The sequence below is a fragment of the Gobius niger genome (genome assembly GCF_951799975.1).
Source record: "Gobius niger genome assembly, chromosome: 9".
Lineage (NCBI taxonomy): Eukaryota > Metazoa > Chordata > Actinopteri > Gobiiformes > Gobiidae > Gobius > Gobius niger.
This window is the reverse complement of record NC_136860.1, coordinates 13,687,594-13,831,772: the sequence shown is the minus strand read 5'-3', so window position 1 is coordinate 13,831,772 and position 144,179 is coordinate 13,687,594. Positions and strand designations below refer to the sequence as shown.

The window sequence follows — 144,179 nt, the reverse complement described above, 5'->3', positions numbered from 1 at the left end:
ACAGTAGCCAAGTTAGCGCACACTAGTAGCGGCTTTTATTCTGAAAATCCTGGCTGGTGCCTAATTTCCTGTTCAGTGTGTGTGATTCCCTGGGCTGGACCAGAAAGTCCCGCAGCCCTCTGTAGCGTCCGCCAAAAGATTGTCTTCTTGCGGATTCCTTCCATTGCCCCGTATGGCTTCGGTAACCGGAGCTACACTACGCGGGGCTAATCTGAAACATCAACATTGATTTGAATGACTTTTGATTATTTTGCGTAGGCTGCATTGCAACAGGGATTAAATATGAGCAGGGGGTTAGTCAGCAAAAAATATTACTTGTTATTTACTTCAGGAAGTTTGAGACATGATTTTGGATTGGCCACCAGAAAGTCCGAACCTTCAACCCATTAAAAACGTCTCAAGATTTCCTGGAGAACGCTTGGTCATTTTCGTTTTACACTTGTTGGTCAGGGATATCTATAACTTCCTTTATGGTGTATGAATTGAATGAGTTCATACATAACAGCACGCCAAATGTCGCCATGACCGTTAAACACTTTCTGTTCTTGTTTTGTGATCTGTAGCCCAAGACACCCCTCTATCCCCCTCCTCAAAAAAAAGCAGTCCAGGTCCGGTTTTGCTCTGACGCTGCTGCTTGCCCTTTTGAGTGTCCAGCGCTCGGTGAAAGGCTGGTGGGCCGGGGTGACTCTGCCCTCTCCTCTTTGTTCCCACAGCTTGGTATTCCTCTCAGAGCATGCCCCGGGCTGTAGAGGATGTGCTTTTCAAGATCCCAGGCCCTTGCTAATGGCCCCCACTTGCCTCCTCACACGCACACTCGCTCGCCCCCGAATAAAACTTTTCCCCAATTAGTTCAGAAAGCTTTCCCCCGAATCCGCCGTGCCGTACGTGCAAACTGACTTCACATGATAATAATGTATCAAAATGACACGGCATTGAGCGTTTGCACAGGTTCTGGCAAAGAGGTTTTGACCTTTATGAATGATAAGTTAGGTGTTTTACAAGTTCTCAATAGAGTGACGTTATTTTGCACGGTTACCTTTTGTGTGTAGCGACTGTTCATGCTCTTTAGCACCTTTTCATCCAAACGTATTGGCCCGTGCGTGCCCCCTCGCACGCACACTCGCTCCCAAAGAAAGTGTCCCCAATTAGTTTGTCAAGTTTTCCTCCATCCAAACCCGCGCGAACCACTAATTCCTCATGATATATATGTTACTTTGTATAGGGACCGTCCAATGCTCTTTAGCTAGTCTGCACCTTTTCAGCGGGCGGAATTGTCCCGTGCATGTCAAGTGTTGGTCCATTAGAAGTTCTGGACAAGAGGTGCCCCCATCACCTTTCAATTCGCGGACAATGTCTCTCTCTATCCCGAAGACCGCGCAAGGAGGCTTTTGAATGTGTGGCAAGAGGGCCATGTGCTAAACTCACATTTCAGCAAACGGGCGGGTTACGTAACGGGCATCGCAGGCCACTGTGTCGGACCGAAGACAAGTTAATTCGCCGGCGAGTGGGGGCCGCGGACAGAGATGAGGTCAGCCGAGGTCAGGGAGGACACAAGCGGGAAGGCTGCGAGGGCATACAGTGTATTTTTTCCAAACCTTGACAAGGATTTGGTGGGCTTTGCCATTACAAAAACAGCAGACAAGATTAAGTAGCCTCAGCAAATACACTGACTCACTAAAAGTCGCCAAAAACAGAAAAGTTCACACGCTCCAGTATTTCGTTGGATCGCCTTTGGCTTTGATTACAACTTTGTTTGTGGCATTGTTTCAACAAGCTTCAGTGTCAAAAATATCCAGTGTTGAATTCATTTCTCATCAAGATCTTGCATTGGCGACAGGAGAGTGTGACCACTACGCAAAGCCTTTTCCGGCACATCGCAAAGATTCTCAATGGGGTTTAGACCTGAACACGTGTGAAAATGATGACTCTTTCGCAATGTGTGCCTGATGAATCTTGATATTGTCATCCTGGAATATGCCCTCTTCATCAGGGAAGAAGAAACCAATTGATGGAATAACTTGGTCATTCAGGATCTGATCTCACTCCTTGGACACATAGTGTTGCTGAACTTAGACCCGACCAACTACAGCGACCCCAGATCAGAACAGTTAGTTACATCTAGGTGGTATCTTTTTTATTGATCAGGAAGTGTTTTTCCAAGTTCCTTACAATCGATGTCCCTCTTGATCTGCTAACTATTATATGGGGGCACTGCAATATTGATTCACCAACCACATTTAAGTATATTAAGTGTGTATATAAGTTAGTGGCCTGTTACAGCTTGTAGGAGCCACAGACACTAACCAGCCAGAGAGAAATGTCCTGTTTGGTGGGAAAACATTGGCTTGAAATCAAGGAAATACTACTGTGTTTTCCAACTGATAGGACTTTAAAATTATTGTGTCTGGATGTATCCATTTCTATGGTTGATTCACCCACTTGAATGTGTAAATGTCAGGCTAACTTTGGTGCATTAATAACAAAAATCCTTTTCATTATCAGCACTTTGAATGCCCTTGTATCTGTAGCGGCCTGTACAGACTTAAAAGTTTACACTCTTGTGCCAATGGTCATCCGACATTTTTTTATGTTTTGACTTTGGACACGTAACATGGAATACAAAGGGCAAGTGGTGATCGCTAATGCTTTATTATGTATTTATTTATATTTTTAGTGGTGGGACTCGTTTCAAATTTGTGATTGAGTTAATTATGGCCTTGTAATTTATTGGAATTAATCACATTTAAGCATAATTTATTTAGGGGTTGTATTTATATTGTTTAGAGGTGTATTTCAGATGCTTCTTTGTATTTTCCTACATGTGAACTTATTTTCGTGGAGATGTGAGGCCTGTGTGATCATTTCAAACACTTCAAAGACAATAGCAGTTTGATTTATTTTGGAGACTGATCTTTTTAAATAAGTTTATGTCGATAAACACGTTTGACAGCAAAATTGTTTTTGGCTTTACGGTGTTCGTTGCTAAGCAATGTCTTGCAGGAAAAAGGAAACTGAAAAAAGTGCCTGTGGCGTTAAAGGGACTATACGGAGTTTAAAAATGTTAAAATTATGGATTTTCCTCCCCCTACGTGTTCCAGCAATGTTTTATGTGTAGAATGAGCCCCTTCGGGTCTGAAGTGCCGTCATGCACGAGCTTAATATAGAACCTACAGTTACGCGTAAGACCTGAGGAGGCAGTAGTGAGTATAAAATGACCAAATTGCAACTAGTCTCTTTAAAGTAAAGTGTGATCAATTTCGATTCATATTTTTAATCTCACTAATCCTTAATTCATTAATCAGAATTAATTGTCCCGGACCTTTAATATTTTTTACACTGGCAATGGAGAGATTGGCCTTTAACTATGTCACATTCCCTAAACTCACTTTTGCTTTTGTCTAAACCTGGCTTCTTCTTCTAATGACCAGCTCAGATTACGGCGGACACTTTTAACAGCCTCCAGTCTCCTCATCTCTGGATTTGCCTGTATGATCTCCCCACAGGTCTTAGAGAAAGCTTCCACACCTCCATCACAGCTCCTCGAGGCCAAGACCCTGCCACCCGGTCCAGAAAAAAAAAAAAACACTGCCTCACAGCCGACAAAAGGCCTCCTGTGTAACGAATTGTAGACGTTCAGCCTAAAAGTGAAGCAAATATTATCCTGGAGGTGAACTTTGATTAAGAGGTCGATCTGGACAAGAATGTGTGCAGGATTGTGTGACCAAACAAGCCAAAGGTAGAAGTTGTTGCTTTTCTCGATTGGGATCTCCGGGCAAATAAATTGGGCGGGTGTAATGCATTTTATCACGGACTAAACGCCGGGCCATAAAAACCTATTTTATAATGAACTGGAGGAAAACTGTAAGCCATAAAGCTACCATAAACGGTGCTACAGAACAAGTAGAACTGGATTTAAAGTTGAATGCACATGAATTCAATCAGTGGTTCTCAACTGCAACTCTCAGAGAAATTCATCAGCAGTTTTTTTGTGGTAAAGGTTCGTGACCGACTGACAAAAGTTCTGTGACCTACTTTGGGACCACCAGTTGAAAACTACTGGAAATAAATGATATCAGTTTTGACATTTAGCTTTAGCTTGGCAATACGGGCTGAGAAAACCTTTTGGGGGGAACAATGAATAAAACATGTATTGACCAAATGAATTATACATACATATTGAGAGAAGTTTTTACCACAGGGTTAGATGTACTCATTACAAGACATCATTGGATGAAATATTTTGTAGTTTGCATTAGACATTTTATTACATAAACAACTGCAACCTGAGGAATTTACTGTTATGTTAGGAAAGTAATGCCATGTTGGAAATGTTTTGCACTGTACAGTATCATACCCGACTGATACCGGATTTTCATGTCTGTTAATACAGGCATATTTTTAGGTATCCTGTGTTGCAAGAGATTATATTGCTCCACATTGCATTTGATGACTATGATTGAAGTTTTGCCACACAGGATCATATGCTTCAAAACAGCTCAGTGACTGTTCCTTTCGGTCTATGAACTTATTGTCTTGCCGTAACACTGGAATTACCATTAAGCCAACGTGGAATTTCAAAGTACTCATCGTAGCAATATATTTGGTAATGTGAAACAATGAAAGAAGAAAGTGTCGTCATACTAGGCCAGAGGTGCTCAGCCCATCTTTTGTGATCTACCAGTCTTTTGCAAAGGTATGGATCAGTCACAGGCCCACTTTATTTAATTTTATTTTTTTTCAAAATAAGGTGGTTTATTTTATTATTTTCCATTCCACAATTGAACTACAAAATTCTTGGATTAGATAAGCGATAACTGGTCTCGCAGTGGAGAAGTGAACTTGTTACTGCTGGTCTTCAAACACGCAGCAAAAGTACAGACCAAGAGAAAAACAAGGCAAACGTGCACTCAAGTCATCACAAAGACATAAAGCGATCTTACATACAAGGAGAAGTAGGTTGAAGAAGGAAGGAAAAAAGCACAACTTAGCAGAGTTAGGAAACAGACAAATTATATTGTTCATACCATATTTACATTTATAGTGGAAGTGATAGTAATGAAGTGCACGGCAGGTTATTGCACAAGTATCGATTGGTCCAGACTAAGCTGCTGCAACTCCATTTCAACCTGACCAGTATGTTTTGGAAGTAGACACAGAGAGGCCCAGCCCAACCCGGGATTCGAAACTTGGACGTTCTTGCTCAAACCCCTCAGTCTCCGTGCCGGCTTTTGACAGACTCCGTGAGACCACAAGTGAGTGCACCACAATGTACACAGTCCCAATTATTACAAAAATTGTAAAATGGAAAAATGGGGCTGAGGCACTAGATCAAAGTGAAGAAAATGTTATTACGCCAACCCGTTTCAGCTCAAACGAGTCTTCATCATGTGCCCTGATGAAGACTTATTTGAGTTGGAACGCATTGGCGTAATTACATTTTCTTCATTTTGATCTGAGTGCCCATTTTCCATATTTTTGACCCACTCTGGAAACTCGATGAGCACCAGTTGTAACAAATTGGGTTACACGTTGCCATTTCGACATTGAGGTCTAATTGTCAGAGTGGGGGCATTTCCATTTTTTATCAAATCATCATTTTAAAAAAACAAATGTTTTCCCCTTTGTCATAGTGGTGACACTTTACCTTTTGTGCAATGTCCTGCCATTCTGACACACAAGATAATTATCAAAAATATGTGGGCCTACTAGAATGACCTATATTTCCGCTCGCATCCACTCACACCAGACAGAAGACCCTAAACCCTAACCCCGAACCCTACGCTCAAAACTATTGTCGGAATGGGGGTATCAAAAAGTGTCGGATTGGGAGGACGGCGCAATAGAGGGTTGTCGGAATGACGGGGTTTCGTTTTGGAGGGTTGTCAGAATAAGGGGTAGACGTCAACAAACTGAGAGCCTGGTGAGCGCGAAAAAACAGTTTTGAAAAGTCTATGCAGTCTCCACACATGTGGCGTTAACCTTCTTACCTTCTTCTTGGTCTCTGAAAGTAGCTTGCGAGCCTGAAATGGTTGAGCACCCCTGTATCAGACACCATGCAACTTTGAGTTGAATTAAAAAAAACGCCAGTTGCTTCCTCGAGACTTTCCTTGAGAGCAAACCATCGGCAACTGCCAAGCTCAGTCCTCCTTCTACAATCCGTAATCATGTAATCTGTGACTTAACTTGGAATCCCATCAGAAGAATCCAAAGCCCACTGTACACTTTTCAATGATAAGGCCCAGCTTGGCATCCGGCACATTCTCCTCCAGCTCCTCGAAGCCACGGCTGTCAGGACATGTTACCGTGGCGCGGATATTTTAGCGAACTGGGCACTGTGGGCTTTCTGAGCCTTATCTACAAAGCTCCTCCTAAATGGTCCCTTTCGACTTCTATAAACACATTAAGACAAGCTGGAAAGAATGGAACACTGAGGCTATGGTCATTGTTAGCGATGTTGACGTTCACGACCAAATCGGATCTTTTGGATTCTCTTAAACACGAACAGTTCGAACGGATCTTATTAGTGAAGAGTCAGATTTTTCCCGATGTTATCCAATTTCACACAGATGTAACAAAGGCAAAGCAGGCGATACAAGTGCACTATGAATCGGAAATGCCGTTGTGTCCTCTTTTCTTTCATCGTGTTGCAAATTTGTATCTAAATATTCATATTTCAAAGGGCCAAATCCAGCCCCGATGTAAGTTGAATCCTTTTGAATATGCATCAAAACATTGCTCTCAGTGATTGGTTCTCTGAATGAACGAATTATCATACTGGGTTCACAAAAATGCTGTAAACCAAGTCAGTGTTTTGAACAGCCCAGTGAAGTACAGGAGCAGTTGGTGAATCTGTGATGTATCCCTTTGCGAACAAGTTATTGTGAGCCCCATCGCGGCATTCCCAGCAACAGCACTCGCAGCACGGGTTCGCCTAAGCCCCTTAAGGATAATGCACCATACAGTCTGGCCCACATGCTCGCATGCCTTGACTGACAGAGTCACTTCGAGCGGCGGATTAGCAGAGTGTGCCGCGGGCCTCTCGATGGAAGATTGGGAGTTAATGTGCCCACGCCGAACAGGTCGTGGCAAGTCCTGGTGCAACCTTTACATCGAGGTCCCCTCCCATCAACACTGCATACATCAAATCTGTTCTGTGTGACATCCAAGTACAGGTTACACAGGAAAAAAAGGAGTGAGCGCAGGTGGAACAATTGTAAAATGTTGGAATTTAAACAACAAAAGACTGTTCCATGGGTAAACGGTCACGCTTGGACCCATGAAAAGAACTGCTCATTCTGATGACATAGATCTGACATGGAGAGGCTGAGGTGGCAGATTGTTCTGCTGCTGTGCTGGAGATGGGTAGACTGCAGCGAGGGTGAGTTCGTTCCTGTTAGATTGGTAAGTGATAAGTCGAGGCAAAGGTGGGCTTAAAACCACTTAAGACTATTTTAATTATACTCTTGTGGTAGTGTCTAAATTGGAAAGTCAATTTGAAAGAAGCTGTGTGGTCCATTGCAGTACAAAAAAAGCGAATACAACTGAAAGATGTTACAGTATATTGGTTCATTAAAGCTATTCTGTAGATCTGTAGCGCAGTAGTGATGAACTGCAATCTTTGTCCATCTGAAAGAGAGGAAACTATCTAGATTTCCGCTACAACAATCTCCTATTGACAGAAGGAAGAACTGGTGAAGCGTCGGGACCAGCCTTCAATATATCCTGAGTTGTTCTGACCCAATATAATACAAAGATGTTGATTTACGTATAAGCCTAAGGGCTGTTTCGAAAAACACACCCAGTTGTGGCACCAGTGAAGAACCTCAGTCTCGCTTACTCAGCTTTAAAAATCACTTGCACTGTGAACTCATTGTGTCATTGTGTCTCTGGACAAAACATAAAATCTAAACTGTACAGTGTTGAAGGGAACTATTTATAGTATGTGTGGTGCCGGCTATCCCCGAATGTGCAGAGCAAATATACAAACTGGAACAAAAGTTTATAGCTTCTTGATTAACATCTGTTGCTTCCTTACCTTAAAGGAACAGGCCACAGTTTTTCCATACTGAGATATGTTCTGAGCTTAGACAAGTGGATACGCACCTGTCCGGTCTTTGAGCGTGCACGTGGAAGAGCGTAGTAGCTTCCAACTTCATCCCCATTTGGAGCTATAGGATGCTGGGAGAGGCCAAATGCTTCGTTTTGTGAGACTGAGATCATGCACAAATACCAGACAGGTACGTATCAACTCGTCTAAGCTCAGGTAAGAACTTTCAGTATGGAAATACGGTGGCCTGTTCCTTTAACAATGAGGTAAGGTAAACTTAGTTGTTTCCGCAGGGGAAGTTGTCCACAACATTTGATGCTTTGATGCTATCGGCATTTGCTGCAGATAGTACCAGACCTGTGCCAAAAATCCATGTCCCTTCATAGTGTCTCTCCTCATATCTTCCTCCTCTTTTCTCTCTTTCTCTATCTAGCTTTCATGCACTTTTTTGAGTATTAGTCAATTGTATATTACTTAAGTTGATGGGGCAAACCTGAGCTCCCAGATGAAACCACGCATACATGGGGAAACTCCTCACAGCGAGGCCCACACAGTCCGGGAATCAATCGCGGGCACATTCTTGCTGTGAGACAAGACTGCTGCTAACCACTCTGCCCCGGTTCAACCATTGACTTTCTAACACCCTATTCCAGCTTATTCGATTGCTTTAGCAGTCATGTATGTAAACTTCATGTGTGTTTAGCTCCGAATCAGGTGGGAGGCTAATCCTTCTTGCGGCAGCTACAGGAATGTCCCGATAATCTTCAGGTGGCTGGTACATGCTCGGGCTGCAGTCTCATGGGCAGATTGCTGACCTCTGCGCGCTAATACAAGAAGGACTAAGAAAACACAAAGCCAGAGGAAACCTAATGCCAGCGCTAATTCAGAAAAATTGCAGGCTCTTTTCGCCTCCCGCTGCGAAGGCACAAACAAGAACTGCTGCTTGAATGCTTTCCAAATGGCTGTAAACACTAAACGGTGGCTTTAAAAAACACACCTCTTTGTTCAGAGCCGTGTCGGGCTCAATGGATGCCGGGGTAGTAGTGCTTTGGGAGAATAGCACGCGAAACAAATCAAACTTGTAAGCGCTAATGAGAAGGCATTAATTGTGGATTTACGATTCCACCGCCACATGGCCTTTTTCCTGGTATAGGTGCCATTTTGAGGACTTCACCATTCATAAACAGACTATTTGGTTTTGAAGTCTCAATGAAATCATGGATTTTTGTGAAGTGTAAATCAGATTGTTGTTAGATTGTGATGCTCATTATTTATGGACCGTTGCCAAAGCAATATATAACTTAATTCTGCTGTCTTTTTATGGTTAATAGGGCTCAAATATGCGTCATCAGAGAAAAAAAAGGTCATGGGACTGTAACCCAAGAATACAATGTTGGCAATCATCACCCAACATTGAAATTGAAATTAAATGAAAAGTTGTGGCAAACAAAAATAATCTAAGAATCTAGGGCAGGAATTGCTGTGGCTCAGAGATTAATGCGATCAACCAATAGAGTGTAGAATAGCAATGGACTAAGTGAGGGAGGCTTCCCTCATAGTGTTCAGAGCAGGCTTACTGAAGCTTGTTTATGCTAGCAATTTGGCTAGGTCTTTTGGAGCCAGATCTTATATTTAGAATAGGGCGAAAATAAATGTAAAAATAGTGAAAGGGAAAGAAGAATATGAAGTTTCAATGGAAAGTCCCTTCTGTGGCCCGTCCCCATTTCCATTTAGGCTTTAGCAGCTAATAGTGATATTTGACAGTCTGTGGTTTGTGGGATCCTTCAGCATAAGAAACATAAACTCAAGAGAAGGTGTCCGTTTGAAGAAGTCTTTATTTAATCAATAGCACAAAATACAAGTCACATCTTAACAAGTATTTGATGGGAAGTCTGTCTATGGAAGTCTGTCTTAGTATTATATACTGTTAGTCCTGCCTCTAAACCAGACGCCCAAACTGACCTTAACTCAGATGGTATGTGCAAGTTTCAGTAAAACAAGTTTGTTTGTTGTTCGTTGTTTATACTTTGGTCAACATAGATCTGCCAGTAATTTTCAAGACAAGACATTAATGTAACAATGACACAAGCAAAATCATTACACAAAGTTCACGTTGTTCTTCTCCGAACGGGTTGTTTCTAAGTTTTAAACAAGCAGATACCATTATATTTCTTACAGGTTCAACCAGAAATCTGAAAGTTGGGGTCAATCTTAGCTTGGGAGCATGGGAATCAGTATTTTGCCCCTCCTTTAATGCATTTTCTTGTGGATTTCAGCATTTTGAGTCCTAATCATTTATGCGTTTTACATGTTTTTACAACCGCAGCGGTTAGCGCTTGTGCTTCACAGCTAGAAGGTCATTTATCATGACTGGTGCTAAATAGCGAGTGCAACCTAAAAAATAGAAAGACATTTTTAAGCAATTGATAATTTTTCCCCTTTCTAGGAGAACTTTATCAGGCCTTTGATTCCCGATTTGTGTAATAATAATCCTCAAAATCATCTTGAGGCCCGAGGTTCTGTGATGGAGGGCTGCTTTTTCGCCCCCAGGCCTGACATTGCCCACCCCTTCCGTTAAGCTGCGTTAAGCGCCTAGAAAATAAGTGAACCCGACTTTCCGGCACCTAAACGTCATTCCCAGTAAACAAAAACCTCTTCAAACCCCTTACATAGACTTCTTGTCCACTACAATGTTTACCAGTGTTGAAAAATCATTGTTCTGTTTGTCCTCTTCGCGTTCCCAAAGACACTCTGTTTGCTCCCACAGATTCAAGGTGAGGCACTTCATTTGTCTTGTCCTCCCACCGCCTCAAGCCAACGGTCGGCCACTGTAGCCCCCGTCAACAGCAGCGGGAGCAGATAGGAGGATTCCAGGCCTGGTCAAGGACATGGAGATAGCGCTTATGTAACGCCTGGCTGCCTTGAGTGACTGGCCTCATTAACCCGCACACCTCTCTATGTTTGTCCACACTGGTCATTTAAGGTGAGTTAATGTTACTGCACACACCAGAGAGAGGGCAGATTGATAAGACGACAGCTGACCAACCATTTAGGCGTGTTTATATAGGTCATTGTTCACAATATGGGTCATTTTGTACAGCAATGGCAAAACAGGAAAACCAAATTTGGTGGGGTTTGTTGTGCTTATTCTGCCCTGTTAAAGTAGACAGTCCTGACCAAACCTACCTCGAGGTCTGGTGATGGGTCCCTATGAGCTGTAATGTTGTCTCCCACTGCCCGTGACATGGTTCCCCCAGCAGCATGGGTGGAAGGACGGGTCAAATGCAATATAGGGACAATATTGTACGTAACTTTAGGGCACGTTACCCCATAACTAATGTCGCTACGATCCTGCCACTGGAACAAATGTGTGTCCATTTAATAAACTGTTCTGGTTGAAATGACCTACTTAATGACCTGACTTTGCTTTAGAATTGTATCGTAGACAAAAAGTTGTATTATTTTTTTTTAGCTCGTAGCTTCATAGCTTTGTCTTTTTTTGATGTCATATGTCATTTCATCCCCAACCAACCCCACACAAAGGTAATGGGGTCCGATACCGATATGAAGGGCGTTGGCCGATAGCGGATATATATATATACAGTATTTTAAATGTATGTAAAAAATATTTTAGCTCTCAAATCCTATAATCAAAGGCTATACTGTAGTGAAACATTTGTTTTTATAGTAAAGGTTTCAATCAGTTTATCATTCATTGGAGATTTTGATTGGCCGATGTCGATATGCCCCACTGATATTTTTATCTAGAAATGCGTTATCTATTAATCTGTCTATGATTCTTCTAACTGTATCAGTGTTGAACTGTGACAGCAGGGGGCGCTCTATGAGGGGCCTTTCATGTTTAGTAGGAAGGAGCTTGTTTGAAAGACAAAAATGAGCAGATTCCAAAACAAAAAACGGTAAGTCTCAGTCTCTTATGGTTCTGGAATTAAAAATCGGTCTAAATGTAAAATATATACGTATAAACTTGTGACCGATTTTCACCGCAATGTTTCTCCGCTCCCCTGAGACTGAGGAAATTGTGGGAGGGCTAATTTTAAACTGACTTTCACTTTCAGTTCCGGAGACATTGCCTTTTTATCGTCCGTTGTTGTAAAACACCCAAATATCGGCCCTATTCAGGATGTGCTCTCCGTGGTTTACAAAAGGCACTAAAACTAAGCTGAACCCGCGTTGCCTGAAGCCGCACATGAGGACACAAGCACAACTTTCATCACATGCCAACATGCCATTTCCAATGAAGAAGTTCAAAGGCTTCAGAGTTCTGTTGTTGAGCCTAAACTAACAGAGGCTAACACCAATTACAACTTGTATGGGGAGATAGTGTGGGATTTTGGAAGGGAGAAAGATCTGGCAACTCCGCGTGTGGAGTTAATTCTGCTTTCTGTCAGGAGCAAATAAAAAAATAATAATTGCAATTGTCGGTAAAACCATATGTTCAAACAATAAATCTGATATTCTCTATTTGGGAAAGGGGTTGTATCTGCCATGGTCTCTAATAAAAAATAAAAAAAAACTACATGAATCATTAAAACATTAGCAAATTGTTATGGCATGGCAGATGGGATTGGTTAAAACTTGCAAATGTAAATCTATTAGAACTCAACTAAGGAGCCATAGAGGAGCATTTGTCTTAATTTAGACATTTTCCACACATTTTAAGAAGACATAGGGCTTCCACAAATACATAATTTCTACCCCCTTTCTTTTATGCGCCACATAAGTCTCACCAAAGCCCCTTTAAGAAAACACAGAGGAATGTCCTGCGTCCACAGCGCGAGACAGCCGCGATGAGCTTTGATGAATTTACATCCGGCTAACACCAAGAGACCACACCTGCGTCTAGGTCTGTCTAGGTCGTTTCATATTTTCACCTTATAAGGGCCCTCACGGCATCACGTCCTTGTACTCGGCAGACTTTTGGGTCCAGTCAGCTTCACGAACATTGCAAAATCACTGTCTGGGCTGGATAGAGTAGTTGCCTGCCCCTCCTTCTCTCCCCCGGGGCTAGTCTTTTTAGTCAAGTATTCCCCCATTTTCGGTGATGAGATGTTCGTGACTGGATGGAATCTTACAAACTGCTCTCAAGTACAAATGGTTTAAATGTTTTCTGTTTGTGAAAAGATTTGGATTTGTGGAGATGTACCACTGACTGTAGTCAAACAGCAATACCATTAACCTTACCCCAAAGAATGACTTTCTTAGTAATGATGTGGAAACAGGCCTTGTTATGCATATTTACGCTAGTTATGATATTTCCATCCTGGTGCTATGTTATTACTGCACTGGGGAAATGTACAACCGGCTTTCGCAATAAATATTCAACATAGCATTTGTTTCCTTAAAGCCACACAGCGTATAATTTTACCCAATACATAAAATTGAAATACAAGCGTCTATTTTATGACAGATATTTTCATCATTGAAAAATACCTCATAAATGTACAAACAAACATTGATGAGGCTCACATAAGATATGACTGTAAACTTTACCAGGAGTGGGTACGTCTCCAGCTCATCTCCATGGAGATGTGACTAAAGGCAGTAGAATTTGAGATTTAAACAGGTAAGTAAGTTTATCATCCAAATCCATTTGTTTATTACCCACTGCAGTAACAGCATTTTCTATGTTGAGCTGGTCATTAGGAGCATGTTTTGTTTTGCCGGCAACAGTATAGTCCAAAATGTTGCGCAGTGTAACTTTAAAGGGGCTGTATCCGAATTTTCCCATTTTCATAGCATGACAAAGGGAGCTAATAAGTGTAAACAATATGAGGTCGAAACAAACTTTCCAAACTTGGCAGTGATGTTAACAACGACATGTTTTAGCATCGCTGCTGCTTCCAGGTTTCTAGTGGGTGAAAATGTTTATTGAAAGTCTATATTTTCCCTATAATTATCTGGGAATACTATAGTGCAAGGGGTATAGCTGGATTTCAAACACTACAAGTAAAACAAAAAGGGTACGGCCAAATATTTGTCTTCCAACAAACAGCCATAAATCCCATTACTACATCACGGAAATTGCAAAATCACTGTCTGGTTTAAGTTAATTGTTCCGTGCCTCTCCCGTCTCCCTCCTGGGCTAGCCTTTTTTTAGTCAAATATTCCCACTTTATTCCTCATTCTACGCATGGGTGCACGTATATGACAAATGTCTGAGGCTGCGGTGAAGCCAGCTGCTCGCGGAGCTAAGGTGGAGCGTGCTTACTCACCCATTCACAAACGTGAGGAGTTACACACGCGGTGGGTGCGCGAGCTAATGTTGTCTGCCCTTGGGATTAGCTGTTTTGAGTCATCCGCGGCGGCAGAGTCATAACACAGCTCGTTCAGTGACGTCGCAGCCTGGAGAAAAGCTATTATCTTGTGAAAGTGGAAAAAAAATTAAAAAATCAGTCAGGCATTTCTGGGCAATACTTGGAGAGGTGGGAGAATTGAGGCAGGAGGTGATAATACGACAGTGAGCCAGACTTGTGCTCACAGAGGAAAAATGTTGCGTCATGGTTTGGTGTCTGGAGTCGTCAGTGAAGTGTCATGGCTTTCTGTGAGATCATACGGTGTGCGAGTCTCATACTCATGGCCAGCTAGGTTCATTTGTTTATTTTTGGAAATTGAGTCGTAGCCTAGAATCTGAAGTAGCTAAAAATCATTTGAGAGCCACTGCTTATTTTGTATTTACTTTTTTATTTGTCCTTTATTTATCCAGGATAAAACTCATTGAGATAAATCTCTTTTTCAAGAGTGTCCTGGCCAAGACGCAGGTGAACAGGTTTACATATAAGTTACAATTCTACACACATAATCACAAAATAAACATTGCATAATGTAAAGTTTAAATCAAGATAATACACTCAGATAAAACAGCTACATGTAAAAGACTTTGTTTCTAGATTTTTCAATAGTGATTTAATTTAAATTATAAGTAAGGAAGTGCTTTATTTGTCTTGGCACAATTGTACAATGAAAAATCGCTCAAGTGTTAGTCCTGAGCCGCTGCGACTGAACGCGCTGCCATTGTGGGCCAACCTGAGCAGCATGTTTTGGAGAGAACTGGAGTACTGCCTTCAGTGCTCCTTTAAAACGGTGAAGCACCTGCCTCAGAACTGGACCTCTTCCTCCTGCGCAGCTCCCTCCGCTCCACAACATGTCTTTCAACATCTTCTGGGAAGAGCTTAGCAGACAAATCCGTCTTATTCTCCAGTGACATTACTCAGAGCAATAGTAGTGATTGAAGACTGGTGTGGCTGAGCTGTGAATCTTGCCCGGATACCTCCTTGTTTGACCCTTCCTTGTTTCCTGTAGCTCCTCTCGTGACGCCTCACAGGTGTGGGGGGCTCTAAGTGCCTCTTCAGGAAAATAAATGTGTAGGTCTCAACTGTCTTTAGCTCATAAGCTAGCCGTTTGTTTACTTTTAAAAACCTGTTTCCTTCATGGCTAGTACGGACTCTCTGCAGTAAAAAAAAATCCACTGAACCTCACAAAAACACTGCAAAGATGTACAAAAGTACCCAGTGAAACAATGTGGAACACAGAAACTACAAATGCAGTTTGCAAAAAGAGGCAAAAAATGCCTCTGTACCAAGAGAGGTCATTTGTAGGGAAAATACAGAAGTTTACATTATATATAACGGATTTATTTGTATCCGAGGAAAGTTGTGAGTACCAACGCCACCCCGGTCAAAAGGATCAATACCTTCAGTTCACCCTGCCGTAGCTCAACTGTATGTTGGTTTGACCCCTTGGTGCCCTCTCACGCAGGTCTTATAGGTCTCGAAACGTGATTTAGCTCCGTAATGAGCTCTAACTGACTCATGACCCCTTTGGTCTCGGGTCAGCTGTACTTTGGTGCACAATCCAAATGACCACAGATTGAGATGTTCCTTGAAGGATTAATGTGAAGACGTCTTATTGCGCGCTAGCCACCCCTCGGCAGCCCCCAGTACAAATATATTGAAACAGAAACAAAACCTGGCACAGCGCATTCCCAATTGGCCACGCTTCGATCGACCGCACAAAAGGGTGTTACCTTACCTGCCACTGCTCAATATGTGGATTTGCCGCTAAATCCTGGCGGCTTTGCTGGCGCTCGGCTCGACTTAAACACAACCCTTCCCCTGTTATTGCAGGGGATTCGCCGTGAAGCCGGCTCAGATAGGGCTACAGTTACCGCTGATCCCACAAGTGTTGAGAAAGCATTTACGGCATCTGGTCCTGTCCCCTCGGAGATCACTATTACTCACGGCTTATAATCCCTGGCAGTTCTGTACGGAACCGCCAAGACAAACAGCGCCGCTCGAAAACCTAAAAATCTAAAAGGCGACTGAAGGAGTCAACGGAGGACACAAAGACAAAAGTTTGTCCATACATGTACAAAAAGATCCCTGGAAACCATGCAACATGATTAATGCTATTCGTACAAAGAAAGAAAGAAAATGGACTGGTTGTGTCGTTATATTGCACTAAATAGGGCATGAGTACCCAAAGCGGGGGTCGGAACGTGATTTATTTTTGATCATATTTTAGGCTGTGTATAGACTATATAGTGCACTGATGTTGGAGGTGGCAGTCCCATCTCGTTTCTAGCTCTATCTATCTAGGAATACTGTAGATAGTACTGATTGAGACTTACTTGATCCTCAGCCATTGATAAAAACAAATTGATCTAAAGAAATGTACCATTGCTTCCACGGTGCTAAAAAGGGATAGAGATAAAGGGGTTAGTAGAAGACAGATCACGGAGGTCATGACTTGACAAGTTAAGGCTCTTGGCTATGTGTTTATTTAGTTTCTGCAAATTCTCAGTCAACAGTTGGCAGAAAAATGTACCTCTGTGCTGAATAAATCTCGCTGAGGTGACAAGAGATGGCCGTTATTAGAATGAGAGATTAGATACAAGCAGGAGATAGCGTCCAAAAGTAATAGACATGGTCCATCTTCATCATTTAAATGGTATGGAAATGGCAAGGTATTCCACAGATTCTGACCAAAGGAAATGATGCATTGGAGGTTGCAGAAGTTAACATGAGGCTTATTGACATGGATATTTTGTATCCTGCGCAATAGATAAACCAGAAGTGTCTCTCGAGACTTTGAAAGACGAGTGAGGACAGAGGAGATGCCTGTAAGGAGACATTTATTTTATTTTGTGGAAGCAAACCTTAAGGTGTGGATTGAACAGGTAGTTTGATATCCAAGTAAAATAAAGCCTGGAAAATGTTGTACGTCATTTTTACATGTGGCAAAAAAAGAAAGAAAAAAAGATCCAGCTTTTTTGCTTCCGATACTGATACCGGGGGTTTGAGTATCTGCCAATATTAACCGATACCAAGAACCTCTTAAAAGTGGCTTACTCTCAGTTTAAAAGTGAGCAGTCCTCTTAACTCCATTTCATCATCAATAAAGTCTGATCTTTTCTTGTCATGATGTTACAGATCAATTATCAATTATATCTATCAATAAACCAACATTTAACATTTAACAAGGATCATTGGATTTTCAAGACTATCCATGGGACAGGCTATTTCACATTAATATAAACTTTTTAACAACTCACATAAAGTGATCTGATCATTACAACTAGTGCATTACAATTATACCAGTTATTCTTTTACAGCATTTCACAAACAAAAATACATGCACAGTGGCCAATTTTATTTTATTTAGCTACTTTAGGTATTTCTATCATCGTTTCTGACCCTGCCAGTTGCCGTTAGCATTAGCATGCTACCACATGCTGTTGCTAACTGCGACATTTTGCGCGGCGATCAAAAATCTCGGTGATCATCATTCTCCAGGCCCTGAGCTTCAAAATGAGGTACAGCATGCCAATATTCATTTTGATTTAGTCGGAGAAAGTTGTGTTTTTAAAGCGGGCGGTGAGAGCCCATACTGGTACCGGCTCAGTATCGGATATTTATAGTCGATATTGTATTTTTTCAATACCGGCTCTGATATCTGATACCAGTTTTGGATTAAATTAATTAGATTAAACTTAATTACAAAACAGAAGAGAGAAGAAAAAAGAAATCACCTCTTAAAGGAACGGTGTGCATACGGTACCTGTGTCTCACACCTTTACTTAGGTTTGGAACCTTAAAGGAACAGGCCACCGTTTTTCCATACCGATTATGTTCTTACCTTAGCTTAGACAAGTTGATACACACCTGTCTGGTCTTTGTGTGTGCCCGTGGAAGAACGTGGGCGCTTCTAGCTTCACCCCATTTGGAGCCAAAGGAATATACTGGGGGAGGCCAAATGCTAACAATATCTTTGGTCTTTTTGCGTGACTGAGGGCACACCGTTTTTTCCATACTGAGATATGTTCTTACCTGAGTTTAGACGAGTTAATACATACCTGTCTGGTCTTTGTGCCTGTGGAAGAACGTGGGCGCTTCTAACTTCACCACGTTTGGAGCCATAGGAATATACTGGGGTAGGCCAAATGCTAACAACATCTTTGTTTGTTTTGCGTGACTGAGGGCACACACAAAGACCAGACAGGTACACATCAACTCGTCTAAGCTCAACATATCTCAGTATAAAAAAAACGGTGGCCTGTCCCTTTAAAGTTCTGGTAACGGTTTAGGACATTTACTGCACACGTCTCGCCGAGCCGTCAGCAGTTGGGCCAGGTCCAGCTTACTGAAAGGCGGCTTCATCCACCAGGCTGTCCTTTCCTACCCCTGTCCTCCCTCCGCTTCCACCTGCCGTCACAAACTCCGGTCCTCCCCAAGAAGAAGAAATAAAATGAATGGAATTGAATCACGACTTCCAGCAACTTTCAAGGAACTTTCCAAAAAATGAAGTTCCTAGAAAGAAGCAGTACTGGGAACAGATCCATCTCAGGGGGTTACATTTTCCTACTGAGAGAAAAGAAACAAAAAAGCCCTCCTTATCTGTGCTGTATTTGTGAAAGTTGGTGGCAGTTAAGCATAAAACTCGATTCTACCTGTTTAGAGCATTATTACCGGCAGCAAAGTGAAATCGGGCCTGCAAAGAAAATGTTCTGTATAAAATATAGCCTACCGTAGAAATATTGTTTCTTCTACACATTTTAATCAATGAAGAGGCAGATAAGCATCCATCTGTAACATAAAGTAAATAAGCCCTATTTTTCTTCTAAGCACATTGCGGCGGTGGATGGATAGTGCCTTATTAAAATGCCCTTAACAACAATAAACACAGCCCATCTTGGATAATTATTTACCATAGACTGAAAGCCGTCGACTTTTTAATAAAATCTGCGTTTTCATAACCCACCCAAGCTGACCTCGGGAGAACATGAGCCCTTGTGTAGTAATATTCCGTGTTGCTACCGGTGGCCTAAGCTTTGGGCACACACACACACACACACACACACACACATGCACACCTCGCCCCGCTTTCCGTCTAGAGATCCGACCGTGTAACGTGCGGTTAGGTGTGGAGATCCAGGCCGCCTTTCCCACAACGATCACTGGAATGTTTCAGATATTTGTGCAGACGCCCGGGTAGACGGTAAACAGCCGCGGCACAGCTGCATCTCTTGTGGTGTGAACCGCGATGGTGAGGAGGAAGCTGTACGGCACGTTACGAAGATTCAGGATGCGACTGTTTTACATTGTACGATTCTTAGGAGCTCGTATCGATGGGGGGAATGAAATAGGTAGTCTTCATGTAGGTGCCTGGGGCGACCAAGTCAAACATATTAAGCAGCACCCATGACATTTTTTTGTGTCAGTTTGGTTCCCTTGTTCTTAGTCTTTCAGCCCTCAAAATGCCTCTACTACTATGCATTCTTAAAGGAACAGGCCACCATTTTTCCATTCTGAGATATAATCTTACCTGAGCTTAGACGAGTTGATACGTACCTGTCTGGTCTTTGTGCGTGCCCATGGAAGAGCTTGGTCGCTTCTAACTGCACCCGTTTGGAGCTATAGGAATATGCTGGGAGAAGCCAAATGTCTAAGCTCATGCAACATGTAACGAACATATGTCAGAATGTAAAAACAGTGGCCTGTTCCTTTAAAGGTGTATTATGCAATTTCAGGTTTTGTCAGGTTTCTGGTAGTTTTTCTTGGTGAAACCATGCGTAACCATGGACACAGATCCATAAACAGTGAAAACCTACCTAACCCCCCTCCAAAAGAAAAATGGGTTCTGGAGATGCCGCAGGGATGCAATATTTTATTCCCCTAGGATAGTAGGTAAATCAACCAATCACAAATAATGAGAATCAAATATATGAACCAATCAGCTTAACCCTGACCCTGCCCTAGCCAGTACCCTTAAAGGGATATTTCAGGATTTTTGACATAGGGCCTCATATCCTAGTTATCCAGAGTGTTGCTGGTACCTGGAGATATTTCTTTTGTAATTCATGCAGTTCTTATATTTGAAGAGTTAGGTGGCGCTAGGCTAATGCAAGGCTAGCACATGTCTATGGTATCAGCTAGCCAGCATTAAAAACAGTCTAACACACTCCACAGTGCACCTGAGGCAAATCACTTATAACGCCAGACTAACCATATAAATGTCTGTGTCGATAGAGTAATAGAGTAATTTTAACCATTTTGCATTTAAAAAAACTTATATTTGAGCAGCATCTGCTTCGTGTTTGTATAAGCTACGCAGCGACTAGAAAATATCCCTCAAGATGCGATCATTCATGTGATGCAAGGTCAGTTATATTCCAAAAATTATTCTATCGACACAGACATTTATATCGTTAGTCTGGCGTTATAAGTGATTTACCTCAGGTGCACTGTGGAGCGGGTCAGACTGTTTTTAATGCAGGCTAGCTGACATCGTAGAAAAGCGCTAGCCTTGCACTAGCCTAGCGCCACGAAACTCTTCAAACATAAGAACTGCATGAATTACAAAAAAAAATATCTCCAGGTACCTGCAACACTCTGGATAACTAGGAAATGAGGCCCTATGTCAAAAATCCTGAAATATCCCTTTAAGGATTTTGGGGGGGTGGGTGCCTCTTAATACATCTCTGATTAGATGATGAATGTACACTGTGTACAAACTATCATAAGAAAAGAAGTGGAAAGTAGAAGCGCCATACTAACCCCAAATACAGCAGCTGGATCACTGAAATACACATGAACAGTCACTTTTATCCCCATAAAAAAGTTCTGAAATTCACCTTTGAAGATGAAATTATGCAATTTTTTATGTAAGTTTTCTATTAATGAGCATTTGACATTTCAGTGACCCAGCGGCTGCTTGGGTGGTGCCTTTACTTACCATCCATTGTTTTTAGTGTTTCTAGTAGATTTTCCCTGCTGATTAAACCACATGCCTGGTTAGTGAGTATTCCAAACAGAAATACTAAATTAATTTATCCTGCAGCATCATAGCAGCTACTGGGATGGAAAGTATAGGCAGTCAAATATGCACTAATGTCAACCTTTTTTTTTTTTTTTTACATCATTTTTTACAAGTTGCATAGTGCACCTTTAAAGAGCAGGTATTGCTTTTCTGTAGGCATTTGGCCTTAATCTCAAACTTAACTTTATCACTATCTAACACTTTGTTGTTTAGAAAATGCAATATTGATCTAACAGCTGAAACAACATATCCAATCAGTAGTTTCCCTTCCCTTTCACTGTGCAGCTGTTTCAGAACATTTTAACCCAGCAGCAAAAGAAGCTCTTAATTTTACCCCCAGACTGCTGCTCGTTTAAAGTCGGTATCTGTTTCTGTTACTGTCTTTGATTTCCAGAGCACTGGCCTCAGAGTGGACCCTTTTGTACATGTTTTTAGTGATAGGACAAACAGATAGGGGTGTCACGCTCTCTACATAATGTCCGTTGGAAATTCCAGTACTCCAATGCAACAAATATTCCCGGCTTACGTTTATCCGCGCTAATATGTTGCCATCTTCCTTACCTTTTGAAGTTTAACACATTTGAAGTGGTCTGTAGCCGAAGTGATTTCAGCAATGGCGGTTCAGACATTCCTGGCGCACCAAAAACAAAAATACCACATGAATCATCATAGAAATTGATCCATTGAAACTATTACTGTAGCCACAACAAGAAGTGGTTAGGTGTGATTTTGCCAAGTGGCTTGTCTGGCATGTTGCACATCACACATCAAAAGAGGATTGCTTTATTCGTCAAACACCAAACCGAGGTCCACTGTCTGAAGGATGTTTTGGAGAAGACATCGCAGTGATTATTTCAGACATCTACAAAGCAGGTGTTGTGGATATGGTGGATGAGTACCTGGGTTAGGCATGGCAGTCAAGATGTGTTTACAGTTTTTAATAACTATACACAATTAAGCAGTTTGGTTAGCGTAAGTGTTTTTTGCTTCATTTTTTTTTACTTCTTAAAGGAATAGGCCACCGTTTTTACATACTGAGATATGTTCTTACCTTAGCTTTGACGAGTTCTTTAGGACCTGTCTGGTCTTCCCCCGTGGCTTCAATCACGTAAACACAGCGCAGACGGCGTTAGCATTTAGCCTCTCCCTCTCTCCTCTATAGCTCCAAAACTGGTCAAGATAGAAGCTACCAAGCTCTTCCACGTTTTCCCTATTTAAATATGGTTACGTGAAGTGTTACACTGCAAAGTATAATTACACAAAATTAAACCATGTGGATTTTCTAAGTGGATAAAAGGGGGAACTATATTGTAAGGCGTAATTTGGCATCCGCACAGAAAAGTGAAGATTACTGCGCGGATTTTGAACTACTCCTGGTATTATTACGCCTTACAATATAGTTCCCCCTTTTATCCGCTTAGAAAATCCACATTGTTTAATTTTGTGTAATTATACTTTGTAGTGGAACACTTCACGTAACCATATTTAAATAGGGAAAACGTGGAAGAGCTTGGTAGCTTCTATCTTGACCTGTTTTGGAGCTATAGTGGAGAGAGGGAGAGGCTAAATGCTAACGCCGTCTGCGCTGTGTTTACGTGACTGAAGGCACGGGGGAAGATCAGACAGGTCCTAAAGAACTCGTCAAAGCTAAGGTAAGAACATATCTCAGTATGTAAAAACGGTGGCCTATTCCTTTAACCCCCCGCCTTGATCCAGCGCGTTTTTCTCCAGTTCAACTTTCCCCCGAATCTAAAAGCTTCTTGAAAACATGCAGTAAAGCAGTTACAAAAATGCAAAAAAAGATCCAACTAAAACAAAACATTCAACAAAACACAATAAAACGGGGTAAAAACAAAACAAAATATGCAACAACAAAAAAACAGGCAATAAAAATTCAACAAAACAGGGAACAAAAACGTGACAAAAAAACGCAAAAAACAACGAAAAGTGATGATAACGCCAGGAAAAAAAACTCCTAGTTCATTTTTGAATGTCTTGGCTTTCAAATGAGGCGCTACTTTGGCCTAAAGGCTGCAAGCTCCAGTCGAGAAGCTTTTAGATTTGGGTAAAGCCAAACTGGAGAAAATGCACTCAGTTAAAGGAATAGGCCACCGTTTTTATATACTAAGACATGTTCTTACCTAACCTTAGTCGTGTTAATATATCCCCGTCTGGTCTTTGTCCGTGATACGAGGAGCAAAACGTCCGCGCAGTAACTCCTAAAGGTTATTGACGGAAGTGAGCGGGGGAAGTCTTTAGGAGTTATTGCGCGGACGTTTTGCTCCTCGTATCATTACGCCTCACAATATAGTACCACTTTTTATCTGCTTATAAAATCGACATGTTACATTTCTGTGTAAATATACTTTGCATGAAAACACTTCACGTAACTTTATTTAAATAGGGAACACGTGGAAGAGCTTGGTAGCTTCTATCGTGAGCTTTTTTGGAGCTATATGACATGTGGGAGAGGCTGCGTATGTGCTCCGTTTGCGTGACAGAGCGCACGGACAAAGACCAGACGGGGATATATTAACACGTCTAAGGCAAGGTAAGAACATATCTTAGTATATAAAAACGGTGGCCTATTCCTTTAAGGGTGAGAGGTTAACACGATACACAACACGATCGTCTAGGGCAGTGTCAGGCAACGTCAGGCCCGGGGGCAAAAGCCGGCCCTCCAGCATGGAACCTTTGGCCCCAAACGGGATTTCGAGGAAACGTTATTACACAAATTAGGAGTCAAATATGTGTCGAAGTGCTCTAAAAAGGCCGAAATTACTTCCAAATTTCCTACAGCAGTGGTTCTCAACTGATGAGGCAGCGGGACCCACCATCGCACTAGGATGACGAGTAGAATTCCACATTATTTGCTTGACTCTCAGTTCAGAACAGTGACGGCTATAATACAAATGATGAGGCGCTGCATGTTCTTGTGTTTTATAGCCAATCCGGGAGCTATCCTTCAAAAGAGCTTCTGTTGCTGAGGATATGAGCTACTTCAACTGAACATTTGCCCATTTGGAACCATTTCTGCATTCATACAAACCTTCTGTAAAAGTTTTCAGTTCTTGCAGTGTAGCTAAATAAACAGATATGCCACAGCCTGTGCGCCTATGGCTGATACCTCACAGTGGCAGTGTCTATAGATAGCACCATGCAACTCTCGATAGCAATACGTAATGGTGTGGGCAGCGTTCCAGCGTGGGTTGTTGTTGACACGATTGCGCGGCCTGTCACTCTCAATGCTCTCGAGGTTTCTCCCTGATAAGCTAGGACGCGGCGGACGTACGTGTGCCCGTTAAAATAGAAGTGCAATAAGGTTTGGCCACTTCAAGGCCTAAATGCGGCACCTGACAGGCTTCCCGAGGCCCAATCTAATCAGGCGTGCCGCTCCGGGACCAAACCGAGCCGCCCCGTTACCTTACCTCAGCTGATATGCATGTTGTCAAAGAGAAGGAAGTGATTGAGATAGCGGCGAAGCGTGATGTAAGACCGGAGGAATCTGTCTCGTCCGACTCCGGCCATTACCTCAGTTCCGCGGCTTTGGTGGCTGGAGTAGGATCAAATTGAAAAAAACAAAACAAATTAAGTTCTGGCAACATGGTTTGCAGTATTTTATGGACAGTTTCCTGGGAGGAAAACAGGTCTGCATGCCATGAAGAACTTTACTGTTTGTGGCAGCAATGCTACCAACTAAGCCACAACAAAGTCTTGTTCTTAAAGCACGATACATGTCATATTATTTGGTTTGTTCCAGTCCTGTTCAAGACATGAATCCATGTGTGAATGAACCTGAAGTTGCCAGGAGGAAAATCTTCCAAACTGAACCACAGCTAGGCCTATCACGATAACAAATTTGAAGTTCGATATATTGAGGCAGGAAAGTATCACGATAAGCGATACAACTGACTCTAACGATACTGGATACTGTCAACTCTTAGGCATCAAAGCGACAGTAAAGCTTTGTTCTAAAAGTGCATCCTCATAGCCTAAAATACCGCACAAACATGAAATATAATGGAACATTGTAATATTGGGACAAGGCCTCGTGGAAGGCCCAGGACACGCTGGTGGGACTATGTTTCCCAGCTGGCCTGGTGTCGCCTCAGGGGGTCTCCCAGAACAGCTGGAGGAGTGTGCGTGGATTGGGAAGTCTGGGCATCTCTGCTGATACTGCTGCCTCCCCGACCCGGCCCCGGATAAAGCGGAAGAAAATGGATGGATGGATGGAATTTGCTTCAGTTAAAAATCAAACTTTTACAAAGAAAAAATTGGGGGAAATGCTAATAATATATAATAATTATCGTGAAAGCCCTAACCACAGCAGCTGACTCTACAGTGGGGCTGGGATAATACACTTTGGTCACGATCCGATATGCATATGATGATACTCATGGGCTGATCCGACACGTATTGCGATACAGTAAGTAATTATGATAAGTATGTTTACCTTAGAATGGGTAAAAAGAAAACATGTGTCCAAAGATTATAAATCAAATGCCATTTAACATTTATTGTGTTAAAATTGAAAAGTGCATTAACACAAAATGTAACAAAGTGCTGTGTAACTGTTATTGTAAAACAAAGGAGTGCATGATAAATATGCCTCCAAACACAAGTATTGAAAGTATTGCAATACTTGATAAAGTATCGATACTTGGTATTGCATTGTCCCAGCCCTACTCTAGCTATAAATGCTGTCCTTATAGTGCTGTTCAGTGAGAACCAACAATACATTAAAACAAAACAAACATTTAAACAGTAAAATAGGACTGAACCCTTGGTGGGTGAAAGTGTCAGACAAACAGTGATGAAGAGGCAAGGCATCCTGGTTAATTTACAGGTAAAGTGTCCCCAACAATAATGATACCAAACCTACACACTTGACTCCATTTACGGAACTATTTAAGAAAGTGGTTCCTCAAAAAGGGGTTCTTTAGATGAACCGTATACTGTGTAAAGACTTGAGTCCATAGTGTTCCATAATGCAAAGAAATATAGTACCCTGGAAGGCTCTAAAATTGTCTATGCCGTTTGTTTTTAGAGTGTATGAAGTCATTGCATTTAACACGATTTATTTAAAGTGATGGTCTGTAAGTTTTAATGTTTTACTCATTTAATAGATTGAATATAATCGAGTGCTTGTACCTGAGATTTGATGCAACGTGAGTAATACTAGCAAAATATATTTTTCTTTGCTGATCTCAGTGACTAATCAGAACCCCCGGTGCCATCACTTTGATCAATGAGACGAGCTTTTCCTGTGAACCGGCCTGTCAGGTCCAATCAGGAAGGAGCTGGATCGTTCACTTTTGAAATTTCTCTTTCTGTCTTCATGTCTTAAATCGCACAGACTTTTACTTCAAGAACTGCTTATGCAAAAATTGACCTTTAATTGTTTCATCGTCATACTGTGATACTTAGGTGGGCAGGTTTACGTGCACATGTATCCCAGGACTTACACGGAGGGAAAAATGTGTAGGTGGCGTCTATTTTTGGCGCAGGTTGATTGGGATAGTCTGCTGTGAAAGGAGAAAACATGGTGAGTCACAACTTCACAGTAATTAAAGGCCGTGCCTGCTCTTGTTGGAGCATACACAGTGTCAATTTGTTAAGCGGTCGCACACAGTTTTCCTCGCAGCTAAAGAAAAAAAAAAAAGTAACAGATTTGTTTGGGGGAGGGAGTGTGGGAGGCAGGGACCAATGTAAGAGTAAGCTTCGCTCCATTTCACCTTATCCACCGAAAACTATAATCTCCTCAGACACTTACCTGTGTGCGGTTTCCCGGCACGGGCTCGAGGAATGTTCAGAATGCGGCTGGAAAAAAAATAAAAGAGTCAACAATAAAAGTATTTAGGAGACATTAAATTTCGCACCGTGACGGCGCGTACAACAGATGTCTTTGTTGTGTGTGTGCTCTTGGAGGTACAGTGCAGGGTACGGGCCGGGATCTTGTTCCATCAGCGAAATCTGAGCTGGATAAAAAAAAAGAAAGAAAGAAAAAAAGTCGAGTTGTGGAAGAAAGACTTTGGAGGGGTGGGTAACTGCAGATGCTATCTCTTTCTGAATCATCTGAGCTCAAAAGACAATCACAGGCTGTGTGTGGCATACTCCTGATCTACCGCCAAGGCGCCGCAAAATTAATTTGAGAGCAGATACGCAAGCCTAAGTGTCCACGCCTCAATAGAGCCATTACTCACGTTCTTCCCCGAGTGGTTTGGCTTCTGCAGGAGCTTGAGAACAGTAAAAACACAGCGTTTGACTCTTCTTCAAAAAAGTGCCCTTTATGGCCCAGATAAAGCTCTGTTTGGAAACCTCCCACCAGGTTCAATTGAATATTATTTACTGCAAGAGTAAACAGTGATGGCACACCATAGTCGTATATCTAACAGGAAGGAATCACTAGCCCCTTCCATTGAACTTCAGTAAGTAACTTGTTCACCGTAATAAATCCTTTCCGTAGTCCCTCTGGGGGTAATACAAGTGTTGATGGGATGATTGGGGGTCTTTCATCTCCCCCTGGTTTCTCTGGCCATAAAACCACACTTGCAGCTTTCCGGCATCGGGTCGGAGGCCCCAATACACATTAATGGAATCACAAAGAAGAAGCTAACAGGCTAACAGGCCAAGCTAACTTCGGGCTAGCACCACTTAAACAGCATTTTCAGCCAAATTTGAGTGAAAAAATATCTCCATTGTTGGATGTACAATATCCCTCTCTCCCATTGTCTTTTCTGTCAGCGTAGTATTTACTCTCACGGACAATTAATGATAGAAAAACCATAACATGCTACGACACCTGCAGTGGCGCTGATGGCCTCTAGGGGCATGAGTTACTTAGTACTGCTTAAATTCATTATTTAACATTAACATCTAAGAGGATGAACTCGATAGGCCACTGGATGTGCATCCGACCCCACAGAAAGCAGAAAACTGAATTTGAGTTAGCATTTAGCTCAGAGGACGCTTTTACATGCTAATCTGTATTCAAAGTAAAATCTCAGAAGATTTGTACATTCATTAATGATGTCTCGCTAGGCTTTGACCTCGCCTAAATGTGGTCAACAGGTTGACAACGGCAGAAAACATCTGGATCGGTCATATTTTGCGATGCTTGACGGCTAATGCTAACAGACTCTGAAAGGTGACCCGGACTAGCCTACATGCTAACTGTCCACATTATGTTATATCCATGTTTTACTGCATCACGGCTAATGCTATGCTAGCACCCAGAGCTGCTCAAATACTTGCTGTAAAAGCTAACAACTCCAATAATAATAGATTTTGGGAATGTGACGTCATATCGCTAAGCATTATGGGATTAGCAGCCATTGTAAACTAATGGAGATTTTAAAAGTTAAAATACTGGAGTTATTGTTCACATTAAAACACTTGGAGACCACAGTGTGTTAGATGTATTTACCAGCAGTAACTCTGCAGCTAACGGAGTCGTTCCACTGGTTTTTTCTCCACTTTTTATACTGTTTTTAGCTAGTGTTAGTCTATGGAAATGTATGCTAACAGCTGCAAAGATGGCGGATCTCCATGGTAACTGAGGACAGCCTTCACACTGTCATCGAGTGAAATAATAACTTTGGCTGACTCAAGCAGCCAGTGGCCTAAAGTGCATGTGTTTTGGCTACCATTAGTAGCTAGCCATGTTTTTATTCACTCACATGGTAGCAGACTGATACTCGGTTAGCAGGCCAGGTTGGCACAGTTGATCTTTTACGGGTATGGTAAGAATTTCCCGATTTGACCGGCATTTGTGTTGCATTATTTCATCAAACGGGCAGTTAGGTCGACTTGTTTGAGACTTTGCATTTGTGTGAGCAACGTCTTTTCCCCGTGCACGTGCGGACACGATAGCAATCCCTGCCAATATCAATAACTGCAACTATATTCTCCCTCTATCTCTGCACTTGCGTGGCCTGCAGTGCTGCGAACTGATCAGATACGACTCCAAAACTAACTCTGTCACTGCCGATCGCCCACAGATAGCAGGCATTTGTTGTTTTGCTTGCGCGTTGCTTCCTCACCTCTCCCTCTCTCTCTCTCTCTCTCGGTTTTTATCTCCTTTGGCAGCTGGCGCCAGGCATGCGTTTGGAAGAGGAGCAGCATTGTTTTCCTTCGCGCTGTCAGGGAGGCTGTTTAAACCTGAAGTCCTGCTGCCTTACGTATGTGGGAGGCGCGCACGCATGTTTGTTACCGCGGACGACCACGGAGGCGCAACTGTTTTATGCAAGCACGTCACGTAACATTAGGGCGTAATATGATAGATTGCGCACTGGAGAACGGTTATTTCACTTTGAGGGCCTGATTGATGTCATTTTTAACCTGCTGGGTGGTCTCTAGATGAAGTGAGCGTAATGTATTGGAGGTCTGATTATAACAGGCCTTTGCAGTAATTGTCAAGAAAGACGGCTGGTACCAACAAGTCTGCAGAGAAAGTGGATAAATGACTATTATTTAACGCTATTATATAACTATTTGTTGCAGTCGAAGTAAAGCAATACATCATCAAATGTTCTACCTGCCTTAACATACTTGATTTATAGTCGGCCTATAATTTGCCTTATAATTGAATATTAGAATGCATTGAATCATGTGCTGCAGTTGATGAATTTATTTCCTTACTGCAGCGTTGGGTAGAGAAGGCAAAATATTTTCATATAGTTTTTAAAGAGGGGGTATTGTGTTTTGCAGGTATAATCTCATACATACATCTTTATCACCATTTTACACTCTCTGTTGGTTGGAAACATCAAGTCGTCTCACTTCCTGAAGTTCACATTCCTCCCATGCCCCTCCTCTTGCTCCCCTTTGCTGTTTCAATAAAAAAGCGGAAAAAACACAACAGTGTATAAACTATGCATCATACCACCCTTTAAAGGAACAGGCCATACCAAGATATGTTCTTACCTGAGCTTAGACGAGTTGATATGTACCTGCCCTCAGTCACACAAAACGACCAAAGATGTTGTTAGCATTTAGCCTCCCCCAATGTATTCCTATAGCTCCAAACGGGGGTGAAGTTGGAAGCTGCCACGCTCTTCCACAGGCACATACAAAGACCAGACAGGTACGTATCAGCTCGTCTAAGCTCAGGTAAGAACATATTTCAGTATGGAAGAACTATGTAACCTCAGTCACGCAAAAAGACTAAAGATGTTGTTAGCATTTGTCCTCTCCCAATGTATTCCTATAGCTCCAAACGGGGTGAAGTAAGAACCACGGGCACGCATAAAGACCAGACAGGTACGTATCAACTTGTCTAAGCTCAGGTAAGAACATATCTCAGTATGGAACAGTGTTGATTTCGTCGACTAAAATATTTTGTCTTAATTTTAGTCAAAGTGATATTTTTGACGACTAAAATTTGACTAAAACAAAATTAAAAGTCGTTGATGAGACTGAAACTATGACTAAAATGTCCAGATATTTTAGTCGACTAAAATAAGACTAAATAAAAATGAAAAAGAGAGACTAAAATCATCCAAACTTCTATTGACCGTCTGAAAGAACCTCAGATCATTTACAATCACTGCCAAAGGATCAGCTCTGAGCTTTGTTCATGTGGAGCAGCTCCATGAAGCAGAGGAACAAGATTAAATATGATCATAATGAATATTATAAATGCAAAGTCGACTAAATTAGTCTTAAATTTAGTCGACTAAATTTACTTGCAATTTTAGTCGACTAAAACTAAACTAATTTTTTTTTTTTACTAAATCTCGACTAAAATTAAACTACATTTTAGTCAAAAGACTAAGACTAAAACTAAATTAAAATATGTAATCAAAATTAACACTGGTATGGAAAAACGGTGGCCTGTTCCTTTTTGCTTTGGTTGTGACGTCACGTAAACAACAATAACAATGAAATTCCATATTAAATAATTATGAAATTTCATAAAATTCCAAATACGACACAGCAGTTAGCACTCGTGCTTCACAGCTAGAAGGTCCCGGGTTCGATTCCCACCAGGGACGGGGCCTTTCTGTGTGGAGTTTGTTCTCCTCGTGTCTGGGCAGGTTTCCTCTGGGTAACCCACTTTCCCCCACCACTAAAAACATGTACAATAGGTGAATCCTCCAGCCAGGGGATTAATAAAATATACCTTAACCTGAGATTATTATTTTTTCCTTTTGTCAGGAAACATTCTTTTTGCCCCTTAAAAGCATGTTGTTAAAATAGTAAATTGCGAAAAAAGTAAGCCTAAGGTGTGACGTTTGCATTGCATTGCTGATGTTGTGTATGGTCAACCCAAATAGTCAATATGTGAAGAAAAGGGGTTCACTTTTTTCGTCACATATTGACCCCGAAGGACGGCTGCGACGGAAAAAATGCCTATGTCACATTTTGACTTAAAAGGTTCAAAATTTGGTATAGTGCCTTTAACTCAATAATCCTGAAATCCCCCCCCTCCCTTCCTAATTGGTAACATGGTTGTATATTATCTCATGCTCCTCTGTTCTTCAGACAAGATGCACACTTTTTTTTTAGCTACTACCCCAGTGAATTTGATGCAACTATTGCCAAAAACGGTCTTAGCCGGAGCAGACTTACAGATGACTGTGACTCAAAATGCTTCCAGTGTCGTGTGTGTCAGCCGCAAACCAGCTTCCATATAACAGACACAAAAGGCGGGTGAAGAAGTATTCGGATTCAGTATTCCTGGTGCCCAGATGTGTGCTGCTGCTTCCCCACATTTTTCCGCCCCGCCACTTAACCGCACTGTGATGGTGTTTATGTGCCCCACACTCCGCGGGCCGGAGTATCTCGAGACGCCGTAAACACTCACGCAGCGCCAGATTACAAGACAAGAGCATCACTTGTTTTTCCATTATTGAAACATCTGTCAACAGCTCCTTTGTCCTATTTACTCCGGACCAAAAGGACTTTCCCATGAGGTCATCCCAAGACACACAGCGCTCGTCACTGTTAGCTTTAGCACACACTCATCCCTTTGGCACTGCTCCAGCAGAGGGTACAGAAAGTTGTAAAAGCTTCTTTTAATTATTTCTGTTTTGTTATGTAGCAATTTCATACTTTATAATCAGCTTCATTGCACTTGGGTTTAAGTTTCTTTATTTTGTTTTGGAATAGAGAATAGAGAATTCTGTTTCATTTCAATAACATCTGGAACAAGAACATTACAAATATAACTAAATACTAAATAAAGGGCTAAACACCATCTGAAAGGAGAGGATTTTGTTCACTTGTAACAACAAAACATGTGCAAAGGATTTGTGCAAAATAATCAACAAGGTAATCATCAGTCACCACTCACTGACAGGTAGCATCGCTACAGGCGATCCTCCTTGGCTTTGTCAAGGGCCCTGTTGTGATTAAAGTCTTTCACAGGTGGACCATTGATTCTGATTTTCATGCAGGCTGCCAGACTGCTGCCATAACAATCTTACCTTGATGCAACAGTTTGTCGGCTATCCAAATTTGATCTATCTGCACAACTCAATCTCTGTCTACTGTATCTATCTGCCAAACTGGTGCAGGCCCTCCACAAGGCAATGAATGCAATTGTCTCACTCAAATAGCGAAGTGCAGGCTTAATACACGACCAATAATTTTTCACCACGGAGCAGCTGTACGGCGCATTCAGTTTGACCAACACGTGCAGAGAAACTATAGCAGCACATTCTGCACAGCTCACCCGCACACAGAGGCTCTAACTCTGGGACAGTCCCTGGAGGAGCCGCTCCAGGTTATGCTCCAGTGTCACTGGACTCCGGTGGTTTAAACAATAAACTCATTTCATTTTATATTAAGTTCTTAGGGCACTTATAGAAAAGCAAACTTACCTTGCACCTTAAATATTTTTTTTTTTATATTGGAATTATTTGTGGGTTAATTTTATTTTACTTTTTAATTTTATTTTTTCTTCCTTTTTTTTTATTTTTTATTTTTTTATTATTATTTATTTATTTTCTCATTTCTTCTTTCTTTCTTTTAGTTTGGTTTTTATACATATAAAAAAAATGAAAAATTTGTATACAAATATGTTTGTTATTGTTATCCAAGTGCTTTGACTTTTTTGTTGTTGTATGCATACCAATAAATATATGAAACAGAGGAAAGCAAACTTACCTGTTGGACACAGCTCTCTTGGAAACATCGACGAGCTGCGAAGAGAGGTCACTTTTCCAAAGCGATCGGCCGAGATCAGCCATGCTTTGAAATTAGCTGCGTAGTAGTCCTAATATAAGGTCTAATATTCATTATTTAGGCTGCATCAAGACTGTGTTACGTCATTCACTGACTTTAGAAACCTGCTTTACGTTTACAGTTCATATTGTTAACGGAATCTCAGAATATTATATATATATAGATATATATTCATTTAGAAGTTAGTTACGGCAGCAGCCTTGTGTTCTTTAGGAGGCCGCCTAAACAGGAAAGCACTGCGGGAAACCCTGTATAGAAACAAACAGAGGGGTAAATACTGTATAGAAAGTTTCCTACCAACAACAGCTGGGCAAACCGCAACCCGGGAAAAAAAAACGGAACGCGCTGAAAATCATCCTAAACGGCCCAGAAAACAAAGGCCGTCGAATGGATGCCAAATGGGGGACAGTTTTGCTCCACGCTGCGCTAGTTTATTCCGCGTGGAGCTTTCCGTTTCCCACACCAAACAACTATTTTCGCATCCAGAATTAGCCTGCCTTTATAGTGGTCGGCACGGCCACATCCGTCAACTCATCCGTGCAGGGACTATTCTTCCCAACAAAGCGCCGACTTGTCTTTTGATTCCTGAGTCTTCTTCACGTTGACTCCTTCCCCTCGTGCTTCCCCTTGCATAGTTTTTTCTCTTTTTTTTTTTTTGAAAAGGCCCTACAAACGTCTAAGGACAATAGGGCACCTGTCGGAATAATGCGCCCTCAGTGAGCAATGGAAGAGTCATACCTGGATCTTTTTAAAGTGGTCAGAGAGATCTCTAGCCACACCTTACGTCCCCCCCCCCCTTGCCGGAATTTCCCCTCTTCGACAGACAAAAAGGCGTCATACATACATAGAAGCGTCATTCATCATTCAGTCAGTCCAGATATACATTTAATTCATTCATTCAGAAGCATAAAAAGGTATAGTTTTCAAGTATATTATTGATCTAGCTTCATTATCCATTGTGTTACTCCGGAACATGGGCGTCCCTCGGAGAATAGCTGCGTATTCTGGTTTCAAGTTACCCTTTTATCCAAGCAAAAAAGTGAGAACTCAGCAAATACTGTATCCTTTCATGTCTTGTCTACGTGGGGGTTCGAACGATGATGGACGAGGCGAAGCTCGCTAGGAGGAAGGTGGGAGGGGGCAAAGGTAACGTCGCCAGAACTCTTGTGAAAATGAATCAGTGTCAAGTCTTTGTCTACCTTGTTCTCAAGCTAATTCATTTGAATGCCCTGTCTCTTCCCTCTTTCCTTTTGCTCCTTCAAACACCAAAGCCACCGCAGCATCATCAACCAGCTCACTTTCGACGACATCTCTTCCTTTCATCACCACCGGTAAATTACGCCTTATTGGTGCTAAATGGTAAATGGTCTCAACTTAAATAGCGCTTTTCTACCTTCATTAGGTCCAAATAGCTTTACAGCAAGAAACCAGACACCCATTCATACACCAGTGTAGGCAGAAACTAAAGGCAAGGTGAAGTGAAGTGTCTTGGCCAAGGACACAACAACAGTGGACTCCTTCAGGAGCTGGGTTTCGAACACCAGGCCTTCCGATCATGACCTGGCCCGCTCGGTAAATTGGACATGCTGGAGGTACAATGTGCCTGAGCTGGCGAGGGAATGTCTCGGGATCCTGTCTCTGTTTCTGCAACGCGGCCCCGGGAAGAAAGTGGAAGAAAATGGATGGATGGATGAAACAGGGACAAGACCTAGTGGGCTGTGCCCGTAGGCAGCCTGCCAGGTTTCCTGCTGGTAGTCCGGTTTCCCCTACCTTCAACAACTCAGGTTGGCCCACAAGGACAGTGCGTTCAGTCGCAGCGGCTCAGGACTAACCCAACACCTGAACACAATTTTGAACAAATAAAGCACTTATTTACAGGAAATGTTTCTAAGTACTGGCAACCGGAATTCATAAGGCTTTTAAATGTGACGAGACTTGCCGGCAACTATATTAATTTGACTTTTTACTTTGAAGCCTTTGTAGAAATGTAGTAGGCTTGAAAGTAGAAGTAATGAGTTCTAAAACAAAAAAGAGAAAAAAGTACATATCCTCCAAATCTGTTACTGATCGCCTCTGTTGTTAAAGCTACAGCTGCCCTAGGACAGACTGATGCAAGTGCTGCCAATCTGTGCCATCGGCCCCTGTTGACCATGTCTGAGTCTGTGCCGGCAGGAGCAGGGATTTGAAACTCTGACATTTGGATTCATGGACAAACTCTACGGCACAACAAATTCTGAGCCGAAGGACACAACAGATTCAACAATAGTTGATGTTGGTAGACATTGTTTAAAAAAAAAGCAAGTATAATCATAGACTCAGAGCAGAGAAAACAAAAAAGAAAGAAAAAGAGGAAAAAGTTACTGAACAGTACAAAAAATAGTAAGCAAAATGTAGAAGGGTAATGTCATCATTTCGTTATATGCACTTTGTTGTTGCCTTCTGTGTTTGAAGTGGTATTTGCAAGAATATTTAGGGACCTCTTGACCTACTGAGTAAATAATCAACTTGCCCTTTCCACACTAAAATCCTAAAATAACCCTGAGTCACTGTCATGACTTCTTGGGTAACTGTTTTTATGCGTGTCATTCTTGCAACAAAGAGCTTTTTGAGTTTTTATCTTCCTCAGAGCTGGATCATTCACAATGGCTGGCTATCTCATTCTACGTCATTGGAATATGTAAGGGAACTTTTCTCGTCCGGAAACAAAAGCCAGACTGTTTATATGCTGCTCCTACATTTAACTCAGAAGAGCACAACGGCGTTAGTCACCCGGATTCTTTTCCCTTTTAAAGGTTGTTAAAATTCCCCCCATCAGTCGGAAATACCAACAGAGAGCTAAATTTAACTAAAGAGCTAAAGTTAGGCCGAGTTACATTGGTTGGTCATTTAGTGTAAGTGTAAATTTGATTTATCTATGGCTCTGTGCTGTGGTATCAGCTAGTCTGTAACAAAGCAAATTTACTGTTTATATTAATTTAAGTCTAAGTACTGTGCTTCAGTAGAGTTTCTGAGTAGCTGTATTTCAGTGTTTTGTTTGAGTACTTCTAACTTTTACTTCACTACATTTGAAAGACAAATATAATACTTTCTACTCTTAAAAACTCCAGAACAGTAGGTGGTGCTGCGCAGATGTTCTGTCAAAGCCAGTGGCTCACCACAAGGAAGAATGTTTGTCCCCATTGTGTTGCATACGGGTAGGGAATTTGGGCACAGTTTGTATATTGAAGCTGTAAAGTGATTGTTTACAACCCTTACATAAAGAAAAAGTACTTCTGCTTTGAATCCTCTATTTTGATAACCCACCTCAAAAATAACATATGTGTCTAGCTGATTGTTATTATTTCTGTTACGCTTTTAGCATTACTGTCATTTAGTTATTCTTGTGTAATAACGATGTGTTGTATCCAAAATTGATGTTGCGGAGCGTGTGATGATGACAATTTGTTTGTTGCGTAACCTACAGATGATTATAGTTATTTACTACATATTTTTTACTACTTCTACTCAATGAAAAATAGTAAATACATAATCTGCTTTTAGGCACCACAACATTGACATTTCAGGTTTTAGGAGTGTGTAGACTGTAAGGCCACCGCCGGCAGTAAGGGGAACAAACAAGAATAAACAGAAGATAATGTACGAGCCACCATTTTATGTTAATGGCTAACAAATCAACGGCACCGGGATGAACTCTGTTTGAGTGCAGAACAGGTTATGGTTTATGGGCTATACAAATGAAGATGATAGATGCGGTATTTATTTTGCAACAAAATCCAGAGCATAGCTTCAGAACAAAGAAATTACTAAATTAATCAGCAAGTAAAATGTTGCTCCAGGTATGTTTTTGATGAGGGAAAACGCTTTGACATCTATTGTGAAATTGTAATCAGAAAAAAAAGAAAATCTACAAAAATAGCTCACACAAATATTTTTGTTGCTCCGTCTGCAAGTCCATTTTGACAATGGACAGGATGAAAAAGGGCTTAAGCCATTATTGAAAAATGTTTGGCTCTTCTCTGGTATATTTTAAGCGGTGAGGCTTAGCGGTGCACTCCAGTTGCCCCGGGCATCTGTAAATTTTGAACTCCGTGTCCTCGTGTCACAATCCCCTCACCCAAGGCTATGTTTGGTCTCCTCTTGATTTTGGATCTACATCGTTTTGTTCGTCAGACAGCAGCGCGTAGCCTTGAATAATCTTACATAATACCATAAGCATTACTTTAGCTCTACTTTTGGTCATGGGCCATGTGACTCCATTGTTATGTGTTATGTCACTTCCAGTATAGTCTTGATTTGTGACTGACTGCTGTGGCGTTTAAGAACCACTAAAGAACGAAGGGTCAGGTACAGGCAATAACACATGAAATATGGCTGTCAAAAGCGCCATAGGGCCTGCACTTGTAGGCTATGCTTTTAGGACATGAGAAGTGTTCATTTTGACGACAACAGTTTGATTTAGGTTTTAGAATTTTACTTAAACGTATAGGTTTCCAACGTCGTCAACTGGACGGGGTTGTTTGAGTTGTGTGCACCTCTTCAACAAAGTCTTCTTCGGCTCTAAAATAAATTAGTAAATTAGTTTGGCTCCATAGCTACAGTATATGGTAAAACCAGATATTTGTGAGTAATTATAAAGACCACTGTGCACTACTTGCATCTTTATCACAAACCCAGACGACGCGCTAATGTGCTATTAGCAAGCTCAACCTTAGTAGCTTTTTATATGACAGCAAGATTCCACTTTGCCCCCTGTAAGATTTGAAACATGCTCATAAACTCATCCCCGTGAAGACTTGGGATGTCAGGAATGTGTCGGGAAAGTTAGCTCCCTTTGTCACACTTTGAAAATAGGGACACAATTAGGTCAGCAAGCTAGGTATCAGAGGGACTAGCTTGCTGGCTGCTTTACTTGTGTCCGTACTCTTGAAAAAATGTCAGGCTTCGGGCTAGAAAAAGTTCCTGAAGTCCCGCAAGTTGAATGGCATTCATCAGGGGCAGCGGAGACAGCGGTAAAGACTCCCCATTTGGTTTGGAAAGGTGCGGCTGATGGATGGGCCTCAGGTCTAGCAGTGATAGAACATACCGTGATCCCGGCTAACCTTTTTGCGCCATAACTCAGTGCTAATGTCACCGTTGTCCTGTATCGATGCATCTCCTGGAGGGGCACTAAGAGAAATGTTCGAAAGTTAGATTTAACAGGACTTTCTAGGACCAAATGTTCTTGGACTTCAAGGGTTTGAAAATTCACATGAGTAAACCTGTGTTCTTGCGTATGTTAGAGTACTTGTGCGCAGTACCAACTCATCCACTTTTACTGACACTGAATTAATGCTAAAGCTAATAATGATTCCAGAATTTCCAGTCACTGCCTTTGTTTTGTCTTGGGTGTACCAAATGAATTGATGGTAAAAATCTGGAAACCCATTCACAATGGTGTTTCAAATCGTAGAATGGTATAATGTCACACTCTTTGTTGAAAGGTAGAAGGCAGTTGTCGATTTATGGTATTTCAACAGAACAAATCCAAAAAAGTAGGATTTTTTTTTAAAGTAATAGAGGAATTTGATCTGCCATGTAGGTCTCCGTAGGGTTCACCCCATGTCCGGTCATTAGGGAGTGTGATGAGACAAAATTATTGAATGTTAAAATGACAGGACGAGATTTTGGCAAAATGTATTTCACTATTTGACAGGGATAAAGCAATCAGACATAGTTACAAAGTAAAGTTTGCAGCTGATGTGAAGCTGGTTCTCAATTTGTGTCCCATGGTTGGGCCTTTCCACACAATTTTTATTCACGCAATACACCCTTTCATTCATTCATTCATTTATCTGCAATCACACATCATAATATGTATAAAAAAATATATATAACTTATTCATTGGGTACACTGGATTAGTTTGAATGAGTTTCAAGGCACGATTTAAGCCTGGAGGTGATATAGTCAGATATGGTCCTAGGCTCAGTCAATAATGAATTCCACAGCTTTGCACTTTTGTCAGAAAAGGCAGACTGACCAAACGAAGTCCTGCAGTGAGGAGTTCTGATTTATGGAGCCTCTGGTGATTCTGTTGCTGTTTTGTCTCTGGATGAACTGACCGGGTCAGAGGCTAGACATTTGAATATTAGTTTGAGAAGACATATATTACTAATGTTTTCAAGAAAGCCTTACTTCTGGACCCCTGAGCTGAAGAGATTTTTTTTGAAAATCTTTGCGGTGTTTGAAAACTCCTGGACAGCTAAAGGTTTGACTCAAGATTTCTCACAATGAACTGTGAAAAGTAGAGGGCATGAGTCAATATAAACCCCAGGTTGTAGCCAGATATTTTGCCAAACCCTGTGTCTAAGAAAAGACCCTTGCTTGTCATTGCGTCGCTGGAGGTGAGCGATGGTGATCCTCAGGCTGCTGTTAGCTGCCGCAGACGACACAATCGGAGGCTTTGTGACTCCGGAGTGTGGCTGCAGAGTCAGGGGGTCAGCGCCATGGAAGGAGGGGTGAGGAGGTGACTTGCTTTGGGCCCTCAATGAGGAGACACACTTGGGGAGAGGGTGGGGGGAAGGACAGGTCTTGTGACAAGGCTCTGGTTGTTTTGGCAAAGCGTGGACGAACAGTCCTGACTTTATAACATTGTGGACCGGGGAGTAAATAGGCGCACACACAGAGCGGTGTGCCACGTTGACCCCCTCACCCCACGGGCCGATGCCTCATTTGGGGAAGGAGAAAGTGGAGTGGAGAACAAGGAGCTGGTGCAAAAGAGTGGTGTCAATCAGGTTCAACACAAGTAAATCTTATTTGTACGGCGTCCATTCACAGATCACGACTCTCAAGGTGCCCCACTAAAACAACAATAAAATCCAAACATGGTGCAGTCACTAGTCTTCAGTGCAGGGGTTCCTAAACTTTGTACTCACGCAACACACTATCAATATTATTCTTTTCTATATCTGGAAATTATCTCGGGACCCCCAGCTCAGTGCTTGCAACCGCCACTTTGAGAACCACTGGTCTGGTGGATATGGCCTCCTTTCACACAAAACGGTGCATATTATCCAATAAAGCCAACAGGCCCAAAACTGTACCAAACACGAAACCCAAGAAAAGCCGTTTGTGAGAAGGGATGAGCGATATCAATATCAATACAAGTTAGAACTAGGACTGTGGTTGTGTCGGTTTTCTGCGGTCCAAGACTTCTCCGTCGTTGTTCAAATTATCGCCGACTATCTCTGGCATGCGCACATGTCAAACCCTGCAAGATTTTAGCTTTGATCTGCATCGATGTCAGCCAGGAGCTTATTCCATTCGGTGTTCTCCTTCGAGTTGACGCAATGCTTCTCAGCTCACCTAACTTCACTCCCTTTTCACACGTTCAACAAAACCTCATGAGATGGAAGCGCAAATGCAACGATTGGATTAATGACGTGTCTTTGCTCATGGGCGCTCACAAATATGCTTTCAAGTCGCAAAGCCCTTTTACTCGCCCCGGTAATCCCCCTGTGAGAGAGAGAGAGAGGGAGCGCAGAGAGCACAGTCCGAGTTGCTCCAGAGGTCAAAGTGTCAGCCCGGGTTGTCGGCAGAAGTAAACAGGAGTGGAATAAGCCTCCTGTCTTAGGGGGCCCCCACGCCATAAATCCTTAGAATAAGTCTGAGTGTCTCTCTACCAAATCGCTCCGAGCTGAAATAATCGCATGTTGTGTGACCCAACCCACCGACCCCCCCCCCCCACACAAGTCAGCTGTTGGCAAATGGCTAACTCAAGGGTGAAGAAAAAGAAAACTTGAGGGGTGAATCCGTTTTGCTTACGGGGATGGGCAGTATTGGAACTCGTGGAGCATAGACGGTGGACAATGGCTAGTTTGTGGCAATCGAGAGGCGTCAATTGGGAGAGTGTTAGTCAGAGCACGGATGGCTTATATTTGGACACTGCGGGATATTCCAGGCTCTACAATGCGGTGGCAATGCTAAGCCTTTGCAAGAGGACTAATATTTGAACCTAATGTTTGTCTCCCTGTGGTCAAAGATTGCGATGTCCCAAATGAGTTCCGAGTCAGGTCTAAGGCTGATACACAGGGAATAGCTTCTGGGCTCAAGAAGACATTTTGAGGGTTTTTTTACTCTTGGAAGCTGCGTACCAATCTGCAATTACAATCAGGCTTCATTTCTGCTGTGATGTTGCGTTTGTCCTCACATCAGTCAGATTCATGGGAAAGTTTGAGGCTTACAGCACCTTGTATCCACTTGTTACCTGCAGAAGTATGCCAGGGGGGCTTTTTCACACTCTAGGCTTGAGTCAATCATGGCAACTGATGACTGATTTACGGCTAGCATCGAATTCAGCTGGAAATCATTTCAACAATATCTCAGACGAAAACCTTTACCGGCCAAAATCCAATGTATCCGGCATACCTTTGGTTGACTTTACAGATTTCATGGCACGCACAAGTAATCCAAAGCTTTATTCAAAAATGTATGCCACTTACAGCATACAGCATATTATGGTTTATTCAGCTGACTGACATACTTTGGGCACGTTGGGCTGCATGGTGGCGTAGCAGTCAGTGTGGGGTTTGCACGTTTTCTCGGTGCCAATGTACCATTGAGAAGAGGTGCCATTAGTCCGAAATCTCTCTAACGCAATTGTGTTGTGGACTAGAGAGCCATATACAACCACTGGCCCGAACCTTAAGGTCAGTGGACTCTTGCCTAAACCTAATTTTATTTTTCAATCCCTACTCAATGGGACATTTTCGGACTAATGGGGCGTCGGACTAAAGGGCCAAAACTGTTTTCTCTGCGTCTGCTCCAGTTTTTCACCATTTCCTACCACAAAACATGAGCAATAGGGCCCTCTTTGTGGCCAGCATGAACGAGAGAGACAAGGGAAGGATATTAGGTTTTTGAACCGGCGCAATGTGTGTTTACATGCATGTCTCGTGTGTTCATTAAAGGTACTCTACGGAGTTTAAAATGTTAAAATTATGTATTTTCCTCCACCTACATGTTCCAGCAGTGTCCTAAGATGTAGAATGAGCCCAGACCAATTCCACCACTGCCTCTAAAATCCTGCACTGTCACTCAAAAAGGTGTTACTTCGGGTCTGAAGTTCCGTCATGCACGAGCTTAGCAGTAGTGAGTATAAAATGGCCAACTTGCATCTAGCCCATTTAAACATTCACTGTCCCGTTCAAACAAACAGATATATGTTAGCCTTAAAGCTAGGGTACCTGACTTTTCCTGTTCAACCTTGTTTCTAGCTCTCACAATCCCTCCTGCACATCCAAATTGTTCAAGCAAATTAATTATATGCAAGTCAAAGTATGTCTTAGACTGGTCGGAAAGTGAAGCCGAGGGTACCAATCCCCAAAATATATTGCACATACTCTATATTACTCTCAGTTACCCCAGCTTTAATATCTCAGAGTTGTGGAAAATATACAGGCCATAGTTTTGTAGTAGCCAAAGATGTAATGAAAAAAAGCACAACTTAGTAATTTTGTGCACATTAACTTGCTTCAAAGGAGAAAAAAGGAGTCAAATATTGGTTTAGTTCTTGATGTAAACAGTGCCTGTATCAGCTTTTATAATATACTGAAGAAGAACAAAACATTTAATTTCACTACTAGATAAATAATAACAGGTACAGGGCCTTTAAAACCATGTTCCAGTTCTTCCCAGCCTTAATATCTGCCTCGCATGTGTGATCCGTTCCTCCGGGCCACGCAGCCAGTCAGAGAGAGGGAGCAGGCAGGAGGAATGCCTGGCCCGGGGCGGTGAATAGTCATAAATTCATTAGTGAATGTGGCGGACCGGGCTGATCGGGGAAGAATGAGCGCTATTGCGGCGATAAACCAGCCGACCCCGTCAACTTGGCAGGCTGTCATGACCTCAACCTGTGGCAGCATTAGGCGAGAGAGAGGGCAGGGGGGGGCATATTTGTTTAAGCTGATAACTAGGGGTCTCCAAGGTTGTCCGTGCATGTATACAAGGGCTTTGTTGAGAGCAGGGGCGTGTGTGTTGTGTTTCAGGACAATGTTGCTTTTCTTTCTTTCTTTTTTCTTTTGGCCACCCGCTCAAACGAAAACAGTCTGTTGTATATTACTTAAAATACTGTCTTTTTAAAATAACTGCATTTGAAAAAAAGTACTTTTGAAATGAGTAAAATTATCTTGAAATAAGTAAGTTTGTATGAGGGGACGTTAAAAGAAAAATCTGCCAGTGGAACAAAATTCTCATTGCTCTTAAAATTACATAATACATTTCCATTTACCTCCAAAATCAAGCGGTTTGTACTTGAAAAAATACTTCCACAGGCAGATGATTTCGTTAGATTTAGTTGATTGTTTAAAAGAAGGTGAATTGAATAAGGTGATTGTTTGATTTAGTTTTTATTTTAAGGTACTTTGTTCCAATTATTCAACTTTAAATTGGAAAATGTAAATAAAAAACTGAAGGTTCCGCCAAAAAAAAAACGTGTTCCTCAAAGTAACAGTTTGATATCTGTTATCTTAGTGTAAAACAAGGCAAAAGGTGCTGTATCACACTGCCACCTCATGATGTCATACGATGGTAGCACAGCTTCAGCCGACTTGTTTACTGTACCTCACTTCAAGGGCAAGACTCATGTTCGACTCCAAATCTTGTTGTATACAAGAAGAAATAAAACAAAACAAAAACAGCCAACCCTTGATAACTATTGTTTCATCTTTATTTAAACTGCTTTGCACCAACAAAGTATTCATCCAGGGATTTTGCACAGGATTCTGCCTTTTATCCCCGGCTGCTTTCCGTCTGTGCTGCAACCCACCTCCACCCCGTCACAGCCTCTGCCCGGCATGGATTCTGATCCGGAGCGAAGACATCCCTAACGCTCATCTAATCTGCTCCTAACATCAATGCATAACACCTACGTATGTCATCTGCCAAGGTCTGAGCACCAGAGCTGATGCCGTATTCATGCATGCCAGTGAAGCGTTCTGATGACTGTTTTTGCTTCTGTCTGAGTCTCTCCAGGTTGATTTGTGGGTCCGCTCTTTCTCAGAACTAACTTGCAAACTTGCTAACGTCACCACTAGCTAATTTTCATGGTCATGTCGCGGCTTTGTTTTGACTGCATCCAAAACATACTATGGGGCCATAATTTCATCCAAAAGCATTCTTCCTTTAGCAAAAAAAAACTATTGATTGTGTCTCGATTTTGTGTCTATTTTTTAAATGTGACATAGTGACACACAAGTGTGGCTTTTAAGAACGCGGGCAGGTTAGACTGCTGATGAGGGACTCTGTGAAACAGTTTGAGTATCACTGGGCTATGTTATGGTTGGAGGCGTCCCAAAGAACCAGCCATGAATCTTCATCACGCCCCATTAGCGTTGAACACATATGGAAGATTGGTACAAATATGCCTCGACTGCATATGGTGTTAGCCTCTGGCGCCCGTGCACTTGTTTGTAATGTACGGCGTAATTAACATTCCAATGGTGGAGATCGTTTGGCACGCACTGGGAAGCGTGACACGACGGCAATCTCCTCGACTGTGCTATCTGCGCCGGACTGTCATCTGCCTCCGAAGGGCTTCCATCGGGCAGATGAAAAACACGCTCATCAATTTTGACAGCCTGTTTCTCTCCGCAAATGCCGGCCTGTCACTCACTCGCTCACACTGCCGATAATATTAATTTGTTTTCCCTCCCAGTGTCCCGGAGAGAGAGAGAGAGAGACTCCAAGTGCTGACTCACCTACAGGTGGAAAAAAAAAAGGTAGTTGCTATTTTAGGCCTGATCTCCTCCCTTGGATGCTATTCACCCCGCAGGGAAACAAATCTTGCTACAATCTCTGACTGATCCTCTCTAAGAGATACATTTAGGGCAATTATTTTGTTGATATCTTTGCACGTGATTTGTTTTGATGGGTCGTTGGTAGGTGTTGGCGCATGCAGTCGGGCATGCCTTGTGCTGTTGCAAGTAGTGTTGACATTGGGGCTAAATTGAGAAACGCACATAGTTGCTTGAGGACAGGCCACGCTGATGTAACTGGCCGAGAGAGTATGGCCACAGCAGCTAGGGACGGGATTCGCGGCTCTTTTTAGGGAGCCGAATCCTTGAAATGGGATTATTTTTTTGAAAATGCCAGCTTGACAAGTCAATTCATCTTGTGGTAACTACTCGCCGGGGCAGTTTTACCATCGGATAACTAAGGTAGTCCTCAATCAACAAGGGTCTATAAAGTCAGGTTCAAGGGTCCATCCATCCATCTTCCTCCACTTTTTCGTTGCCGGGTCGTGGGGGCCGCTGTTAGAGCTACCAAAATCACATTGCCCCTTATGGCTCCTCCTGCAAGTGGTGGGTCCACAGAAGGACGGCCTCACGATTAACCGGGCCTATTGGCCTCTCATAAGGGGCTTCAGAACCGCTCTTTGACTGACCTGTCACCTAGGACCTGCTTGCCGTGGGAGACCCCACCAGGGTGCTCAAACCCCTCCACCACGTAAAGGTGGCGGTTCCAGGAGGGGTTCAAGGGTCCATTGTTTGGAAAAAATACAATTGTAGAACTGCATCAACTCGAGAAAAAACAACGACCAAACAAATCAATTTTGTGCATACTTCAGTGCTTTAAACACTTCTTCAATTACACCACAATATCAGAAATATTGTCAGTCCTTTCACAAATTTTCTGGGGGAGGACCTCCCAGACCCCCCAGAAACAGTATATGAAATTGGTCTATTGACTCTTACAAATAATTATAGATTGCGAATACCTTTACTACTTCTCATCAAGTGTTTATTTTCATTTTAAAAGTTGCAGATCAATATTTTTGCCGGAAGTCAAGTTATTCATGGACATAAGTGACTTTCAAGCTCGAAGAAAATTAATGGACATTTTACTTCCGGAACCAAAGTGTTTTGTGTCGTTGTTTTTCGTGAGTGGGATTGTTGAGCGCTATAACAAATTCACAGACTACAATCAGTGCAACAAGCCATTTGAGTTTCATTCATTCAGTCTTGAACAACACATCGCTCGTTTTGATGGAGCCGTGTTGCTAAGTGTGTCGACACTGGGCGGACTTGTGAAACGTGGAGAGTTGCACGAGGGCTGGCCTCTCTGATGTAACTGGCTGGATGCACAGAGCCGCAGCAGCGCTAAGTGTCCAAACCACAGGCCTGTTATAATGGCTGAGTGCGGTACGTTCCCTCCACATATTGACTTTTTTTTTTGCCAAATCTGAGCCCCTGTTTCACAAGCAGCGGTTAGCCATTTGGGTTAGCTTATTGGTTACTTACATTTAAGGTCACGCTTTCCAGCATTTTTTCGCCATAATTGACTTTTAAATGATGTTTTTTTAATCATAGAGGGATCAGTGGCTACATATTCAGAAACGCCACAACACCAAACCTCAAGATGTGAACTTTTTTTTTTTCTTCCAATTTCTTACTCATTGAAAACCTTGTTATTGCATATGAAAAAGCATGTGCCACGCTGAATTAAGATTCAGCGCGGACAGTAAAGCAGCACTGTCATGGAACACACATGAAAGGGTCCCATCTTGAGTTTTCCTTTGCCAATGCGCAATTTTTCTGTAATTGTGACAAAATGTTTGCTGTGGTCATTATTCTCAAAGATGTTTCACATGCTTGCATCTTCTTACATCTGCATCTAGTCTTGCTTTGACCATATGGAGCAGGCCTGGAGAACACTTCAAACGACCTGACCGGGACATTCTTGTATGATTTGCATGGTATATTTTCATTTCGAGTGCATGTCATTATTATTATCATCATGATAATGAAAAAAAGTGTGCGGAACGATCAAACTGCTGATCACTGGTCAAAGGCGTTGGGTGTTTATTTCTCAGCTGAAAGACCTACTGTATGTTGACTACTGGACTCTAAAATCCAACTCTAAGCTCTTAAAATGTTTGGTTGCAAGTTCTATTTAACATTTTCATTGCGTGGCTACTTAAGAAAAACTTCATCTCACTCGGCTTTAGTGATGAGTAGATTGATTCCAAAATATATACATTTTAGCCAAGCGTCAATACATCGATACTGCATCTCTTCAGACCTGACTCGTAACTTTGCTGGGAGCGGGACATCAACAGCTCGTCTCTATGGATACACAGGGCCCGCCTCCTAATGCCTTTTTTGTATAGCCCACTGTGCGTGTCTGGGCGATCAACTCTTGAGCATAACGTTCTCACCAACACGTTCATCTGATTAGTCACGCTCTTATTACCTAGCGACGTATAACCTTTCAATATTCCGCAGCATGGCTTTCAAGTTTTTTTTTTGGCTCATTGTTAAACGTTGGCTCAGTGTTTTGTACATAGGAATTACTTTAACCAACTCCTTATCAAGCAGGCGAGCGGCATGAGGTGAGATTATGGTTTATATAGTGTCCTGAGTGTGTTTCAAAAAAAACACACTGGTATCGGTATCAAAACGATTATGAAAGTATTACTTGGTTTCAGACGGAATCTAAAGTCCCTGGTATTGCCTATCCTTACTTGGCACCTTTCCAGGTCAAACCTGCTGTCTTACAAGGCGCTGCTGACTCATCTCCACTAATCACAGTGTGTAGGCTGGAATTAAATTGAGCTGCCGAATGTGACAGGTTGTAATCTTCAACGGCAAAACTCAACAACTGTGAAATGTATACACCAAAGTTCTGATGATGTGTCTTCAAGCCTAATTGTAATGTTTTCATTTCTTGTTAATACTGTATCATCCACACACCAAATTGAAGGGAGTATGATAAGAGCAAAATCAACTTTATGGAGCGTTTTATCTTGTTACAATGTTGTTCCCTCATCAAAACTTCCTTTCTTTACTTTGTTTAGTCGGGACAGTGCATGTTATTGAAAACACATGGGACTAACATTAACTTTTTTTCTCACAATTCGGACTTTTAATCATGGTAAATGGTAAATGGACTCAACTTATAGCACTTTTCTACCTTCATTAGGCCCAAAGCGCTTTACAGCAAGGAGCCAGCCACCATTCACACTCTCATTAATACACCAATGTAAGGCAAGACAAGTGAAGTGTCTTCCCCAAGGATACAATGACAGTGGGCACCTTCAGCCTACCAACCTACCGATCATGAAACAACCCGCTCTACCAACTGCGCCACAGTCGCGTGAATCAACTAGGGGAACATCTTTCAAACACACCAAGTTTGGTGCCTCCCTATAATATTTCATTCTGTTATTCATGTACAAAATAAGGTTAAGCCTTCAGCAGACCAGCAAAACAGTCACCACCCATCTACTGTAGAAATAGACGGCATCGTGTCATACAAGGGGGCACAGCCTCATTGGGGGGGAGGAAGTACAGTGGGACCCAGATGTTTACATACAGTTTATAAAAGATACATTTGCATTTTTTTTCTCACTGTCTGTCACGAAACCAGAATTATCTTTTACTTTTATAGGTCATTAATTTTTTTTTAATATACTTATTTTTGTCAAATGACAGAAGAATGAGAGACAGAATTTTTTAGAAATGTTTTTGTTTTTACAAAGTCGGACGTTTACATAAGATTGCTATACCTTTAAACTATTTAGAAAAGCCCAGATGACGATGTCATGTCCTTGGAAGTATGAACAAGTCTGGTTCATCCTTGAGGGAAATTTCAAGACACTTAAAGGTGCTATTTTCATTGGTTAGAACAATCATGGAAATGACCAGCCATCAAACAGATCACATCAACTGTGAAATACGGGGGTGGCAGCATAATGCTGTGGGGTTGTTTTGCTGTGAGAGGGACTGGTGTACTTCACAAGATAGATGACATCATGAAGAAAGAACACTATGTGGAAATATTGGAGCAACATCTCAAGACATCAGTCAAGAAGTTAAAGTATGGGAAGTTGTTTGTTTATATAATTATGAGCTGTTGAACCACTTTGGTCCTCCTCCTGTCTTTGTGTCTTTTTTGGGTAGAAAACTATACTATAGTTTTTTATCCTCATTGTTTCCCCACTCTGACTGCTTCAAACATAACCATATATGGGGGCGCTCTGGAACAGTATCTATCCAGAGATACAAACCGTTTGTATCTCTGGATAGATATTGGACAGACTGACTATGCCTAGTGTTTCTCTGGTTGTGAAATTATTTTGTCTTTCAGCATATTGTAACAAGACACATTTGTCCAACTTTGTGAACCTAATTATGAAAGCCTTTTAATCGACTGTGAACAAGCAGGTTAACTTAAGGTGTTTGGAAAGTTAACAATGAGTGTTTGCTGACAACAACAAAAAATGAAGGGAATGGTAAATTCATGAGATAAAAACCCCCCAAAAATAACAAATTATGTCTTGAACCCGTAACTTAGACGATTGCTGGTAGCTAGCAGCTAGCGTGCATGCTGCATACACACATGCACGACAGCAGTAGCTCGATCCAGAAAGAGAGCCAGGCAGGTATGTGAAGGCCTCTCCATTGGCTGCCTCTGCGAATGCCACTGCAGTTGTTAATCATACTTGTAATTAGCACCGTGCGGCTCCAGAGAAGTGAACATCTATCCCTTGGAGACAAACAACTTTTTTTCCCAGAGCCATTTCTGCCCCACCTTTTACAATTATTGCTAAGTTTCCCTGTCGAAATGTGATTGATTTGCCCGCTCCGATGATTTTCTTTCTTGTTATGAAACAGGTAGCTTTGTGGGTTATTTAGGGACATGTCGTGCACAAACATTATGGAAAAATAAATTAAAGCAAACCCTGCTCGATTCTGGTAGTTTTGTTTAGCTACGTATGACTTCATATGGATCATATACTGGGTTCATACAGGTAGCGGAAAGTTACGTTGAATGGTCAATCATGGTGAATCATTTTGTCACATTATTTTTTTAATCCACTATAGGAATGTGGGCAATTTTTTTTTATTCCAAATCAAATGGAGCAAAAGAATGTGTACAATTTCAACCAAAGCTTCACTTGAATGATGTATTTTCAATGAACCTATTGCGGTAAAGTTGTTGCGCAAGGTTATTATTTTCCTAGACATTTAGATTTATTGCCAGCTTGAATCTAATTTCATGCTTTTGAATGACATTTCAGGCCACGGTTTTGGCACAGTTCATCTAATAATAATCATAATGTAATACACAAAAAAACATACGCAACACAGAAGGTTAAGTTATTTAAGAAAACATTTTATTTTACATAAACTGTACAGATGACATTTATTTGACTAAATGATTCTTAGACAGGAACTAAAAATAACTCTTATTAAATAGAAAAACAAAAATAGATTTAAAGACGAAAAAACGAAGTGTTCATGTATTGTACAAAACAGAGAGTGAAAAGAAATGAAATCATATCTCGTACCCTGATACAGTGGTAGGCCTTTTGCAAATGATCAAACAGTATTGTACACAATGACTGTGGCCTTGCCCTCTTGGTACAATAGCTAAATCCATGGCCTCTTTGGTTCCATTAATTAGGTAAAATACATTTGAAACAAAATTCAATTTACTTCTATAAAAATATTTTTTTTCAATGGCAGTTTTGTTTCGCTAATCCCGCAACTTTTCAGTGCAAACATCACAACAATCATTCGCTTTGGAAAATAAGCGAAAGATTACATTTCAAGTATTGATAAAAGTGGAGGACTGTGGAGAGGGAGAGTTGAGAGAAGTGGTGAGACTCAGTCTAATAGAGCAGTGGATTATGGAATAGTTACTATACATTGCATAGCTCATGTGGCACTTATTTAGCGATAGGACAGGACACTCAGTACCCCTTGGAAGGCAATTCTTTTTACAAGTGCTATTCAGGGTGTGCATTTCAGTTTCTGCAAGTGCTGCACCGCACCATGGCGACCCAGTGGGCCCGAACTCACTCCCGTCGGCCGGCTGCTCCTGCAACAGCTGGAGCAGTCTCGGGCAGGGGGAGGCGGTCCACTCTCTGGAGCTCCCAGTGCACAAGTGAAGTGCACTTATGAGACTATCTTCACCTGCTTGTCATGGTAACAGGACCTGCAGCACTTTAAACAGGCAGCAAGTTAAAGGTGGAGGCCCGTAGTCAACAGCGAGAAAGAAGACAACAATGGCAGCAGGGCAGCTCGGTGGAGGGCTCTCTCTGCCACTTGCACTGCGGAGGGTATAATCCTGCAAGGCATTAAGCGCTGCCGCTCTAAATCCACCAGAGAGGACACTGTCTGTACAGGAGGCAAGTGCTGGTGTTCTGAATTGTATAAGCGGATGAATTGTCAGTGCTTCATAAAACTTTGAAAGTCATGTGCTTAGTTCAAGGACTAGAGTTGTGTGGGAGCATTTTGATAGTTGGCAGTTCCTGTCACTTTCTTTAAGCGCTTCAGTCAGGAGATCATGGGCCATTATTTTTTGACTAGAAATGGCAAACTAGAGCAAAGCATCATTTGGTGATAGTCATTCCCTTCTCGTCCAATCACTGACCAGTTGTTGCTCGACAGACGAAGCTGACAGTGAGCATGTCATTCAGTCTGATAAATAAACACACTCGCTGAACATGTGCAGAGGCACAGTAGCACTGATACCAGTGTGGCCTGCACATACAGGTATAGATATATAGATATGTGTACCGTACAATAACGTCTTGTTTGTACAAAAGGCCTTTCTGACTGTTTCCAAGTTCACCAATGACCCGAGGACTGCGACTCAGGCACAGCCGCACTCCTCTACAATCATGTTGGGCACATCCCTCTTGACGATGTTGTACTCATCGTCAAAGTAGAGCATTGACATAGTACTGAGCTTGGTGGGGATGCAGCAGGAGTTGACAGACCCCGGGCTCATGCCTCTCATGCGGTACTGGTTTACTACAGCTGTGTGGAAGGACGAGGCCGAGCCTGGCACACCGGCCATGTAGGCCGGGCAGCTCCCCTCACAGTAGTTGCCATAGTAGCCAGCAGGGGCAATGATCCAGTCGTTCCATCCAATGAGGCGGAAGTCTATATAAAACTGCTGCCGACAGCACAGTCCCCCACTCGTCCCGTCACACTCCAGCCCTCTTTTCCGAATGCGGTGCTTCCCGTCCACCTGCTTGGCCCGCACCACGAGGAATGGCCGATGAGAAGGGTCGCCGGGATCCACCAGGATGGGAGCCACTCCGGCTATATCGCAGCCGTCACAGTGCACCTCCAGGTCCTGCCGCCGGTTGCCTTTGCCAAACACAGCGCGCACAGCCTCTGACAGAGGGAAGGTGTGCCAGCCACTGCGTTTCAGGTCCACGCGCTTCTCCACCAGAGCCCAGCGCCCAGAACCCCCTCCTCCCCCTCCTCCAGGACCCCCTTCGGCTCCAACGCTCACTGGGCCCGGCTCCTGGTAGTGGATCTTCACTGTCACCTTCCGACGCAGGCCCTTCTCTGGGCCCCCAGGCAGGATCCGGAAGTACAGCCACAGGTTGGCCTGTGCCACAAACAGGTTCTGGTTGCCCTCGTTGGAGATGAGGAAGAAGAGGCCAGACTTGGACGAAGTGTGTTCATCTGTGAGACACAAAAGGGGAAAAGAGAAGAGTTAGGTCTTTCTCTGTCATGTGTCAAGAGAATGTCTAACAGTTTTACAAGTGTATAGATTAAATGCAGTGTTGCAGCAGGTTTTAACAGGTAACACCCAGATGATCTGTGACTGTTATTTAAGATCTCTTTCAAGTTGATACTGGCAACAGGAATGTCCTAGAAATCACATTCCAAAAATGACTGGAGATGTAATATATTATCACATGCTCAACGGGATTGTGGTAGATTGATGGATGTTATCAGCTGCTGCTAGATTTATGTGTAAAATTCAAGTTTAAAGCAAAAATTGAGATATTTTGAGAAGTGGGAAAGAGGTGAACTTGGAGCTAATGCCAACTGCTTCACTTCATGTCCTTTGAATAAAAAGACCTCACTCAAAACCAAGATGTAGATTTTTGTCATCTTAATTCAAGTCTTTAAAGAGTTGTGCTCTTGTTGTTTTCCCATTTTCCCTCAATCAGCCTGTCAGGTGACCCCATATGGCTGCCTCTGATAGGCCAGCTGTGACAGGCCAGTCCTGGGATCAGACCCAATTGGCCTCAGGTCCAGTTTGCTAAATGACAGACTAAAGAGAAAGAGGCAGAGTGAAGGGGGTGGACAACAGTGCAGAAGATGAAGGAAAGCAGGAAGGATGCAAGTGGAGAAGGTGGGAGGGCAGCGGACGCAGCCAAGGCCCCGGGGGGTTCACCGAGTTCGTTATGGGTGCCCCATCCCTGCCCGGACCCCACCCCCACCCTCCCCGTCCTCCACCAAGAGCACCCTGAGAGTGACAGCACAAAGCCCCCAGTGCGGCAGTGGGAGACAGCCGCGCTGCAGCCCGCCATTGAATCGCGTGGCTTTCCAGCAAAAAGCATGATGAGGCAAAAATAAAAGCCATTTACATGACACTGGCCACTTTCTAATGGAGCACAATAAAGAGATCCAGGGAGTCTAAAGGTGGCCATGGGCTCTCTCTAGCACCAACTCTCTTTCTTTTTTCTAAGCCTAATGATGTCTTCCAAATTACCCTGAGGTAACTTGAAAGGTTTCTATTTCAGGAGATTGGGTACAATGTGCTCAAGCAGAGCAGCGCCTTTGAAAGCCGCTAAATGACTTTGTTTGCCGACTGATTAGTGTGTGTCAGTGTCAACAGGTGGCCACCAAAGACGGGCCCCTCTTTAGGGCGCCTCACGCCTCTTCCTCCTGTAAACCGCAGCTTTACATTCAAACAGAGGCCTGTCGAGACCAGCACCGCTCTGCACTGTGTCAGCTGGGAGCACACGGCAAAGGCGCATACCTTGCTCCACGGCAAATATCAGCCCCTCTCAGAACCGGGGCCCGTGGGTAAAAGTATCAAGTGCACGCAGAGCACAAGCTGAAATGAATCTGGAGCGAGCAACACGGGAGCTGCAGCTTTTGCCTCAGTGGCTGTAAAGGGCCCTCGGGGCTACAACAAACTAACCTCACCTCGCTCAGCGGAGCACATTCTTACTTGCCCCGACAGCTCCGAGGTCTGAAAAAGAGGGATCTCACTGAGCGTGACAGCGTGATAGATAGACATGTTGCAGGGCCCGTACAAAATGATTACCTTTTTACAACATACAGTTTAAAGGGGGCTGTGTGTAGTTTTGACATTTAATAATTCACTCCTATCATCGCCAGCAGCTCGCCTGGTGGAGAGCACTTCAGAAAGGGAAGATATACCATACTATACGCACTCAAAGGTTTTTATGTCCCAACTTTTTCACAGTTTAAGCAAAACAGAAATATAGGAATAAGAGAAACTTGCTGACAATAAAGTCTTGTTTATCGCATGTAATGTCACATTTCTTGCACGTTTGTTTCTATCGGTTTCTTCTGACATACCAAGTTCCTGAAACATGTTGCAGTCAAGTCGCAATGTGCTGTGGGAACGCAACAAATAATTTTCTTAAGTACTATTTTCAAACTTACAGTAATAACACACAAAACCATATTTCCCTGAGGCTGTTTATGATGCAATTAAGCGGCATGTAATGGATTGCAACAAGACAGTGCGGGAATGTGACAGCTCTATTCCACGTTTTGACTTTGCTAAATCCGCCTTTGTGTCGTAAAAACATGCTGATCCTTCGACACAGAGGACTCTACAGTAGATCGCGCTTATGGATCGTGATATCGTAATATTGCGTCATGCATCTATGGCTCACTCTCTCTCTCTTTCTCTCTCTCTCCCCCGAATCGATTTGCAAGGCTGTCACACTTACTCTTCGTGGCCACGACAACCGGCCAACCATGTGTCAGAGATGGTTTTCGGATTGGGATCAAAGCCTCTGACAGCAGATATAAAACAGAGACTTTCTATCTGCTTTGTGGTGAAAACAAAAAAACACCAAATAAAAAGAAAATTAAGGGTGAACTGTAAGCATTTTGCAGGGGAAATGGATGCCTGATCAACATAATGTGTACAAAAAAACAACACACAGCTTATTTTCTACACTGTTGGCACAAACTCCAAAACCATTATAACGGTTACATGCAATATGGATACTTCTGGTTAAACTGTGTTCATTGCAGTAGTGCAGGGGTGTCCAAACTTTTTTCATGGGGGGCCGCATACTGAGGCGTACACAGGGTGAAGGGCCATAGATCGGTGGTCAGTGCCGCAAAACCTTTGACTAGCAGAGGTTTAAATTGCGCCTCACACCTTTATTTATGCTCAAAACCTTCATGCCAGCTCTGTCTCACAGTAAAAGGTTAGTTGTTTGGTTAGAATTGTGTAGAATTATTACATTTCAAATAAAAAGGACCATCTCTGATGATGTGTCCCGATTCAGCAAGAAGAAAAAAAATTGGTTTGAGGGCCGCATTTGGCCCCCGGGCCGCACTTTGGACATCCCTGCAGTAGTGAGAACATTCAAGACCATCTCAAATGTTCAGATCTGAGCAGTAGGTGCGCATATGTGGCTCGATGTAAACAAAAGACTTAGCCTACTAGCCAAAAAGTGACATAGCTAGTGCTAATGTCAAACAGTGATTACGAAAAATGTGCTAAAGCTGCTCTGCAACACATTACACATGCCTCGACCTCACCTCTGCGGTCCTGTTTTTTTTTTTTTTTAAAGTTTACAGTGCGTTATTTATGGCACGTACAGATTCGATCGCTTCCCCGCTGCAAAGAATGTACGCCATACGTGCCTTCCCTTCAGTGCGCTGTGCTTCCCTCGCGGAATGAATTGTTCTTTTCAAGCGGTGCTCCAAACTATTTTCAGCTGGCCCCGACACGCCTCGCCTGACCCCGCGCTGGAAAACGCGCGGTGCACAGCGCGTACGGCCAGGCGAGGCTGAGCTGTAGCTACAGGACACACCTGGGTGGGCTATGGCGCTCCCTTAGCGTGTCCCCACCTGCGCCACCAACGTTTAAGGGATGAGGCCGGCGGAGAAAGAAGGTATCTCCGAGGATCATTACTCAAACCGGGCTGTCGACGGAGACCACACGCCACGGGACAGGGTGGGCAAGGCGGAGGCTGCGGAATACGGTGTTCTGTTTTGTGGGAGGCCTGGGTTAGCATGAGCGGCAGCAAAAAACACTGGCACTTCAATGCAACGGGTTAAAGGCCCTGAATCTGAGGGTTTTTTTCTAACAGAGGAATGAAATGTGTTTTAAAAGCAGACATTTGTGAAAATATTACGCACCTAATTATAAAGGATTTGTATTGAACTGGAGAACTAGCAAACTAGCTGTTGTTAGCATAAGCGTTTGTTAGCTCAACTGTGCTCCGTGATAGTTGTAATTATTAACTTATCCCTGGTAAGAAGTGGGATTCAAAAAGCTAAGAATGACTAAAGTTTAAGCTTTACTCATTCCCTCTTTGAATCTTTATAAACAAAACAAAAAAGTCTTGCTTCCTGTTTTATTCGTTGTACAGCTACAAGAACAACAACAAACAAGCCGATCCAGGGTTTTAATGCTTAGAAACCTTCATGTGACTATTTGGCTGTTTATAATTTGTAAGAATGTGACCAGTAATAGACGTCTTGGGACTGTGTTTGATGTTGCATTACGTTAACAATATTACATTGATACAATTACAGAAAACTTTATATCTCCAGCATGGCTATGCTTTATGAAAGATTAAAATAGCCTGGGACAGCCGCTCTGAATTGATTTGTCACGCTTCGCCGTGCAAATCGGACAACCAAAACAACAAATAGAATGCTTCTGCTCGTGCTTGGCACAAGTTTAAGAAGCACCATATGTTCTACTCCAGCGACATTTTATGGTTTCTGAGAACGGGACTAATACGAGACTTCTGGGGATTTGATTTTGCATATTTTTGGAAGCCGCTTATAATCCAGAAAAATTCAAATAAAACTTTTTTGTTTTTTTTCCCCAAGGCCTGTAAAACATGGCTTTTTGATTTACAATATAATAATGTGCGACAAGTAGCCTGAAAGTACTTACACATGAGTATGTCATCACGGGCATGCAGAAAATAAAAAATTGCTTCAATTATGTTAAAAACGTTTCCCCAACCACATTCAAAAGGAGAAATGACTACATAAAAAGTTACTGTCTGTAGCCCTTTGATTTGGATTACTATCAACTAACACTGCACAATACATCGCTAAAGCACCATTATCAATATTAGGTGACACAATATCCATGTCGCCAGAAGCCACAATACATTTGATCCTGTTTTAGTATTTTATTAGAGTCTTGTTATTTATGGATGTACTATGTTTAAACAGCTTCGTAAAATAGCGCAATAATATTATCGCCATTATCAAACATTCAAATTATTTCTCACATCGAGCTATCAACTATCAACATTGGGATAGGAAACGAGTAGCCATTGCGTGCACCCTGGCCCAGGCTATAATACCGACCTATTGCATGGATATCAACATAGCGGGCCCTCTGTAAAGACCCTTTTGTGTTTTCACTTGTGTACGCACACCAATGGGGTGAGTCAACCTGCAAAGCATCTGATAGAGAGCCCTTTCAATGGCGTCAATAGCTTTCTTCCTGCCCGATCAAAGCCGCTCATTTGCCATCTTTTCTACTATGGGGGCAATTTTAATAAAGCCGCATGAATCATTGATGCCGCCACTCGCTATACAGGGGCGGCCAGCGCCATTGAGGCCTGAGATGCGCACTTGTGGCCTGAATGTGGAAAATGCTTGGCGCCGGCCCAACGGTGCCACGACTGACAGCTCCTCATGAAAGACCGGTGTCCCGAGGTAAACCGAACCAGCGGCGGCAATGTCAATGACCTGCCATAATCAGGCCTTCATGCCACCGTCTTGGATCGCTCGCCCCGGGTTCACCAGGTCCGGATGCCAACAATAAAGAACTCTATAGTCTTAATTTTGCGCTTTTAACCATGTTACAAAGTTATTTCCCCTGGTGAAAACTCGGAGTAGAAGTTACCTTCTCACACGCAGATTTAACTTTGGTTGTCTCTTCTTCTACTACTAAAGCGCTCTGATCTGAATTTCCTCAATCTTGTCGCCCCATAGATGGAACACAAAACTGTGACCCACATTTTTTTGATTGGTCCGGTTCTGCGCTCACTCAAAGTGTCTTCGTTGCGCCGCCATAGATTTGCTAGCATGCCATTAGTGGTTAAAAAGTGAAAGCTTGCGGCCAATTCAAAAAACCCGGTCTTTTGGTTACACATTTTAAATGATTAAACGTAAAATATCGATAATGTGGTAACCCATGCATGTTTATAAGCCTCCATTGTCCATATGTCCACTCTAAATCCAAACTTCTACGTGTTTTTTTTTTCTCCCCCCCCCCCCTCTCCCCTTTTCTTTTCTACTCGCTTTCTTTTGAGTGGCTTTGGCCCGTCAAGTGCGCTGCTCCGCTCCTGTGCGTACGGGACATCGAATACCTCCGCAGAGCACCCAAGGGAGCATGTCAGGGGAGAAGGGAGATTGGCATCGTCCTTCCCTCACCTGCAACCGGGGGCAGCTTGGCAGACCCGGGCCGCTTTGTGCCGCGGCGGCGCGATAAGGAAGGCGGCGGCTACCGGCGGAGAAACAAGCGCCCGGTTAACCCTGGGAGGACTCGGGAACGCAAGCTGACCGCGCGGTAAACCCCCACCCCCCCCACCACCCCCCCCTGCAAACCGGATCGGTTTACGGGGCTGGCTAAACAAACAAGAGTAATGCCAGAGTCGGACCGGCTGATACTTTACATGAGTGATTATGTGAAGCTTTTTACTAACCTTTGCCATTGCTACATTCAGACCAACTGTCAGGATAGTGTTGCTATTTCTACGGCTAAAAGTTACACAAATGTAAAGATCCTTCTGTAGTATAACTTAATGTACTGTTGTAGTTATACAAAACACCAGCAGGGGGAGCAAAACTGAACGATAGCTGTAACTGCAACCGACTTTGTGGATTCCTCCATATGAAGAACAACAGAGTGTGAGCTGACACGTACAAAAGTATCAAAGCGCTGCTCCAGCAGGTAATGTTTTGATAAGATAGTGTAACATGACATGATTATCTCAAAAAGGGCGGGTTTTTTTTTGCATGATTTAGGAAATCCCAGAAGAAATACAAATGCAGAAGACAGAAGTGTGGTGCATTCTGGTCTGCAAGTTTGACTGCTTCAGTTTCTTGGGGCAGCTGGGAGCTATTGACTTGGAAATACCAAATAAAGAGTACAGCCAGATGCTGATTCCTGAAAGACAATCCGTGTAAAGTTTCACCTAATGAAAAGAAGAAATTACGATCATTTATTTTGTAAAGGGTGTCTTTGCAGTGAGACTTTCCTCAGCCCCTTGTAACTTTGCAGGGAGCGGGACATCACCGGCTTGTTTCTGCACAGATGTGGCTGCTTTGGCTTTGCACACGGTGGTTAAAAATAAGGTTTGAATATGTTTAAATTCAATGTCAAAATGGAAGTTATGTTGAGCAGTTTTGTACCATCTGAAATGTGGAAAAAAACGGTCCGACTTTCTGCACTCCACAGATCCGGTTTCTCATACTGTAGATCTAATGTGAAAATGGTCCAAAACCGATCGGGGAATTTATTGGGGATGAAAGTTTTTATCTCAACTGATACTTATCATCAAGCGTGTTCGTGTCATAAGAGACAAAGCTAGGCATTGGCAAAGAAGAACATCTGTGAGTCTTACAGCCCCTGGCAACATTTAAAAGGAAATATCTTATCTTCGTGCTGTTTGTAATAGCCAGGTTTTCTCTGCTTGTGATTTTCTCCGCAATGGGGATGTATGGGGGGAAAAACATTGCGGACTGCAAGAAACACAATGATATCAATTTATGTATAAACTGTCCAAGTATAAATGTTAAATAAATTGATGAATTGTAGAAATATAAACAGGGTTGTCTTCTTGGGCTTTGTATTTGTCTACCAGCTCGTGTCAATCCCTGGAAATATGTTTACGTACTGTATTTCTCAAATGTTGTCGAATGATACGGGGCAACATCGCACACTAAGTTCAAATCCAGAGCCAAGAGGGACCCATGCCATCTTTGTCCCCGCGGCTGTGACAATGGCGCTCGCTTTTTGGGGGGGCTCGGAGCTGCCCTGGCTGGAGAGCCGTGCGGGGACTCCTCCTGTGAGCCGTGCCCCGGCTGGCAGGGTCCGAGCTTAGCGGAGGGGTGCGGAGGGTGACGGGATGGGGTGGGGGGGGGTGCATGGAGAGGGGGGGGGGGGCGCAAGCCAGCTGGCCAAGAGGCAGACGGGGGTCTAGGGAGCAGGGATCCAAGCCAGCTCCCTGGTACAATGCGGCACAAAGGCTCAAAGGTGTGAGGAAGAATAGACGCACAGAAGGAGAAGAAGAAGCAGCCCAGCGAACCTTCAGAGCCACAAAAGCATCCTTTACAATGCAGCAATATGGGCAAACACACACAATATGAGCACCCCACCCCTTCCCCTTGCCATCACCAACACCGTGCCCATCCGCCGCGGCCTCACCCCCTCCGCCAACCCCCCCCCTCCTCCCCCCCTCGCTCTCTGCCCGACTCAAATATCTCATGCATTATTCTGCGCATTTTCTTTTGTTTTGCCGGCTTTTTTTTTTTTTCTTCCCTTTTTCCCTCCCCTCCCTTTACGTTGACATGTCGGCTTCAGCGTGAACGCATAGTGCTCTTCTAATAATTGCCTGGCTTTTGTTCCCCTGTCATGAGTGCGCTCGGATCATTCCCATTCAGTGGGCAGGAGCTCGCGAGGCCCATTCAGGCTAATTGTACGAGCGGGGTCGGGGAGAACACAGGGTATGTCCCCCCCCGTGAGCGCATTTTTGAAGACATCCTATTTCGGCGTCTTTAATTGCGTGTTTTCATGTCGCTCGACTAACAGTTTTGCGTCAAGTGACAATTATTGGATTGTTGCGGAGTGCGGATGGGGTTTTTCTTTTTTTTTAGGGGGCGCGAGCGGGACAGGCGTGTGGGAGCGGAGAGGAAAGGGTGTTCTCTTTGGACTTCTGAGAATTAGTTAGATACACATTCTTAGAGCGAGGGATAAATGGCCAATTGAGAGACTTTGTCCGTATTTAAAAGAGGGCTTTATACATTGGAGTATTGAGTGCGAGCTCGGGCTTTAGTGATGAAATTGGATTCAGAGGTTGTCTTTTATGCCCCCTCACACAACAAACGGAGGGGTAATTTAAGGACTCTGCCTTTCGTTTCGTTTGATTGTCATCGGGGGAAACTAGAGGATTTAACGCGACTGGCTTTAGGATAAAACCCCAAAACACAAGCTCAACTCGAGCCACCACCTATTCACCTGCGCCTCTCTGGCTCAAAGGCAGCACTGGGGATGGAAACTGAGATGGATTAGGGCTTTAATACAATCTAATGGGACTGTTAAGGGGAGGTACTGCGGGCAAAACTGTTTGTTTTTGTTCTCCCTTCCAGGTTTTGGGACAGTCTGATCTCTGCTCTTAGAAAATGGAAACAAATAAGTTGCCTCATCTTTAAGTTGCTAAAGAGTTCATGTTCAAATTATTGCACTGGTTTCGCTTTAGATTTATATTGAGAATTGTAAACTCTGAGGGCCTTTTTCTGTCACGGTGTTGACAACACACTTGAAGTACACTTGAAGAGTTTTACAGCTACGCACTTTATAAATTCACAGCCTTGTCTTGAGATTTTAAAGCAATAGCATAAATCTGGGCCGTTTTCATGCATTAACGAACGACTTGTTCTTATTTATGTCCATAATCTCTACAGCAAAAGATTCAAATCTATACCTTATCTTTAAATTTCTATTCCCCCATTCACCTGCAGTGTCTCGCCAACCTAGGGCATCTCTTAAAAAAAAAAAAAAGTGCCAGTGACTTATAGCCAGAACCACAAATAGTCATTACCTTGTCTCGATGTCTCAGTTTTTCCCTCAACCCTCCCTTTTCCATTGTGGTCCCGAAGTTATTTGTCAATTCCTCCACCCATTTGTAATACCTGTCCTCTCACATGATGCATCGCTCTTCCATATATATATTCTTGTACAAATCATCGTCAACACTCTTATTGTTACCCTAAGGCGTGTTTCAAAAGACGACTGGAGCCTAAGACAGGTGTTCCCGTGTCTCCCATAAACCCATTACGCACTACAGCCATAGAGCGTTTGTATAGGCATTGAAAGAAAAAAACAAATTGAACATGTAGCTTCAAGAAATAGTGACCCACCCCATTTTGTTTCTATAATTACATGCTGTGAAAAATAAAAACATTAGCTCAAGGATAATTATACGGCAGGCCAACGTGTTATTGCGCATCCGAGCGGAGAGTTGTTACTCATCGCCTCTTTACGGTTGATAACAGATTCCAAGCTCCGCCGGGACGGTAATGTTTGTCGAAGGTCAAGTCTTTAAGGCTAAGTCTCTCTTGATCTAGTGGTTTCTCAAACTTTTTCACGGCAAGTGCGGCCTCATAAAGGATTCGACCTTCCAAGCGTCACCGGGCCTAGATCGAGATCAAAACGTCGTTCCCAACCGGACGTACTTAGGGTTACCCGAGCGCTACGGGGTCCCGGGGAATTCAGTTTTACGACTGCAAAAATATACGTTCTTCCTTGTACTTTTGTCATTTTGAGACTTCACTTTTTTAATGGAATGACTTTGAACACATAATTTGAAACAATGTTCACGATAAGCTGCAGAAAGACGTGAGAGACTGTTGGTCAGGATTTTTTATTTGGCCTGGAGCGCCCTCTGCAGGCATTGATGGGAATGAAAGTTTATTAAACGGTAGTGGGGAAAAAAGCACTGACCAATTTAGTATCGGGAAAAACACTTTTAGGTACTACAGGTAAAAAGTATTGAAAATGAGAACCAACAAAAAAAAATAAAAAAAAATCTCTCTTTAGATCCAAATTTGATACCGTTGGTCCAGGGACACTAATTAAAGGAAGCTACCTGGTTGCTTCGCCCAAATAAATTTAATTTTTTTCCCAATTTATTCCTCATTTCTTGCACAATTTTTCCTCATTTTGCCACAATTTCTACCAATTTTCCCCCAAATTATTCCCCATTTTTCACACATTTCCTGACGTTGGAACCCAATATTGTAAATGTGTTGATCTCCACACATTGTTGTTCGTTTTCTGGTTGTAGATGACAAATATTTAAGTATAGGTATTGGAAAAAAGCATTGTTCAGGTATTTGGTATCGAAAACCAAGTATCCTTAAAGTACTGGTCGGAGAAAAAAAAAGTACCGGTACCCAGCCCTACATCCTATCAAGTCAATCACTGTGCCCGGATAATCACACTTTGAGAGTTTGGTGATGGGTTATGAGTTTCAAAAATAGGTAGGACATTTACAGGTTGTGTCTGTTATGCAACTAAATCCAGGAAATATGCAAGAAATCAAGAATGCTCAAACCAGTGTCGATGAAGCAAATTACTGCATCAGTCAAGTGTTCCCTCACCCGTGAAGTAACATTATAACATGGTTAAAAGCACTAATAATTATTAATAATTACTAATCAATGTATTGAAAGACAGACAATCACAGGCATTTTAAGGTGAATGTAGCTGCTACTATATTAAACTATAATTAAAAAAAATACGATGTGTGGGTATCCCCACGGTACCCTCTGCTTTGTTTAGCCTTTCTCTTACGGCCCTGCAAAAAAGTTCAAAAGCCTTCAAAGCTGGTGAGCGATGCCAAATCTTGCCTGCCATGTAAAAACTTACAAGTTCTGCAGCGCTAAAATGTAAACACGATTCACGATAAGACAAGGCGACAAAGACACCTGTGTCGCTGCCCGCTCTTGTCCTGCCTTTTTAAGATAGCGAAGCTCCACAAAATAAAAGTTTTTTCATATTTTTTTTTCATCCAGGACGTGGAAGCGACCGGCCAGCAGCCTGTGACATATTGAATTGGGAAACAACTTAAAATTGTCTCATTCATCACTAAAGTAAATGTCTCGGAGCTTATAGAAGTATATCCAGATGCCTGCCCAATGCTTAGACCCACTGGGTGGAGAATGATGAATGGAAGGAGAAGCCAGGGCGAAAGCATTTGTATATTAGGAGCGTGTTCTTCCCACGCTGAAATCCATATTGCAGCATCAGTCTGAGGAAGGGGAACATGTGCAATATAGTTTTAAATGGAGGCGCTGCCGGCTTTGATATAAATATGCAATCTAAGTGAGGGACCCTGCTCATAGACATACTGCCAAGAAGTGGAATCCTTCATTCCACTGAAAAAACTTAATCTATTGATGTGGAACAAGTTGTAAAGTGTTGCAGAACTATACACAAAAAAAAAACTACCAGTACATATCGGTGTACAAGCTATGCAAAAGTAAAGAGTTCGACTACTGCTACTGCTACTGCAACCCGCATCACTAATCACTATGATTTTGTCCTAAGCAGAGGTGAAAGATGCACTCAGATTTGCAATTATTATGACGAGTCCCATTGAAAACGCCAAACCAGTCTTTCTCAGACCTTTCAGACCAAAAAAAATGATGGTATGTACTTCTAAACCATGAGCAAAGTACGAAAAGAACTCAGAAGACTACGAAAACACAAATAAAACAGTTTCTAAATTGTACAAGGACAAGAGCCTTAAAGAGCTTGAGAACCACTTGTATGTTTCAGGAACAGCACCCTCCATTTCCTTCTGAAACATCAAAGAAGTACGGTGCTTTCCACCACTCCGACCTGTAACTAGGTGCCGTGTGCCTTTGCGAATTATAGGTGCCCCCCACACGGAGCTTCTTAAGTGGCATTAGGTCGGGTTTTTGGCGTTCAAACTCGGCGACATGGTTAAGCTTATGTGAGTTGGTTACATTTAATTTACTTAAAGACGCTGCTGTTGGTTGAATGGTGCGCCAGAAATAGGATCGAGTTTAGTTGCGATTGTTAGAAATTTGAGCATTGTACGGAGGAACATTGTAACATTAGCCGAAGCAATATGAATAAAGCGTAATGTTCCTTTGATAATCCTTTCCAAATGAGTTGTTAGAAATGTTAATATCGGCTCTGAGTTCTGCACTGGGAAACCCACAACTGCACTCGCGCCGCAATGGCACTTGGCCCCAATGCAATGTTTTGATGGAAAAGTCTCTTAAGTGGCAGTACATGAGCATATCGAGGGTCATCTGGCGGCTCAGCTGTTGTTTATAGTGCGCGTTTGATTGCCTGTTGCTGTGGTAACAAAGTGGCCCATCGAAGCCTCCGAAATGGACATCGCTCTTTCCCTATATGTCAAATACACTTGACGGATTGTGCTCCATTTTAAACAGAGCGGCTCTAAGGCTGGTCTGTGGCAATTTAGCTGAAGCAGCCCCTTGACCTGTGATCCCGAGTTTGGATATTTTTTTTTATTTCATTTGATTTGTTTTGGCAGGGTAGTTTAGGCGCGCATGGAATTCAATAGAGATGTGGCACAATGTTACAATTGGAAATATTATGTTAGCTAAAAGATGATTTCGATGACCACAAACATGGTTGACCTAAAAGTACATGCGCATCTTCTGACAGGGGATAAAAGGCTTTTTGACTACATTAAATACAGGCAAATCTAACTTCTATGCTGCACCAGCTCTGACTGCCAATGCCAGGACCCTTTGCGAGTAACTACTGTCATGTTCTCCCTAAAAGTTATATGAATATAATATTGCCGGCACAAAATAAAGTTTGCTTCACGAATTAAATGGTCTTGTTTTGTCTACAATGTCACTGCTTTATGTTGCTCCGATGCCACGGTAAGAGGAGCTCATCCAACGCTAACATAAGGGTGCCTTTGGAAAGTATAGCTCTGAATGTGTTTGCGTTGTTGACAGCGGTGATAACGCGGTGGACATTTGGCGCTGCGTAAAGGGGACCCGAGCGCAATTCCGAATGCGTAAAACTCGGTGGAAAACGGGGTTTACGTTTCCAAGTATATCCCCACCTGGTGCCAACGCGCGCAAGGAGGCACGGCGAGTCAAAAGGTGATCGCGGGTTCACCCCGGGGTCACCGCTGAACGCGCGCCATCAATAATAGATTATTACCTGATTCGGCGAAACTGATAATCTCCGAGGTCTCCGCCTGCACCTCGTTGTTGAAGGCGGCGTGTCCGTCAAAGTTCGGGATCTCCACCCGGCCGTCCTCGCGCACTTTCCCCGCGTGCAGCCTCCGCAGCGCCGTCACCATGGCTGCCTTGGGGATGGGGTGCGTGATGTTGGGTCTCTCCCTCATCTGGAGCCGGTTCAGGATGTGCCTCTTCACCGCTTCCACGAAGTCCACGTTGACGCGCTCCGCCTGGTCCGGCGCCCTCAGGCCGCAGGACGCGCACGACTCTTGGGGTGAAGAGGGCGAGGAAGAGGAAGACGAGGATGATGATGACGATAATGATGAAGACGATGATGAGGAGGCTGTGGGGCTCTGCGCTCCGAGCACGGTCGCCGCGACGCACAACGCCACCAGATAGCACAACGCCGCAGTGGACACGCTCATTGTCTCTGACAGTTGGGGAGGGAGAGGGGGGGAAGAAAAAGACAACAGATCTCCAAAGCACAATCCGCTTCAAAAGCACGTTTCGCGTCTAAACAAATGTCCAGAACTGTCCCGGGGAGTGCGTCAAGATATCCAAAAAAAATAAAATAAATAAATCCCGTGATCCCCCCGCACGCTATTTACTCCAAAGCAAGTCCAAATAAAAGTTCATCTTGTGTCGCGGACGCGCTTCTGTCATATCAGTCTCAGTCCAAAGTCAGGGGAGCAAAAGAACACACAGAAAAGTTGTAGGTAAATGCGTAATATTCGCCAAGTCAATATTCCAAAACTCCGTGTGCGCGCTCTCTCTCTGTCTGTCTCTCTCTCTCTCTCATTCAAAACCCCGCACGGACTGGAGATCTCCAAGAGCAAGTCGCAACGTTAACTCCCCGTGCGTTTTGAATGGCCAACACTGTGCGTCAAGCCCCTTTATAACAAGATGCTGTGTACGTCTGCTGCACGCGCTGCCGCTGCCGCTGCTGCCGCTGCCTCTCTGCTCTCTCCTCTGCGCACACGAGACCCCTTTGCTCTCTTTGCAATCACGACAACAGGGGCTCCGCACACCCAAAGTTTTTATACCGGAGGTGAAACCACGTGGGGAATTCCACCAACTGGACACAAGGGATTAGACACAGAGAAGTACCACCACTACTACGACAACGACAACTACTACTACTACAACTATCTTATCTCCGAGCACGAGTCACGGCTGTGTTGTGGTTGAGACACCTGGCATCGTGTTTAAAAAAAAAAAAAAAAAAAGGGGGAAAAAAATGTAAGGGAGTCATTGTTCCATAAACGCACAGGGGGGAAAACGTCATGCCCGCAACAAGTTTGGCGAAAACGCACAAAAGTCGCGTCTGTGCTGTTTGGCGCGCCACGGGATTCCCCCCCTTCCACCAAAACAAAAAAAATGAATGAAAAGAAAAGAAAGAAAGGCGCAGTGATTTCAGATAGATTCCTTAGTCATGTTGAACTTGTGTGAGTGTGTCTATTTTTCATTGTCCATTTACAGTTTACAAGCAGACAAAGTGACTCGGATTTCCCCCTTTTAGGACGCGATACAAAGAGGATTGTGTTTTAAAGTTGTTTCCAAACGCAGAGTCATCGCTGCGCTGGGTTTCAGGCGAGCGCGCTTCCGTTTCATAAAACTGCTCGCTAGTTCTTCAGAAAATATGGTTTGGAAGCGCGCCCTGAACCCGGACAGTTCTGTGGAATATAAGAGTTAAAGCGAGGTAGATCTGGTGGTAAATGGGGCCATCTACTGGTCGTGTCGACTCATTACAAGCAAAAAGCCGAAACAGCTATATGGAGAGCAGTGGTGGAGAATGCTATTGACTTTTACTGCACTACATTTTAGAGCCTGTATCCGTGCTTTCTACTCCACTGCATTTATAAATCGGGTTAAAAGTGTCTTATTTTCAGTGACTTCTCTACGATGAAGTGGTTTAGTCCCAGTTTAGTGGTTTAGACCTTGTTAAGATCTGGTTTAGTTCCTGTTTTTCAGTGATGGGACATACAGCTCTTTACTGGGAGCCGAGTCTTTGGGATCCGTTCATTTCAAAGAGCCGTTCAAATGGCTCTTATTAATATACGATTAGAACAACACCAGCCAGGTAACTCACAAAACATCCAGGGAGCGATCGATAAAAGGAACTTTTGTTATTTAAATCTGATGAATATTTAGGATATTTAGGCTTTTTTCTGAGGAAGTGATCAAAACTAGTCAAGCAGGTAAACTAAACCTTCTGTCCTACTATAAGAAACAAACCTGTAATATTCTTAACCTAAGAAGACAGTATGAAGCTTCTACAAAGAAAAGTTTGAAAAACATGTTTGTGAATTCAATCTTGAGCCACAACTAATAAAAAGAGGCTGCAACTGTCTGACAAAATATTTTTTGTGCATTTAGCTTTGACTTTAGTGCTGAAAGCTTTCACTTGTGTGGCCCGTGCCATTGTCAGGCTGATTCTTGTGTTCGTCCAGGGGAGTTCTGGGTACAATTGGTTGGTGAAAATATTTGTCATAAAATAAATGCTTGTATTTCAATTTTATTTATTGGGTAACATTCCATGCAGTGTGGCTTGAACTCGCCCGCCAAAAAAATAAAAAAATTAATTGGCACTACTTTAAAGCCACACCGTGTAGAATTTTCCCCAATAAAAAAAATTGAAATACAAGCATTTATTTTATGACAGATATTTTCAACATTGAAAAATACCTCGGAGCCAGCTGAGGTGGCTCGGGCATCTGTTCCGGAGGCCTCCTGGTCGCCTCCCGCAGGAGGTATTCCAGGCATGTCCTAGTGGGACAAGACCCAGGACACGCTGGTGGGACTATGTCTCCGGGCTGGCCTGGTGTCGCCTCGGGGTCCCCCCAGAACAGCTGGAGGAGGTGTGTGTGGATCGGGAAGTCTGGGCATCTCTGCTGAGACTGCTGCCCCCGCGACCCGGCCCTGGATAAAGCAGAAGAAAATGGATGGATGGAAAAATACCTCATAAATGTACAAACAACCTCACCTCTCCTAAGATATGACTGTAAACCTTTACCGGGAGTGGGTACGTCTCCATGGAGATGTGACTAAAGTCAGCAGAATTTGAGATTTAAACAGGTTAGTTTCTCATCCAAATCCATTCTTTGATTACCCACGACAGTAACAGCATTTTCTGTGTTGAGCTGGTCATTAGGAGCATGTTTTATTTTGCCGGCAACAGTATAGTCCAAAATGTTACGCAGTGTACCTTTAATAACACTACTTTTTATGAAAAAAGTGTTTTTTTTACGATTGAAGTTGATTTTTTTCCTGATCACAAAAACGACCGTCAAAATAAAACAAGTACATGTAGGTCATTTTTCCCCCTGATGTTGGCGGCTCATTTTGTCAGGTATAAAAGCAAGCTAAACCTTTTCGTTTCATTGTCGCTGCGGTTTTTATCCCATCTTTTTCACATGTTTTTTATCATTCTTTGTTGCTTTCTTCTTCGCTTTCCCCCCCCCCGTTTTTTAGTCGTGCTTTTGTCGCTTTTTTATTGTGTTATTGTTGCTTTTCCGGCACGTTTTCGTCACTTCTTTGTTGCTTTTTGTCACTTTCATCCTCCTTTTCATCGCTGTTTTGACAAGAAGACAAGAAAAGATAGATATTTAATAAAATTGCTCATGGGAAAACCTAAAATGTAATAAATAAATAATAAATAACTAATACGTTGATTTCAGCTTTAAATCTGGTGCTTCAATTCACCTCCAGACCTGGTTGAGCTTCCCCCGCCCCTGGGGTCAAATGAAGACCAACATCATCAAAACCAGACTTTCCACACAACTAGAAAACATCCCAAAATGTATGTACATAGAAACATTTGTATCTACTTTATACTGTTTTTACACAACAACTCAACTGCCTACATACAGTGTACAGATCAGGGGTGTCAAACTCATTTTGAGCACATTTGGAAACATTTTTTTTTTCTAATAAATGAATAATAATAATGAGCTGATTTGGTCAAAGCCCCAACTTGACTGTGGCCTCAACAATAACAATGGCCGACACTTGCCTTTACAAGCCTGTGCCACAAGTTTCTCAAAATGCTACATAGTAAATATTCATTGACTTCACACTCAGTGTTGGTAAGCTGTTGTTGAAGCCACAGCTGCCCTGGGGCATTTGGCTATAATAGGGGCTTTTTGACAGGACCAGACCGGAACGGATCAGAATTGAAGAACCGCTCCGCTCCCAAAGTGCATAATACTTCAGCCATGGGGTCTGGAGCGGTTTGCAAACTAGACCGGTTTGGGGGGAAAGGGGAGGGGGGCTTGTCACCTCTCTCATTGGTCAGGCCTGTGAAAGGCAATAGTGCACCTGCGTATTCAAAGTTAGCTTTCTCTTCACAAATTTAAAACCGGCTCTATCATGACAGAAAATATAGGCAATGTTGGCCACCCCTGCTCTTAGCCTACATGCCTGATTTGGATGTGAAAACATTAACAACAATAAAAGTACATATTTGTGTACAGTCCCACGGTTAAAACATACTTGATCCAGGGAGAGTCGCAATTGCAAAATTCCAAGATCTTGCTTCTGCTGCTTCTTTGGCCTGTGAAAGTGAAAGTTTACATATGGCACAGCTGGTTTTTACTTTCACTTCTGCATGGATTGAGCCTAGAAGCCAGTCAGAGATGGGCAGGCTATAGTAAAGTCTATTTCATAGAAGTTTAGGAAAACATTTGCATACGATGTTTCCTATTGCTGTTCAATGTAAAAGGCATAATATAGAATAATTATGCATTTTTTTGTTGATGAGCGCTCGACCCCACCTAATGGCCAGATTTAGCAGATTTTGCATCTATAAAGGTATGCAGGACTAAAGCACAGTGATATCAGGCTGTGGTTGTTGCCACATGAATATAAATGACCTTGGCCATTCCCATACCGACCCAGACCACTTTACCCTAAAGTCACTTGAAACACATGCCGGCAGGGGCTGCCCCTCCCTAAATGAACCGTGCTCAAGTGAACTGAACTGGTCTGGTCCTGTCGAAATCCCCCTAATGTGTTGTTCATATCCTGATCTCTTATAGCCTATCAGTGCCCTCTGCTGGACACATGTGAAAATAAGCATTCTGGTTATTTAAAAATTCATAACTCCGCACTGGAATGGGCTTACTTATTTATTTTTTTTGCATACTCTGGAATTCATGCTCTACAGGGCAGGGGCCGGATTAAATCATCTCGGATTAAATCATGTTTGACACCCCGGTATAGAGGCAGGAAGAATGGGCCGCTTTACCATTAGATTATACACAGAGCCTCCTCCACCACCACAAAAGACTCAGAGCTGTCATTGATGCTAAAGGGGACAACACACGGTATTAGGAACTGGGGTGTGTAAACTTTTCAACAGGGTCATTTTGGTATTTTATTTTGTGTGTTGTTGGCGATTTGAAACAAGTTCACGCATTTTATTCACAATAAATGTCTTCACAACATCACTGACCATGAGTGAAAAAAAAATGGGTGTGTTAACTTATTAAAACAAGTTGTTCTTTAGATGATACGTTCTGAAGTGTGTCGTGAACGCACTTTTGTAAAGTGAGTAAATGTGGTGGGAAATGGAGCCATCGACTGGTCCACTCATTACAGCTGCAATGCTCAAGTGTGAAATCAGTCCTCTACTGGTGCCATGTCAGTCGGTACTTAAAGCAGCACTGTAACATGTTTACCTTAATAAATCCTTTTCGTAGTCCCAGAAAACCATGCATTGCAACTTGACTGCCACCGGACCGGAGCCACCAATACACACTAATAGAATCACGAAGAAGAAGCTCACAGGCTAACGGGCAAAGCTAACTGCGGGCTAGCACCACTTTAAACAGTATTTACAGCCAAGTTTGAGTGAAAAAAAATACGTAAAAAAATCGCTTGCTGCTAAACTTGCTACGACACCTGCAGTTGCGCTCATGGCCTCTAGGGGCAAGAGGGGCTACACTGTGGAACTCTCTCCCCACCGCTCTGAAACTGCAGACTATAATATTAACATCTTTACCAGAGAGCTCAAACAGTGGCTCAAATCAGGCCATGTTCCCATGTGTAAAACGTGCCTTATCTACATGTGCTATAACACTTTAAACAATGCATCTGGTTGCCATGTCCATACTGAATAAATAAATAAATGAAGAAAAAAAAATGAAATGAAGAGTCACTTAGTAATGCTCATACACAGCAACTTTTAACAAAGAAGATTCTTGGCAAGGCAAGGCAAGGCAAGGCAAGTTTATTTGTAGAGCACAATTCATACACAAGGCAATTCAAAGTGCTTCACAGTTGCATAAATATAAGAAAACAAATACAATCAATAAAACATCAACATAGAATTAATCAATTACAGTAAGAGGCAAGAGTGTAGATAAAATACTTTCAGTTATATGCATTTTTAAGTCTTGTTTTGATTCGCTCTGTCTTGAGCACTATTTTTAAGTCTTGTTTTGACTCGCTCTGTCTTGAGCACTATTTCGCTCTGTCTTGAGCACTATTTTTAAGTCTTGTTTTGACTTGCTCTGTCTTGAGCACTATTTCGCTCTGTCTTGAGCACTATTTTTAAGTCTTGTTTTGACTCGCTCTGTCTTGAGCACTATTTCGCTCTGTCTTGAGCACTATTTTTAAGTCGTGTTTGGACTCGCTCTGTCTTGAGCACTATTTCGCTCTGTCTTGAGCTCTATTTTTAATTCTTGTTGTGACTCGCTCTGTCTTGAGCACCATTTTTAAGTCTTGTTTTGACTCGCTCTGTCTTGAGCACTATTTCGCTCTGTCTTGAGCACTATTTCGCTCTGTCTTGAGCACTATTTCGCTCTGTCTTGAGCACTATTTTTCTTGCTCGTTCAAAAGTAAGTTACCTAACCTCTGTTTTTGTCGCTCCTTCTCCTCTGGACATCAATATAAAATTAATCAATTACAGTAAAAGACGAGAGTGCAGATAAAATACTTTCAGTTATATACACGGGCAAACAGAACTGTTTTCAGCCTGGATTTGAACATTGTCAGAGTTGAGGCCTGTCTCACATCCTCGTGAAGACTGTTCCAGATTTTAGCTGCATGAAACTGAAACGCAGCCTCACCGTGTTTATTATTGACTCTGGGAACCACCAGGAGGCCCCTCCCTGAGGTTCTCAGGGCCCGAGATGGTTCATACGGCTCTAACATGTCAGAGATGTACTTTGGAGCTAAACCATGAAATGACTTGTACACAAGCAGAGCTGTTTTAAAGTCTATTCTCTGAGTGACAGGAAGCCAGTGCAGAGACTGGAGCACTGGACTAATATGGTCGTATTTCCTGGTTCTTGTCAGGACTCGAGCAGCAGCGTTCTGGATGTACTGTAGCTGTCTGATAGCTCGTTTAGAGAGGCCAGTGAGTAGGCCGTTACAGTAGTCTAATCTGCTGGAGACAAATGCATGGATAAGTCTCTCTAAGTCTGGTTTTGACACTATTCCTCTGATCCCTCTGATTCTTGTTCATGTCAACCTTTATATGCTTCCACTATAGTAGCTATTATCAAGAGGCACAACGTTGCCTGTCATTGCTATGCAGATGATGTTCAAATCTATCTGCCACTGAAATCCGAGAGCTCTGTGGAATCTTTATTGGACTGCCTAAAGGAAATACAGCAGTGAAACAAAGCCAGAACTGAAATGATCGTCTTTGGACAGTCGGGCCTCCTGGTGACGTGTGATAGCGCAATATGACCCTTGATTTAGTTTCAAAAGTCATTCCCTAAACCCTACATTCCCACCCGCTGTGGCCCTGTCCCAGCTTTCAAAAGCTCGAATGGCTTGGCCCCCTCTTATTTAGTCGAACTTTTTCAGCATCAAGTTCCCGACCTGAGCCCTACAGTCTGCTGACCAGCTCCTCCTGGTTGTTCCCAGGACCTGACCAAAACTAGAGGAGATAGATCCCTCTCTGTGATTGGGCCTAAGTTGTAGAATGGCCTACCTTTGCACAGACACTCGAGTACTTTAAATCTTTACTTAAGATTTCATCATCTCACTGGCTTTCGATGTGTCTTGGCATTGTTGTAACTCTTGTAAACTCTTGTTTTATGATTGTTATACCATGGTCTGTGTGAATACTTGATTCTGATTGGCTGGTGCATTATTTCCGTATAACCGCACACGTAGTCCGGTAGTTAAATCACTGGGATATCACTCCGCTGTGGGCATCGCCATAGCAACGCATGACACAGCTGAATCAGATAAAGGCGTAATTAGTGACTGACAGGAACGTATGAGATGGATTCTGTTTAATTTCAACGTTTTGGGCCAAAACAAAACGTTTGATAAATGGGAAGTAGAGGAGAGTGAGCAGCTAGGTTAGCTACTGTTAATAAAATATGAGCTTTACATTTCTGTTGAAAACGGTTAAGGCACTATTCATGATTTTCAGGCGTACATAAAATGATCCTGCATTTAAACATATTTGGCTGGATTAGTAAAGTCAATCATAAAAGTTTCAGTTCGTGGGGCCCAGGTGTGAGCGACTCCACCGCAGCTGTTTCCATAAACAGTTGAGCTGGTTAAGCTAGCTAGCTAGCTTCAGGTTAAACAGCGTAAAAGTGAAATAACTCCTGCCCACGAGTGCCGCATATCGGTGTTTACTTCCACGGAAAAGTGCCGGGTTAGTCCTGTTGTGTTGTGATTCTGTGCTGATGTTGTGTCGTTGAGCCTGACTGAGATCCTCGTAATAGTGTTAAAATGATCTATATATAACACGTGACAGAGTTAGTGTAAATGCAGCACTTCCACAAAGACATATTTTAACCTCTTACTTCCTGTCTTAACCGAGTGCCTTTTCTCGAGTTCAGCTTTACCCAAATCTAAAAGCTTCTCAACTGGAAAGCAACGGTGTAACGCTTAATTTGAAAGCTAAGCCTACAAAAGTGATCGCTGCATTTTTCTCACATTTTATGTAGTTTTTTGTTGCTTTTTCATTACTTTTTTTGTGGCTTTTTGGCGGGATTTTGTCACTTTTTTGGTCACTTTTTATTCCTTTTCCATCGCTTTTTTCATTGCTATGTCGTCATGTTTTCGTCACGTTTTTCTCACTTTTTTGTTGCTTTTCCGGCACATTTTTGTTGCTTTTCACCGTCGTTTTTTGTCGCTATTTCAATGCTTCTCTTTTAAGCTTTTAGATTTGGGTAAAGCTCGGTTAAGGTGGGGGGTAAGAGGTTAAGGAGATAATTGAGAGGCCAGACCGGTGGCCCAAGAGCCAGTGGCCCTTCTGTGCTCTTCCAGAGTGGACATATGGCCAATCCGCCCCTGCCTCTCAGTGTTGGCGTTGATAGTGTAGTGTAGAACGTTTGGCCTCTCATCCAAAAGGCTTCATCAGCAACACTAGATAGGGAGTTAAGGGAAACGCTATGTGATGTTTATGATGTGTAAATATCTGTTGTATAAATATCTGAATTTCAACATTTTAAAATAGATGTACACATGTGAACAATTGTTTACTACACTGCAAAAAGTAATTAACTAGATCAGTATAAACATCTCAATTTGAGCACAATAATCCAAATTTTAGTTGCTTTGACTAGTTAAGAAGTTCTTGGGCATTTGTCCTAGATTATTTCACTTGTTCTGAGATGTTTCTGACTCGTTTCGATACATTTCGTCCTTATTTCAGGTCATTTTCTTTGCCAATGGGGTAAGAAAATTGGTCTTCTCTCATTGGCAACTTTACTTTCTTATTTCAAGCGAGATTTACCCTAAAACTGGTCTGAAATGTCCTCAAACAAGCAAAGTAAACTTAGTCCGATCAGGAAAAGTGTCTAAATGAGTGAAAACCGCTCAAAAAAACAAGATACATTTCCTCAATTCAAGTCATTTAAGCCAATGCTTGATATTCACTTTTTGCAGTGTACAAAGATGGGTAGAAGAAAACAACACGACCAAAATCCCACCCACACCATCACTGGCAGAACAAAGTGTATGTATCTGTAGTGGCACAGCCCATATTATCAGCTGGTACATGTCATTTTATTTCAATATCAGAATTCACTACAGTGATGGTGTATTCAAGTTTACCGGGCCCACTTTTGTGAATGAGGCGAGAAAACAAGATGGCACGGTGGCGCAGCGGTTAGCGATTGTGCTTCATGGCAAGAAGGTCCCGGGTTCGATTCCCACCTGGACGGGGCCTTTCTGTGTGTGTGAGTTTGCATGTTCTTCCCTGTGTTTCCTCCGGGTACTACAGGCCAGGATGAGTGTGTTTGAGGGTGCGCACGGGGGATGACTGACGGAAATTAGCCCAAAGCTATAACTTGCACAAATAAATCAACAGATGAAGCGATTTTCCCATGGCGGTTGATCACTGTGTTTTGTCAATGTGAAATTTGCGCCAAACGTGCATTGAATTGCTGCGCGTGGCGGAAGGGCAGCGTGATCAGTGTCAGCTGTTAAGAGCGGCGTGAGGAGGCAGGATCCCCAACCATAGACCAGGGGTGTCGTTTGGGTCGTGGGCTGACATTCATCCCCCACGGCGGGTCACAGGACGCATGTATTGTAAAGGACTGTGGCCTCATAAATGACGGCTAATACTTATTGTGCTTTGTCAGCCTGTGTCACATGTTTCTCAAGGTGCTACAAAAAGTCAAATTACTGTTGTAGCCACAGCCGCCCTGGGGCAGACTGACCATTTAGCATGAGGCTATAATATGCTGTTTATATCCTGATCCTCTTATTGTCAGTGCCCTCTGCTGGACACGTGTGGAATTCTTTACTTTTTTTAAATTTAAACTGCCCCCTAGTGGCTGGAGTGAGCGAACGGGTTATTTCTTTAGAAATCCATAACTCCGCACAAGAATGGGCTGGAGACTTACTTTTTTGTTTGCTTAAAATGCATGTAAAGAGCAATGCTTTCTAGTGTGAATCTAGCTTGTTCAGCAGCCGCCAGAGGGAGGCATTGCAGCAATGGCGGCCCACATTTAGGACAAATATCTGAAACACTGCTTTTCAGCAGTGGTCCCCAAACGCTGTGACACATTTGGTACCGGGCTGCACAGAAATATACAAAAAAATTATAATCGACTGCATTGTCTTTGGCCTGCCTCTCTTGACCACGAAGCTCGTCCATAAATATATTATGAAACTGATAAAAGTCACCAGAAATCCATTGGACTCAAGTACTTTTGGTTTTATTACAGACAAAAAAGGTTGGAAAGCCCTGCTTTACAGGGCTCCACCTGCCCAACACTAGAACAAACTGTTCTGAGGGCAGGAGGTAAGGATCAGGATGGGTGTGTTAGTCTGCTCATGTTATTTTTTCTATAACCATTAGCATTAGCCACCATAACATCGCAAATTATGAGCAATCCAGAAGTTTTAAGCAGTTGTCAACCCATCCACCCCATTTAGGTGAGGTCAAAGCTAGGTTAGAAATCATGAAGGAATGTACAGACCTTTTGAGATATTTTATTTACAAATTGGCGTCTGAAAGTGTCCTCTGAGCTAAATGCTAACTCTGATTCAGTTAAGTTTCAGTTTTTTTATGGGATTGGATACACATCCAATGGCCACTAAACATCATCTACAAATAATAATAATAATCAAATAATAATAATAATAATAAAATAATAATAATATAATAATAATATAATATGTTAATGATAAAGAAAGCACTGACATTATATAAATGCCATGAAAAAGACAAAACATACCTCTCTATTACTTTCTATGGACATGAGCATTGCTACTCATTTGTATAGATACAGACGGCATCTCGTCATAGAAGGGGGCGTGGCTTCGCCGAGGGGGAAAATAGAATCTTTAGAGAAACACAATTTTCCACTCTTTTTAGCCATTTTCTGGTGGAATATGAACTTATTTATCACATAAATAAAGTCAAGTGTAAATCGGGCCCATATGGATATTTTCTCACAGCAGATTGTTCAGTAGACGGCAGTTGTAGCTTGCGCTACCTATCCATTAGCATTAGCACGATGCTAAGATGTAGCATCATGTTAGCATTCTCCGTTATTCATGTATTTATGGGCTGTTGAACCATTTTGCTCCTCCCCATGTCATTGTATGTTTTTTTTTAGTAGAAAACGATGTTCATAATTCAGCATTTGTTAAAGTAGTTTTTGAATAATTAGAGAAAGTTTAGATTTTTCTCCAAAATGTTTTCCCCTTAACTGTTTTCAAACACGACCATATATGGGCGATTCCAGAGATGCCGTCTGTATCTATGGGGATGGAATGTTCCATTTATAGAACATTCTCAGTAATGTGACGTTTGGTTGGTAAGATTCCGTTTGAACAGGAAGTGTTACCATGGAAACTTAATGCTTACATTCAGGTAACAAGCTAAGACGTCACAGATTATATTAGCTCCTGTTTGCAAAGCCAGATCGTCTGACATCTTTGTCTGACTACGCTATACTGAAGCAAAATGAAGAGCAGACAATATCTGAACGAGCTAGAAGCTCGTGGATATAAGTTTTGTAGAGTTTTAAACAGAGGAAAGTCGGGAGATGTTTATGAATGTGTTACGGGGAAACGAAAGCAAAGTGTGGCCATTAAGATCCCACACAAGGGCCACAACAACAATGGAGAGGCCTGCATACTAAGCCACCTGATGAAACAGGGAATGAAGGACAGCAACATCGTCACCTGTCTTGGGGAGTTTACTCAAGATGACAGTAAAATATTGGTGTTTGAGAAACTGGACGTGAATCTCCAAAAATACATCAGCCAGTCCCGCTGTAAGCCTTTGCCACTCACTTACATCAGGGACGTCGTCAAACAGATGGCTTCAGTCTTAAGTGGTTTGAGTGAAATGGAGATTATTCACACTGACATCAAACCAACCAATATTATGACTGTCAAACCAAACCAAAAGTCATTTCAAATCAAGTTGATTGACTTTGGCTGTGCCTTACCTACTAGTGACTCTAAACAGGGCAGCAGTTTGGGAACTATTGGCTTCAAGTCTCCAGAAATAATGTTAGGTCTCCCATTCACACAGGCCACTGATGTGTGGTCTCTGGGGTGTGTGGTAGCCTACCTGCTGCGCGGACGTCCTCTGTTTAATACACAGTCAGAATCCAAAGCATTTAGAGATATACATCAAATATTAGGCCAACCATCTGACGAACTTCTGGACAAGGGATCGCATACAAGGAAATTTTACAAGAAATGTCACTACAAATGGTCTCCTGTTGATGCGACGATGGATTTTGAAGGGCTTACGTCATTGGACGATTTGAAGCCAATGAGAGTCGGGCTGTTCAACAAGCTTGAGCCTATACAACGAGAGCAGTGCGTTGAGCTCTTGAAGAGAATGCTACAAATTAATCCAGAAGACAGGATTACACCAGAGGAAATCAAGAACCATCCATTCATCACTGGCCATTATCAGCGCAAGAGTTTATGGAGCCGTTTCATGCCCTTTAAGAGAAATAACAAAGTCTCTCCTCTACCACAAGAGAACCAAGTCTCACAACATACTTTGAACACTCGACCTTCCGAAAAGGTCTTCAAGTTCCCACGAGTCTTAGAGACAACAGCCAAAACTGAAGGACAAAAGACGTATGCCAAAACCAGTGTGGAGGAGATAAGACACAGTTTAAGAAGACTAAAAGACCCTGGACTCAAAATGGCTCCTACCTCGATTAACACACAACCCTCGGGAAAGCCGGGGTTCATCTGGGACCCACCACTGTCTGGGCCAACAGATAAAATTGAGGAATTTAAAATGTTGTGGCGTAGACACAAACACAGAGACATAACTGAACCGAAACTAAAAATCAAGGAAATGTCTGTGAAAGACAACGAAAAACCTTTGAAGCCATCACCGCACCGAGTCGTGATGGTCGAACCTGCCCCAGAGGAGAACACGATGTCTTGGATAGACTCTAAACAGGTCAGAGCGAATCAAACCAATGCATTGGACACTTACAATAGATACAAAGTGATGCAAAGTCAACAAGCTGAAGACCTCGAGATGGATGATGCAAATCAATTCAGAGCAACCATCTATCACCATTTTGTTCCTGTTTGCGTCGAAATGATAAAAGACCCCTGGACGATTGAAGAAGACTCCGATATGAGCCTGTCCGGCCTGACTACTATAGGTAAGAGTGAGAGCAGTGTAATACTAAAAGACAGTAAATCTAATCTGGCGGAGATTAAAGGAAAGGTCCCCTCGTGTGCTCAAAGCAAAGCATTGGATAACTGGCAGAGAAATATGAAGCTACGTAAACGTCAGCAAGACCATTTGTCTGCTTTAGTGCACAGGCCGGTGGAGCATCTACAGATGAATGACGCAAATCGATTCAGGGAAATGCAGGAAAAGAAAGAGAGGCTAAACCGAGCCTTACCGCTTGTTACCTCTGGATACGGTCTCAGCAGGGGATTCTGGAGGCTTCCCGAGCGTTATGGAGAGGAACCAAATGACATTGTGACCACGCTGACGAAGGCGGACAGAGGCATCAGGAAACAGGTCACACAAAGCGGCTTCGCGAGCAGCATACGTCAAGAATCCGGACTCAAGGAGGAACATACAGTGAATGATGCGTATCGCACTTGGGATCAGAGCATTTATTTGAAGCAACAATGCCAGATGCTCGGTGAAGCTGTGCGAGGGCTGGACTTCAACAGACCAGACATCGATAAACTGGAGGTAATTGGCTCCTCGAAACCATATTTGCCAGAAACATGCAGCGATCCGTCATCGGAGGGCGAGACTGTGAAGCCCGTTATTTTGGATTTGACGCCTTGTTTTGCGGAGAACGTTGAGGATCCTGCAGAGGCGGACGCTCGCCGCCTCTGGAAGATGAAGGTTCGCATCTGCACTGTCCCGCTCAGTCAGCTTACCTTTGAGGAGAGAGAAATGTACTTGGAGGAGGAGAGGAGATTGGATCCGGATAAGGAGGCAAGAGCCCGGAGATTGAGAGCAATACTGAAGAGGAGGAGGAAGTTGTGTTGGTGGAAGATAAAGCAGAAGAGGAAGAAGAAGAAGAAGAAGAAGCGCAAGGAAAACTACAGCGACAATTGAGCAGAGTTGGATAGCGTCGCAAAGATGTTTACTCAAGAGTAACGCTACTTTCAAATCATTTGACTCAAGTACTAGTGTAGAGTAGTGGCCTCAATCGTTACTCAAGTAAGAGTGAAACAAGTGCAAAATGTAGTAAATGTATGAATGTATGAATGTATAAAGATGTATGCTGTCGTTGGTCCTTGGGCAAGACACTTCGACCACGTTGCCTCCGAGGTCTTGCGTGCATTGGTGTATGTATGAGAGTGTGAATGGGTGACGGGTAGGGGCTGCACAATATATCTCAAAAAAATATCGTACTGCAATGAGGTCATGCAAAATCCGTATCGCAAGAAGCCACAATATATACAATGCATCGAACTTATAAATGACATTTCTAACAGGACCAAAAGCAAAGGTAAAATTTGACTAAATTTGGGGAAAAATATGAACTTTTACACATGTGTAAAAGTTCATCCCATCATCCCATTCATCAAATGTTTTGTATTGGCCAAAAACGTTGAAATGAACCCCAAAATCCATCTCATTCGTTCCTGTCAGTCACTCGTTCATCTGATTCGGCTGTGTCATGCGTTGCTATGGCGATGCCCACCACAGCGGAGTGACATCCCAGTGATTTAACTACCGGACTACGTGTGAATTATTTTCATATAACCGCACGCGTAGTCCGGTAGTTAAATCACTGGGACATCGCTCCGCTGTGGTGGGCATCGCCATAGCAACGCATGACACAGCCGAATCAGATGAACGAGTGACTGACAGGAACGAATGAGATGGATTTTGGGGTTCATTTCAGCTCTCAAAACGTTTTTTTTTCAGAGCTGAATGTAAACAAGTGAATTTCCATTGTGTTATCAATAGAGGATTATCTTATCTTACATGTTTTATATTGAGGGATGTCATTGTGGGACCCGCGCCCATCTACCGACAAGGCCCTTCCTGCTTAGCTTCCAAGGTCTGAGGGGATACGTTTGTTAAGTGGTGACGTCACAGCTCTATACTTCCGGGTCCGCAGATGTGCGAGAAACGACAAAAAACGCTTTAATACCACAATCAATATCTGTAACACTCAACAGAGAGTGACTGAACCTACTTATTTCTCAGACTCAGTAGCCCAAAATGCCGCACCTACTGCTAAAAAAGAAATATTTACTAAAGTCACAACTTCCGGGGTTAGCGTAGCTTCTGCGCCGTTAGCATTTTTCTCCGATAAACCGGATGTAGTGATGTGGGTAAAGATTGCTTTAATAGACGTAGGTACAGCGTTTTTGGCAAATGGGCCTGAGAAATAAGTATGTTCAGTAACTCTCTGTTGAGTGTTACAAATATTGATTGTGGTATTGTTTTTTGTAGTTTCTCGCACATCTGCCGACCCGGATGTAAGAGCTGTGACGTCACCACTTAACAAATGTGTCCCCTCAGACCTTGGAAGCTAAGCAGGAAGGGCCTGGTCGGTACTTGGATGGGAGACCCTCTGGGAACACCAGGGTGAGTGAGTGAGTGAGTGAGTGAGTGAGTGAGTGAGTGAGTGAGTGAGTGAGTGAGTGAGTGGTCAGAGGGGCCGATGGCGCAGAGTGGTCGCCTTGCTTCCGTCAGTCTACCCCAGGGCAGCTGTGGCTTCAATAGTAGCTTACCACCATCAAATATGGAGTGAATGAATATACAATGTAAAGCTTCTTTGAGTGTCCAGAAAAGTGCTAAATAAAAACGCATAAAAGAATAAAAGATGCATTATTATTATTATTTGTTTATTTGCGGTCACGTGTTGTTCGCGAGCAGCGTCGCTCATGGGACGTGGGAGTCCCTCAATAACAATCTACGGACGGCGCAAATTCTCCAATCGCCGACAAATGACCAAAAACAAATCGACAGAAGGTGAGTTTTACGTCTTATAAAATGATGTTTCGTGGCCATTGAATGTAACCAACCCCACAAAAAGCAGAAACTTGACTTCATTTGAACTTGCATTTATCTCAAAGGCCACTTTTATACATCAGTGTATGTCAATCTAAAGTTAAATCGCAAAGGTCTATACATACATTACGGCCGACATCTGGATCGTTCATAATTTGTGATGTTTAATAGCTAACACTAAAGGCTATAGGAAAAAATACATTGAGCAGGCTAACAAACCCTAAGAAGTTTCTCGGAGTAGCCCGCTTGCTAACTCTCAACATACTTTGGAATCGAACGCCACGTCTCCATTTTTATTGCTGAGATAATCTGTAACACTTGTGCTCAAACATGGTTTCAAACATAAAAGGTTTATGTCACTTTCAGCGCTCACAATAAACATCAAATGTAAAAGCAGGACAGACAATTAAAAAATTGCACAAGCTGAAAAAGCCACCGGTTTTTTAGCAACTTTATAGTTAATAGTCAAAGTTAATACTGTTCTTCATATATATATACGTATATCTAAAACATGAATACAGTAAAAAACAATAAAAAACAAAACACAAAATTCAACATTCCCGAAATACATTTTGAACAATTTTAAATGTTGTAAACTTTTGATTGTAAATCTTTTCAACTGTATCAATTTCTTTCTACGCTATTCCCTTTTGTTAGCATTTTACCAACTTATTCATTGTTCATTCCTCTACTTTCCTCCACACAGTTGTACAATAAAGAATATACGTATCTATATATCTATGCTGTGCTCTTTTTGTGCTCATTTAAACACTATCTATGTATAGATCTACATAGTGCATTTACAAACCGGCATCAGGAGTCTGTGAGTGTCATTTGCCACACAGATATGGGGTTGTGGAGCGTGCACGGCCTCCCTCCGAACACCAGCAGCATGTCCGGCAGGTGCTGGCTTATATCTACATGTGCGTCGTGTTCCTCCTCCAAACTCCAGCTCCTCCTCAGCGCCTTGTTCTCAAAAGTCAGACAGTCCACTTCCCACTCCTCTCTGCTGTCACCTCTTTTCTCAGGAGTCAACAGTTCCAGTTCGATGGCGTTCTCCGGGTCTAAAAAGCCCAGAGGAGCGGGGAAGCACTTGTTCTTAAAGCGTCTTATTTTGTCTCCGACGGGACTTGGCTGTCTGGAGTCGGGGGTGGATTTGTCCAGGTCGGGGCGGTGGTAGCTGGGGCCTAGTCCGGCGCAGCAGTGGTGGATCTTATGGGGAGGTCTGGAGCCCGGGAGAGCGGAGACTTGACTCCAGGATTGAGAGGTGAAGTTGTATCTCCAAAGGCAGTTCTGAGGGGAGTGCTGGCTCTCGCACCCTCCGAACACAAGCATGGAGTCTTTGTAGGCTACCGCGGTGTGTCCGATGAGCTTAGACGGGCCAGACCTGCGCATGAACACGGGATGAGTGAATTATATGCAAGTCCCAAAGCCTGCTCTAGTCACTAGTCAACCCCTCATTCACTTTAGTGGACAAGTGAACTCTACACACTGAACACTACTTTCTCCTTGCCACAGTTCACAGGGCCTTTCTGTGTGGACTTTGCATGTTCTCCCTGTGTCTGCGTAGGTTTCCTCTGGGTACTCTGGCTTCCCCTACCACTAAAAACATGTGGCTGGAGGATTCAGGATAGGTGAATCCTGGTGAGGCCAGGTAATTCTGACCATGAGCCTGACTCCACATGTGGAGATTGTTGCCCGGGCAATAAATATGGGAACAATAAAGTATAACTTAACCATAACCTTGACTCTGGTGCTTAGATACAAAGAAACGTTTGCAAAATTGCTTTCTGTGACAATAAAACAACCAAATTCAGGTGACCACTCTGTAAATGACATATTAGTCAGGAATGGCTTTTACATTGATGAAGTAAACGATCATATCTTTCCCATTTCTCAAGCTAAAGGTAAACTGCTAGGTAACTGCTGCTTTTGTCTTTTCTCCCTTTAGGTTTATTCATAAACATGACGTACCACATAATTGAAAAAACATGCCTGACGGCTTTGTACAATAGTTTTTATAGTATATATGTCACATAATGACCAGTGTTAATTTCGCCGACTAAAATATTTTGTCTTAATTTTAGTCAAAGTGATATTTTTGACGACAAAATTGGACTAAAACTAAATTAAAAGTTTCTCAGGAGACTAAAATTATGACTAAAATGTCCAGATATTTTAGTCGACTAAAATAAGACTAAATAAAATTTAAAAAGAGAGACTAAAATCATCTAAACTTCTATTGACCGTCTGAAAGAACCTCAGATCATTTACTGCCAAAGGAGCAGCTCTGAGCTTTGTTCATGTGGAGCAGCTCCGTGAAGTTGAGGAACAAGATTAAATATGATTATAATGAATATTATAAATGCATAGTCGACTAAATTGACATGCAATTTTAGTCGACTAAAACTAGACTAAAATTGAAACGTTTTTTTTACTAAATCTCGACAAAAATGTAATTTAATTTTAGTCAAAAGACTAAGACTAAAACTAAAATAAAATATGTTGTCAAAATTAACACTGATAATGACTCACTTGGTTTTGAGTGAGCTCCACGTGCTGCTGCTGGAATTCCACATCCAGAAGTCCCTCTGCTCGCGCAGCCCCTTGAGCCCTCCGTACAGGTACATGCAGCTATGGAAGGCTGCGGACGAGTGGCTGTGCCGGGGCCCTGGTCCTAATGAGGCCTGGTGGGACGAGGCCAGAGGGGACCACACCATGGAGTCTGCGGCAGGCGGGAACAAACACCAGACGAGCAATGTTTACAGTGTTGCTTCAGCACAAACCAGAGGCAATGCAACAAATGAAATAAGCTCAGATCGGACCAACCCAGGCCCGCGGGCATAGAGCCCCCACTGATCCGAGCCCGAGCCTGTAGGCCTGAGCCCGAAACAAACCCGGCATAAAAACTCATTTTAGTTCAGTCAGAACTACGGGACGACTCCTCTATTTTATAATAAGTATAATCACATTTTGTATCCAACAGACTGAGCTTATTCACCTTATTCCGTCCCGCCCACTTTTGCCTCTTTTTCCCACAGCACTTTCGTTGTATTGACACTTCCGGGAGCCTCTTCACCCCCGCCTTAACCGAGCACATTTTCTCCAGTTTAGCTTTACCCAAATCTAAAAGCTATAGGCCAGTGCCTAAGCCCTACAAAATTGATCGTGGCTGTTTTTCCGTGTTTATGTCACATTTTTTAAGCTTGTTTGTCATGTTTACGTTTTTTTGATTTTTTTTTTGTCGTGCTTTTGTTATTTTTGTTGCTTTTTGACTTTTTTTGTCATGTTCTCGTCACGCTTTCCTTTCGTCACTTTTTTACCGTGTTTTTGTTGCTTTTTTTGTTGTATGTTAATCTTGTTTTTTGTCACTGTTTTCACACTTTGTTCAAGAAGCTTTTAGATTTGGGAAACTGGAGAAAATGTGCTCGGTTCAGGTGGGGGTAAAGTGGAGAATGAGGGAAAATGTTCGCTGCTAAAATCTGATATATTTGATCACTTTGAGGTTTCTTTGACATGTAAAGTGCAATATAAATAAAATGTATTATTATTATTATTATGACTGATTTGAGTGAAATGTGTGTAGTAACTGATTTTCTCGTGACTTCTCCAGTCCTATGTAAACTAATAAGAGTGAAGGTTTGGGCACAATTCATGGCAGCACCCACACGAACTTCTGGAATAAGGTGAAAACTTCTATTTTAATATTGATGATGAAAATCGAAATGAAAAAATCTTGAAGCCCGACCCAAACCCAGCTGTCATGCACGATATATCGGTCGACACGGCCCCAATTTCAGGCCGGGCTCCGGCCTAAGATCTAAACTCTATAGTCTAAACAAGGAGTGTATGCGCTTAACCTCTTAACTACCACCTGAACGGATCCCATTTTCTCCAGTTTGGCTTTACCCTAATCAAAAAGCTTCTTGGGAAAAAAGCACCAAAACAGCCACAAAAAATGAGAAGAAAACAAGGATGTAAACGCAACAAAAAGGAGACAAAAACTTAACAAAAAAGTGACACAAACTCAACCAAAAAGTGACAAAAACTCAACCAAAAATGTGACAAAAATTCAACAAAAATGTGACAAAAATTCAACAAAAATGTGACAAAAACTCAACCAAAAAGTGACAAATATTAAACAAAAAAAATGACAAAAATTAAACAAAAATGTGACAAAAACTCAAACAAAAAGTGACAAAAATTCAACAAAAATATGGCAAAAAATCAACAAAAAAGTGACAAAAATTCAACAACAAAAAATTACAAAAATGTGACCCAAAAAAAAAATAAACATAAAAAAGGTCTTAGCTTTCAAATGAGGTGTTACACAGACCTATATAATGGCCAAAGAGGACAGAATGCATTTGGTTCAGGCGGGTGGTAAGAGGTTAAAACAGCTTTATGGCCTTTCCTCACAGGACCAGGATGTAATAACCGCAGATGTACAGTATTTAACAAAGTGGATATGGTAACACCACAGCGACATGCTTCGAGGAAAGGAAATCTTCGGAAGGGCCGCAGTCACTTCACAAAGCAGCAACAAAATATTTTTGGTGCCACAAAGGCAACAAAAATATATGCATTTATCATTTCTGAGGATTTGCATTTACTCCAGTAAACAGAGGAAACTTTTCAGCAAGATCATCATATCCAATACATGAATTTCTGAGACCTCAGTGTCATCAGATACCTGTAATGCACAGGCAATCCACCAGGTGTCAGTATGCATGCACCATAGGGCCTTCATTCTGGACATCCAATATGGCTCAGACTTGTGACTGCTTTTTAAGATTTTATTGTAAGACAGACTTTAAAATTGTTACAGAAATTTCAATAAATTTCATAACTTAAATTAGAATAAAATCGTTGTATGTCCTGTCATGTGAAGGCTTATGCATTTGATAAAGCGGACTTGTTATCGTTTAACTGACATAATCAGGTATATTAGCATAGCATTTGAGATTTTTCTGACTGATTAAGTATTTTTCTGAATCATGTTATGACTATGCAGAATAAGGAGACTGTGAACTAATGCTGCGTTCCAAGCAACTTATAACCGGTACATTTTCCGGCCTTGAACCTCGGCGCTCGAATTGGTTATTTACAATTACAACATGTAAACTCAGAGGGGTCCGAGTTCAGATCCGAGATGAGGACCGCGACGGCTTCATCAAACAAAACCATTAAAGTGAAGTCCCTCTTTGGGTTGCACTTCCCCGTCCCACCCATTTCAACCATGTCCTACTCTTTCAATAAAGTTAAATCCACACAGTTTGATTGTTCGCCTCTATCTATGTCACTTCCTGTCAGTGTCCCACAAGAAAGTGAATCAACAAACGCGGCGAAAATTATCACGCTGGGTAAAATGTTTAGCAAAATCTTAAATGGTGCCTCATGTGTCATGTGTCAATTCAAAGCCTTACAGTTGTAGACATTCAATCTAAATTTCTTGATCTTCAATGCCATGAATACATTTTTTTATATACAAAAAGTCTGGTTCATGGCACATTCAACTCTATGTTTTGATTAAATCTATTATGTCAGTTTTACACATTTATTTTGCCCATTTAGTCAAATATCCACATTTCACTCCATTCCTGTGCTTAATCTAATGTTAAATGTTTACAAATAATACATTCATAGGTTGCTTTTTACGCTTTAAAATTGTGTGTCCTAACTTTACGGACTACAATATATTGTGACCTTATTCTGTGTGTGCATGATTTTGGGACAAAATAAGTAAGTGCTTTATTTGTTAGGTGTTTGTCCTGAGCCGCAAAGGAAACACTTCAATGCTGATCTTCATGTAATCTAAATTTGAATTCCTCATAAATAAGATAAGATAGAACTTTATTGTTCTCACAATCGACAAATCTGCTTGCTACGTCAGCTCTCAAGAACACTCAGGGGAGTGCAAATAGAGGAACAGTAGTGTTGTCCAGTCTGACAGTGGGGGTTCCATGTCCCCCCAAATCACATGACTTGTCCCGCTTTCACTACTATTTATGGTGGTCCCCCGATCAGTGATGTGAACGTTACTTTAGGTCGGAGCCTCCATGTTTTGAATTACACCTGGTGTGAAGAAAGGTAAGCATTTTATTAGCTAAGTGGTGTGGGAAAAATCCCAGTTACCAGATGCCTGAAACGCAGCATGATAAATGGAGCTTTTTTTCTATTTGATACATGTGTTGAATTTACAGTGAGGAACTGAAGTATTTGGTCAGTTCCCCACAGACTTTCTATTGGTGAATCCTACAGCCAGGTGTTTCTGACCATCACCCTGGCTCCACATCTGGAGATGGGTCCTCGGGCACAGTTGCCGCCCACTACTCCCTACGGGTCGCTCAGTGGCGTTGAGGGATGGGTCAAATGCAAATAAAGCACCTTTATTGTTCCGACGGACCCCACTTTGGGCACCCCTGGTTGAAATCAAATGACTCCCTTGCTCCTGTTTGTTGTGGAAGCCGTTGTCAAGCGATAATGGGTTTGAAGTTACTGATCTAACTAAGCCTGTAAAATCCTTTTACGTTTTTTTCGTTTTACGTGCCAATAAAAAGGCATAATGTGTTTTTACCAAGGTTCAAACTCCAGAACTCCTGAGACGATCCTTTGAGGTCGACAAAACCTCCATAGACGAACATGGATGAACCAATCACCACGGCACTGTGTCCCTTCCTGTTGGACGGTGTGTCCTACAGTCAAAGACAAAAACAAGTTGAACATTTCTGATCTAAATACATTCTGTCCCTGGGGCAGATTATAGGGACACACAATGCATCCTGCAGGAACAACCTTTTAACTAGCAGGGTAACTGTGTAATAAAACAAAACTTTGTAATGTGCAGTATTACGTCATAAATTTGGTAGCTATGGAGTTTGCTATGTTATGCAGTAGGAAATACTTCATATGCATTCATCATTATTATTATTATACACTTTAACTAGCTATTGTCAGTGGTGGAAAGAAAAACAGTAAAAAGAACTAAAGAAAATGTTCTGATCAATACTTTCATTTTTACATTTTAGAGCCTTTATCTCTACATTTTGTACGGGATTTTGGGTTGAGGTTCGCCACGTTTATTATTGCATATTGTAATGTCAGTCAACAAAAAAAACAGCATTTCGCCTTTTTCAACTGTTTTCCAAACCAGTGCTTTTAAGTATAAATAATAGTGGATTCACATGCACCCCTTAAACCTTTACTTACCCCCACCTAGAGGCTTCTGCTGATTATTTAGAATAATTATATTGTATTCAAACATCTTTGTCATGTTCTGTGCTTGATCGAGGTGGTTTGACCCACATTAACAGAGCACAGACTTGGTCCTTGGAACTTTATCTGGCTCTTTTTAGTCCTTTCTTTTTATTTAATGACTTTTTATTTTGTCGACGAAAATACCTCGAGATTTTAGTCATAGGTTTAGTCCCATGAACTACTTCTAATTTAGTTTTAGTCTAGAAAGGACTAGACTTTCTTTTTTTTAAAGCTGACACCTGTCACGCATACAGGCGCATTGAGTTGCCTTGTGTACAAAATGTGCGGATCGTTCAGGCAAACTCATTTAATGCACGTTCCATTCCTGTGTAAAGATTTGAGCAGTGGATAAGTGAAGCAGGGAGGACCACCCCCAAAATAAATTGCACTCATTTCGATTTCTACTTCTATCTTCCGTCGCTTATTGAAAATTTGGGTGAAGACAATGCAATAAGATCTGTTTTTCATTTTGTTTACAACACACTGTAATTGCAAAAATACATTTACTCAACAACAACAAAAAGTCAGGTACCCTGGCTTCAATGTTAAAGTTAAGTATTCCCTCGTAACAGCTGGCCCACCCCCGATAGTCCCCATACCCGTAGTTATAGTGTCATCTTGGTTCCCGTTTGTGTGACAGACAGGCATTAAATGTGGATGTTATTTGTGAATGAATAAGGAAAACCGCCGGCGCACCGCAATGATATTGTTATTTCCGGGAAATCTCTGGCTCACTAGCGGCAAAATAAACCTCACCATATAACAAGCATCATCCGGAGTAAGTTTCGTCTTACCCTCTGACGTTAAAACTAAAATGCTGAGGGAGGAAACTAGCTACAAATGTCAACATCAACCACTGCGGGAAAAAAACAAAATCGATGTCTTCACCTGCCGTGTCTCGCTTTAAGTAAACGATTTGGATTCTTCCACCACTGACTGTTAATCATTTATAAGCACCAAATTAGTTACCATAGTCACAGTGCGCACCAGCCCTGTCTGTGGCTTAGTCGGGAATGTTTAAGGTTAGGAGGGTTTGGGCTCCTCATAGGTGCTTGTAAATGATGAGTGATTAGGAATGCTTAGTTAATGTTTTGGAAGAATTGCACAAGTTTTACAAATCCTTAACAGTCAGTTTTTATATTTACACTGGAGGCAATTTGAGTGCCAAAATGATCAAAACAAGTCCCCCAGTCTGGACAAAACCATTGTACATAAGATTTGTGACATCCAATTGGGAGAGAGAGGGGGGGCATTTTGAGCACTTGAGAAGGAAACTGATTTCTTATGCCGGATTAAACATGAAAGAAATAAAACACAGCTTGAGCTTGTTGCATCATAAATAACACCTACTGTACGAGAATAATGTTTAAAGTGGACATATCATACTAAATCAACTTTTTTTAAGCTTGTTCCCTCGTCATAGACAGACCTGGAGTTGTATTTCCCCACATTCCTGCAGCATTGAGTAATTCTTGGGTAAAGTTGTTAAATTTAGTTTCTTACATTTCTTCTTCTGTGGTGTCGGCACTTCGTTTTGTACTTCCTGGATACAACTGCATATTATCAAAACCCATAATCCAACATTGTACCGTTCTGTGCTAAAAATGTGTATCACGCAAGGTGTTAACCACGCCGCAAGTCCTGGTGTTTCTTTTTAAAATTATTCCCACAGCTGCCAGCAGGAGGAGCCCCTCTAAGATGAAGCTCCCAAAATAATGTTTATTCGAGTTTTTATTCAAGCCCACCATGAATGATGTGTCCACTTTAAAGTGTGTATTTTACCTGATGTGACTTTCCACGGCAGTGCACCCACTTCTGTTTTACTGTGAACCAAGCACAAAATATCATGTTAGCAAAACAATAGGCAAATCAATCCGAAAACAAGAGCTGTGTTCCAATTACAGGGTTAGAAAATGTGATGTTTTTGCATTATTATCTGCTGCTAATGTATGTTGCTAGAGGCATTCTTGCACAATTGAACTGTGAGACTCTGCTACCTACCAATAGGAATGAAATTGGGACAGAAAAGAGTTTCTCACAACAGAAAGTTAGCCAAAACTATTGCGATGTTGCTATGCCAGGATGCCAAATGTCAATAGATCAAAGCTTTATTTAACAAACTTGTAGCAAATGAATGCCCTGTTGAGACTTTTTTCTCCTTATTAACAATTTGTCTTTTATGCAAACAAAAAAATAAAAAAACAAATATGTTCGACGGTCTGTACAATCTGTTTACTAAGTGTTTTAATGAGAACTCTTGTCCCAGAAGCAGTAAAGCGAACATGTGAGAACAAGTTGTGTTACGTAGGTGCTAGCAAACAACAAAGCTGTGTGCTCACTTACGAATGTCAAACACCCAGAGGGGACATCGCAGCCTGGAGTACGCTCCGTCCAGCATGCCCCCAAACACGATCACAAAGCCCTAAAGTGGACACGGATTATTCAAAGACATTAGTCAGGACTTTTGAAATACTAGGTAATGAGGTATGTTTTATAACTTCATGTTACTTTAATTAACGGGATAGCAATGCCTTCAGTTTTACCCCAGCAAACGTAAGACAGAGGGAAGTGAAGCAGTTGAAATACAGCGAAAAACAAAGACAAAAGCTGCGACCAAGCAGAGGAGCACCACCTTGTTACATCAGCAGGTGGGTCGGAGTGTGAGAGTTTTTGTGAAAGAGACAATAAAATGAATGTAGCAAAACACAAGGTTAGGTATGAGAACAACATATCAGCTTATAAAGCAAATGATGGGCCTTTAAAGTGATAGTCTGTAAGATTTCAAAATGAGGAGCGAGAGAGAGAGAGAGAGAGAGAGAGAGACGAATTTTCAGAAGCATCAAGTCCCTGATCCTCGTGATTGGTCCTGACAGCAATCCCGAGCTGGCAAAATGAGGAGAGAAACAGACATTTCAAAGTAAACAATCCCTCCCGTTTCCCTTCCAATTGCACCTGACATGCCGGTTCACAGGAAAGCTCGTCTCATTGGTCAAAGTTATGGCACCAGAGATTCTGATTAGATTCTGATGAGATCAGCAAATGGACTTAGAAACGTTATCGTTTAATATTACTTACGTTACATCAAATTGCAGGCCCAGGCGGTCAGTTATACGCAATCTATTCAATTCGTAAAAGCATTTTAAATAACAGACTGTCACTTCAGCACATGTTAGTGATGAGATATGGTTATTTATGTTATCCTTTGCAACACATAAGGTATGAATTCTTCTGTGTTTGTACCTCGTGGGCCACCATAGAATGTTCCTCGAGTGCTTCCGGCGCGGCTTCGCTTGTGCAGTTCAGCTCGCTCCATTCGTTACATACTAGAAATCAAAGACATCAGAATTAAAGTATATTACTATGGGTTTAGTCTGCATTTGCTGCTCTTAATCACATTACGCAGGCCTGTGTTGACAAGTTTAATGGTCAAGAAAAAAATAAAATCATTCAAATAAATTGATCTGACGCTTACCGACGTTGTACCTCCAGAAGTCGCGTTGGCAGGTGGTGTGGCGGCCGCCCAGCACGTACACATACTGCTGTTGGCTGCAGCAGGCCAGTTTAAAGCGCTCACACGGATTCGGGCTGCTCTGAGGGAGCTGAGTCCACAGGCAGGGACCGCTCTGACTCATGGGTCCTGCACCTTCAGACACAACAAGAGCAGACGAATAAAGAAGTGCTACATGACTGTAAGATGGTTTCAAGGACAAAGTCTCATCTCTATTCCCAATACTAAGTGTTGGCGTTCCCCAAGGATCTGTCCTGGGACCCCTTCTGTTCTTAATCTATCACGACTGCCCTGTGATATAAAGCTAAACGATAAATGATACACTTTATTTTTATATTGTGTATTACACCAAGATCAAAAGGCTAACTGTTTATATTTTGTTGACATTAACATTTTAATTTTGGTCGCAGTTTATCGTGAAAAGTTGGGTCCTAAAGAGTCGACAGGCAAACCGTAATTTGGAGGGTTGGGCTTTAGTCGCAATAGTACATATCATAGATCAGATTGTATTCCTCCTTTAGCCAAACTTACTTAATACCTTAAAGCCTACACTTAACCCAAGTCACTGCGCAATGAGGTCAATTGTTAGGTTGGTTGCTAACAGTAGATCAGGCCTCTACAATTATCGGTGACTCAAAACTACCACCCATTTAAATATTTCCACAGTCAGACTCAGGAGCTTCTAAGATAGCGGTTTATCTTCCATCAGCTGACAACACCTGATATCCCCTGCGCCTTCCCACCTGCTGCGTTTAGAACAATGACACTGGAGGCACATGACCGGGTGACTCATGCTGCGAGTGTGACGGGAGTTAAGTTGTTATGGTGTGCGTCAGGTGGGATTTACGGATAGGGCCATGCTATAGAAGGAAGAACAGTCCCATAGGAAAACGAGTGCAGAAGCAGGACGGGGAACAAACGTGCTGACTTTGGCAAAGATTCAGACACAGCTATTGTTGTATTGTATTGTATTGTATAGGCATGAAATTGGATAAACAATGCTTTACAATTGGGGTGTAAACACGGCCAAAATAATTGTTGGTCAGTAGAAAGGACTTTCAGCCATAAGGATAATGTGGCATGTGTGTGAATCTAATTACTATGAAATAATAATCAAGGAAAACATTTGGACATTTTCTTTTTTGGAAATTTCTTTCAAAAACTGCCATAGACTTGTATCGGCACTTGCCCTCCAACTGAATTCTACGCAACCAATGAGAAGATATCATATATTGTGATAATGATCTAGTGCGGAAAACATAAAGAAACTTAATGTCGGCTCGTACTTTTTTCCGAGAAACAAATTTATTTTTTAAATTCTAATTTTTCCCGTATTGTCTCAAATCGCAAAGCGCCTTAAACATGTTGAAATAGTCCACATAGAACAGAATCTTGAATTATTTTAAAACACAAATTGAAAATCTAAACACATGACAAATATAAGTATAAATATAAATATAAAGAAATGGTCTGTTTCTTTTTTTACTGAAGGTGGTCATTTTGTGGGCGAGGCACTGGATAGAATTCCTGAATCAGAACTACCACAAACTGTTGTTCTTTTGGAAAAAATACATTATGAATCTTCAACTATACCTCTATTATGAATTGACTTTTACTTTGATCATCTCATCTTGATGAAAATGGCTGCTGCTTCAAATCTAATTGTTTCTGTTGTTTTGTTTTGCTTACGTTGGAGCTTGGATATCCGTTCATAGTGAGCTTATCAAACTCGTCTGACCTTAAAGCTTATCAACAAATGTTACCTGATCCTCACATTAAATCGTTCATGTGCGCAATTCTAGCTCTATACGGGTTTATAGCAGAAGGATCAGAAAATCACCAGCTCTGTTGCGCAAGCACTTCCATTAGGGCTGTAAACACAGACTAAAATTGAGCAAAAAAGACATGACAATTATGTATTTTGGATGAAAACCTACTTTGTTTTTTAAAGTGAGGGTCTGCAGTGTTTTGTACATCGTAAATTTCATAAATATCTGTCTTTGTCTCGTCCAATCAAAGCAGAATTAGCACAAAGAGCCTCCTAGAAACGTTTACTTTAAGTTTACTCCATCCACGTGTCCTCAAGCGGCGCCACTTTAGCTTTATGTGATAAAAAAAATAGAAAAAAAAATACAATTTCCATGCACCTTTCACAGCCAAGCGATTAATCGATTAATCGTAAAAATAATCGGTCGATTAATCGATTACCAAAATAATCGTTAGTTGCAGCCCTAACTTCCATCCTTTGTTAGTTTATCAGCGTTTTTCCCAGTCAAAGTTATAAGCAAGCCTACACAAGAATGGAATGCTCAGTGGGTCAACAAAGGCGATTTCTAGTGACCTCTGGAGCAATCTTTTAAATTATTAGCAAAAAGACCTCACCTTTAGCTAACAGCCACACAATCTTTTATTAATAGACTATTTCTAACTTACTCCACTATTGAACACCATGTTAAGCATTAAACTTGGTAAAAAGCACTGCTATGGCTGACAACCTGATTAAATAATTGAGCTGAATACTTTATGCTTCCCTATCTTATCTGATTGTCCCTTATAAATTGATTCACTTCTCAATGCTAAACTAATAACCAGGAAATCCTACTAGTATCCAGGAACAGGCCACCGTCTTTCCATACTGAGATATGTTCTTACCTGAGCTTAGACGAGTTGATGCGTACCTGACTGGTCTATACGTGTGCGCTCAGTCACGCAAAAAGACTCAAGAAGTTGCTAGCATTTCCTCTCCTAATGGACTCAAACAAGGGTGAAGTTAGAAGCGACCGAGCTCCTCCACGATTTAAATACGGTTACGTGAGTAGTTACACGACCCAAGTATAGCTACACAAAATTAAACATGTCGATTTTCTAAGCGGGTAAATATGTACTACATTGTGAGGCGTCATAATACCTTAGGAGCACTTCGACTTTACTGCGCGGATGTGGACGTGCTCCTAAAGTGTTATTAGGCTTTACAACATAGTACATCTTTTTATCGGCTTAGAAAATCGACATGTTTAATCTTGTTTGGCTGTACTTGGATGGTGTGACTACTCACGTAACCGTATTTATATAGTGAAAGCGTGGAAGAGCTTGGTCGCTTCTAACTTCACCCTTGTTTGGGTCCATTAGGCGAGGAGCCAAAACATTTACTCAAGTAAGAGTAGAGACTATTTTAAAATAATTTTACTCAAGGAGAAGTCAATAGTAGTGGCCCAAATAAGTAAAAAAGTCATTGGAGAAAATGTTACTTGAGTACTGTGTTCAGTAGTGACATAAATTAGGAGAAATAAAACATGAAATTGTAATATTTTCAAATAAAACACCATAAAAACATATAAAAAGAAATGATGAAGAATGAAAATACGTCTATTTTATGCATCAAAAGGAAGATTTGTCACTTGCACGAGTTACTATTTTTTTTTTCACTCAAGAAATAGCACAGATACTTCATTTTAATATTACTCAAGTAGAAGCAACCAAGTACTACAAGCACAAGTACAATTACTTCAAAATGTTACTTAGACACAGTTTTTACTAAAAGATCTATAACACAACTATAATCAAGATTTTGCTAAAGATCGTACCCTTTCTAAAAGCTTTCTTTAGTTTGGTCATTTTTGTGATGTTTATAGTTTCCCTTCCTTATTGGACATTGACTGGAAGTTACATAGATGAAGGCAAACAATTTGAAACTGTTGCCGTGCCGACCATGTTAAAGGGACTAGATGCCGGAGTTTAAAATGTTAAAATTATGTATTTTCTGCCCCCTACTTGCTCCAGCAACGTCCTAATGTGTAAAATGAGCTCAGACCCATTCCCCACAACTGCCTCTACAATCCTGCACTGTCACTCAAACAGTTGTTACTTCGGGCCCAAAGTACCATCATGCACGAGCGTAATATAGAGACTGCAGTTATGCGTAAGACCTGAAGTGGCAGTAGCGAGTATAAAAATGACAACTTCAATCTAGTCCCTTTAAGTTAATGGGAAATGAGTGAGTCAAACTGCTGTGGAACTTTTTCTTCTTTGTTCATTAAAAAATGCTTCTTTACTGAAATAAAACTATAATTATGCTATTGATGAACTTGAAACTCATATTATCCTTCAAAAGTATTAAAACCTGTCAAATGCACTTAAAGGAACAGGCCACTGTTTTTCCATACTGAGATATGCTCTTAACCAAGTGAAGACAAGTTGATGCGTACCTGTCTGGTATTTGTGTGTGCCCTCAGTCACGCAAAACGACCAAAGATGTTGTTTGCATTTGGCCTCTCCCAGCATATTCTAATAGCTCCAAACGGGGGTGAAGTTGGAAGCTACCACGCTCTTCCAGGGGCACACACAACGACCAGACAGGTACGTATCAACTCGTCTAAACTCAGGTAAGAACAAATCACAGTATGGAAGAACTGTGTGCCCTCAGTCACGCAAAACAACCAAAGACGTTGTTAGCATTTGGCCTCTCCCAGTGTATTCTTACGGCTCCAAACGGGGTGAATGAAGTTAGAAGCGACCAAGCTCTTCCACGGGCGCGCACAAAGACCAGACAGGTACGTATCAACTCGTCTAAGCTCAGCTAAGAACATATCTCAGTACGGAAAAACGGGGGCCTGTTCCTTTAAGTATACTCGAGTAGCCTATGTAACTGAGTACTACCCAACTCTGGCTATAAACAATATAAATGTAGAGAAATGAGCCGGAGCAACACTCTCACTGTGATGTCATATCACTAAGGCTCATTCATACTTCCACATTTATTTATTTTTTCACTTTTTATACTGTTTTTTTTGTGTGTGTAAGCTTTTGTAAGTTAGTCTATGGAAAATGTATGCCACAAACATGGCGGATCTCCATGGTAACAGTTGATTTTCCCGAACTCAGCAGTTTGCGTTGTTCACAATAAACTAATGGAGATTCACAAGTGTAAAAAAATACTGGTGTTAATTTCGCACGTATATATATATAATATATATAATACATAGGGGGAAAAAACGTTATAACTGTTGAATGGTCAAGTCCTGCAAAGGCGTTCATAAGTCTCATTAATAAGACTGTGGGAAAGACGGATGGAGATTGAGGAGTGGTTTTGATGATACGTTTACCACAGACGCGCTAATGAAATCAGTGAAGACACTATAAAGCTCTGTTTACGCTAAAACACAATCATATCATATCATTAAATTCCTTTACGGGAGCACCGTGACGATTGTTCCAAACACAGTCAAAGTACATACATTGGAGAAGCTAACGGTATGGCTTGGCGAAAAAGAGGAAGCGAGAAGAAGAAGTTAGCGGATAAACTTTTTTCTTCTTCTACGGCGTTAGCATCGCGGCGCGCACGATTTGCTCCTTCGTCGCGTAAATGGAGAACTTTTCAGTACTTTTATTTGTTAGAAAGTTAACTTACGAGCAGCTGGCGTGCTCCTCCTCGTCTTGGCTTGTTGTTTTGTCAAAAAAAAGAAAAAAAAAAAAAAACAACGCCTCGTAAGACGCGTTCAAGGACCTGCTGAGGCGAGGGTTAGCTTCGTGGGCGGGAGAGGATAGTGAGGAGACAGATAAACAGATAAAGACGGATGGGAATGATTTTTGTCAAGCTAAAATAGGCAAATGCTAAGTTGACATTTGTTTTTTTTTTTGGTTCTTGTAATGAAGACTACAAATATAATACTTACATAGCCTACTTTCTTAGCCTACTTTACACTGTACGCCTTACAATGGTTAGTGTGTTTTAGAATTTGGATATTTGCTTATTTATTTGTCTACATTTATCCTGTAGCTAGCCAGGCTGTTTAAAATCATGTAAATGAAGCTCAACGTCACTTAAACCCTCTCTGACATACTTTTTTAGAAAGAGTCAGTCGATACGGAGGGTAAACGTATAATCTGTATCATTCTATGCAATATAATTACCAATAAACAGAGGCGAAGTACAAAGTACAGCGTTTTGAAAAAAATGTACTTCCGAAAGTCGTTTTTTCATACAGTACTTTTTACTTCCACTTGAGTGAAGTGTACTCTTACTTGAATAAAAAGAAATGTTACTTTTTCCACTGTGAGTAAATATTTAAAGGAACAGGCCACCGTTTTTCCATACTGAGATATGTTGTTGCCTGAGCTTAGACGAGTTGATGCGTACCTGTCTGGTCTTCACGCGTGCCCTCAGTCACGCACAACGACCAAAGATGTTGTTAGCATTTCGCCTCTCCCAGCATATTCCTATAGTTCCAAACAGGGATGACTTAGAAGGGACCAAGCTCTTCTACGGGCACAAAGACCAGTCAGGTACGTATCAATAAATACGTACCTCGTATCAATACGAATAGATGTAGTTTGTCTCGTCGCGCGCCTTGTTCAATAGAATTATTGCGTTTTTCTGCATTATCTTGCCATTTTCTTGGAATTCTCTTTGTGAGCATCTTGATTTCCACATGATTTTATGTTTTGTTTCACACAATTGATGGAGTCATTGGAAATAATTCAGACATTTACGCTAAAATTGTTACACAGTACTCAAGTAACATTTTCCCCAAGTACTTTTTTTGGGTCACTGCTCTTTACCTGTGCTTGAGTAAAATTAGCCTATTTCAAAGTAAGGTTACTCTTTTGTGAGTAAACATTTTGGCTACTCTACCCACCTCTGCCAATAAATAAGTCAAATAATGAAGTGTATTTATATAGCACATTTTACTAAACAATTTGCAGAGCACGGAAAATGAATAGGATATTCAACACAATCAGTCTTTTACAGACACGTGACCAACGGCAACTTCACAGTCCAGCTGGGTTCATTATCGACATTCACCAGAGGCAATTTTTACCATTAATGGGGTCACATTTTGGCAGCGGAGATTCATGACAAATGGGGAAACACAATAAGAGTTTGCATTGACTTTGATCTATTGACGTACTTCCCTCAGACCCCCGAGCATGGCATCACTTACCACCCACTTACCACCCTGATGCACCTTCAGTCAGTTTGTTGTGGAGCCGGTGCTGTAAGGTATTACCCAGTTAAAAAAACAACAACTGGTTTATTAAACTACACTAGTGCCTTTGAAATAGTAAATTCAAAAATAAGCAATTCCACAAAATAGCCATAAATAAAAATAAGATGGCCAGCTTCATTCGCCCATCACTAAAAAACTAAAATAACTGTTAAATTACTCAAGTAGATGTGTTTATTTGCCCTTTTTTTTTGGATCATGTTAATGGACATCGTTTTTGTGATGCAAAAAAAATGCTGAATTTCCAACATTAGATCCCAAACTCCATACAAGTGATTTCTTGGCTAGTGACCAGTTTATTGTTACAGCCAGGCTTAAGTTTATTCTTGATTGTAGAAAATATAAAATCTTTTTAGGTCACCCTACCATACCTGGTATACAGTATGGCATACTATACTGTACGAGCAAGATAGTTACATTTTTTTGCTCTGTTTGTGCTTGTTTTTGTCCGGAATGGGTGAGTTTCCTCATTCCAAAGGAAAACAGGATATCACCCGCTGAGACTACTCCGTTCCTGCAATGCTTGTGGAGCCAAGCCCATACATAGTGTGTTTCTATGTGAGGCTGTCACTGTGAATGTGTGATCCAGACATATATTTGTAATTTTCCCCCTTTTATATTTTTAAGGAATATAGATGCCAATCTCAAGTATTCCCACAGTCCCTAAAAGCACCAGGAGGAGCTGAGGAGGAGCCTCTGCTGGAATGAAAGCTGTTGATTCAAGCTCTGCCTCAACAGCACCGATTGTGTAAGACACACTTGCTATACATATTCATACTTCTCATACTTCAGTCTGGACAGAGGGGATAGTAAAAGTACAAATACAAGAAGAAATGGATCTACTTTAGTAGAAGAGACAAGTATAAAAGTATCCACTTTCACGTGTACTTTAAGTATACACATTTTGGGAAGTTAAATATTTATCCTAAAATTTACTCAATAAAGTGAAAGTACCTGAAATGTATCCTTGTTACTTTGTTATTTTCCACCACTGCTTAAATAGATATTTTAACAACGTGGGTTTGACTTGGTAGTTTCAGCAACCAAACCGACATGAATGTGCGTCTCCGCAGTGGCTTTGGTTCTAGAGAGAAAGAAACACATTGCAGTTCTTCAAACTAATGAGGGTTTTATTATTGTGATTTGTACTTTCATATATTTAAGAATCACTTAAAGAATCCCATTTACTGCATAATGATGCTTTATTGTGGCATTACCAGTTTAGAAACTATATACACTGAGGTTTACACTATACATGAATAGAAAAGTTTATAACTACAGCACGTGACTTCCTTCCCACAAGAATGTACAGCGCATTTAAAAAGAAAAAGAAAACCATCAAACAAAAACACAGGTTTTTGATCATTTGGTGTTATTTTACAAGACCATGTAATTTTTTCCTTGACAATCATATTAAGTAATGTTCAAATGTATCTGTTTGCTAAGAAATTCATCAAATAAACATAGCTCTCAACAAAAACGTACAAGAAATTACACTCCCTCACAGAAAGAAACTAAAGTTTGATGAATATTCTCACAGTAATGTAAGATGAAGATTGGGCTTTAAAACACTGATAAAAAAGATTACAGATAAATAAATAACAGTGAGCTGAATTTTTCAAACACCAAGTCAGCAACCAAAGAAGATAAATATGTTCACATTTCCCAATCTACACTGTTGTCACAACCACAACTACCTCGAAAAAGACATTTAAATAATATTAGTAAAAAATGGTTTCATAAAAAGATCTCTCCTGTTTCCCCTCCGCGCTCCTGAAGTTTCACCAGGCGCGTGATGCACCTCTGTGGTCAGCAGGGGGCAGCATGTAGCTTAGACCGGTTCAGAGCTGAATGTTATATTCCTTGCCCTTTTCCACATTGTTCTCATTGAGCTCAAAGCCTCCGTTCTCCAAAGCCAAGTTCTTGTGTTTTTCAGTCTCTGCCTCTTCATCCTCCAGAGAAGAATCTTCAGAGGGACCACCTCCACATTTACGTTTGTACAACTGGTAACCTGTAAAGAAGAACCTTTCATGTAAGCTACCATTATCGTGGTACAGCACTATGCAATAACACGATACACTTTTGATCGTGATTAAAAAAAAAGAAGAGATCAGTGTGAATTCTGAATTGAGAATGACTTTTACTGACCTCCCACAAGTGATATGGCTGTGACAAGCTGAAAGATGCTGTATATGAGGGGAAAGGCAAACATGATTTCCAGTTCAGCGGGAGAGAAGGACAGCTGCACAATTGTACTGCACAGCTGGGAGTTCTGGAAGCCTGTCTCCAATGCAATGGTGCGACACCTAAGTAGACACAGGGTCATTGAATATGGAATAACACACACTCTTTTATTCTAACATGATTACAGTAGGCTATAGTTGTAGGCCTCACCTGAACCAGGGCTGTCCAGTGAAGCGAGCTAAGAAGAAGCCCAGAGCAGAGCCAATTATTGGGTAGATGGTCCCAATGATCCAGAGTGAGGGGGCAATGTCCCATGAGGACTGATAGAGGATCCCCCCAACCACAGCAATGACCACAATCAGGCCAAATCCAGTGATTGAGCCAATCTGAACATGATAATAAACTATTATTAAACTATTATTATCAGGCAAGCCCAAAAGAAACAATTACAATAAGTGAGTCAAACCTTCAGGATCTTTTTGGCCTTTTCTGGCCATTTGCGTTTGACAAGAATCCCAAAGCCGATGGGGATAAGTAGAGCCACAAGAGTGATCCCTAAACAAGAATATGTCAAAAATACAATACAATACAATACAATACTGATAAAGGGCAATGTTCTCTGAACTAACCAATACTGTCGTATGGGATCAGGATGGTGTCAGAGGATACCCACAGAGAAGTGTAGATTAGAAGACAGAGTGGCATCATGCCAAGTGCCATGATGGAGGAGCAGGCTGTCATACTGATACTGAAACACAGAAAACACTGTTAGCAAAGACACCTCATAGCACAATTTTATAGAGACAAGTTAAAATGCTAAGAGCCATTCCATTTTCTACAGCTTAACATAGAGGCCTATGCGTTCAGCCGTCTTTTACTCCATGTCCTTAAAGACTCACAACTTTGCCATTGGTATTAAGATGTTAGCAGAGAATCAGTATTTCATTCTTTTAAAATGAAACAATGAAACATTTTTACTACAATTGACAATCGTCCCTCATGTTGACTGACCTGAGGTCCATGTCTCCATCCAGATAGTAGCAGATAATGTTGGAGCCCGTTCCTCCGGGACAGCAGCCCATGATAATGACGACCACAGCCTGCACTGGCAGTATGTTGAAGACCAGTGACAGGACGAAGCCTGTGAAGGGCATTATACCAAACTGGCACAGAAAGCCAATGCTGATGCCCCAGGGCCGGCGCAGGTGACCGATGAGTTTATGCAGCTCCACAGTGCAGCCCATGGCGAACATGACAAAGGCTAACATAACTGTCAGCACTGTGCTGAGGACCAAGCCCAAAACGGCATTAAAGTCACTTGGAGGAACCACACAGCTGGTCCCTGAACACACCGCAGCATCAGCGTGACAGTCCAAGGGCTGCGCTGCAATCTCCTTGAACAGGGCCATGGTCCCAGATTAATCCCAAACGATCCTCTTGTGCTTGAAGACAGGGGGACTGCAGAGACGCTGCAGTTTTCAATCTTTATGTACGCCTGAAAGCAACGGACGCTGGGAGGGAAACGGTCCAGAAAAGAACAATCAAAAATTAACCCATTTTTTATGAGTATTGTAAACTTAGCTAAATGTGATTGCACCACATTCTGTTTTTTACAGCTTTGAGAGTCTTTAAAGTTTATTGGGCAGCGTTTCTCTGCAGGATCATCATCATCATCAGTGAGGGGAGATGCTTGCAAAGAAATGCCAACACCCTGTGTGCACAATGCAATTCACCCTCACACCTGCCCTTTATAGCGCTTTAACCATTAAATCACCAAGGGAAATGTGATAAGGATTTATTTCCTTCTGATCAAAAAGAAAAGAGTATGTAACAATGATTGGACACCTTCACAGGCCTGTAGGTCCTACAATAGGCTTTTTAAAGTGCTTGCGTATTTCAGGTGTTATAACTTATAAGACATAAAAAAGGGTGAAACCACTTGAAAACTAATCAGAATTCAGACCGTCCTGTGCTCACAAAGCTAGAATTGGCTGTAAAGTAGCATTTTACAGCTATCTGAAATCTGAGTGAAATCAAAATGACCAGGAAAAGTTAAACAGAGAAACACAGACAAGTAGCTCATTATTTGTTTTTGATGATTCATGCCATGGTTCAAGTTTCATTCCTGGGCAAACGTAAACTTGACGGAAATTAAAAATGAGCCGTTTAAAGGACGTCCAAAGTAAACTAAACCTTACCTTCGGAGAGACTTTCAGAATCTGTCTTTTTGCTTCTGCGAGCAGGAAAAGCAACTAATGCTTAACTCCACAGTTAAAGAGCAATACCGCGTCAAATAAGTAACTTTGACAAAAGCAGCTTTTTCTTTAGTTCTTTCAAATGCAAATGCAGCAGAATATAAACTGTGTTACTCTTAAAAACCTGGTACACTCTGTACAGAGCAGTATCAAATACATAAGTACACACTAGAAACAACAGTCGAGGCTCCTCCCGGTGCTGGAATTAAAGTATTAAGAGTTTAAAAGCACCACGTAAAATCAGCTATGTGCTAACTACTGTGGATATTTACAAAATACCAAATACTTAAACATATCCCAAAATGCTTTTATAATGTTTTGTTTTGTGATAAATCTTCAAAAATGTTTTGTTATATGTCCATGTGTTACCACAAGCTGCCATTATTCTTTTCAACCCTTAGTATAAAGACATTTAAATGGGATTCTTCTTTTGCTTCCAGGGAGGAGCCTGGAGTGTTGAGTTGTATGCAGGGGGGAAGAGGGAGAGTTCAGCTTCCTGACAGCCTGGTGGATGAAGCAGTCCTTCAGTCAGTTGGACCTGGCATTGATCGAGGCTAAGCAGTGACTGTTGTAAGCAACTTACTGTAGACTGTTGTTGTTTGTATGTTTTTCTGCTTCTTTTTTTTTTACATTGAAGTATAATCTGACAGAAAAGCGTTAGAAGCTAAAATATTTTGTAATTTGATAAAATTACAAAATAGATTGCAAAATAGGACCTGTAAGTCAGTTTGCTAAATGAGGAGAGAGGAAGGAATTTCAAAAATAAGCATTCAAGTCTCCTGATTGGACCTGAAAGGCCGGTTCACAGGAAAACTCGTCTCATCGGTCGAAGTGATGGCACCAGGGATTCTGATTAGTTCAGCAAAGACAGGGACTTCAGAGAAAAAAAATATAATATTACTTGCATTACATCCAATTGCAGGCACAGTTATATACAATTATACGCAATCTATAACATTTGTCAAACATTTGAATCTACAGACTATCACTTTAGTGAAAATTAGGAAAGACAGGCCTATCAGTGGTTTTAAATAAAGCTCTGGATGGATTTCAGCCTCATGAATTTTCCTGATATGGGCTCCATTTTGAGGCCTTTTCACCGCTCAAAAGATAAGAGCACATATACATTTTAATTCTAAAGAGCAAAGGCGGTCATTCTAATATTTAGCACTTCAGGCCCATGGTACCAAGATGTGTGTGTGTAATGAGTGCTGTGTACAGAACAGTGAGCAGGCCTTAGTAGCTCTCCACTTTTGTTCTTATCAGTAGTTATGTGCCCTGTCACCTTTTCTCTGCTTTCTTTGTCACACAGGTGGCTGTAAACTGCTGTGCTTCTCCTGCTCCTGATGTGACTGAGTTCACATCTGACACATGCTGGCATTTCATTTGTCTGTGATAGAAACTGTACTTTCCTATTCTGGCAAATTCACAAACCTGCTTTTGTGAAATTGAATAGACGAGGCCAGTGGCACTCAAGACCATTCACACCATGTACCACCTCATAAAATATTTGACCTTCCAAGCAGCAGGCTTGAAAAGCATTTAAAATAACTAGGACTGTCAACGTCAACATTAATCGCGATTAATAACAAAACATATTTTAATTTTGTCCTTATATTCTACTCCATGAACCTAAAAGTTTGCAGTTTCTGTCCAAAAGGTTCAGCACAAAAGAAAATGTCTCTAAAAAGTGAGTTATCAATCCCAGTTATCAGCTGTTGGGCTTTTCACATAAATACGACACTGTGGATTTGGTCACTGAAATGTGCAATCAGTATTCACATGCTTTAAATGTAAGTGTTTTATGTTGGATAAGTATTAAAAATGAATATAATTATTTGAAAAAAATCAACTGCGATTAATCGCATTTCACAAGTGCGATTAATCGCAATTACAAAATGAATCTATTGACAGCTTTAAAAATAACAAAATAACTTAAATGCACGACTAAAGCATAACTGAACATCACAGAAGAGACCTCGTCCTTGTAACTGATGTCCTTTGTCTTTTATGTAACAAACGAGCCGGAATAAAATGACACAGGGCTTGTCACGGAGCGACCTTGACCTTGTCACCAGCAATTCCTATAAAACTTAAACTTTATGACTTCGCGGTGGCTCCAGTGATTTGTTTCCCTCATCAGTGATTCCAACAACTTCCACCGCAACTTCTGCAAACCATGAAAAAAAAAGATCAATGTGTGTGTGTGTGTGTGTGTGTGTGTGTGTGTGTATATATATATATTTATTTTTTTGTACCATATATATGGGAAACCCGTACAATTTCAAAAAATTTTCCCACCAAAAATACAGTTTATATTATACATTATTACACAATATACAGTTTTTAGATTATATATAAATTATATTCTTCTTGAGGGAACAAAGGAAGGCATGCTTGTTCTCACTGAATACAAAGAGCGTTATCTATTTTATTGGGTTATATAATCTTATTGGAGACATTAAAATAATCATAAAGACATTATTATGTGATCGAATTATGCAAGACCAATTTAGAGAAAAACATTTCAGCCAAAATATATTAAAATAAAATGGTTTATACAATTAATTATAGGTGTTTTTGTTGTTAAAATATATATTTTTTTACTTTTACTATGACTCAGCTCACCTCTCATCAGACCTGCCTCAAAAAGGCTCATTTATGCACAAAATACTTATGGGTCTGCATGGACATTCTGTTTCTCTGTTTCTCCAGAGTGTGAGGGAGGATTAGCCGCGGGCCTGTACATCTGCTAATGGTAAATATACACTACAGCAGAAACTTGATTTGAACAATCTCCAAACATATTAGTAAGATCAGCCAGAACTTTCTAATTAAAAGTAAATGGGCCATGACCCACCGCTGGAAAGAGGGTTCCTGCACACTTTGCAATCTGAAATGTAAGATTTTATAAGACCTGGAATTTATTATGTAAAGATGACTCACATTTTATACAACTATATCACATTTATTGTTGAAATTCAAAAACAAAACAAAAGCTTTTTGATTTGTATAAATTATCAAATTTAAATCTGAAACAAACAACTAATATAATGGTTAAGGAAATAAGTATTAAGAGGTATTTCATTTACATATTGACAGATTATGTGGACATTAGATTATTATCTATAATAATTACAATTATTTATTATTCAAAATAAATGGCTACGAGATCACACTTAATGTAGTGTTTGCTATGCTGTGTTTAACAGCGTGTCAAGACTAAATTAGCCAACCAAGACAATTGTCTTTAACACCGGTTTGTCTCACCAAGTTCAAACGGTCACATTTCTACCTGCTTGTGTGTCTGTAAAAGTCCCAGAGCTGCTTTAGCTCCGGTTCACAACACGATAAAGCTAATCCTCCATGACTTCTTTACAACTCTACAAATGCAGCATAGGATCTCCGCCGCCGGTGGCTCCGCTCCAACATCACTGTGGGTTAAAGCTCCTGATTGGTCGACGCTTGCGTATTTTTCCTTTAGCGTTTCCCTCATTGGAGGCGCAGGACGTGCGTCAAAAGCTTCCAACGTGAGAGACGGTTCGAGACTCGGGACGCACTGCAGGATCTCTCAAAACTCCCCGAGGCGCGTCCCCATGTATTTTTAAAGTAAACTCACGCTTTCGACATGTTTGGTGTGAACCCGCCATTAGAGTCAGGTGTGAGCCAAACTGAAGTCCAATCACTGACGAGTGGCTTAAAGCTGCCCTTGCCACTGAAAAACACACAGTATTTAAAGAGCGGGTATTATGCTTTTTTCAATATAGCACCAGTCTATATCACACTACAATGATGACGAAACCTTCTGTTGGTCTGTAAATGCAGTAAATTAAAATAACTGCCTTGTATAAAATTGCTCTCTCAAAATGGCTGTAGTGAATGTCTTGAAATAGGCTTCTGTCTCTTTAAGAACCTCTGAGCCTTTCCGACACGCCCCCTCCACACGCTGTCTGTGGCATCAGTGGGGAGGGGGTTCTGCTGAGGAGCAGTGGTTGGTTACTCGGCTGGTGACCAAAGCTCGGAGGCGTCTCCAGGAGGTGGGGGCGTTCCTAGGAGGACTCAGGCAAACCTATCCCTAAAATGGCCGCCATCAGAGTTTTTACAGATTACTCAAAAATACGTGAATGTGCCAAGGCAACACTTCAGGCATGTTTTTAATGAGGGAATGACATAATAACATGATGGAAAGCTTGACAGTCGATTTTGCCTAACACCCCCCCTTTAAGAATTGTCTCTTGTTGAGAAGCATTGTCTGATGTGCACCAACATCGCTCAAAAGAGCTCTCTGAAGACCTACAATCAAGATTTGTTGATTTGTATAAAGGTTGAAAGGTTACACAACAATCTCTAAAAGTCTTGATGTTCATAAATCAAGACTTTGATATATGATTCTATTATTTTATCAAAAAATTGTCTATAAATGGAGACAGTTTGAGACTGTTGCTTCACTTCCAAGGAGTGGCCGTCCTGTAAAGATGACTCCAAGGTCAGAGTGCAGAATACCCGAGGTAAAAAAAAAAGAAAAAGTGTCAGCTAAAGACTTACAGAAATCACTGGCACATGCCAACATGTCTGTTGACACATCTACAATATGTAAGAACGCAATGGAGGAAGCTATTGTTGTCTAAAAACAACATTGCTTCATGTTTGAAGTTTGCGACTTCAAACACTTGAATACTCCACAGCACTACTGGCAAAATATTCTGTGGACTGATGAAACCAAAGTTGAATTATTTGAGCAGAACACACGTGTGGAGGAAAAATGTAACAGCACAACATCAAACATCAAAACCTTATCCCCACTGTGAAGTATGGTGCAGGGAGCCTTATGGTGTGGGGGGGCTTCGCTGCCTCAGGGCCTGGACAACTTGCTGTCATCAATGGAAAAATGAATTTTTGGTGATTGAAACTCAAAAGAGGATTTCTGCTGCAACAAGACAATGACCCAAAGCACAAAAGCAAATCCACTTCAGAATGGTTTCAGAAGAATAAAATATATAAAAAAATGATGGAATAGCCCAGTCAAAGTCCTGACCTAAATCCAATTGAGATGCTATGGCATGACCTAAAGAAAGCCATTCACACCAGACACCGGGGAATCTCGCTGAACATTCATCCTGATTGTTGTGCACATCTGATCTGCAACTACAGGTGGAGGGTCAACCAGCTATTAAATCCAACGGTGTACTCACTTATTCCACTCGGTCCTGTGAATGTTTACATGTTCTGGCCAATAAAAATGTGATAAAATGTAATCATTTGGGTAACAGAACGATAAACCTCTGTATTTTTCACACTTATAATTCCGCATCAATGGCAGACCCCTGCCCTTCGCTGATTAGCTGACTCTGCTTCCCATTTTTTCCCCTCCATTTTGTTGGAAAATTGCCCCAAATCCTTCACCCAAGCTACTAGTGCACCACCATGTTTGATTTTGTCGCTCTGCATTTGTCTCGCCCTCCGATTGGTTACTCGTCATGAAGCTTCTTCTCCCGGCTTTGTGTCCAGACTAATCTCGCATTTAAAATAAAGAGTGGAGAATAGTCTGGGTGGTCAGGCTAATTTCTGATATCAATGGCTGCTCATTAGAAAAAGTGGGAAGCATAAATGCCATAGCGATAAACTTGAAATGCATGGATCTTTATACATATGAAATTGGAGAATAGGCGAGCCTTATGGGTATGTTGATATTACATGGCAACATATGACCTGAAATGTTCCGCAGTGCAGCTTTAAAGGGACTACACGAGTTTAAAAATGTTAAAATTATGTATTTTCCTCCCCCGACATGTTCCAGCCATGTCCTAATGTGTAGAATGAGCCCAGACCTGTTCACAACTGTCTCTAAAATCCTGCACTGTCACTCAAAAAGGTGTAAATTCGGGTCCTAAGTGCCGTCATGCACGAGCTTAATATAGAAGCTGCAGTTACGGACAAGACCTGAGGTGGCAGTAGCGAGCATAAAATGACAAACTTGCATGTAGCCCCTTTAATGATTTCATTTAACATTGTGTCATGCAACTGTCTATTGCAACTATTTCCTGCAGCTTTTATTTGGGAAAAGTTCATCCACTTATTTCTTTATATGATTTTATTGTCTTGAAAGGTCCTTCCAGTCAATTCTATGCGGACGCTTCCTGGTCCGACAAGTTTCAGTCGCAGCACTTGTTCCAGCATTGGATAGATCCATTTTATGTTGTATCCGAGTCCATTTCCATGCATTTCCCAACGTCATGCTCAGCGTGTCAGCTCTGAGCGGTGTTGGTAAGCTGCACTGTTCCCGTGATGTGGGCCACGAAGCACCTCAGCAGGTAGATCCCCCAGAAGTTCACCGAGCTATTTCACACACAAATGAAAAACAAAAAGAGAAAATGTGCGTTATCGGCACCTTTTTCTACAGTAGAACATGTCGTGAGTTCTTATCTACTAAACAAACATACCACTGTGCATTGTAACATACGACTTTTACTACGCGTAATCTTTGATCCCTCTTAAGACTGCCATACATTAAACCACTGTCATAAACGTGGTTCAAAAGGGCCAGCTCTGTAGCGTGGTTCAAATTTACGTCAGTGCGGGAACTATAAGAAATAACAGTGCAGAAATGAGAGACAATTGTGACATGTGATATTAAAACAGTAAGACATAAGCCTCTGTTTTCCCCTCCTCTGCCGCCCCCTATTGAATAGTGCTCAATATTGCTTCCTATTTCCTATTTCCTAACAATGGAGAGCTGAAACACTCTGATGTATTCATTCTAAGTGAAAAAAATCAGACCATCTGGATTGAAAAGCGTAATTTTCATCTGCAACTGCCCACTGTTGGCTCTTGTACAGTGGGAGGAAAAGGTGAGTACACCGTTTGGTCATAAAATGTGATCTGATCATTATTAAAATCACAAAAAATTATTTAAAAGTGTCTGCTTAAACTAATACCACCCGGACATTTACATTTTATCATATTTTTATTGGCCATAACATGTAAACATTCATAGGAGAGGCAGGACTAAGTGAGTACACCCCCTGAATCTCGCTGAACTGCAGCAGTTTTGTGAATTGCTTTTGCCAACAATCAAAAGACCAGCAATAGCTTGATGACATGACTGAGTATAGACATGCCACTGTCGAAAAATGCTGCAGCCGGTTGAGAAACAGGCAACGAGTTCCTCCCAATAACAACAACAAAAAGACCAGTAGGCACATTGTGTACAGGACATGAAGTTCTAAACAAGTCTGACTCTGCTGCCTCATCTAGGCTTCACAAACAAAAGTAGCATTTGTAGTAGTCGTCGTTCTGATCCAGAACTATCATTTTTCTATATCTGCTCTAATTTTACATACATTTATTATCTTACTGATTTTATTTCACTATTACCAGGTTTAATTTAAGACAGAATTTAGTTTTTTTTTGTCATAAAAGACTGCACCAGCATTCTCCACGCTTTGAGTGCCTTATGCAGGCTTTTCCTCCTGCACTCTACAAGTTGGGACCATTTACTATGATAAAATAGTAATTGGTTGTTAATAGTTAATAATATTGTTTATTGTGACATTTTCTGCAACGATTAATCAAACTTTAAAAGAAATCATATTGTGACAGCCTATTATTTGGTCCTGTTCGTCAAGCACGCCAAGTTTTCAGTTTCATTTCACGTAGTCGTGATAAATTCAGCTGCACCTGCTACATGCATTTTTGCCACCTCAAATATTCATTGTTTAGAAAGTAACAAAGTAACAGCTCCCTAGTTTTGGATATTCATGAGGTCCAAGGGTAGAAGCTTAATTTGTGCCTTGTGACGTCTGAGAGATCTCAACTGCACTGTTGTTTAGTAGCAACTGATACAGTTCATACAAGACAAACTGCAGGAATAAGAGCAGCTCTTTTACTGTCGTGAATCTATATTTGTGACACTCCAGTAGAAGTTAATGAGACGCCCTGAGCATTCTTACTGTGCTCGAGGAGTGTGTGATGTGTGACCTATGAACCAAAGCTCACCTGACCAGAAACGGCTGAGGGAAGCAGCTAGTGGTCTCACTTTTAATAACTTTCTGCAGATCAAGGAGGTTCATCAGTCGAGTTCGAAGGGCGCCTTTGTCTGTCTTTGTCAACACAATCTAAAGGAAACAGAAAAACATGATAAATATCAAACCTTCCGCTGTTCAAATGCGATTCATCTTTTGTTTGCACAGGTTGTTGTGATATTTGGAGTGGGACACTGAGCAGCAGCATATGAGATAATGATCCCGTGTGCAACCTGAAATGAGTAATGAGTAAGTTAATGAGATAATGAAGGATTTTTGAGAGGTCCTCAGATCTGTGTCACATTTTATTTTAACCACTTTAAAAGGCATCTCCTCCTCATCGTCATCATACTAGACATACATACACACAGAGACATTAACTGAGCTTAGACGAGTTGATACGGACCTGTCTGGTCTTTGTGCGTGCGCTCAGTCACGCAAAATGACCAAAGATGTTGCTAGCATTTGGCCTCACCCAACATATTCCTGTAGCTCCAAACAGGGGTGAAGTTGGAAGCTACCACGCTCTCTGTCTAAGCTCAACATATTACAGTATGGAAAAACGGTGGCCTGTTCCTTTAAGTCCCACGGACAGAATGATCCCAGCTTTTCATGGACAGATCCAGACCAAAAGTAAGATGGACCAAAAATGTGTTTGTGAAGGCAGCATTAGCACTTCTGTAGTCAGCAGATAGGGATAGTTCCTCCTCTAGCCTTTGCACTGAAAGTAACTCATGCCTGGCTGGTCTTTTCCCAAACGTGTCATAACATAAAAAGAAAGCCCTTGTACCACATATGGGCGCCTGGTTTCTTCACACATCTCCAGAGCGATTCGGTCAGGTTTCTGTAGCCCCACACTGCCATCCACCAGCAGAAATGTCCTCACCAGACTGAAAAGAAAGAAGAAAACAGTTCCCATGTATATTCAGTCAATTTCCTCATGAACTCAAAGCGCTTAGCACCCCCTGCTGACGTCATGTTATAGTGCAATTATAAAATAGCATGTAGAAGAAGAGCGGTCCAAGGTCGGATAGTAAATGCTAAAAGATAGCAAATACACTTACAAATCAGGTGCTATTCAAGCACCTGATTTGGGGGCCTTGCCTTGCCTTGCCTTGCCTTGCCTTGCCTTTGTGCCAGCTGAGGACCGAGCACATTTTCTCCAGTTTGGCATTACCCAAATCTAAGAGCTTCTCAACTGGAGAGTAATAGTGTAACACCTCATTTGAAAGCTAAGACCTACAAAAGTGATAGTAACATTTTCGTCACATTTTTAAACGTTTGCCATGTTTTTGTTGCGTTTTTGTTTAGTATTTTTAAGATTTTGGTAAAGCCAAACAGGAGAAAATATGCTCGGTTCAGGTGGGGATTAAGACAAGATAAGAGGATTCTAACAATATGCATATTTTCTCCATTACACTGGGTAGCATACTTAGTTCTTGTGAAGAGGTATGGCTCCACCATGTCCACAAAATCGCTGGGTGCTCTGTATCCATATCCTGGCATGTCCACAATGGTGAAGGATTTGCCCACTTTGAAAAAGTTCATCTTCTTCGTGTGACCCTGAAGAGGAAGGGAAACAGAAGCAGAATTTAGAAGCGGAAATTGGTCTATAATGTAGGAGACATATATCGTGTGGATATTTTGAGTCCAAAAATAATTATCCAAATTTGAAACCATATATTCAATTTACAGTGAAAGTGTCTATATAAAGAAATACAAGGTGAAGAAGCCTAGTTTCCAAAATTACATGTGTCTGCAAAGGATTTACTACAAATGTGGGACACTTACAGGGGTTTTGGAGACTCTGACCTCGACCTCTGGAGTCAGAGAGAACAGAGCTCTGATGAGAGACGACTTCCCCACATTGCTCCTGCCGATGAAACACACCTGCAAAACATGGAACAACAAATGTAAGCCTTTCTTCCAAATTACTCAACAGCCAACATTCTTCTCTTCCTTTTTTTTTTACTTGTGTACAAGTGTTATTCAAGTGTTCTGTCTCGAGTGTGTTTTATGGGAAGTTCTTGATTTTCTATTACTTCCCACGGGCAGATTGACATAAACCTCTTAACATCCGCCTTAACCAAGTGCATTTTCTCCAGTTCACTTATGCCCAAATTTAAAAGGTTACAGCCTATAGGTCATCTTTTTCCTCATGTTGTCGTCACTTTTTCATCACTTTTTTTTACTGCGTTTTCGTTGCTCGTGTGTCCTATTTTCATCCTTGTTTCTGTGTCATTTTTGTTTCCAGTTTTACACTTTTTTTAAGAAGCTTTTAGATTTGGTTAAAAAAATCTAGGAGGCCTGTGTAAAAGTTATTGCACACGGCGTCATGATGACTGACAGCAGAGAGATACATTAATTCACAGTGATGAAGCGGTGGGATACATCCCGCACACGAATAACCAGGATGCAGGAAGTGTTCGAGAAACGTGTGAAGTCCTGCCTTTACAAACGGACAGCATGGATCATCGTGGCTGCCGGGTCGTTTGCAGTTCATATGGAGGTGAGTGAGATCAGGGGAAAGGCTGTAGTAGATTTGTTCATCGATTATTAACCGTTAAGGGTTAATAAGACGATTGGTTAAATAAAAAGAAGGAAATTGTGCATTCCTGCAGCCTAGTAATGATTAAATTATTTGCGGCCCGTGTTATGTCAACATTGCATTACTAGGAAAGGGCTGTCAACTGACCTCGGGCTGTTTTATATCCGGAGCATGGTCCAGCCTCTCCGCGGAGGTGAAGTAACTGATCTGATGAGACGGTGAGGAACAGAAGAGCTTCTCTGCCCGGCTCATGTCCTCCACACTGGGGTGAAAGAGCTGGAAATCTGACCTATCCACCACCCTGCGCTCAGAAAGCAGAAGGTTCAATAACACATAATTAGAAATAATTTTATTAGGTCATCAAAATCAACAATAATGTGGCGCTAAAATGTGGTTTATGTCCTTACAGAGTTACTCTCTGCAAGTTAGGCAGTGTGCTTAGATTTCTTTAACATTAAGCACGGGGTTCTGATGAGCATACGAGCAAAGTCATTCTTCTATTCAGTAATATTACTTTAAAAATGTATCATTACACAACTCACCGATCGAGGTAGGGCTCCATGAGATTGAAGGGATATAAAAAGCTTTGAGCTTTCTTTTGAGGTAGTGATGTCACTGATGCGACAGAGGCTAATCTGTGAGCATTCCTTTGAGCAACAGTCCAAACCAGAACTCCAGGGAGGGCCCTTACACCCTGGATGTAATGATGACAAAGCATCTTCTATTTGTACTAGTTATGAGACACACAATTGTTGGTTCATCTGCTTGTATCTCGTACCTGCAGAACGAGAGAGAGAGAGACAATTGTGTGACTTGTATGTAAAATAAGTAATAATTGTAATACATTATAGTTTAACGACTAAATGTACCTCTTTCAACTATTATTTACAACAACAAAGACTAGAATGAAATGTAAAAACCCGAATACGTGTGATTTGCAAGTCAGTGTTCATTGTAGCAAGAGTAGTTGAGGAAGTTCACTGACGCAAATGTCACATGGCTACTGCTTCATGCTAGCAAAACATTAGCATCGGGTTCAAAATAAAAGCTATTTTTGGTAAACAATGCCAAAATAATAATCGTTCATGGCTCACCTAAACGCAACTCATTTCAGGGTGAAATAATATAACATTTAGATTAGTTTGGCATGATGTAAGCGTTGTTTGAAGGTGGCTTTCCTTCCAAAGTGTTTACAGCGGTCCTCCATGTTTTGTGCAGCGCTCAAATGTGTCCGACCAAATCCCGAAGCGAATTTGTTCCGCTATGGTTTCAACGCTTCATGGAAAAAGATTGAGGTTAATGATGAATTAATTGGAGACTTTTATGTCCTGCTTTTTCTATTTAATCCGGGTTTTATGGATTTCCTTATTCTGTTAATGTAAAGCCTATTTTTAATATGAGATCTGTGCTGAGTTAGTGTTTTAACATTTACCTCGTAAAAAGTAGGCGAGAAGTGGAATGAGCAATTTTGATAGATAACATTTATTTACAGAGAATGATGAATAAACAAACACGTTTTTTTGAGAACTATAAGGAAAAATTCAGAGTCAGAAACCCCGATTGATCCCAAAGGGAAATTCATTTGTAGCAAACCTCAGAACATTTCACAAACACATCACAGGCTCAAGATGAGATACTGGAGCAATAAAATTATAACAATAATAAAATATTAACATTTAAAAAAGAAAAGAAAAAGAGTGACAATAAAGCACTAAATAGTATAATACTTAATAGGAAAGAAAGGTTAATTGAGCCTGTGATTTTATGGCTGACCGGGGGGCGCAAAGAGCAGCCTGGGGTTATTTTTTGAACTTTCTCCCTGAGTTGGCACACATGGCCAGAGCCAGGTGGTGCTCTTTTTCTGCAAATTACATCCTGTAATTTGATACAACTGAAGTCTCGTACCTAATATTGTGAGACAGAACTGGCTTAAGGCCCATATCACCATAGCCAGGTGGGTTAATGAAATTGGCAAAGAAAAGGGGCCTATATCAATGATGACCAACTAATGTAAAATGAATGATTAAGGTTAATAAAATTGATAATGCAAATGTCATACAGAAAGATTTACCTAGGTATTATTAAATAAGCAAATCTGATAAGAGCAGGACTCTTCATACTAAGTTTAAGTTTCTGAGCACTTCATGAAAAGAGGGAAAAAAATCTGAGGTACTTACAAAAATGTGAAAGTATGGGACTTGTTCCCATACTTTCACATTTTTGTGAAGCCTCTGAGAAATGTTATCCTTTAGCGCCTCACAGTGGTGGCTTGACGTACGACTTGTAATATGGGCTGGGCTGTCACAAAAACCTATTGTTTTGTCCAATTCATTCTTTGTTTTTTTCTTGGCTGAAGGCATATTTTGCTTCATTCACTAACAGAGCCGCTAACAAGCACACATACACATTTACATTTTATTGTTTCAATTCAGCATCTTTTTATTTCATAATTGTAACTGTTTGTTGTGTTGTGTATGTGTAATGTTAAGCAATGACTTGGGATTTGAATCAGATGAAGTCATGAGGTTCATTCATACAGCACCAGAATGACCCAAAACACAACCTTAAAGGCCCTATACCCAGTTTTCTTTACTGTAGGTCTTTCAAATGAGCCGTTACTCTGGCCCATAGGTTGTAAACTCCGATTGAGAAGCTTTTAGATTTGGGTAAAGCTGAACTGGAGAAAATGCACACTTTTAAGGCGGGGGGGTAAAAGGCTAATATCCTGAAGTAGCAGTGTATGAGCAGCGTATGAGCAGTTCACTGGCGACGGACAGCGGTCGTCTCAACACTGGGTGTTGTTACCCTTGTCCATACTCCTCTCCACACTGCTCTCACCGAGCTCTAAGGCACCGTTGTCCAAAGCCAAGTTCTGCCGTTTGCCGGTCTCTGCTGTCTCGCCGTCCTCCAGAGCAGGAGCCTCGTCGCCCTCGGATGGAACACCTCCACATTTACGCTTATAAATGATGTAACCTGGAAAAGACAGTCTTTCAATGGAGTTACCTGTCTGCAAGGATTATACTAAAGTTGACTTGTTAGGGATAGGGCTGGTACCATTATGGCATCAGTAAAAAACTTTCAAGTTCCAGCATTATCGAAGAAATTAAAGCATCGAAAGTATCTTTAGATCCAAGTTTTGATGCTGTTGGGCCATGGAACGCATTAAAGGAAGTGACTTGGTTGTTTCAACTCAGATAATATTTGTATCACCCATTTTTGCCCAATTTTTCTTTTTTTTTTCCCAATATGGTTCCCATTTTTTTTGCCAAATGTTTGCCCCATTTTTCAATTTTTCAAATTTTTTTTTTACACAATTTCATTCCCCAATTTTTCCACACATTGTACACATTAGAGATGAACCTACTATTGTAAAGTTACAGATCTTCCACACATTATTGTTCTGTTTTCTGATTCTAGACGACAAATATGTTAGTATAGGTATCGGAAAAAGTATCGGAAAAAGTATCACTCAGGTATCGGTGTAGAAAACCAAGTATTGTTAAAGTAGCCTACTGGTATCGAGAAAACTAAATGTTTCGGTGCCCAGTCCTATTTATAGATGATTGATGTTCTTTTGGGTACCTCAGCATTATGTTTTAAAATATGAAATGTTTATGTAGGAATACTATAATAAGACCGAGACACTTTGAGCTCTCAGTGTAGGCATTGGGAATGACAGTGATTTCAGTTTCATATAAAGGCCACCATGATGAACACACTTTGAGCTCAGAGAACTGCTCAGACAGTCTTGTATTTAATCTATATATTGGCCTCTTAGCTCCCGCCTAAACCAAAATGTAGATCTGGATAGTGGTGGTACTGACTGAAGGTGTTGGCCTGTCACTTATTGGGCAGAGGTTTGTGTTTCACTGGCTCTGCAGTTCTGGTGCAGCGCTGGTGTGCTGTCGCGTTGTCGATCTTCTACTTTGGGGACTGGCTGGGACCATTGTGCTGTGGGTCGCTGTCATGCTACTCCGCTATTGGCTCCTGCCACAGTAATGAAACTAAAACCATCTCGGGCCGCCAATTCAATAGACCATCAGTATTATTTGAAGTACCTGTTATTTTATTTATTTATTTGAATTAACATGTCAGCAAAGAGCATCAATGTAAATACGCCGGAGTTAGCACAGTGGCTAATTTTCATCCATTGTCCTAAGGCAGGTATCAGCAAACATTAACTTAAACAATATACAGAAGAGATATATACAAAATACATACAGACATTTCAAGGACAACACACAACCAGCCTCAAAGACGCCCCCCAATGCTCCTTAAAAGGGATAATCTACCTGTGTGTGCATGGCTAGTTTTCAACCAATGTTTCAGAGCACCTTTAAAAGTCAGGTAGGTGCCACAGTTCCTGACTTGGGTTGGTAATGTGTTCCATGACTGTGAGCCTCTGATGGACAGAGCCGGTGCTGGCCCTTCTGGGGCCCGAAGCAAAAATCCACACGCGGGCCCTACAGTACACACCCCATGGTGAGTCGACAAAGAGCGAATCCATTTACGGTCAAATACAGTTCCACTGTGCAGTAATGCAGGGCAGAAGTGGAAAATAATGACCTCAATTCAGGCCCCTCTGTGTGAGAACCACTAACCACTAAGCCACTGTGAGACCAGGATTTAGGACTACGGACTACTACTAGTCTATTTCCCAACTTTTTAAAATGGTAAATTGTAAGTGGTCACATTCTCTCACCTCTTGTCCCTGTCCCACAGTTTGGGAACCGCTGATTTAAAACTAACTGACAACTGCACCTTATTTCTTTCTGACCACTGAGAATTAGCCTGTGAGTGCCCCAATACATTATAGACTGTGCATTCAGAGAACCAGGGTTACTGTAAGTAACTGTGCGCATTGAGACAAATAGCCCACGGACAACGCGTTGGTTAATCAGTGAAACACCGTAGTTGGACTGAGATGTTGGGCCCTTGTGGCTGCGGGGCCCGACGCACCTTGCATAGTTGCGTCAGTAAGTACTCAATTACTATTTTACTTATGAAATCTGCAAGCGGAGGAGGAGCTAGACCATTTAAAGGATCTACATCATGCTTTTTTAGCCACTCCAAAGTTAAAGGAATAGGCCACCGTTTTTACATACTGAGATATGTTCTTACCTTAGCTTTGACGAGTTCTGTAGGACCTGTCTGATCTTCACCCGTGCCTTCAGTCACGTAAACACAGCGCAGGCGGCGTTAGCATTTAGCCTCTCCCCCTCTCCACTATAGCTCCAAAACTGGTCAAGATAGAAGCTACCAAGCTCTTCTACGTTTTCCCTATTTAAATATGGTTACGTGAAGTGTTCCACTACAAAGTATAATTACACAAAATTAAACAATGTGGATTTTCTAAGCGGATAAAAGGGGGAACTATATTGTAAGGCGTAATAATACCAGGAGTAATTTGGCATCCGCACAGTAAAGTGAAGATTACTGCGCAGATTTCGAACTACTCCTGGTATTATTACGCCTCACAATATAGTTCCCCTTTTATCCGCTTAGAAAATCCACATTGTTTAATTTTGTGTAATTATACTTTGTAGTGGAACACTTCACGTAACTAAGAATAAATAGGGAAAACGTGGAAGAGCTTGGTAGCTTCTATCTTGACCTGTTTTGGAGCTATAGTGGAGAGAGGGAGAAGCTAAATGCTAACGCCGTCTGCGCTGTGTTTACGTGACTGAAGGCACGGATGAAGATCAGACAGGTCCTAAAGAACTCGTCAAAGCTGAGGTAAGAACATATCTCAGTATGTAAAAACTGTGGCCTATTCCTTTAAGTATAGGCATTTATATGATATATTGTACCTCTACCATTATGGAGCACTCATTTTTGTGATAAATATAAGTGTTTTCTTGAGGTATTTTTCAAACCCAGAAGACAAGACGCTTCCATTCAGTTAACTCCGCCCCCTTTCTCCGCACATACAACTTTACCGTAATATAAATAAACAACAATAAGTGAAGTTACTTCACGATGCAGTTATAAGGAGTTGACACCTGCAACACAGCTTCATAAATGGCTAACACACACATGCTAATACGCTTTTTGATACCACTCTGGTCCATCGCTGTTTACATTATGGGACTCGCGTTGGTTATAAAAGTTAATCCACTTTGATTCTGGCGAAGGTTCACCAAACATCCATCAGAGACAGTCACAGAAAAACACTATTTTGGTGATAGTCGCCGAATCCCAGAGAGAAGAAACTCTGGGGGTGTTTTTGATAAGGAAATAGCATAACAACATGGTTAAAAGCTCTAAAAAGTCGATTTTGCATATAGGACATTTACAACTTTAAAAATGCGGCAAGCATCCACAAATATTTGATAGCTATCCAGGTCCAGAGTATTATACTTACTTAAAATGTTACAATAATGATTTTGTCCAATATTTTCAGTGTTTTCTTAAATAGGTTTTAGGACAGCTTCTGATGTGTGAGACCATGTAGTATAACAGTTATAACAGTTCTAAATGTTATAAATGCTGCATGCACATATTAACGCAAACAGTATATGTGTAATGTATGTCCATGAAAATGTAAATATAAAAACAAAAAGACAAAACAAATAACTTACCTCCGACCAGAAAGACCAACAGGATAACCTGAAAAATGGCGTAGATGAGGGGGAAGGCGAACATGACCTCCACCTCGGCTGGAGAAAAAGACAGCTGCAGAATGGTATTGCACAGCTGGATGTTCTGGATGCCCGTCTCCAATGCAATGGTGCGACACCTGAGCAAAGGCAAACATTAGAACGTAGTAGAAGGGCTTAATCCAAACTTTCAGACCCCCAGATAAATATTTTATATAAAAAAAAAAACAAGGCATATTTCTCAGTTGATTTTGGTCAACTCAAACACATGAAGCATAACATTTTAATAATTCATATCCATATTAACCTCCACCGTGCACATTTTTGCAATGAAAAACATAAATGCGATGAAAAAGCGACAAGAAAGTGCCCAAAAAGGCCACAAAAGAGTGGCAGAAAAGTGACTAAAATGCAACAAAAAGTGACAAGAAAAAGTTAAACTTGTAATCTACACGTTTCCAAACTATGTATACTCTAGTAATTCTAATTCATGTAAACCTTTTCTGTGAACTCAGATTTCAAAATGTCTCAATTTCAGAACAGATTTTTGTTTTGTTTAATGACCTCAGCTGGTCCGCTCTGATTTCCTCACTGTTAGGAAGCAGCTTGTCTTTAGCAGAGCTAATGTTTTTTTTTAGGTTTTGAGAACCACTGGGTTAAAGGTTTGGATGAAATTCAAGAGTTTTACACATTGTGTCAGCCACTTTCAAGCTAACTATTCAACATCCAGCTGTGCAGTCACTGCGGACATGTAGATCATACCTGAACCAGGGCTGTCCAACAAAGCAAGCCAAGAGGAAGCCCAGACCGTAGCCAATGAATGGGAAGATGGCCCCAATAATCCAGATTTCCGGCTCCAGGTCCCATGACGAGCTATAGAGCACCCCTCCAGCCACAGCAGAAAAGAAAAGCAGAGCAGCACCAGTGATGGAACCAAACTGAACACATTGAAACAAAGTGTAAGGAACTAGTTTCAAGAGAATATAATATGAATAATAATATGTGATTCTAACCTTGACAATCTTTTGAGCTTTCTGTGGCCATTTCTGTTTGACACACATCCCAATGGCAGCAGGGAGAAAGAGAGTCACAAGAGCGATTCCTAAAGATGAATATGTTAGGCATCCTACACTCATTAATCAAACGCTGTTTGAAATTTCGGTGCAATAAGTCACAAACCAATTTTGTCATATGGGATCAGGATGGTGTCTGAGGACACCCACAGAGAAGTGTAGATCAGAAGACACAGAGGCATCATGCCCAGTGCTAAGACTGTGGAGCAGGTCGTCATACTGATACTAGAAGATAGAAAACATTACAGAATATGTGTATGATAATATGACGAATATAACTGACCTGAGGTCCATGTCTCCATCTAGAAAATATGACACAATGTTGGAGCCTGATCCTCCGGGACAGCAGCCCATAATGATGATAACCACAGCATACAGGGGAGCCACATTAAAGACCAGTGACAGGACGAAGCCTGTGAAGGGCATTATGCCAAACTGACACAGGAAGCCAATGATGATGCCCCAGGGCCGGCGCAGGTGACCCAGCAGTTTATGCAGCTCCACAGTGCAGCCCATGGCGAACATGACCATCATCATTATGATTGTCGCTAGCATTCTCAAAACCAGCCTCGCGTTGGTTTTCCGGTCAGACAGAGGAACCAGACAGCTGGTCCCTGAACACACCGTAGCATCAATGTGACAGTCCAACGGCTGAGCTGCAATCTCCTTGAACAGGGCCATGGTTCCGAAAGAGTTCATCTTCTGCTTTCGGCACAGTGGAGTGCATGAATTAGGCTGATTTTCTTGTCTCCGAGCTGCTAGAATCTGCCATAAAAAGAGCTATGTTACAGACTATAACCAACAGCCACTCTACCATATTCCACATTGGTATTGAAGTTCAGGACAATGGGGTAAGTCAGCAAGATGGGCCTTGGGTGTAGTGTCTTCAGGAGAACAGCACAGCACAGTTATTACTGTATCCAGGACCACTGATGGCCATTGTAGCCTCCTAAGTGCATCACCTGCTCTTAAAAATGGCTTTGGCCCAGCTAGGTGACTGAACTAAAGAAATTGGGCAATTTGAAATTATTGCATTTAGCAATTTTTCCTAAATTGTATTTTATTGATTTTGTTTATTAATTTTATTTAGATTTATTTGACAGGGACATTACACAACAAATGTGTTGCACAGAGATCATTTTACAAGCTAATTTTCATCTGTGTGGCCCCTGGGCAGTTCACATAACAGTCTCCTCTGGAGGCTTTGTGACCTAAGCTTGAGAACAATTGTGATTCATGTTTCTTTGAACCAAAACTGGTGATTTAAAAGTGTATTTGTAGACAAACTACTGCAATTTTATTCTCAATAATATGAAAAACATTTATACCCAAATCATCATACTGTATTTGAAGAAACTGTGGGCCAACAAATGTTTGAAACATATTTATATTGCAATCTTGATTCTTTCTTTCAAGGCACAATTGCAATTATTGCAATGCAAAAACAACATTTGCGTATTGCTTTTGCATTGCACCTTTTTAAATCAACCATTACACCAGTAAAAAAGTGCAGTGTTACAAGTCATTGTAGATGTAGATAAGAAATAACTCTTACCTCTCAATAGTCAGTTTATCCAGGTAGCAGAAAAAAGGTTATGGAGAAGCTGTATTGCAATACTCAGTGATCCCAACATCTCCACAGGAACAATAATGCAGTGGCACATGCCCTGGACAGGGAGTGCAGCTCTTATCAGCAGCATTGACTTTTCCCTCTAAACTTGTAGTAACATAGCCTGTAAACCATAAACCTGAACTTAGGGCGAGATGACCTGGAACCTCTGACACCAACGGGACCCTTTGATGTGACCATGTGAAACGCTGTAGCATTGGTGACATTTCTTGAAGGTTTATCAAATTTGAAATATAAAGGTTTGCTTGTTTAAGATTTTATCCCATCCTTCATGCCATACCATACCATGCCATACCAACTTTATTTATAAAGCACTTTCAAACTTTACAGTTGGCCAAAGTGCCGTACTGTAAGGTGTAAAAATACCAGGAGTAGTTCGAAATCCGCGCAGTAATCTTCACTTTACTGTGCGGATGCCAAATTACTACATTATAGTCCCCCCCTTTATCCTCTTTGAAAATCCACATTGTTTAATTTTGTGTAATTATACTTTGTAGTGTAACACTTCACGTAACCATATTTAAATATGGAAAACGTGGAAGAGCTTGGCAGCTTCTATCTTGACCAGTTTTGGAGCTATAGAGGAGAGGGGGAGAGGCTAAATGCTAACGCCGTCTGCGCTGTGTTTACATGACTGAAGGCACGGGTGAAGACCAGACAGGTCCTAAAGAACTCGTCAAAGCTAAGGTAAGAACATATCTCAGTATGTAAAAACGGTGGCCTTTTCCTTTAAGCTTTGAAAAATGTAAATCGTTGTTAATCGGTATCCATTTAGTCCAAACCACTTTTGGCTTGGGTTCAATCAGATCAGCTGGAGCAGCACAAAATGGTTTCTCATGTTTGTGTGTGAATCAACAGCGCGTGAATTCATGGAGTAAAGTTATGACAATAGGACTCAAATCCACAATGCTGAGGATAGAACAGTGCTTATATGTGCAGCAGCCACTTGGCCATTAGTTGCACATTGTGTTTTACAAAAAAATTCTATGGGCTTTATATGACTGGACAGTAGGGAATGGAGTGAGGATGGTGTAGAGACACTCACCAAAGTGCTATAGCTTCATACAGCCTCATACACGAGGCCGTTACGGCGCATGGACATTTCAAATTAGAAAAATACAATGCAATTTTCTACATTTTTGCTCAGTTTGGTCAAGGTTGCCAATGTAAATGAGAGCGCTATACAATTTGAAGCCAACTCCTGCCTTCAATCTTTTAAGTGGAGAGACAATGAATGTACTCTCACCCGTTTTGAAGAATGGTTAGAGTGTTTAATAATGAAGCATGAATAATAGAGTGGAGCCATCACAGAGCAGGCGTTCATGTGCGGCAGCAGTTTAAAATAGCCAAGTGCCAACGCTCAGCCTTAACTCACTGTGGATATAATGAACAGGACGGAGGAGAAGTGACAAGAGAGAAGAAGGAGAGGAAGCTATATGTGAGCTATACTTGTGTTCTGGGTGTTGTATCTACGTATGTTACCTGGTCCAATGGGGGAACAGCAGAGCTTGCCATTCTACGGAGGTCACAGGTTTTTATGGAGTGCCACTGTTCCCTGCATGCTCACTGACTCCACCTCAGGCTAGCTTCCACATTTCACATTCCATATTCCACGTTCATTACGTGGGTCTGAGGTCGTAGTCAAAAGAAAAGGAGCCATGACCAAAGATAGGACGCGTTTTAGATGGGGCGAACCCGATGAGCTGACTCGATCTGGTGCTGTAAGTGTTCCGAGTGTGATGGAGGAGTGAGGACAAGACTGTGTTATAGATGAGGAAAAAAACAATGATTGAGCCGCTGTGTTTTTCAAGAGCGTCCGGGTTTTAAGAGTGGTGCTTGGTGCCATGTGATCACTCATGTCTGCGTAATAAAAACATAAGCAGTAATGTCATCTTGACCCAGGTGTGTTTTCATGGCGTGAGTGAGGTTTTATTGATTGTCTGGCTTTGACCTTTGCGTGTCAATTATTGACATGTGTGGCAACTGACCAGGATGAAGATAATGTTCAAACGCCCAAGTCCATCCTATCAGCGCATTTTCTCTCAGTCCTGTATGTTAATGTGGATAAGGACGGGCCTTGTGATTGCCTGGTGTCGTGGCCTATAGGCCTGTGGCCCTCGAGGGAAATTTAGGCAGATTTATCTTATTTTTAACCATTTGTTCTCAGTGACATAACAAGGCTGTTGGTAAGCAATTAACTTAATAATACATTATTTTTTATTATTTTGGCCAAAGGACAAGATTCGCAAGAGGAACATGGAAATGTCTTTGTACATTTTTCCATGTTCCTCTCGCGAATCAACATTTGCAACTCAAGCGATGTTAAGAGGACACAGCAACAGAACCTTTAGTTCTGGTGGATCTTCATCCTGTGTGTTCCTCCCAAACTGTTCAACTTTGGGTCCAACAGTCCACAGTATATTTTGCCAGTTGTGCTGTGGAGCATCCAAGACCTTATCCCCACATTGAAGTATGGTACAGGGAGAATCATGGTGTGGGGCTGGTTTGTTGCCTCAGGGCCTGGACAATCTTTAATGGAAAAATTAATTCTATCATGATATTTTGCAGAAAAACCTGAGACGTTCACAACATGCATGTAATTTAAGCACACCCCTGTATTAAATAGCTGCTGATCCTTCTTTTGCAGCAATAACTGCTTTTCTGTAGTTGCAGATTAGACGCTCACAACGATCAGGATGAATCTTGGACCATTCCTCTTTACAAAACTGCTGCAGTTCAGTGAGATTCAGGAGGTGTACTTACTTATTCCATGCTCTCCTGTGAATGTTTACATGTTGTGGCCAATACAAAAATTATCAAATGTACATGTTTGGGTGGTATTAGTTCAGGCAGACACTGTTTAATCAATCCTGTGATTTTGATGAAAATCAGACCACATTTAGTGACCAATTTTTTGCCTAAATTGGTGTGGATGATCTGTGTGATGATCTTTTGTCTTTAATGTTGTACACTGGTCTTTGTATTTTCTTGATCGGCCAGGGACTACAGATGGAAAGTAGCCATTGGCTAATTCCAACAAGTCCTCCAAATCAAATAAAGTGTTTGTCTTATCCCTGAATTACGACCATATATGATGTCCACTAAAACAGCGCCCCCAAGCTCCCATTGAGGGTATGTACATTACATTCAACCCAATTTAGAAAATACTTTATTTTACGTAGTTCACTGACCAACTTTGACGACGATTCCAAAAGTCAAACGCAAAGAAATGAATCACAAACTTGCAAAATTAGCCCCAATTGCAATATATGTTAGGGCAAATAGCAGTCCCAGATCTTCAGCCCTGCCACACCTGTGCAGGGGCAGACTGGCCATAGGTCCATTCTGGAGGAGCACAGAACGGCTGCTGGCTTGAAGGCCACCAGCCTCCAAGGGGGTGCTGCTACCCGGTCTTGCAATTGCACAGTGAAGCAGCAAAAAAACAAAAAATCTCTATTCTATTTGTTTAACAGCTCTGTTGTTAATTGGTGACACAGCAATCGCGCAATAAAAATTAGGCCTATTATAAATTAATGTCAATATGTCTTTGTGGACGAGTGTGTTTACACTAACTTGGGCCGGGCTGGTCAGAGTCCAGGGCCATTTTTTAGTCCCAGTCCGCCCCTGCACCTGTGGAGGAACTGAACGACCAGCTGTGCCAAAGGCTCTCCAAGCGCGCTCTGCGCTATTACGCATCACACCTCCCCAACCACAGCAGCAGCCACAATTTACCGCTCTCCTATTATATCATATCATATGTGTAGGCTATAGGTTATCGCCATTTTACTCACAACAGCGACACCAAAGCATTACTTACCATTGATGTCTTCGTGAGTCTTTCTTCTCCTCCATATGCGTCACTGCCAACACCATAAGCTCTCCTGTCCACTTCCATCTCTGTCCTCAAACGTCCTCGTGTCTCAGACTCCGTGTCTCCCGTATGTCCGGTTGTTCGGTGACCGCGGCGAGCCTCGGATCCGCGCCGGGTTCCAGTGCATATGATGCGGGGAAACTCCTCTCGTCATCCCGGAAAAGTCTGGCCTCGGCTCCGCTGCTGTTCTCCACAAAGTCCTGCGTCTCTGTCAGAGTTCCTCTGGAGAACGTGCTGCCAAATGTCCGTGATCAAACTGATGTTGTTAATTTCTCCGCAGTTTCGTCATTTAAGGATAAAACATAAAACATCACAGCTGTGTTTAGCTCGCGGGTTTTTGAACTAGATTTGACGAACACTCGCTCCGTCCAATGAAAACACGTGAATCAGCTCGAGGGCGTTTGTGCAGGTGAGCCTGCGCTCTGATTGGCGGACGCGATCACGAGCTGGAAGTAGGTGATGCTGAAATTAGTTTTCCAGGCAGAATATACGCCGAGGCTTCATTTAAACCGTGACATAAACCAAATGTACAGAGCCCCATATAAAGGCAATAGAAAACCAAGCCATATCCGTGTTTCCCATTTTCTTTTAGGAGTCAGAACTGTAGCTACTCCAAGAAAAAAAAAGGTTATTTTTCTGTCGCCCTGAGGCCGCTGGGCGGCAGGGGCGTGGCCAGTCTGATGGACCTGTCAGGACCGTCAGTCTGGAAGGAAGACGCTTTGGAAGGAAGAGTAGTTGAAAAGTGGCACTTCATCCTGATGATACTTCTGATGACGGCCTGCAGACAACCACTGAAACAGGTAAAGGTAAGATTTCCACATCTCTAATCCTAGTGTCTGACCAAATGAACTCTGAAAGTTATACTAGTAACACAAGTAGACACAATGAACATTACAAACTTTTGTAGTCTATATTCAAACCCCCACCCCTCTTGACAGAGGCATCTGCCGGGCGCAATTGTTCATTTCATGTCCCGTTGATGTCCATGGGCTGCGTCGGAAATGAGCAGATTGGTAAGAGCTCTTACGCCAAACCGGATGTGCGTCAGCGTCCGCCATGGCAAGATGCTTCCGAATTGGGCTGTCAGTTAGGAAGTAGTTAGGAAAAGGAGCCTCGAGCTTGTTTTGCCACCCGCATATGGAGGTACCCCACCCTCACCCTTCTTTATGCTCATTACGCACTGTTCGTCTAAATGTTCCCACACTGAGGCAGAAATGGCGGTTTCGTGTCAATATTGGTGGGGAGGCTTCACTTGCTTAAAAATATCATATATTTTTTTGTAACTAAGTCTGCCCTGACAGAAAGTTAGCAGCCTGTAGTGGCGACAAGGTCTCTCTCTCCCCTCTTCGTGTTGTTGCAAATAATATTACAACTAAAAAGTAGTAATTCCATTTGAACATAAAGCAGCTGGAGCCAACACAAACATATTGAGATTTTAAAATACCACTTTTTTTTTTTTTTTCATTTTTTATTAAAGTTTAGAAAAGGAAAAAACAAAATCAACCAGAAATGATTTGTTTCTTTGTTTAGTAACACTTCACTGGCTTCATACTTACCAAACTCCACGCCATCCTAAATGGAACGAATTGGTGGGCTGACATCCTAATACCGAATAAAGTTTTTTTTTTCTTTTTCATCCATCCATCCCCTACTTTTAACAAACAGCGACATTTTGACCCCTCTCCAATCAGGCCGAGGCTCAGACCTTTGTGTTGTCACACCCTTTGTTCTCCACCAGGTGGCACTGCAGACCACCCAATCTTGAGTTTCTCTTTGTCATCCCTCCTGCGTTATAACCTGCCCTGATTCATGATCCCTCACGTATCCAATTACAGTGTGGTCCTTTTATTACATTTTATAGATTTCTCATCATTACAAGTCAGAATAAAAGCGCTCTGTTTAATATTTCAACACAATATAATGGATGGCAGAGTTGAAGAAATGAAATGTTGGCAAATTTAACTGGCAATATGTCCTAAGCTGAAGTTAATATACGTGCATGCAGAGAGCCGGGGTCCCACACACCTTTTACAATTTTTAGAAATGAATAATGCAAAATATAGCACATTTCAATATGTGTATGACTGGGAAGAAGAAGGCCTTCTGTTTATCTGTTTTAGTCGTGACTGAGGGGGGAATGGTCAAACCTCTTGCATCACAGCACAACAGGCATCTGCTGACACTGCGTTCATATGTTTTTTACAAACAGGGATCCAAACATTTGGAGCTGGTTGCAAATAAGTCTTTCTTAATTATGTGTGTACCAAGTCCCGTTTAGAAATGCCTTAAAAACATGAACAGTGGTCAATGAGAATACAATGCAATATAGGTACAGTAACTGCTCCTTCAAACTGATCTATAACAGTCTTTCTCAACTTGTGGGATGTTCAAAAGGGTTCAAAAGGGGGGAAAAAGGACCCAAACCACTTGTGGGTCCTTATTTTTCCACCTTTTGAACATTTCTTTCATTATTAATTGTGGAAAAATACAAAAACACTACCTGGTTCTGTAAAAGGGATAGTCTAAATGTTTTACAAATTTTATAAAATGTTCAAAATCGATCACCTGGTCTTGCATTTTGATGTAAAGTAAGTAATAATTTTTTAATACAATTTAGTCTCTCCTTCCCAGATCTCAGCAACTAATCAGAGTCTATTACCCTCCCGCGTTGATCAATGAGCTTTTCCTGTGAACCAGCCTGTCAAGTCAAATCAGGAGGCAGGGGGAGGAGCTTGATCATTTACTTTTGAAAATGTTGTTCCTCCTCATTTTGAAAACGACGGCCGTTTTCACACAGGCTCTAGAGAGTGGCACTTTTGGGTCAGAGTGAACCCGACCACAGCAGTTTAGCTCTAAACAGGTGATCTCGGAGCGGCCTGTGCTGCACTCAGCTGTGGAGCAGGTGTGGTTTGAAGGCGGCCAAACTACTCTAGCTTTCACGCCTCTTTTTTGTGTGAAGAGAGACTGAATATACAGTATAGTATGCACTGCATGACAAAGATGACGCTTTGATAATACTCTGACGAGGCTAAATGGATCAACTTTATATCATCAAGTTAACATATGTCTCTCGTCTGGCCCTTTCCCTTCCTGCTGTGCACGTGCCTGCTGTGCACGTGCCTGCTGTGCACGTGCCTGCGTGTCGGCCCGTTGTCATCAGCCACGTAACATGACTGGGACGTTTGGTGCGGCCGCATGTGAACACGGACTGAACTAACTTTGAAGTAAATGCAGTTGAAACTAGGGCGCTGTTGGGTCGACCCATAAGGTGCTCCAACATGTGTGAAAACGCCCTTAGAAGGGCTTTCTGGTTAAAGAGGGGAGGAATTTCATTGTTTACTTTAAAATCTCACTCTATCTCTTCTCACTTTGCAAACTTACAGAGCATCACTTTAACATTATTGATACTGAGTGATATTTTACATCATAATACGCTGTATTAACAGTGTTTTATGATTTACCAATAAGCCTTTGCTCATATGCAAAACGAGCAGCATGTGCTGAAGGGGATCAGCAGCAGAGTCTCTTGCTTATTGTTTACTCATGCATTATTCTCTCCTTTGGCGCTTTATTACAGTGCACAAACTTGATTTTGATTTTCTGACAGTTGATGGTTGAGCGGGGCGTCTCATGATCGGAAGGTCGGGGCTTCGAATCCCTTGGGCAAGACACTTTACCCAGTGCCTTTGTGTGAGTGGTTGGTGGTGGTCGGAGGGACCGTTGGCGCAGATGTGAGCAGCCTCGCTTCTGTCAGTCTACCCCAGGGGAAACTGTGGCTACAAGCTTACCACCATCAGCATGGAGTGAATGAACCCCCCTCCCTTTCATGTGAAGCGCTTTGGGTTTGACTTGTGTCATTTGAAAAGCACTATACAAATAAGATCCCCCCCTCCCCCTTTCCAGCTTGCACTCACTATCTCGCAATAGGGACGTCACAATGCTAAATGTTTGAGTCACGATTTTTCTAAGGGAACGTATTGTGATTTTACGATTATTCACAATGATCAAAATGAAGGAAGAAAATACAGAGAACTTCTCCAAGCCTTTACAGTGCTGTCTAAATGTTTACAAAAAAGAAACTCATTGTTTTTATTGAAAAAAAGAGAGAAATTAATATTATATCTAAAAGAAGCAAATCGATATTCCTTCTGTGGGCTTATAAATGTACTATAAGTGCATAAGAGCATTACATTTCCATTGAGATCCCTCTATCGGACCATCAATTGTCGGACGATGCGGTGTTTAGTGCATGGTTTCTTTTAGCTTCAGTCTTTCAAAGTCAAAGCACGGGATCATTTTCAAAATGAGGCAGAATGGGCGTGGGCAGATTGATGTTAAAGGCACAGCCGGTTGTGGGGTGGGGGTGGGGGGGTAAAACGGGGTGGGCAACTATGGTGCGTCAGAAGTTCCATTTTTCAGAGAGCCCGAGGATCAAATGCCAGACCAATCAATCGTGCTCCAAACAGGCGTCTATGGCCTGGGCTGTCATGGCATTTAGCTCCCCGGGAAGCATATCGATAGAATAAAAAGAGATATCATACAAAATTGATGGTGTCCCAAACAAGCTGCGCAACAGATGTCAGGCCATGCCAGGACACAGAGATGGATTATTTCCTTGTAGTAAATTACTTTTTTGCCACTCTAGAGTATATTGTCTATATACGTATGTCTGCATCTAGAACTGAACTAGAAGACATTACAAATAGAAGACATTACAACTACAGGTATGTGTGTGGAACAATGTGGACCATTAAAAAAAAGCTGCAAACACTCACGGAAGCCTTATAGAGAGCATGACGTTTCTGATTTATTGTTTCAAATTTGCATGTATTACCGTTTTGCTGAATTCTAAACACTATTAATGTCTCCGGAGTCTGTTGACCTTAAAAGTCACAATAAACCGAGCACTCTCTCCGACAGTGAGGAAATGGCCCAGCTGCGAGGCCTGAGCGCCACCACCCACGCGCCACATCCCTCTTCAACATGACACTGACTTATCACGCCGTTTGACCCGCGCGACCCCTGCACGGCCACGAAAGCAGCCATTAGCATTAGCATGTTAACCAGGGGCCATTGCGACATTATGACCACAAAAGAACACCACCATGTGTTCCTTATAGGTTAAGGCTTGAGGGATGAAGTAGGGGCGCTTTATCGAGCCGAGAGGTCACAGCATCAATGTTTACGACGTCTTCTGCAAAGCTGTAACGCGCAAGTCCATTGATTCGTCTTTTGTTCGCCTTTTTTGCATTCATTAAAAAGGGAAATATTATGTGTGTGTAAAACGATATGCTCTGTGCATGGACTGCTTTGAATGACTTCCTGTTGGCCAGTGTTGGGCAAAGACTACTGAGTGTCCACATTTTAACATAGATCAAAATTACGATAAGATTTAAAAGCAGAAGAAAACTTAAATAAACATCAAGTCTTTTATAAAATTAGTTCAGCTGCCATTTATCAGTGTTAAGTTAATGTAAGCCTTTAGCTTCAAGGGTTAATAATAATTTGTCAAAGAGCTTTGAAGTCATTATTCATTCACTCCATGCTTGGCGGTAGTAAGTTTATGTTGTAGCCAAACGTCTCCCATCCAAGTACCGACCATAGCAAAGGCCGTATATACAGTTATAATAAACATTTACATCCATCCTACTTATCCAACAGAGCTTGTACATACTCCTTAAGTTGCCGATATGTTTAAATCACCGAGACACGGCCAACTCCAAACCTGGGAGTTGCAAAGCAGCATTTGTGCACAGAGCCACGTGATGTAGTTAAATCTTAATCTTCTCTGGTTATGATGACCCATGAAAAACATTTATTTTGTTATGTTTGAATTAGACCCATTATCCTTTTAAAGGACCAGGCCACCGTTTTTACATACTGAGAAATGTTCTTACCTGAGCTTAGACCAGTTGATGCGTGGGGTGCACAAGGATACAATGTGTTTTGTAGTATTCAATATAGAATTAGTTCCCAAACTGGGAGGTCGCAAGATGATTTTGAGACAATATTTTTTACATTTCTGACATTGAATTGGATACATTTTTTTTTTAATTGAAATGAAGCCAAATATCAACATACAGTATGAAAAAGATGATGAAACCAGAATTTCAATATTTTGTGCCTTAAATTCTTATAAATGCTGATTACATTTTACAGAAATTTAGGTTATCGCAGTGGCTAAAACCTCAATTTGGGCGGCACGGTGGCGCAGCGGTTAGCGCTCACGCCTCGATTCCCACCTGGACGGGGCCTTTCTGTGTGGAGTTTGCACGTTCTCCCCGTGTCTGCGTAGGTTTCCTCCGGGCACTCCGGTTTCCCCTACCACTAAAAACATGTACAATAGATTCCCCTCTGTAATCTCTAATCTCAGTGGGACTATCCTGGTTAAATAAAGGTCAATAATACTTTCAATTCGATAGGTTGTTCTACACAGTGTTGGTTTTTGGCAGCCCTTTTAGATTTAAGAGAAAATGCTTTCAGTTTTAGTCACATTTTAGTCAGACGAAAACTTCAAAGGTTTTAGTCAAGTTCAATCAGTGTCATCATGAAAGGTGATGAAGTGTTACTATTTTCACAAACTAATTTCAATAGGCGTAGTAGTACTGAGCTTGTGACAGTCAAATTTCTCCACAAAAGGTTATTATTATTATAAAGTGTTATTGTGAGCGTGACTGCCCAAAAGCGGCCGCTCTCCTCATCCTCTGATCATCACGTCCAGATTTTTTATTTTATTATCAGCGCCGTCTGCACATTCGTTCATCAACATGCTTTCTGCATTCATACGCTCTGGTATTTAATTAATTTAATCTTGTGCCATTAGCATAAACTCATAAACGTCTCATCATGTTTTACTCACAAAAGAGTTTTTTTCAGCTCAGCATTGCTACGTTATGCGTCGACGTGATGATATCGTTATAGTTTTTTCGTTGGCAAAAACAACACTGGTTCTACATAACATCTGCCACATACAGCCCACTTTAAGAGCTGCGAGATCTCACAGTGTGCTCGGCCCATTGTGTTACAACCTGGCACCGAGCAGCTTTCCTGACTTCATCTTGGTCAATGTGGTGTTGTACACTGTCCGTAGATATCCATCTCACTGCTGACTGGAATATTCATGCACCCTGTGAGGGACATTTTATTAGGATATTGGGCTCAGACAAAGAGCGGTTCTTATGAGAGACCAACAGGCCCTGTTAGAATCGTGAGGCCGTCCTTCTGTGGACCCACCACCTGCAGGAGGAGCCATAAGGGGCTGGTGCAATGTGATTAAGGCAGATCCAACAGCTGCCCCCATGACCCGGCAATGGAAAAGTGGAAGAAAATGGATGGATGGATGGATGGATGGATGGATGGGCTCAACGCAAAAGCGACTTGATTAGCTTACTGGGGGGACCTGAGGTAAATTGCAAATCCACCAGATCATAGAAGATCATATGGTGACTGAAGCCATAGTCTTTGTATCACCATGTTTAACAACACAACACACACAGTATTAAGTATTAAGTTTTTTACATTAAATAGGGATGACAACGTTGCAACATGATCCTCCATTACATATTCCGTTTCAGACTCTGGGGAAACCCCTGGCTGCGTCTTGGTTTCAACTGCCTCCCTGTGAGCTTCACTCTAAACGCAGCATAAATGTTTTGGCAGGTGGTGTTTGGCGGATATTAAAACACAAACACTCGCCGCTCAGGGAGATCGATTTTTGCTCAACAGCCAAGAGCTGCAGATCCGCTGATCGACATGCAGGCCTTAGAGGCTTCACTGAGGAGGGTGACCTTGGGCTGGGAGAGATCAGGACAAAAGAGGATCTGAACGTAAGAGGATACATCATAGACAGGCTGCAGAGTACACAGTACAATTGAAGTGCACGTGTATTTGTTTTATTGGTGGGTAAAAGTGGGAAACCGCTGTACTACCGTGCCTCTTTCTACTAAACAACCTAGCTAAACAGACAGTTGGATTCAAGATTAAACCAATTACAGTAAAGTGTGAAGCAGAGCATTCGTTTCCAAGGTAAAGCTGGGTGTAGACTTCACAAGGATCTCAGAGTACGAGAAGCAGCAGTAACGTGACAAATATAAAGTCATGTTTATGAACTTCATGGACCAACTAGTCTGTTGGTCCAGTTGTAGTCGTTAAACTGAACTTTATTGAAATTACAAATGCATGTCTTTACTCATCTGCCAAGACAAAGTCTCCCAGCGCACAGACACAGATAACGGAGGAAACCTAATACCAGAGGTTCTTCCAAGTCTCATTCACCCGAGATGTATTGGTTGTCACAGTTATGCCTGAGCCAGCATTGTCCTCTGCGGCAATGTCTGCTCTCAACTTCTCTATAAAGCGGTGTTAATCTTTGAAAGTGAATTTATGGCCATTTACTTTGGCCATTGAACCATAGCCAATGTGTCTAAAGGAAACTGCTATAAGATATTTGTAGGCATACAAGGAAAAAAAAAAAAAATGCACTCTGCTCATCTCAAGCTCAGTCTTTCTTTTACGATCATAGACCCCATAATTGCGCAAAATGACCTCACTGTCAATATATACTAATGTGTGTGATGCACTATGATACAATTATTTATCTTTAAAGTGACTAAAAATGCAACTTCAGATGCCCAGAGATTGTTATTACTACCTTGAGTTGACAATTAGGGGCAGCCAATTCTGACCTACAGTCCATTCAAACCGAGTCGCACACAGTAATAATACAATCTAGTGTATTTAAGGAAATTTAAACTCTATAGGACAGGATTCTTCAGCACCTTGGAAGCGTCTCCTTATGCATTCTGTTCTGTCAAAGACTTGTGCTTTCTCACGGGTGTATGGCATGTGTAAATGAGGTGCGAGAAAAGTGCCGTACTCCCTTCACCTTGACCTGAGCTTATCTGCGCTGTGCTGTCAGTGACGTGCTGCTTGAGACGTCCGTATGTCAACAAGCTTATTCTCAATCCCTCATTTCCAGAATACGTGTTAGGTCACTTTGCGCATGCGCAGCTAGCCTCAAACAAGAGAGAACGTCTGCAGGTTGGGACATACATCAGTCAGACATCATTGTAAATGAGCCAGAACTGTAGAAACATTTGTGTGACGGGGAAAGAGCCATACCGCCTTTGCTCTGCCCGATCCCGTCACTCTCAGAAGCTCAGCAGGAAGGGCCTGGTCGGTATTTGGATGGGAGACTGTTTGGAAACACCAGGAAGCCTGGGTTAATGTAGTGAGTGGGTGGTGGTGGTGATGGCACAGACTGGTTGCCTGGCTTCCGTCAGTCTACCCCAGGGCAGCTGTGGCTAAAACAATGGCTTACTACCACTGAGTATAGAGTGAATGAATAATGACGGCAGTGTAGCACTTTGAGAAACCTGGCAATACAGGCTTGTAAAGCGCAATACAAGTTGTAAGGCATGATATGTCATTATTAATAATCACAGTCTAAAGCGTCTTAATTTATCATATTGGGTCATTCTGTACGGCCACATTATCTCTGTAACACAGTCATAACCTTGGGGGCGGCACGGTGGTGCAGTGGTTTGTGCTCGTGCTTCACAGCAAGGTGGTCCTGGGTTTGATTCCCACCTGGACGTGGCCTTTCTGTGCAGAGTTAGAATGTTCTCCCCGTGTCTGCGTAGGTTTCCTCATGGTACTCCGGTTTCCCCTACCACTAAAAATATGTTCCTCTGTGGGGCCAGGATCTCCTGAAAAAGAAATTCTTCATCTCAGTGGGACTTTCCTGGTTAAATATAGGCCAAATAAAAAGTAAATAAAGACTTCTCCGAATGTGAATAGCCTACGAGATGAGGACAGTAATGGCGGCCCAGGAGAGGAGCAGCTGCTGATAAAACTTTTACAAAATCACTGCATCAGTGATGTGAAGGTCACTTTTGGTCACAACTTTCAACATATCGTTATGCAGTGGTGTGCCGTCAGGGCCAGCAGGGCCTTCTCTGTTAGCCCTGGCCAAATGAAGAAAAAAGAAGTGTAACATGTCTTTATAGTATATCTAATTTGTAATTTATTGATATAATGTACTGTTGAGTTGCTTATATTGGTATTGTTGAGGTGTAACTGTAATTTCCCACACAAAAAGTGCCTTAAACACCTCTGGTGAGCTGCTCCGCCTCATGGCCTGCTCCACAGTTAAGGTGCGTACACACCAAACGCTTTTTGGGCATCAAAAACGTGCCTAAAGCCCGTAGTGAGACGCTTGTACTTACCTGAAGTCAGACGCTTGTCACACCGACGCTCTGGCCGCACGTCAGCGTGTGTAGCTACAACAGGCATCCTCGAGGCCCAAACACTTTCCTAGCGCAGATTCAGCCACTGAAATAAGTTTTCTTGTCGCCGCCTTTAATCCTGGGTGTGTAGGTAGGTAAAGAAACACTGAAGTGTGTCGGTGTAAAAGTCCCAGAGCTCCTGTAGCTCCGGTTCACAATAAAGCTATATCTCCGTGACTTGTTTTCATTAATTTTATTTTTATTATTTTTTTCTTTTCTTGGCCGGCATAGAATCTGCCCCGGTGGCTCAGCTACAACGTACGTCACTGTTGGAGAAAGCTCCTGATTGAATTTCTCCAAAAGGTTCAACATTTCCCAACTTCAGCGTGGGCTGCGCTGGACGCCCTGTAGGCCTGTCAAAAGCTTACCATGCGCAAAAAGCTTCAAAACGCACCGCACAGGAGGCGTGTGACTCGCTGCAGGACAGCAGGAACGACAGCGGGACCCAGACACTTCGGCCCCGGACAGGAGTTTTCCCCATGTCAGCTGCTCTGGGACTCTGGACCCGTACCTGTTCCCTGCCCGAGTCCAGGGAACAGGTACGGGACTACGAGCGCTAAAAAGGCATCCCTAACTGTAAGTCTAGTGCAAGTCTTTGGGCGCTCGTCCACCCCCGTCATGTGTCGCGTATTTCCGTTTACTACTACAAGTGTTACTGAAGGTTTTTGCTTTGGTTTGCGTTGTCGATAGATCCTACGGCGAACAAATGCCACGTAAAAAAGCTGTTTTATCAATACGCCTTATCAATACGATCAATAAGCGGATTCAGCAACTCACCGAGCGCACAGCATGCTGGTCCAGGTCAAAGGTCAGGCCTACCCAGATCGTATCCCAAACTGTTAACATGACCGAGTGTGACACAGATATTGAATATTTTAAGCGTTAAAAATCGATGTTTTAAGAGAATTCTGTAAGAAACGGGGACACAGTGTTACTGGGAAGAGAAAAAGAACTTGTGGCCCTTGCTAAACCAATAAATAAATAAAATAAGTTGTTGTATTAAGTAAATAGACGTATCGGTTACAAATAGCATTAGTAGTTAGCTATATGTCAAACTAACTAATTGAATCCATTCGCGTCACCACGTTCTGGATCTTTTCTTTCAGTAGGAGGCTCGCATATTCAACACTGTGAGGTTCCTTTATTGCACTTGTGAATACGGCAAAACTCTTCCTAAAGACTTCTGGACTGGAGTCTTTAGGCCAGTATAACGCCTCATTTGAACACTAAGACCTACAAAACTGGCCCGAAATGGATCTTTGTCCTCACGTGGTTGCCATGCTGTCCCATCGCTATTTTGTGGCTTTTTTGTCACGTTTCCATCGCATTTTTGGGGCTTTAATGTTGCAGTTTTGTCACATTTTTATTCAAGCCACATGACATAACTTTGGGGAGCCTTTTTGTTGCTCTTTTGCAGCTCTTCTGTGACATTTTCATTGCTTTTCTGTTGCTCTTTTGTGGCTGTTTTTGTTGTGTTTTCATGTATATATTTTTTTCCAATACGTTGTTAAATTTGGGTAGTAGAAAATGTTCGCGGTTCAGGTGGGGGTCGACCTTTTACAGTGTTACAATGTTAATCAAAAACAGACTTGGAGCTGTGTTTCGACCCACTCGCGCATCTTTGAGTAACCTTTGAGTCTTCTCCAGATGCCAGTCTCATCTTTGCGTCGACAGCTCCCCAAAGAGCTCCTCCTGAGGTCATATGTGTCCAGGGAATGCTCTCCTCACCTCTCCATCTCTTGCTAAGTCAAGTGAAATGACGATTTGAATGAAGATTTTGTTGTTTTAAATCGATATTGAATTTTCTAACCCAGAAGAAAAATGATAAGAAAGTGACAAAGATGTGTTTAATACCTGCATAAAGCACAGTACAAACTCTTGTACACGTTTCACCGCAGACAGATGAAACGATAACTCAGACTGTGTCCGAATATCCACCCTAGTCCCTAACCCCTCATTCACTATAGGCCCGCATTATGTAGTAGACTATATAATGTACTGATTCTATTGGCGATTCGGACAATTCTGTGGCGCTAAGTCGCTAACCTCCGGGAACAATGTATTTCCACGATAAAGACCAAATTCAACAGATAGTGGAATATTTATGGGTAATATTAGTCTGAAACATTTCATTCCAAATGGATTTCACACTGGATTATTGCCGTTTTTGTCCGCAAGAGTAAGCTATTGATCATTAACAGCTCCAGCTAAAGGCTAGCAGCTAACGTTAGCATCTTTTCACCGTAAACCGTTTATATTCAAGTCGTTTACTCATGAATAATACGGGACTAAATCTCTTAACCACCACCTGAACCGATCACTTTTTCTGGCTTTAACCAAATCTAAAAAGTTTCTTGAAGAAAAAAAAATCCAACAACATAAAAACAGCGACGAAAACGAGAATGAAAACGCCATAAAAGAGTGACAAAAAGCAAGGGAGAACAGTGATGAATAAAGCAACGGAAAATGACAAAAACACAACAAAAAAACTGTGAAAACAAGACACAATCAGTTTTGAAGGTCTTAGCTTTCAAATGACGCATTACTTTGGCCTTGCGCTCCAGTCGAGAAGCTTTTCAATTCAAGTTGTAGAAAATGTGCTCGTTCCAGGCGAGGGTTCAGAGGTTTAAAACAGCTGTTTTCATTCATCCGCGCTGTGTTTGGTTCAAAGACCTGTCGCTGTCGGACGTTCTCCAATCTCCCCCGACTCAATGCATTGTGGTCTATATTGACCCGTCTAGTGACCGTCGCTGCTACACTACCTTTCAGAACGCACCGTGGGACATATCGAGCGCACTACTTTCTTCGCTCTGAACATTTGGACACCACTGCAACATGGCGTGACCGCGATATAGGGAACGGCGTGGACATTCGGACACAGCCTCAGTGATAAAGAGATGTTTTTTTTTTGAAGTCCGGATTGGAGACAGAACTACATCGGATTAACCCGAACACAGGTACAGGTTTGATTTTCGCCGGGCAGCAGCCACTTTGCATGACACATGGCTCCGGTAATGCACCATTTTGAAACCATGATTGACCCGTCGCCTTGGATTGTGAGCGCTAACGAAACCAACCAAAGAGTCCTATACGTGCTAGCTCCACTCAGCAATGACAGCCACATGTGAGTCTTCCCACCATCCGGGACAATTACGTTCGACCCACAAACATCCTGCCGCGGACGTATAGATAGATGACCCCCCCAAGACACAAAAGGCAGATGAAAAATGACAGTGCGTGTGACGGGGCGAGAGCAGATGGATTATGAACTATAAATGTGTAACAAATGAAACAGGCAGGGGGGCTTCAGAGGAGCTCCAGACGGACGGACCCTCCTCAATCGATCACCCTGTTAACAAGACAGCGGGCAGCGTCCCCAGAGAAGAGGGGTGCGCGGGGTAGGAGATGGAGGAGGAGGAGGACGCTTCTGTGGCTTTGGGGGAAGAAGGTTAGCATGTGTTCTGACAAAAAAAAAGAAAAGGACAGAGAGAGAAATGACAAAGAAAGTCGTTTGACACTTTAGGAGGTGGTTTTCCCATACTCTCGTGTGACGCAATTTGTGGTTTCTTTAGTTCTTTAGTGTCTCCTGCTCCTCTGGAATAAACTTTTCAGCTTTAAAGCAGTACTAAGTAACTCTTCCCCCTAGAGGCCATACGCGCAACTGCAGGTGTAGTAGCAAGTTACGATTTTTTTAACTTATTAATTGTCTTGGAGAGTAAATACTAAGCTGACGGGAAAGGCGAAGGGAGAGAGGGTTACTGTGCATCCAATTATACAATGGAAATATTTTTTTTCACTCAAACTTTGCTGTAAATACTGTTTAAAGTGACGTTAGCCCGCAGTTAGCTTTGCCCGTTAGCGTGTTAGCTTCTTCTTCGTGATTTCATTAGTGTGTATTGCTTTCTCCGGACCGGTGGCAGTCAAGTTGCAAACATGGTTTTCTGGTCAGAGACACCAGGGGGAGATGAAAGACCCTCCAATCATCCCATAAACACTTGTATTAGCCCCACAGGGACTACGGAAAGGATTTATTAAGGTAAACACGTTACTTAGTACTGCTTTAAAGGAACAGGCCACTGTTTTTCATGCTGAAGATATGTACTTACCTGAGCTAAGACGAGTTGATGCATATCTGTCTGGTCTTCGTGTGTCACGCAAAACGACCAAAGATGTTGTTAGCATTTGGCCGCTCCCAATGTGTTCCTATGGCTCCAAACAGGGGTGAAGTTGGAAGCTCTCCCACAGTCCAAAGACCAGACAGGCATGCATCAGCTCATCTAAGCTCAGGTAAGAACATATCACAGTATGGAAGAACTGTGTGTCCTCAGTCACACAAAAAGAAGGCTTGATAAAGAACCGGATGGATGTGAGAATTATCAATGGCACTGATATCAATAAAAACGTATCACTTCTCATCCCTTTGTAACAAGGGGTGGAGAAATGGTGCTGTTAACACACAGGTAAGTCATATTGGACACAGAGGCACG

At 41.9% G+C, this 144,179-nt stretch overlaps 5 protein-coding genes across 6 annotated transcripts; all 5 read right to left on the bottom strand.

The window, feature by feature from the left end:
* Positions 1-50,786: 50,786 nt before the first annotated feature.
* inhbb (inhibin subunit beta B) lies at positions 50,787-67,537 on the bottom strand. Its single transcript, XM_079563535.1, has 2 exons — positions 66,522-67,537; positions 50,787-53,038 (listed from the first exon to the last, which is right to left on the bottom strand). Exons 1-2 carry the CDS (start codon positions 66,964-66,966, stop codon positions 52,212-52,214), a joined length of 1,272 nt encoding a protein of 423 aa, XP_079419661.1. The 5' UTR covers positions 66,967-67,537; the 3' UTR covers positions 50,787-52,211.
* A 16,645-nt stretch (positions 67,538-84,182) lies between these two features.
* klhdc3l (kelch domain containing 3-like) lies at positions 84,183-99,748 on the bottom strand. Of its 2 annotated transcripts, none has more exons than XM_079562952.1 (8): positions 99,629-99,748; positions 94,186-94,356; positions 93,954-94,036; positions 93,057-93,135; positions 92,496-92,536; positions 90,034-90,151; positions 85,992-86,181; positions 84,183-84,843 (listed from the first exon to the last, which is right to left on the bottom strand). In XM_079562952.1, exons 2-8 carry the CDS (start codon positions 94,343-94,345, stop codon positions 84,270-84,272), a joined length of 1,245 nt encoding a protein of 414 aa, XP_079419078.1. In that variant the 5' UTR covers positions 94,346-94,356; positions 99,629-99,748; the 3' UTR covers positions 84,183-84,269. The 2 variants fall into 2 exon arrangements, with proteins under 2 accessions (XP_079419078.1, XP_079419079.1); XM_079562953.1 differs by lacking the exon at positions 99,629-99,748 and adding an exon at positions 99,523-99,544.
* A 3,275-nt stretch (positions 99,749-103,023) lies between these two features.
* slc10a2 (solute carrier family 10 member 2) lies at positions 103,024-104,891 on the bottom strand. The gene is made up of 6 exons (XM_079562503.1): positions 104,421-104,891; positions 104,039-104,157; positions 103,876-103,964; positions 103,620-103,795; positions 103,374-103,531; positions 103,024-103,236 (listed from the first exon to the last, which is right to left on the bottom strand). The coding sequence occupies exons 1-6, from the start codon at positions 104,816-104,818 to the stop codon at positions 103,067-103,069; spliced, it is 1,110 nt and encodes a 369-aa protein (XP_079418629.1). The 5' UTR covers positions 104,819-104,891; the 3' UTR covers positions 103,024-103,066.
* Positions 104,892-111,722: 6,831 nt separating this feature from the next.
* Positions 111,723-117,456, bottom strand: gtpbp8 (GTP binding protein 8). The gene is made up of 8 exons (XM_079562628.1): positions 117,328-117,456; positions 116,776-117,011; positions 116,381-116,534; positions 115,477-115,575; positions 115,118-115,248; positions 114,476-114,575; positions 113,660-113,778; positions 111,723-112,000 (listed from the first exon to the last, which is right to left on the bottom strand). Exons 2-8 carry the CDS (start codon positions 116,949-116,951, stop codon positions 111,910-111,912), a joined length of 870 nt encoding a protein of 289 aa, XP_079418754.1. The 5' UTR covers positions 116,952-117,011; positions 117,328-117,456; the 3' UTR covers positions 111,723-111,909.
* A 1,562-nt stretch (positions 117,457-119,018) lies between these two features.
* LOC306968419 (ileal sodium/bile acid cotransporter-like) lies at positions 119,019-124,586 on the bottom strand (the record flags this gene model as incomplete). The annotated part of the gene is made up of 6 exons (XM_079563766.1): positions 119,019-119,206; positions 122,815-122,972; positions 123,595-123,770; positions 123,846-123,934; positions 124,012-124,130; positions 124,189-124,586. The coding sequence occupies 6 exons, from the start codon at positions 124,584-124,586 to the stop codon at positions 119,019-119,021; spliced, it is 1,128 nt and encodes a 375-aa protein (XP_079419892.1).
* Between the last annotated feature and the right edge of the window lie 19,593 nt (positions 124,587-144,179).

Bases quoted from the DNA above. Each gene is read 5' to 3' on its own strand.
- gtpbp8 (XM_079562628.1), bottom strand. From the start codon at position 116,951: ATGCTTTGTCATCATTACATCCAGGGTGTAAGGGCCCTCCCTGGAGTT. The intron at 115,576-116,380 runs GTCAGTTGACAG...CATGTTTTGCAG, and splicing joins CGGATATAAAACAGCCCGAG to GTGTGTTTCATCGGCAGGAG. The intron at 113,779-114,475 runs GTACAAGGGCTT...TGTTTCCTTTAG, and splicing joins AAACCAGGCGCCCATATGTG to ATTGTGTTGACAAAGACAGA.
- slc10a2 (XM_079562503.1), bottom strand. From the start codon at position 104,818: ATGGCCCTGTTCAAGGAGATTGCAGCGCAGCCCTTGGACTGTCACGCT. The intron at 104,158-104,420 runs GTCAGTCAACAT...TCTGTGTTTCAG, and splicing joins GATGGAGACATGGACCTCAG to TATCAGTATGACAGCCTGCT. The intron at 103,796-103,875 runs GTTTGACTCACT...TATCATGTTCAG, and splicing joins AGGCCAAAAAGATCCTGAAG to ATTGGCTCAATCACTGGATT.
- klhdc3l (XM_079562952.1), bottom strand. From the start codon at position 94,345: ATGAGTCAGAGCGGTCCCTGCCTGTGGACTCAGCTCCCTCAGAGCAGC. The intron at 92,537-93,056 runs GTAAGTGAGCAC...CTTGGTTCACAG, and splicing joins CCTCTGGGTGTTTGACATTC to TAAAACAGAAGTGGGTGCAC. The intron at 84,844-85,991 runs GTGAGTCATTAT...GTTCATGCGCAG, and splicing joins TGGAGCTCACTCAAAACCAA to GTCTGGCCCGTCTAAGCTCA.
- inhbb (XM_079563535.1), bottom strand. From the start codon at position 66,966: ATGAGCGTGTCCACTGCGGCGTTGTGCTATCTGGTGGCGTTGTGCGTC. The intron at 53,039-66,521 runs GTAATAATCTAT...TGTGTCTCACAG, and splicing joins TATCAGTTTCGCCGAATCAG to ATGAACACACTTCGTCCAAG.